The sequence below is a fragment of the Acartia tonsa genome, chromosome 11, assembly GCF_053477335.1.
Source record: "Acartia tonsa isolate MP-2025a chromosome 11, ASM5347733v1, whole genome shotgun sequence".
NCBI lineage: Eukaryota > Metazoa > Arthropoda > Copepoda > Calanoida > Acartiidae > Acartia > Acartia tonsa.
In genome coordinates, this window is record NC_137270.1 from 29,311,434 (window position 1) to 29,448,202 (window position 136,769).

The 136,769-nt window shown below is 31.2% G+C and overlaps 7 protein-coding genes across 19 annotated transcripts; 1 reads left to right on the forward strand and 6 right to left on the reverse strand.

Moving 5' to 3' along the window:
* Positions 1-28,290: 28,290 nt before the first annotated feature.
* LOC145332773 (TLD domain-containing protein 2-like) lies at positions 28,291-37,549 on the reverse strand. 12 transcript variants are annotated; one of them, XR_013884305.1, is made up of 9 exons: positions 37,414-37,549; positions 34,420-34,494; positions 33,148-33,211; positions 32,812-32,901; positions 32,393-32,496; positions 31,921-31,994; positions 29,384-31,038; positions 28,723-28,762; positions 28,291-28,623 (listed from the first exon to the last, which is right to left on the reverse strand). XR_013884305.1 is itself a non-coding variant. In XM_080177829.1 (7 exons), exons 1-7 carry the CDS (start codon positions 37,547-37,549, stop codon positions 30,940-30,942), a joined length of 642 nt encoding a protein of 213 aa, XP_080033955.1. In that variant the 3' UTR covers positions 28,562-30,939. The 12 variants fall into 12 exon arrangements, 1 of the variants encoding a protein (XP_080033955.1); XR_013884306.1 differs by having other exon boundaries at positions 28,562-28,792; positions 29,322-29,597; positions 30,539-31,038; XR_013884303.1 differs by having other exon boundaries at positions 28,562-28,623; positions 28,723-28,792; positions 29,322-31,038.
* An 82-nt stretch (positions 37,550-37,631) lies between these two features.
* On the reverse strand, positions 37,632-39,763 carry LOC145332775 (protein C10). Its single transcript, XM_080177830.1, has 4 exons — positions 39,636-39,763; positions 39,099-39,175; positions 38,279-38,416; positions 37,632-37,772 (listed from the first exon to the last, which is right to left on the reverse strand). Exons 2-4 carry the CDS (start codon positions 39,171-39,173, stop codon positions 37,635-37,637), a joined length of 351 nt encoding a protein of 116 aa, XP_080033956.1. The 5' UTR covers positions 39,174-39,175; positions 39,636-39,763; the 3' UTR covers positions 37,632-37,634.
* Positions 39,764-41,925: 2,162 nt separating this feature from the next.
* On the reverse strand, positions 41,926-63,237 carry LOC145332426 (uncharacterized). The gene is made up of 11 exons (XM_080177422.1): positions 63,112-63,237; positions 62,845-62,994; positions 61,965-62,108; positions 61,710-61,822; positions 60,828-60,929; positions 60,676-60,743; positions 60,479-60,604; positions 60,084-60,160; positions 42,421-42,476; positions 42,091-42,145; positions 41,926-41,989 (listed from the first exon to the last, which is right to left on the reverse strand). Exons 1-11 carry the CDS (start codon positions 63,206-63,208, stop codon positions 41,949-41,951), a joined length of 1,029 nt encoding a protein of 342 aa, XP_080033548.1. The 5' UTR covers positions 63,209-63,237; the 3' UTR covers positions 41,926-41,948.
* Positions 63,238-64,077: 840 nt separating this feature from the next.
* On the reverse strand, positions 64,078-66,191 carry LOC145331229 (uncharacterized). The gene is made up of 8 exons (XM_080175845.1): positions 66,108-66,191; positions 65,861-66,009; positions 65,716-65,760; positions 65,581-65,637; positions 65,423-65,522; positions 64,664-64,701; positions 64,390-64,511; positions 64,078-64,218 (listed from the first exon to the last, which is right to left on the reverse strand). Exons 2-8 carry the CDS (start codon positions 65,913-65,915, stop codon positions 64,078-64,080), a joined length of 558 nt encoding a protein of 185 aa, XP_080031971.1. The 5' UTR covers positions 65,916-66,009; positions 66,108-66,191.
* Positions 66,192-66,301: 110 nt separating this feature from the next.
* On the reverse strand, positions 66,302-90,555 carry LOC145331230 (uncharacterized). The gene is made up of 56 exons (XM_080175846.1): positions 89,984-90,555; positions 89,706-89,852; positions 89,555-89,623; positions 89,073-89,158; positions 88,895-88,921; positions 88,778-88,831; positions 88,128-88,209; positions 87,879-87,997; positions 87,699-87,794; positions 87,017-87,108; positions 86,822-86,947; positions 86,666-86,752; positions 86,374-86,513; positions 86,106-86,255; positions 85,389-85,671; positions 85,144-85,258; positions 84,929-85,031; positions 84,764-84,837; positions 84,563-84,634; positions 84,399-84,463; positions 84,049-84,139; positions 83,815-83,950; positions 83,405-83,473; positions 83,061-83,181; positions 82,761-82,800; positions 81,598-81,680; positions 81,413-81,529; positions 80,874-80,951; positions 75,744-75,845; positions 75,562-75,667; positions 74,947-75,080; positions 74,260-74,536; positions 74,047-74,162; positions 73,761-73,851; positions 73,572-73,691; positions 73,318-73,494; positions 73,161-73,243; positions 73,020-73,093; positions 72,869-72,913; positions 72,582-72,689; positions 72,023-72,150; positions 71,523-71,595; positions 71,320-71,454; positions 71,122-71,219; positions 70,938-71,043; positions 70,743-70,871; positions 70,428-70,666; positions 69,512-69,626; positions 69,300-69,406; positions 68,329-68,418; positions 67,353-67,408; positions 67,056-67,162; positions 66,881-66,986; positions 66,713-66,795; positions 66,509-66,602; positions 66,302-66,429 (listed from the first exon to the last, which is right to left on the reverse strand). The coding sequence occupies exons 2-56, from the start codon at positions 89,820-89,822 to the stop codon at positions 66,302-66,304; spliced, it is 5,919 nt and encodes a 1,972-aa protein (XP_080031972.1). The 5' UTR covers positions 89,823-89,852; positions 89,984-90,555.
* A 3,595-nt stretch (positions 90,556-94,150) lies between these two features.
* LOC145332636 (ubiquitin-like protein NEDD8) lies at positions 94,151-95,792 on the forward strand. Its single transcript, XM_080177646.1, has 4 exons — positions 94,151-94,315; positions 94,894-95,010; positions 95,279-95,344; positions 95,670-95,792. The coding sequence occupies exons 1-4, from the start codon at positions 94,229-94,231 to the stop codon at positions 95,724-95,726; spliced, it is 327 nt and encodes a 108-aa protein (XP_080033772.1). The 5' UTR covers positions 94,151-94,228; the 3' UTR covers positions 95,727-95,792.
* A 20,112-nt stretch (positions 95,793-115,904) lies between these two features.
* Positions 115,905-133,058, reverse strand: LOC145332036 (uncharacterized). Of its 2 annotated transcripts, none has more exons than XM_080176944.1 (9): positions 132,713-133,058; positions 132,535-132,576; positions 131,900-132,015; positions 130,046-130,135; positions 129,449-129,516; positions 121,527-121,621; positions 120,158-120,259; positions 119,913-119,968; positions 115,905-117,117 (listed from the first exon to the last, which is right to left on the reverse strand). In XM_080176944.1, exons 1-9 carry the CDS (start codon positions 133,006-133,008, stop codon positions 116,423-116,425), a joined length of 1,560 nt encoding a protein of 519 aa, XP_080033070.1. In that variant the 5' UTR covers positions 133,009-133,058; the 3' UTR covers positions 115,905-116,422. The 2 variants fall into 2 exon arrangements, with proteins under 2 accessions (XP_080033070.1, XP_080033069.1); XM_080176943.1 differs by having other exon boundaries at positions 129,428-129,516.
* Positions 133,059-136,769: the final 3,711 nt, after the last annotated feature.

Genomic DNA, 136,769 nt, shown 5'->3' on the forward strand with positions numbered 1-136,769 from the left:
AAATATGAGGATTTTGTGAGATACTTGCATACCCTGCTAAAAGTATTCTCCCAGATAGTTAATATAATCTCCATCACGCTCTCCCCCCCTTATGACTTTACCCCCATCCTCTCCCATGAACATTGGGAAACATATTGACCAATATCTAAGGTCTATATTTGCAACCTTAATTGACGACAAAACTCCCCTGTCACAATATCCACGTATTTTATATCAAGTGCAACAGCTTCCTTGTTATTAAAAGTTTCGAATTATTTATTGGCAGTCATAGGAAATCTTAGATACTTTTAAATGTATGGAACCGTTGATATAAAAAAAATTATATTTTAAAGCTAAGATAAAGTTTTCCATATTCTAACAGTAAGCATTGCTTTTCCTTTATTCAAATATTCTGTACAATCGAAACACAATAGTTGGATGGTTTCTAAATATTGAAAATTGACCGAAGAGGTAATAAAAACAAGAAACCGATATGGAGAGAATCATTTATCAATATTTTTTTTTGATAGAGTTATAAAGAATATAAATGTTTATATTTACTTTAAAAAGGAACTTTAATAAAAATGAAATAAAATCACTTTTAAAAGGGTACAATGTCAAATTCCATAAGTAGTGCAACAATAACTAAAATAACAATAAAAACCATGCTATTAAAACGAAGAATAAGACCATAACTCTTATTTTAAATTGCTTGTTTATGTCTAGGATTAAGTCGAAAATTAAAATATAGAGTAGATGCGCTTTTTAAAAATGGGGTCAGTAAAACCGCCATGATATTTGTATCAAACCAATATGAGAATTTTACACCATTGTTTTTATACCACACTCACAGACATGGACAAACATTAAGAAAAAACTTGCGTCGAATCTTTGCTGAAATAATACGAACTCGAACAATTTTCATAAAAAATTCTATCACACCCGCCAGTTAGCGCAGCCGAGAAACAATTTTTATTTTTCTCAAAATTCGAAAATTGGAAAATTGGAAAATGGGCGGCATAATCATTTAAGTAAAAACAAGGATGACTACATCTATCAAAGCGAAGCTCTAAAACGATATGACAGACGAACATTTTTGTTGAGTGTCAGAACTGAATATACAAAATATGAAAATATAAGGTTTGACAAAATTATACGTAAATTTGTTGCCAAACTTCTTAAATACAGAATTCTGTTTAAGGACATACTGACATTTTAATACTTGATTATAGAGATGCTTCGCTCATAATATTGTACCTTATTGTAATAGGAATCAGTGATAAAAAATCAGATCAATCGGATGATTTTATCTCATAAAAAAATTTTAGTAAAAAAATCAACACGTTTAAAATGGACGTACAGACATTCTGATAACGATTATAGAGTTGCTACGCTTTCTAAATCGTACCTAACTACTACAGGAATCACAATGCAAAGTTTAAAAACGGTAGGACAATTCTAACATGCCTAAATTAACGAATAAAAGCTAACTATCTCGGACGGTCGGACCGACCCTAATTATAGAAAAGCTTCGCTTTTAAAAATAGAAGACATAATTGTTAAACCATTATTTTGATACCAAAATGAAAAAGGGATATGGAAGGAAAGAGAGAAGATGGTTTATCTTACTTACAGCTTGACGGAATATATCCCCCTCCCTAACCTCCACCTTTTATTTCAAAGCTTGTTTCTAGTTCCTTGCAATAACCATGTGGGGTTCTCCTAACCAATATTTATTCTACCATAAGCTTAAAAGTTATTTATTGGGTGGGGGAGGGTTTGCTCCAATAAAAAATGGTGGGATATAGCGAAAAAATGAATTAGGTAAAGGGTAAAAATTATTAAATTCATTCTTTGCTTTAGGCATTATTATTAAATAATATATTTTGCAACTATTTTCACAATCTTTTTCTTACCACCTTTCATTGCAAAATTGATATTTCATTTATTGTGGTTTTACTACATTTATTGGTAAAGCGTGCATTCTATGATTAGGAAGAGAACGTCAATAAAAACAAGGACGAGTAGAAGTCTGATAGGAGCGTGGAGATTCTTTACAACAAAAGTAAGACTCGTATCTTAATTAGCGGCCGAGAAAATAAAGTATTCCCCATTACTTTACTGATAGAAAGATATTTGGAATTATAAGTAGCTTTTAATATGCCTAAAAATATTATTTTAAAATCAAAAAGAGTTTGTTGTGTTAGATTAAGCTGGTGAATTTATTTGTATCTGTTAAGAAACACTTCAACGTCAAGCTCTAATTTCCCTTTTCAAGCATTTCAAGTGAAAATTTCCCACATGTTTATATTGTCGATCTATATTTGTTTTTAACGGATTCTTAAATTAACTTTAATATGAAATTAAACAGCATAACGTTTTTACTTAAATAAAGTGAATATTTATTGATAAAGTATATAAATAAATAAGTAAATAATGCGGGTTTCTATTTTCTTTTATCATATTAAATCTGTATAAGATAATCTACTTCAATATTTGTCTTCAATACATATGAAGCTTTTAAGTATAAATAGATTTATTTTCTGAGTTAATCCTATTCTACTCCAAATAATAATGTGTGTGAAAAAAATACAGGAATGGAGAGGACATTGGCAAAGAGATTAATCTACACTCTTTACTTCTTTAAAATGTTAGTAAGCTTCAAAAGGCATAATTGCACTCATAAGAATTTAGGATAATTAATTAATCGTTGATTGTCCTATCCAGTAATCCCTGGGAAGATTGACGCAATGTCCAAAGCTACCACCGCTAACTCCCTTTTTTTCTTCCCTCCTAGCTCGAACCCTGGGGCAAAATCATGCCTGTAGCGTATTTTACGCACTTTTACATACACACACACATGGCACGTGTGTGTGTGTGATTTGCGTAATATTAGAGTAGTGCCTTATTCATTTGGATTTAATTCGTTTAGAAAAAGTACACAAAGCTACGAATTTTTTTCAATTTTCACACTATAATTTTTAGCACAGCCACTCTGTATACAGGATATTATGTTCGTCCGTCTGCCCGAAACTGAGAAAGTTACACGTAATAAATGCTTATGGATTTAAATGCTTAAAATACTTCAAACTAAATTTACTGTCTTACAATCTCAAATAGCAACCGAGTAAATTCAACACAGAATATTCATTTCTTTCATATTTTTTTGGGAGGACAGAAAAATGGACAGCAAGCCAAATTAATTTATACCTTCCCAGCGGAAAATGTGAGTTTTTTAGTGGTCTCGATACTAAACATGTTAAGCGTAAAAAGAAAAGTTTCACCAAGTTTAACTTTATGTCAAAAAGTTTTTAAAATTACATTCTGTATGAAGGATATATATGTCATACAGATGGATAGATAGATTAATAGCTGTATTGTATATTAAAGACTTTCAGCTTACGAGACACCTTAATTATAGTGGACTTAACTATAACTATTTGCTAATTTCTTCTAAAAGTGCTTCAAATACATATATCATAAACCACGTTTTTTTCAACATGTTATAGTTCATAAGAGAGAGAAAAGGTTAAAAGTGTTTTTAGAGGATGAATGTTAAAATATAAAAAAAGACCACATAACTAAAACATAAAGAATTATGTTCTGGTCAGTGCTGTGCACACGGTTTTGCTAGGGGCGCAACCCAAAAATTTTAACAACCTCCGTAAACAAAAGTTAAAAGGGTGTTGGGAGCTGTATTACACAAAACAGTTATTTTATGGTTTATGAAGTGTAAGGGGGTGTGAGACTTTAGGGTGTTTTAATTTAATTGCTGAAACATATCTAATGGAAATATACAACAACAAAAAACTAGATACTTATCCTGAAAATCATATCATATATCTTGATTTTTATAGCAATTTTTTACATTACAGAAAGCTTAATAAAAATGCTGTTATGATGTTATTGCCCTGCTACTTATAGACATAATTGTCCTTGTCTATATAAAATTTTAGTTTCAGTTTTTTTAAGTCACCACCCCTCTCAATTTCCCACAATTAGAGCATTTTACAATATTTCTTTAATTTCAAATTTCATTCGACAGAAGAGTTTATATATTTGAACTAAATAAAGAACAACAATTTTTTTAATGTTTACTTTTTGGCAAATATTAGTTTAGAAGCTTATCTATGACTGTAACCATAAAATAATAAACATTTAAGTTTTCAAGTAAAGCAAATTAGTTTTTAGTCACCATTGTCAATAAATGTTTTTATATGTCTTTCTTGATTTGAGAATGAATCGTTTGAGTACTTAAGGACAATAAACAAGTAGTTTTAAAACTATTATGGAGAAGCAACTTTACTAATAAGTTGATGTTTTGGCTGTTATTGAACCACATATCCGTATGACATAAGACCTTGTTTTTTTTATAAATTCGTGAATCAAACTTGTATTTCATGAATAAAGTAATTACGCAATTTGTTAGCATATCAGAAATTACTTCTAGACCACACCAGGCACCACTGCCCACTTCATTTTTATTCAAACATCTACATATTTTCTCTCGAAAGAAGAACACTCAGGGAATACCTGTACTTTTCTTAACCTAATCTAATCTAAAAGCAACATTTAATACAGAAATTCGTCTGTAATAAAAGATTTTAGGTTTTTTACCAGTTTAATTTTACGGTAGTAAAATGATTTAGTTCAAAGAGAACCACTTTTTGTGATAAATTATAAATAAAAGCGTAGCAGATATCCTAAATCATCGCATGCTAGTAAAGTTCTCTCGATTTCAAACCTTACATGGGGGTAGGATTCATGCAACAATGTTTTTTCAACAGACTTCTAGATTACTGTTTCTGCCACATTATTAGTATTTGATTTGTACTCTACTTTTATGGATGTTGTCATCCTCGATATATAAAATTATACAGCAGGTTTAAAATTGCTATTTCATCTAAACAAACACAAAATTATAGAGTAGCAGGAGTATGAACAAGGGTTATTTTCTTCTTCAAAGGCTTTGTGATGCATTCTACGGTGAAATTTAGTTAACATCCAAACAATATCACTAAAAAGTTGAACAATCAAGAATAAATTAATCTTTTCCCAAATCATAAGTATGAAATTTTATTTTTATGACTTATAAACAATTAAATAAACATTAAAATAAATTATCTACTTTCAAGAAACACGTTAGAAATTAAATCATAAAAGAAAGCATGCAAGGAAATGAAAAAAAGAGGTTTAATTGTAATGATAATAAAGTGAAAATATAAAAATGACAGTTTTTTCGTAACAAAAATTTATCTCTATCATACACCATAGACGCAAACCACTTTGCTAATTATAGAAATCTTTGCTATTTCAAATTTTCTCTTGTGTTTTGTGTGTTCACTAAAAATCTGACATTGATAGATATTTTTCACACTGTGAGCTGGAAAAATATAAATCAGATTATTATGTAACAAAATATATTTATTTCAAATGCCCTTTTTTACAATTTCAAATCTTATATTCGCCTGGCCTCTAAACATAGACGTCCAAGGGGGGGTAAAGTGGGATTACCCCCCCCCCCCCCATTTAATATTTACCCAGGGAAAAAAATAAAAAATAAACTTATAAAGTTTCCTGTTTATATCACACTCAAATTTAATAATGGTGTTAAATAAACAAATGATTTTCTGATATTGTAAAAAGTTTAGATATAAGAAGGATTAGTCTGTATTTCTCAGAAAAATATTGCTGTTTCTACATTACTGAGATGTATTACATTAAAACTAGCGGTTACGCCCCTAGTATCTTGGTGATCTGGCTTCAAGGGAATAGAAAATAGCTTAAAAGAAACTCAAGACTTAAATCAGAAAAAAAGTAGCCTGATCATCACAGTAGCTATATGAAGCTTACCTGAAAAAAAAAGAACCCAATCGGTTCAGAAGTTGTTGAGATCTTAAGCTTTGGACAAAAACCTTACTACTTTATATTGTAGGATAGATAATTTCTATAAATTGAAAAGTAATAAAACAAGGATGACAACATCCATAAAAGCGAAGCACTGAAACGGTAAGACAAACGAACATTAACACTTGTATAGTGTCAGAACTTAATAATCAGAATATACATAAATGTATAAGATTTGAAGCAAAATTGTAAGTAAATTTGTTGAAAAACTGCTTGATACAGGATAATGTTTATGGACATACTTACATTTTTAGGACTTGATTATAGAGTTGCATCGCTTATAACAGTATACTTTGTTGTTCCAGGAGTAAATATGCAAAAAAAATCAGATAAATCGGATAATTAGATCCCATTAAAATTTGTTGTTAAAAAATCTTAAAATCAACATGTTTAAAATGGACGTACGGACATTCTATTAATGATTATAGAGTTGCTACGCTTTCTAAATCATACCAAACTACTAAAGGAATCACCATGCAAAGTTTGAAATTGATAGGACAATTCTAACATGCCTAAATTAACGGAAAAAGCTATCCGTTACGGACGTACGGACGGACCGACCCTAATTATAGAAAAGCTTTGCTTTTAAAAGTTACGTTTGCTATCAGTTGTTAGCTACAAGAAGTATTATAATTCAATTTGAAAATCATATGTAACACATGGGCAGCCACGAATACACACATTCATAGTATTTAAAAGACAAATGTTTGATAATCAATGTTACATCTTCATATGTAATGCACCTATGAACTTTACACTAAACACAAGGACGAAGATATTTTAAAAAGAACAATTAAATTTAGAAATAGCAGAATTAGGTAGCAGCATATTTGTTGAAAAAAATCTTTTCATAATAATAATATCATGTCCGACAGAAAAAGTTGTATACTGGATGCTCTTTGATAATGGGGAAAAAACAGCAATCTGTCTTAAATAAAAGGTGATATAAACAAACCTCATAGCCTTACAGAATAACGGAATATCTGACAAACTTTTAAAGATATAAAATGTGATACTATGCATATTGTTTAGAAATAGAAATATCTTTTTAAATTATCGACAGATATGTGCTATTCCTACGTGTTGGCTATAAAAGAAACATGATAAAGGATACAAAACAAGGATGATAAGAAAGAATGATAAAGCAGCTAGTCGTGAGTCTAATATGTTGGTTGTTACTTAAACAACAAAAATGTTGTCAGATTTGATCTTATTGAAAAATGTTTCCTTTTTTAGGCCTAAACAGAAAATGCTTTTATTTAATTATATTTTCTTGTTTTTATTTCTATAACATTATAATATTCTTTCAAACAAATTATAAATTAGAATTTCATACCAAATGCTAGCTGACCGATTAAACAACAACAAACATGTCGAGTTTCTTTGCTTTTTAAATAGGTATTAATAAACGTTTTACAAAATAAAGCTAAACAGATAAAAAAGATACTAAATATTAACTTATGTAATCTTCTGGTTTGACTCCATATATGTTTTTATGTTTTTGTCAAAAAGAATGTGACTAAAATATATATAAAATATTAGCAATAAAATAATATTTATCTTGTTAAGGTATTTTGAATGAAGCTTGAGATTTCAATATAGAGCCTGGGAAAGAATGGGAGGCGATCTTATTTTTAGAGTTAAACCTTAGCATAGTTTTGGGCTGTTTTTTATTCTTTAAAATAATCCATAGCCCCTAGATTTCTGGGGCGAAGCTACTAGTACCAATATAAATAAATAGTAGCTGTTAAGAAAATTAAAAAGAAAGTTAAGACATTTGTCTTAGTAAACTACTTTCCAATAATTACCAAATTATCTAGCAATAATGTGTTAAAAGTGTCTAAATTTATATAGTTGTCCTCTATTTAACCAATAATCATTCTTTTTATTTGCTGTTTTAACGAAACAAGCACATGTATTACTTAACGAAGCATAGCCATAGTCGACTGACAAAAAAGTCGGGATAATTGACAATTATTTTTACACGCAGAGTAATTTCACAACAAAAGCGTTCACAAAAAGAACATAAAGTTTTGGTTGTAAAATTGAAAACTATTTTTAATTTTTAAATTTATTCATCTTTCTTAACCCATGAAATTCTTTGAATGAACTGAGAGTCGGCAGGAAAAAGCTGAGAGTCATTCCATGAACTACATATGTAAAACCAACCTTAGATCGAGAACTCAATCGGCTCAATAGATAGCGAGATCTTGACCGATACAGAATTAAACCTTACTAATTTATATAGTTGGATAATACAAAGTTTTCTAGATCTTTTTTTATGATCTCATCCTTTTCCGACTTACAAAGTTTTTCAGCCATTTTCATGAAGAGGATAGAGCATCCCTCCATCATTTAAATCAATAATCCCTTTCCTTAAAAAAACAAGGATGACAACATCCATAAAAGCGAAGCACTGAAACGGTAGGACAAACGGACATTAACACTTGTATAGTGTTAGAACTTAATAATTATCAAAATATAAATTTATAAGAGTCAAAGCAAAATTGTAAGTAAATTTGTTGTAAAACTGCTTGATACAGGATAATTTTTATGGACATACTTACATTTTTAGGACTTGATTATAGAGTTGCTTTGCTTATTACATTATACTTTGTTGTCCCAGGAATCAATATACCAAAAATCAGATCAATCCGATGATTTGATCATATAAAAATTTGTTTTTAAAAAAAGTAAAAAAAATCAACATGTTTAAAATGGACGTACGGACATTTTGGTAATGATTATAGAGTTGCTACGCTTTCTAAATCGTACCTAACTACTAAAGGAATCACCATGCAAAATTTGAAATCGATAGGACAATTCTAACATGCCTAAATTAACGGAAAAAGCTATCCGTTACGGACGTACGGACGGACCGAACCTAATTATAGAAAAGCTTCGCTTTTAAACAAGGATGACAACATCCATAAAAGCGAAGCTCTGAAATGGAAGGACAAACGGACATTAAGACTTGTATAATGTCAGAACTGAATAATCAGAATGCGAATGTATAAGAATCAAAGCAAAATTGTAAGTAAATTTGTTGAAAAACTGCTTGATACAGGACAATGATTATGGACATACTTACATTTTTAGGACTTGATTATAGAGTTGCTTCGCTTTTAATATTGTACTTTGTTATCCTAGGAATCAGTATACCAAAAATCAGACCAATCAGATAATTAGGTCACGTACAAATTTGTTGTTAAAAATGTAAAAAAAATCAACATGTTTAAAATGGACGTACGGACATTCTGGTAATGATTATAGAGTTGCTACGCTTTCTAACTCGTACCTAACTATTACAGGAATCACCATGCAAAATTTGAAATCGATAGGACAATTATAACATGCCTAAATTAACGAAAAAAGCTATTTAAAAAAGTAAAAAAATCAACATGTTTAAAATGGACGTACGGACATTTTGGTAATGATTATAGAGTTGCTACGCTTTCTAAATCGTACCTAACTATTACAGGAATCACCATGCAAAATTTTAAATCGATAGGACAATTATAACATGCCTAAATTAACGAAAAAAGCTATTTAAAAAAGTTAAAAAATCAACATGTTTAAAATGGACGTACGGACATTTTGGTAATGATTATAGAGTTGCTACGCTTTCTAAATCGTACCTAACTACTAAAGGAATCACCATGCAAAATTTGAAATCGATAGGACAATTCTAACATGTCTAAATTAACGAAAAAAGCTATCCGTTACGGACGTACGGACGGACGGACGGACGTACGGACGTACGGACGGACGGACCGACCCTAATTATAGAAAAGCTTCGCTTTTAAAAAGGAGAGATAGAGGGGGAAACCACTAGTCGGTAGAAAATTTGCTAAATATGTAATTCCAAAACTGTTTAAGATTATTTGAACATATTTCATCAGTTATAATTGTAATACTACATGGATAATATTCAGGTCTAGCAATTCTGCTTAGTAACTCAGTAAAATACTACGATGAGGCATTTTACAGATCTTAAAGAATCCTCAAATAACATACTCGATGCAATATTTATTTCTTATGGTGTTATTTACAAATTTGGGTTCGGTGGTCTACTTTCAAATATAAGTAAAAGCACAGAATTTGAGTAATTGTAATAATAACACATTCAAAATATTTTGACCAAAAATATAAACAAAAATCTCAAAAAAAAAAATTTTGTATGATTTATGAAAATATTTAAATGACCATATGTAGAGCTAATTCAAATAAATATTTGTATATAAAATTACTATTGACAGTAATTACTATATAATTTTCGACCTTGCCCCTAGTTGTCCTAGTACAAAAATTACCCAGAGCGGTAAAAGGACTTTACGGTCTGGTTTTTAGGAGTTAGCCACCTTTCAATTACGTAGTTTATAAGCAAAAAATACGTAAAGTAAATTTATCATCTTTAGCATATTTTGTTATATGTATTTATAAGGATTTATTGAGAGTCTGTACTCGCCTAAAAAAGTTTGCAATATTTTATACTTTAACTGTCCTCTCCTATAACAATTTAATGAAATTTTTTCCTCATTGATACAATTTATACACCCTATTATTTCAATCATATCATTCTCAAGGACTAATATGTTCATTAAAATTTATCTCAAAGAGCCTTATCGCCCCTAGCATCTGCTTATCTAAGGGGGGTTAGAAAGGTCTTAAATTAACATAAAATCTTCCAAAGGCCTAAATCTAAAAAAATAACCCATAACCATTAAAATCTTCAGATTTAAACAAATAAATCTTACTGGATTACTACTGGGTATTGCTTGATGTGCACTCTGTGGGAAATCACCCTTACGAGGTACTATCCCGTTAGGATTTTTTTTAACCTTTATCTAATCTAATCTAAGCAAAATTTTGGTACAAATACGATGTAGGGAAAACTGTGGAAGTACAGCATGCAGCATTTATGAACTAATACTGCCATCTTTTTAAATAATTTTTTTGAGGCCTTACATAATGATCTATTTACAAAACTGTAGCGGTTATTTTATTAAGATATCTAGAATAGCTAATTTTCAATGTTAATTAGGAATTTCACAATGTTCAACCTTCAATTATAAAGATATTACATAAACATACGCGCTTTTATAATATGATTTTAATTGAGTATTTCATTTAAGATTTTTGAAGATGTAGTACAAAAAATGGAAAAACTAATTTTTAATGCTTATTCAATGATTATTAAAGTTTAGTTAGGCTAAGTAACGTCCCACAGGGTAATGCTTTGTCAAGATTGGTCTCTTCAGAGTTAGAGGCCCAACTGGGGCTAATATTTTAAAATGTTGAAAATAAGTATCGGAGGTGGGGTGGTATGTTGATATACAAAATTATTAAAACTATTATTATTAAACAAGGATGACAACATCCATAAAAGCGAAGCACTAAAACGGTAGGACAAACTGACATTAACACTTGCATAGTGTCAGAACTGAATAATCAGAATATAAATGTATAAGAGACAAAGCAAAATTGTAAGTAAATTTTTTGAAAAACTGCTTGATAAAGGATAATGTTTATGGACATACTTACATTTTTAGGACTTGATTATAATCGGATGATTAGATCACATAAAAAATTTTTGTTAAAAAGTAAAATGTTTTACATGGACGTACGGACATTCTGGTAATGATTATAGAGTTGCTTTCTAAATCGTATCTAACTACTAAAGGAATCACCATGCAAAGTTTGAAATCGATAGGTAAATTCTAACATGCCTAAATTTAGGAAAAAAGCTATCCGTGTGTGACGGACGGACCGACCCTAATTATAGAAAAGCTTCGCTTTTTAAAATATACCATGTTAAATATCCCAAGATGTGTAATATCTTTATTATATCTGCTATGTACGCTAACACAAACATGGGTGATACGTCAAAATTTTTAAAAAATCTACTGAGAAATATCAAGAAATTTTTAACGCAGAGTAGATACAGATAAGGAATCTTTAAATAGATAAAAGGTATGAAAAACAAAGATGACAACATCCATAAGTAGCGAAGCACAAAAAATCGTAGATTAGAATACGTACAAGTAGATTAAAAGGGTATTTAATAAAATCAAGAATTGATTTATTGGATAAAATAAACACGAAACCTTGTTTTATTATGTAAGAGGACGATGGTCAAAGTAAATTTTATGAAAGATGCTCATAACAATGTGAAAATTTATTTTGATACTGATATCCCAAAAAAGTTTGAAAATTGGATAAAAAAACAAAGATATGGGGAAATATGTAAAACATATAAAAATAGCCAAAAACCTGATTAAAGGCAGCTTGGCCGCTATGGTTGTTTTCTTAAAACAACAGAAAATTTAATTTTGATATTTATAACTAAAAAAATTTTGAAAATCGGACTATAAACACTGAAGATATGGAGAAAAATGTGAAAAATAAAAAAAAATAGCCTAAAACCTGCTAAAAAGAAAGTCTGGCCGTCAAAGTTGTTTTCTTTAAAAGACGGGAAATTTAATTTTGATATCTATAATTGACAAAATTTTGAAAATCGGGCCATAAACACTGAAGATATGGAGAAAAATATGAAAAATAGCCTAAAACCAGCTAAAAAGGCAGTCTGGCCTTCATGGATGTTTTCTTTAAACGATGGGAAATTTAATTTTGTTATCTATAACTGAAAAAATTTTGAAAATCGGACCATAAACACTGAAGATATGGAGAAAAATGTGAAAAATATAAAAATAGCCTAAAACCTGCTTAAAAGCAGTCTGACCGCCAATGATGTTTTTTTTATAGTTAATTGTGCTCCTTAATGATGGGAATGTTGTCAAAAAATTTCTGCATTCTATCTTTAATAGGAGTTGAGTAAATCCCATTTCCCCCATAGCGATACGGACGGACTGACGGACCAAGTGAATTATAGAGTAGCTTCGCTACTAAAAAAGAGAGATCGAAAGACCGAAATAAAAATTCAGAATATTATATTTACTGATATTTACCAGTTAGGAAGGTGAAATCATTTTTTTAAAAGCAGAAAGAGGTATAATCTATGATTACGGTTTCGTCCCTATAAGAAAGATTCTATGATTCCATTTTCCCCTCTCTTGGTAATGTCACCATATCACTTTCAATAGAAGTGAAACTGAATTGTACAATTTTGTTTACATAAGAGCGTATTCATAAACATTGATATCCTTTTTTAAATCGACATAATAGTAATGGTATACATAGACGTCCAGGGGGGGAGGGTAAAGGGGTGATAACCCCCCCCCCCCAAAGTAATTTTGGAGATGCTGTGAGTATTGGTTTAAAAAATATGACATAACAAAAAAAATTAGCCAATGAGAGGCCGTTATTGACCAATGGCGGCATGCGTAGTGGACTCTCATTGGCTAATTTTTTTTGTTACGTCATATTTTTTAAACCAATACTCACAGCATCAATTTTGGATTTTCAATTTTTACCCCCCCCCCCCAAAAATAAAAAAAATTGCCTCTATAAAATAAAGATTACCCCCTCCCCCCCCCCCCCTAAATTTTTATTTTCAAAATTTTACTCCCCCCCCCCCCCAAAATAAAAAAGCTTGGATGCCCCTGATGGTATATACCAGTTATTTTCTCAATTTTACATAAAAAATTGATTATAAATAATATTTTATGCATTTCTACAATTAACCTAATTTAAAAACAGTATATATGATTTCAATTATGTCGATGTTAAAAGAGTAAACCTCCATTCCAGTTTCGTTGCTCTTGAAAGTGGAATGGTACATTACTAAAATCGTATCTGTCTTAATGATATCATCACCAAGAGAGGCAAAATTGGAATGGTAGATTACAAAAAATCATATCGGCCTTGATGATATCATTACCAAGAGAGGGAGAAATGGAATCATATATTACGTTTTTTTAAGAGGGTCAAAACCAAAATCATCGATTATATTTCTGCTTCTATAAAAATGGATTCAACCTCCTAACTGTTTACCAAAGTATAAAATCATTTACCCCACAGCCAGCACGAACGAACCGGAAATCAGAGATGCCTAGATATCTTTGAATTATAAATTATTAAGCAAAATCAATCAAATGTAAAAGCTTCTTTGTCTGTAGCTAACCGCTGAACAATTAAGCTTTTTATATGTCCATGGACGATTTTCACTATTTTGGGAAGGGTATATACACCCTCCCAATAAAAAAATATCCCCCCGCAAAAAAATTACTTTTCCTTCTCAAAATTTAAAATGGGGGGGGGGGTGGTTGACTTTTAACTTTTCCCACTCTATTCTAATTTCTTTAATTCTAAGACAATGATAATTTGGGGCTAGACTTTATACTTGTGGGGTTCTATCTAACACTTAGGGGGGTTTGTCTCACATGTGAAAATGCTTACATATCATTGGTCTGAATTAAGGGGATAAGGGGATTAAGAATCTGGCAGGGAAAATATTTAATCTTTAAAATTGGCCTGTGAAATCAGAGATCAAATAGCACTTTGATATATAATTTCTCTAATAAGAGCAGTGTAATGGATATAAAAAAATTCATCCGAAGGCTTAAAAAAGCTTTAATTGCCAATACAAATTTCTTAGTCAGTCATTCAGTGAGGAAAGTATACTCTTAAAGTATCTCAGTAATACAAACGAAAGTAGAAAAAGGCTTTTTTCACTTTTGTAACTCAATCTTGATTCATTTCATCTACCAATAATTTAATGGATTATTTAAATCATACGAGGAATGCATTACAAACCAACCAATACACAAAGCATGTAGAGTAGCATTCTGCAAAAAAGTTTATTCATTAAAATTTCTGTAAATACAAATTTGGACTTTTATGTAAATATAGTTCCGCTTTTAAATATACACTTAAAAAGACATTAATGTATTCAAAACCAGGGAGGGAGGGGACATCAAAAATTATAATATCCTTAAACCTAACATAACCTAGTTTTGCTAGTTTTCAATATGTTAAATACGATATAATGACAACCACAATTTTTAAGAGGATGGATGGTTATTCATCAGCAATTGACATGTCCCCTAATCTCTGATTCATAAAAGTTCACTTTTATAAAAAATCCTATTTTACAATTACCATGCAACGTTGGTTGGTTGCTTTCTCAGTAATATTGTTTTTAAATTTGTTTGACCTGTCAAAATCAATTGTATTTTGTCGATAAGCAATGGTTTATGTCGACTTATATTGACTAAATAAGAGGTATTGATTACTAATCTATTTTAGATTAAGTGTCCTATCATAAAATATTTGTCTCAAGTTTCTAAAAAACTTCGCTATCATTAATTGTTGTTCTTCTAGTTAAATTATCTCTAGTCAAAACGACTTATTGAAAGAAATATGTAAACAAAAGCAGCCTGAAGGTTTTCAGCTAAATCTATCTGGCGTGTAAAACCTATGAGCATTATGTTGACATACAATATCAGTGGTTTATTTTTTGTGGTAGACGGAAGTTGACATGACTAATATGTTGTGATACAGAAATCGATAAATAATTACTTGGATTTTGCACCACATTTTCATTTTCTCTAAAAAATTTACACTTGAAGCTAGCTGAATAACGATACCCCCACCAATATAAGGAAAGCTTCTCTAAAATTTATGATTCTAAAGTGACTTTATAAAGTTGTATAATCACTAATTAAATTTACGTATTGGTTATTGACAAAGCCACAAGTTGAATAAAAAGTAATTTCTTTTGGTGATTACAACTATTGTTTGTATAAATATTGATTAATTCAAGATAAAAATTCATTGCAAAACTGAATTACAGGGATGGTATACAACGGACGTTGAATTAGTCTTTTATAAAAAAACTTTATTCAAATTTTGCTATTTTTTAATCATTAAAACGCGATGAGGGGAAAGAGGTTTGATGAAAATCTAAAATTGATTGTCCTCTTCATTCCTGAAAAAATCATGAATACATAAATTTTGCAACAATGAAAGTATAAGGGATATTGTTTTCATATGTTTTCTGTCAATCAAAATATTCTATATGCATTTGTGATTTAAAATTATCTTAAATAAAGTCCTAAAATTGCATAAAATTTTGAATGCTTTTACTATATTGGAACCAATGAATATGGAGTTGTCATAATATCAATATTAGGTCAAGTAACCCTAATTTTTTCATCTTTTTATGAATTTAAAAGTTGTATATTAATTGCATAAAAGCAGTTGATAGTTTGGATATAAAATTATTTGGGGGCAAGTGTTAATAAATATTGTTATCGTATCAGAGGTTTCATTGGACATTGCCAATTTTACAAAAAAAATCATTTAGAATTTATTCATGCATATTCATAATCCCCTAAATCTGTGAATGAAACAATAGAATTAGCAGACATTGCTACATAATATTTATCAGTGCCAGGGATCTATGGTCTGAAAATAAGTATTTTAAAAAATTTCCAAAATAGCGGAGCGATAAGAAAATTAAAACACCACTTAAATTTAAAAAAAGGAAACTAGAATAGTTTTACATGTTTACATTACCTACGAGCGTTCCTCAAAGAGTACCACTTTTATTTAGGGTAAACTGCATATCATTATGAAACGCACTAAATTAATGTTCAATAATTATCTAGATACTCACAAACCAACAAACTATAATTATTTTAGTAGCTTCTCTACTTTTCTGTTCGCCGGGCTGACAAATTGTTGGTTAAAACACCCACCGAAGAAGAAAGTAATTTGACTTACTATTCAAATGACAAACCTCCAGAATGCAAGATTAGTTAGAAGCTTCGCTTTATTTCTGTCTGTCCTGTTTCATATTGCACTCTCTCAATAACAAAGATGACAACATTCATAAAAGCGAAGCTGTGAAACGGTAGGACAAACGAACATTGACACTTGTAGAGTGTTAGAACTGAATAAGCAGGATATAAATGTTTAAGTATAAACAAGTAAATTTGTTGAAAATCTGCTTAAATACAGGATACTGTTAAAAGACATACTTACATTTTTAGGACTTGATTATAGAAAAGCTTCGTTTAAAACATTGTACTATGTTGTCTTAAGAATCATTATTCCAAAAATCAGATGAATATGAAAATTATATAACATGAACAATTGTTCTCAAGAAGTAAAAAATTAGCATGTTTAAAATGGACGTACGGACTTTCTGGTAACGATTATAGAGTTGCTACGCTTTCAAAATTGTAACTACCTGTTACAGTAACCATCCTGCAAAGTTTGAAATCGATAGGACTATTTTAACATGCCTAAATTAACGATAAGAGCTAACCGTACGGACCTACCTTAATTATAGAAACGCTTCGCTGTTAAAAAGAATATTATATACTAAGGAAAACTTTTTTCGGATTTTTTTTCTAGTTATTTTGTAACATTTAACCAAATCTCCTTTAAAAAAGTTTAAGAAACATCTTGTTAAGTTTTGTCAATGAAATATTTCAACAATACTAGAACCGCTAGAATCTGACACCAAATTGTATAAAATATTCGCTGTAATGTAATATTTCAAAGCAGAGATTTATGACCACCTAAAACAAAGGGGAAACTGTTTTTTCGCCGGGTATTGTGAAAACTCTCACTTTCATTCTATTATTTCACACACAATTATAAACTTGCATTGTTCAAATGTCCAAACGCAACTGAGGCGCACATACATATATTTCCATGGCCACTCTGTTATGTGTATGCGCCTCTGCTATAGATTATTACACACAAACAAATCAGGGATTAAGAAAGTTTTGAAAAAGCAGAACTATTTTCATTATTTAATGGTTATTAATCATAGGACAAAAATCTGGACATTTATTAAGGTATGTACGTCTGTCCGTTACAGTTAGTACTGTCGAGAAACAATCAGTGAGCGCCATTAATTTCAATTCAAGTATTTTACGCAGCAAGCGCCCGCTAAGTGTCCGTACGTCAGTAACGTTTAGCTCTTTAGTCCTGAAAATATATGTAAGGATGACCGTAAACATTATTCTGTATTCAATTAATAAAAAGCGAAGCTTTTCTATGATTAGGGTCAGTCCATCCGTAATAATTGTCTCTTTTTGTTAATTTAGGCATGTTAGAATTGTCCTATCAATTTCAAACTTTGCATGATGATTCTTATAACAGTTAGGTACGAATAAGAAAGCGTAGCCACTCCATAATCGTTACCAAAACGTCCGTACGTCCATTTAAAGCATACTGATTTTTAACTTTTTACAATTTTTTTTGTATGATAGGGGGGAAGTTTGTACACTTATAGGAAATGATAATTCAGTGTCAAATTTTGCTCTGGCATTTTGGGCTTGTTTTTATTGTTATCAACCTAATTTTTTTTGTAAACTCTCATATATGATTGGATCTACCTGTAAAACTTAGAAAAATAAATTTTGAGACTTTCCTTCTAGGGGCTAGTAAAGCAAAAGACCCCCCCCCCCCAAACACTAAAATTTTAAGTTATGAGCTTATTTTTAAGATATCGAGCTGATTTTTAATTGGAACCTTTTGTTACATAAATGAGTTGATTAGCCACCTCATATTACATTTTTGCACTTTACTTCTAAGGGCTTGTAAGCTCAAAACTTATAAATTTTGTATTTGAAGGGGGGTTGTTTTACCCCAAAAGCCCCTAGAAGTAAAGTGCAAAAATGTAATATGAGGTGGCTAATTTAAAAAGCGCTGCAACTTGCAACTCTATAATCTTTACCAGAAAGTCCAAACGTCCATTTAAATATGTTATTTTTTTAACATTTAGCATCTAAGTTCGGAAGAGGTCAGAAAAATAGCCTAAAACCATCTGAAGATATTTGTAAAGATTCCCTGAAAACTACAACTTATTCGGACCAACAATTTCCGATATTCAAACAAAAGTATCTTTATACAGGATTTTTACTCAGTTCTGCAACAAAGGGGGGGGGGAGGTAGGCTGTGCTAAAATTCCCTAAAGGTGTGAGTTTCAAGGCTTAAAAACAGTAGTATAACAATATTATTCACTAAATATGTGTGTTCCTTATTGGAAAGAACTATAGACTAAAATATTAGTGAAAAATATTTAGTGAATATTATCGTTCTACTACTGTTTTTAAGCCTTACTCACACCCTTGCGGAATTTTAGCACATCCTACCTCCCCCTTTATGAACAATTTAATTTACACTTAATATTCTGACAACACTCTATTAGAGTTATTGTTCGTTTGTCTTTCCTTCCAATTTTAGAGCTTTGTTTTTATGGATGTTGTCAACCTTGTTTTAAACACATTTATATACAAGTTTCATTAGACTTCAAATTAATATTATCCTTATAAAGTTCCGACACTCTACAAGTGTTTATATTCGTTTGTTATACTTTGTTAGGTTAGAGATTCGCTTTTTTGGTTGTAGTAGGCCTTGCTCTAAAAGCGATGTTTTTCAAAATATAATTAGGTTTTGTACGTTCGTCCGCCAGAGTTAGTCCTTTTCGTTATGTTAAAAAATGTCAAAAATATTAGTAAAATACAGAATTTACAGAAATAGTTCAAAATTATCATTATGAACCATACTAACAATTTGATTGAAACTTTCAATTATGGCACAAAAGGCAAAATCTTCAAAGCGAAGCTTTTCAAGATTTATTATCGCGTCGGTTTGACCGTCTATTTATTGCGGAGAATTTTCTTGTGATTTCAAGATTTCCAAAACAGTCGTAGCCACTCATTAATCGTTACCAGAAAGTGTGTGGTAATGTTTAAAACTTGTTGATTATTAACTTTTCGTAAAACAATGATATATATGATTCAATTACCCCATTCCTCTTTTTTAGATTAATGATTTCTAGAACAACCAAGTACAATGTTAAAAGTAAAGCATCTCTGCATTATTATTATATGTAGAATTATTAAGATATTTCTAAAGTTCGGCTTAGATTCAAAAAGCAGGAGACAAAGCCTAACCCTAGGAAGAAATATAATTTAACAACCCTTCAAAACTCTGAAAAGCTACAAGAGTTCAAGCTCACTTTAAACAACAGATTTAAGGTTCTGACTCTTCAAGAGGATGAAAAAGTGTATAATGATACCAGCAAAGAAAAATTAGGTTTCAAAAAGGCTAACCAAAAGACGTGGATCACTCAAAGATCCATTGATCTCATGGATCAAAAAAAGAGAGGTAAGACAAAAGACACTCTCTAGAAACTTTCCAGAAGATAAAGACCTGTAATAGATGCTCAGCAGGGAAATCCAAAGAAGTGTCAGAAATGCTAAAAAAGAACACTTGGAGAACCTTGCTATGCAAGCAGAAAATGCTGCTAATCAAAATATAATGAAAGATGTCTATGTGATTACGAAGAGCATTGCAGTACATAAATCAGGATCACACATCAGAGACAAGGATGGATTACTCCTTAAACCTGATGAGGATTTTCTAATTAGATGGGCAGAGCACTTTACTGAACTCCTTAATTTTCCAGCTCCAGAAAAAGAAATGGAGATTCCACCCTCAGATACACTTGATATTGACTGCCAAGCACCAAATCTATTGGAAAATAAAGAGGCCATTAAAAGTTTAAACAAGGATGACAACATCCATAAGTAGCAAAGCTCAAAAATTATGATTGTATATCAGGAAAAAAATACTATAAAGCAGTGTCATAAAATAAATATTAATACTGGTAAAATAGGGAAATCATCACACCTTTAAAATCACGCAACCTTATAATCATGAAAACTTAAAAATCTAGGAATCGATCTAGCACCGCAATTAATAGACAAATCTTAATGAGACTTGATGGAAATATGAAGAACATGAGCATACTCAATCCCTGATAATTTCAACCATCAATCCTGAATAGGAATTGAGAAAACCATGAAAACCTAAAAAATCTAGGAATCAATCTAGCACCCTAATTAATAAAAAAAATATTAATAAAACCTAGTGAAAAAATGTAGAATATTAAATTAAGGGGGGGGGGAGTTTGTACACTAATAGGAAATGAAATTCAGTACCAAAGATTGGGAGGGTACTGTGGGCTTGTTTTTAAAGTTATCAACCTAATTCTTTTTGTAGGCTCTCTTATATGACTGGATATACACGTATTTCTTTGAAAATTGAATTTCGGCAGTTTCCTTCTAGGGGCTTGTGGAGCAATAGACCCCCCAAAACACTAAAAATATGAGTTCTGAACTTATTTTTAAAGATATCAACCTGATTTTTTTTTATAATACTTTTTTAACATAACCGAATCAACGAACCATTACAGATTTCATTTTGGGACTTTCCTTCTAGGGCCTAGTGGAGCATTAGACCCCCCAAAACACTAACAATATGAGTTCTGACCTTATTTTTAAAGATATCAACCTGATTTTTTTTAATAATACTTTTTAACATAACCGAATAAACGAACCATTACAGATTTCATTTTGGGACTTTCCTTCTAGGGCCCCCAAAAAACACTAAAAATATGAGTTCTGTGCTTATCTTTAAAGATATCTACCTGATTTTTTAAAAATAATACTTTTACAACATAACCGATTGAAGAAACCATTACGGATTTCATTTTGGGACTTTCCTTCTAGGGGCTTGTGGAGCAATAGACCCCCCAAAACACTAAAAATATGAGTTCTGAGCTTATTTTTAAATATATCAACCTGATTTTTTTTAATAATACTTTTTTAACATAACCGAATCAACGAACCATTACAGATTTCATTTTGGGACTTTCCTTCTAGGGGCTTGTGGAGCAAAAGACCCCCCAAAACACTAAAAATATGAGTTCTTACCTTATTTTTAAAGATATCAACCTGATTTTTTTTATAATACTTTTTTAACATAACCGAATCAACAAACCATTACAGATTTCATTTTAGGACTTTCCTTCTAGGGCTTGTGGAGCAAAAGACCCCCAAAACACTAAAAATATGAGTTCTGAACTTATTTTTAAAGATATCAACCTGATTTTTTTTTATAATACTTTTTTTAACATAACCGAATCAACGAACCATTACAGATTTCATTTTGGGACTTTCCTTCTAGGGTGTAGTGGAGCAAAAGACCCCTAAAACACTAAAAATATGAGTTCTGACCTTATTTTTAAAGATATCAACCTGATTTTTTTAACACTTTTTTAACATAACCGAACTTGGTAACTTTTACAGATTTCATTTGGGACTTTCCTTCTAGAAGCTAGTGGGGCAAAAGACATGCTGTATTTAGTTATGTTAAAAAAGAGTTTTAAAAAAATCAGGTTGATATCTTTAAAAATAAGGTCAGAACTCATATGTTTAGTGTTTTGGGGGGTCTTTTGCTCCCCTAGTCCCTAGAAGTAAAGTCCCAAAATGAAATCTGTAATGGTTAATTAAGTCAGTTGTTAAAAAAGTTTTCTTTAAAAAATCAGGTTGACATCTTTAGAAATAAGCTTAGAACTCCTATTTTTAGTGTTTATTTGGAGTCTTTTGCTCCATAGCTCTAGAAGGAAAGTCCCAAAATGAAATCTGTATTGTTTCGTAGATTTGGTTATGTTAAAAAAGTATTATAAAAAAATTGGGTTAATATCTTTAAAAATAAGCTCAGAACTCATATTTTTAGTGTTTTTGGGATCTTTGCTCCACTAGCCCCTAGAAGGAAAGTCCCAAAATGAAATCCGTAATGGTTTCTTAGTTCGGTTATGTTGAAAAAGTATTATTTTTAAAAAAATCAGTTTGATATATTTAAAAATAAGCTCAGAACTCATATTTTTAGTGTTGGGGTCTTTTGCTCCACAAGCCCCTAGAAAGAGAGTCTTAAAATGAAATCTCTAATAGTTCGTAGATTTTGGGGGTCTTGCTCCACAAGCCCTAGAAGGAAAGTACCAAAATGAAATCCGTAATGGTTTCTTCAATCAGTTATGTTGAAAAAGTATTATTTTTAAAAAATCAGGTAGATATCTTTTAAAATAAGCACAGAACTCATATTTTTAGTGTTTTTTGGGGTCTTTTGCTCCACAAGGCCCTAGAAGGAAAGTCCCAAACTGAAATCTGTAATGGTTCGTTGATTCGGTTATGTTTAAAAAGTATTATTGAAAAAAATCAGGTTGATATCTTTAAAAATAAGGTAAGAACTCATATTTTTAGTGTTTTGGGGGGTCTTTTGCTCCACAAGCCCCTAGAAGGAAAGTCCCAAAATGAAATCTGTAATGGTTCGTTGATTCGGTTATGTTAAAAAAGTATTATTAAAAAAAAATCAGGTTGATATATTTAAAAATAAGCTCAGAACTCATATTTTTAGTGTTTTGGGGGGTCTATTGCTCCACAAGCCCCTAGAAGGAAAGTCCCAAAATGAAATCCGTAATGGTTTCTTCAATCGGTTATGTTGTAAAAGTATTATTTTTAAAAAATCAGGTAGATATCTTTAAAGATAAGCACAGAACTCATATTTTTAGTGTTTTTTGGGGGCCCTAGAAGGAAAGTCCCAAAATGAAATCTGTAATGGTTCGTTTATTTGGTTATGTTAAAAAGTATTATTAAAAAAAATCAGGTTGATATCTTTAAAAATAAGGTCAGAACTCATATTGTTAGTGTTTTGGGGAGTCTAATGCTCCACTAGGCCCTAGAAGGAAAGTCCCAAAATGAAATCTGTAATGGTTCGTTGATTCGGTTATGTTAAAAAAGTATTATAAAAAAAAATCAGGTTGATATCTTTAAAAATAAGTTCAGAACTCATATCAAAGTGCCGAAATTCAATTTTCAAAGAAATACGTGTATATCCAGTCATATAAGAGAGCCTACTAAAAGAATTAGGTTGATAACTTTAAAAACAAGCCCACAGTACCCTCCCAATCTTTGGTACTGAATTTCATTTCCTGTAAGTGTACAAACTTCCCCCCCCCTTAATCCCTGAAAATTTCAGCCCTTTATCTTGAAAAAGAGTTGAGAAAATCACGAAAATGTAAAAATCTAGGAATTGCTCTAGCACCCCAAATAACAAACAGACGGACAAAACAATGTATATATTAGATGGGCATATATAGTGGGAATCTTCACTAAAAATTTCAGCTGGTTATCTTGAATAGGAGCTGAGAAAATCACGTTTCCTCCAATTCAATTATTACGGACAGACAGACAGACGGACATTGTGAATCATAGAATAGCTTCGCTACTAAAAATAACAAGGCCACTGGACCTGATAACATACCAGCTGAGATCATAAAAGCAGACCTAGATACATCTGCTGAGGCATTCCTACCTTTGATCACTAAGATATGGAATGATGAGCTATGTCCAGAGGACTGGAAGAAACATATCTCAAACTGGCCAAAGAAGGAGACTTGACCCAATGTGGAAACTACAGAGGGATAATGCATCTTTCAGTACCTTGCTGTATCCTTAGTAAGATTCTTCTTAATGGAATAAAGAAGGTTAAAAAAAAGCTAAAACCTAATCAGGCTGGATTTGACCTAACCATTCCACTATTGATTAGATAACCTCTCTAAGAATCATCATTGAGCAATCCAAAAAATGGAACTCTGAGTTTTTTGTAAACTTCATCAACTACAAAAAAGCATTTGATTCCTTAGACAGGAAATCTCTATGGAAGAACTGCCGACACTGTGGCATTCCAGATAAGATAATCAATATCTTTAAAGCTATCTATCATAACGGAGGTGGAAATGTAATGTATAAAGGTAAACTAGCAACCTTTTTTGAGTTGTAACAGGTGTCAGACAAGGATGCCTTCTCTCTCCCTTCCTTTTCCTCCTTGCCATTGACTAGATCATGAAGAACTGTGAAAATAATGATGGCATTTGCTGGGAGCTATTTGGCAATCCAAAATATTTGGGTGATCTGGACTTTGTTGATGATATTTCTTTATTAATAAGCAATAGAAGTTAAATGCAAAGAAGGACTAACATGATAGCTGGAACTTCCAAGAAAATTTGACTAGGAATAAATGTTCCTAAAACTAAAATGCTCAGATTAAATGCAAATTCCTAAAAACCAATTTAGTGGCCACAACCAAAAAAATACTGATACTAAAGAAAAAAAAGGAAATACTGAAAATACTGAATCCTAAAATAAGAAAAAATACTGAAATACTGAACAAAAAAATAAAATACTGAATAAGTAGGGTAACGCGGGGTAATTCCGGTCAATTTTTTTCTTCAACTTAAAAAAAAACATACTTCCCAAAAACTTTTTCCGGTTTTTAAGAGTGCAAATGAACGATATGGCAATAACGAAGAAGCCTGTCTTGGTCCCATTAAGATCTCGCAACTAGAAGTGGGGCTATTTGGGGACCGGTGGGGCTATTTCGGTCAGTTGACTTTGGGGGGGTGGAACACCCCCTTAAAATATTTTTTTTTTTAATTTTAAACTATGAGTAGAAAGCTGAGGTCATTAGCTTTCTAACAGTACTAGTCGCATGCAGATCAGACAATTTTTTGACAACATTTTCTCCATTTTAAAAAAGTCGGTAAAATCGCAAAAAAAAACATCAATTTTTTTCATGCAAACTTTTTTAAAAAATCATACTTTTTATTATATGATTAGGTTTTTTTAAGCTTTATACATAAATTAGAGGCAATTTCTGATTCGCAGGTCTTGGAATTTCTTGAAAAAAGTGATTTTTTCCAAAAAAAATTTTAATTTTAAAAATCCTGCCAGTTTTGACAGCAGTTTTTGATACAATTTTTCTTGTCTCAAATTGGCTAGGATTGACCTACAAGGGTGGTTAAGGTGTCTAAAGATGCAAAATTACATGCCTGACAATTAACTCGAAATGATATGGGGTCTAACTCTAATATTTCAACACATTTTATGCAACAGGAATTTTGAAAATGCAAAATTTTGAATATGTACTCTAAATCTTGGAGATAGAACCCATATCCTGGGGAGTTTTTGTTAGGACATGCAAAGAGCTTTCTATAGACACCTTAAACACCTTTCTAGCTTAATCCTAGCCGATTTGACATAAAAAATCCAAACCGCGCAAAAATCGCGAACACCCTCTTATACGAAAAAGATGCAAGAGTTTCATATGGAATTTAAAATCTTCTAGCGGTCTTTCTATTAGACATACCCCTTCTTACATGAGCCAATGCAGCTGATACATCTTCAGGCAAATATTTAAGGCGTTCCTTTGGGTGATATACTCTTCCCATTACTATAAAAATGTGTCTGAAAAATTTTAAATGTCTTTACAATTTGAAAAGCTTAGGCAACAAAACATGACATAATACAAGCAGTAAAATGACTAATAATGTACATCTAACAACAGGCAAGGGAAGGTTAAAGCCTTTGTCATGCATTGAGGTTGTTCATGCTTCCAGATCACCTGAAAAAAAAGTTAGGGTATTATAAATTTATAAATACAGTAATAAAAAAAAGTAAAAAAAGTGACCGGAATAGACCATATTTTTGAGACGAAAAAAAAATTATGAAAAAATCAAGTTAGAACAACGCCTCCAATTGCAAACGATAAATCAATGCCATATCTTTCATTTTACAAAAACCCGCGGGTCAATAGGACTTACCATTTTTTCACAATTTTAGATTGAACATGGCCTATTTTGAAATTTTTTTTTTGCAAATTTTTTGCAACTTTTTGAGGGCAAAAAAATCATAGAAGGAGTGATCTGACAAAAATTTGCTGATGTAAGAAATGAAAGTATAGGCAATAAACTACAACTTTGCTTTTCTGAAGATCTCTCGCAAACGTTTAGAACACCGTTAAAAAACGGGTTTAAAAAAGTTGGTCGAGTGACCGGAATTAGACCCCCCTACCGCATTTACCCCGCGTTACCCTATTTTTTTATATGATTCCTCATTTCAAAATTTCATATATCATAGCTTCATTATCATGGGGATATTTTAAAGATCTTTTAATTTTGCCTCTTAGATTTTCTTGCACCAATTAAGCAGAAAATGACTGATAAATATTTTAAATGATTACAAAACTTAAATACTTTGAGTTAAGTTGAGTTAAGAGCAGGCTAAAAAACTTTACCTTCAATAATCATGCAAAGTACTCACCTTGGATTATTCATTCTATTAATAGACAAAAAAAAATATCTGAAAAAAATACTGTATAAAAGCATCTCAAATAACTAAAAAAGTTTATATTTGAGATGAAATTGAAAAAAAATGTATATTACTATCATAGACGTCCAAGCTTTTTATTTTTTGGGGGGGGTAAAATTTTTTTAAGGGGGGGGTAATATGGCGTGCGAAGCGCGCTGCAAATTTTTTCTTACCCTCCCCCAAAATTTTTACCCGAGGGTAATTACCCCACCTGAAATCTGTTGGCAGGGGTAAATTTTGTTTACTACCCCCAAAATTTATCCCCCGGGGTAAAATTTTTGGGGAGGGTAATTTAAATTTTATTAAATATTTAGTATTGAAATTGTTTGAGTAAGGTAAATACCCCCTCCTTAATGGTTGGGGGTGCCTACGGCACCCCCAGGGTAGGGGTAAATTTTAAATGGGGGGGGGGGGTAATCACCACTTTACCCCCCCCCCTTGGACGTCTATGATTACCATATAAAAACAAAATTAATGTACAAAGTTATAGGGTAATTTAAAGGAAAGTAAAGTGAGGCGCGAAGCGCCGAAAAAAATCTGACATCAACTACTTGAAAAACATTTGTGCAAAAATTTTTGGAATTTAAGAAATAATGAAAATACTGAATCATGAAAATTTCCAAAAACTGAAAAATACTGAGTAAAATTTTCAAATACTGAATATTCAGTATTTACTGAAAATACTGAACCCCCAATTTCCAAATACTGAAGTATACTGAATATTTTCAGTATACTGAAAAATATGGCCATGCTGCAATTACTATTGGAGACCAAATTCTTGAGGATGTAGATAGTTTCGAGTATCTTGGAAGTAAAATTGATAAAGCTGGAGGCACTTTGACAGATGTAAAGCTAGAATTAACAAATCTAGGACAGCCTTTGCCAGCTTAAACAAAATTTGGAATTCCAACAACATCTCCATAAAGACCAAGATAAGACTGTTCAAGTCAAATTTTCTCTCTGTTTTGCTGTATGGGGCTGAAACTTGGTTCCTAAACACAGCAGTAGTCTCCAAGCTACAGACATATGTCAATAAATGTCTCAGGAGAATCCACAAGATCTTTTGGCCAAATAATATCACAAATGCTGACCTTTTAGAGCGCAGTGATGTGTCAGACATCAAACTGACAATAAAACAGAGAAAATGGAGATGGTTGGGGCAAACTCTAAGAAAAGGGCATGATGATATAACCAATCAATCCTTGACTTGGAACCCCCACATAGGAAAAAGGAAACCAGGTAGACCAAAAACAACCTGGAGGAGGAAACTCCTAAGTGAACTGAAAGATAAGAAAATTCCATCTTTCAGCAATGCCCGTGCACAATCAAAGGAAGATTGGAAAATCATTGTACATGGCCTACATTCTGCTGAGAACTAAAAGGCATTGATGATGATTAAGATATTTTGGACCCAGTTAAATGCTGTAAAAAAAATAATAAAATATTTATTGATCAATTTTAAATTTAGAATATTTAATTTTTGCAATTACAACAAAATACACGTATAAACAAAGAAAAACTTGCCAATTTCTGAATTATTTATCAGCTCTAATGCTAACAGGGATGTATACTTTTACATTAGTTTTGATAAAAGAACCATGTTTTAGGTTTATTTATTAAAAAGTGTGATATATTATATCATTACTAGAGCAGCTTTTTTTAGAACATTACTTGTAACATGTGATATAATTTCATAAAAACAATTATCTATTTTAGAATGGTTTTTATAAGAAATAAATGGCCATTTTTTCAATTATTTCAACTTATAAAGTTTGGATAGTTAAAAAAAGGATTATTTTTGTTACTCATAAACAATTCAGCTTTTTTATGTAGCTTATTCTTTTTTTTATACAAGGGTCACCTTGTTTTTAAGCTGCAATCATTTATCCATAAGTTTCCATCTTTAAGTAATTACATCTAGGCTTTCTTTACTATGGAGAGTAAAAATTGAAATTTGAATTTACCAATCTTGACTAGACTAATGCCATTTAGCAAAACAAGATATGTAGATTTCATTTCTGGCGATCAGAATATCAATTATAATAAAATTTTGAAAGAAAATTAAGATTGAAAATTTCAAGTTCAAATTTTATCCCCTAGGAGCTCACACTAATTCAAATGAAAACAAATATTCTTATTTTATATATGTTTACAAGTTTTTCATAAAACTCCTATATATGATTAATTGAATGACCTTAACAAAGCAACGGAAAAAAAATTACCATGAAATTACTCCTCTAAGTAATGGTTTTAAGAGGAACTTGTTCAGTATTTTAAATTTAGAATCATGATTGTGCCGAAACTCCTAGGGGATAAAAATTAAACTTAAAAATTTGACACCTAATTTTCTGAAGAAAAAAAAAATTTTATTTCTCTAAATATTCTGGTTGCCAGAAATTGTGTATACGCATCTTGTTTAGATAGATGTAATTGGTTTAATTAAGAATGGGAATTTCAAACTAAATTTTTGCAGTTTAGAACTGTGCATATTGTCTATGAAAGTCTATGAATAATCACTGCACTTTAAAAATTATTCGAATAATCAATTAAACATAAACAATCTTTATCATAATATAAATTATAAATAGCAAAAATATCACATTTTTATAGGTATAATTATCTCATTAACAACAAATATTTTTAATAGAATATCATAAAACTAAAAAATTCATAAGTAGAATAATATATTTTTCTGAATTACTATACGCATTATATAAAAACGCAAATAATCAGATTCTGTAATAGTTATTTCTCGCATCGTATTATAAACGGCTTTCCGCGGATATAGAATGTACAATTATAAGATTAAAACCATTTTTTTAGCCCCTAGGTGCCGTAGGCACGTGTTAAAAAAACTGGTTTTAATCTTATGATTGTACATTTTTATATTCGTAGAAAGCTGGAAATAATACGATGCTAGACATAGTTTTTTCGTATGGATGAGAATCGGTTCCTATCCACCGGATTCGAATGAATATGAGAAAATAAAAGAAAAGCTATAATCAGATCTTGTTTTTATCTTTGGGCAAAACAGTTTTAGACATTTAATTCTTTTTAAAAAATTAAATCAAGGAGTAAAATCAGTATCTAAGTAGAAAATAAAATAAGTATGATTGATTCTTTTATTGATTTATATTTTATTACTAATCTAAAAGGTGTATTCATGAAAGACACTACTTCTATGTAAACTTTTATCATTGATATTATTTGTCAAAACAAGTGCGATAAAATCAAATTATTTGGATCTGCTATAGCACACAGTAAAATATTGCTAGAATTTAACACACCTCTCAAAACTGAAAACTTTAAAAGATAATATTGGCCAAAGGGTTCACTCAGACATAGCTATTACTGGATATACTAGGAATATGTATATATTAGCCAAATCTCTATTTTTCAACATTATCTACAAGCAGCCTATTTAGAAGGAAAGGTTTAACTCCCAAAAAGGCTTTACCATGAACTACAGTAGATCAAAATATTTTCCTGATTGATTCCTTTATTTTTTTATATGTTAAATTTAGGTACCTACTAATTAAATATATTTTAACAATAGGTGCTTTGAGTTTTTATGAGGTGCCAAAATATCATCAAATATAACATATATTATAAAATATTTGGATACTCATGGATTCATCCATGTTAGTGTATAGAAACCGGACAATAAATAATGTTACCTAAAACAGGAATTTGTTAAAAGCATTATCCATTATACATGTAGCTTCCATCATTGTACTAAAGTTTACATAATAAAAACACAAATAAGAACTTTAAAAGATCCAGTTATTTAATGGCTAGTCATAAATTTATCTCTTTATTAGTAAAATTTTGTGTAATTGATTATGCTTAACAACGACTTTGAAGTTTGTATTCTTAAATTCTTTATTACTATGTTAAGTAGATGTACTTAACTGCAGGCAAAATAATTTTTAAAGACTTATAATTCAACGAATATTATTGTTTTAAGTATTTCGATAGCTAACATCATTTATTCACATAGAAACATCCTGTTTCTGTACTCTAACTTCAATCAATTCCTTGGTACTCAAATATATATAATTAATCAATGATGTTTCTATTAAGAAAAAGTCCAACATTCTATGGTTTTAATATGAAAATCTTCTTTATTTCCTGCCAATGGGAGGTTGTTGTAAGTTTCACAGGCCTGGGTACGACCCTAAAACAATAAATCCTTATAATAAAGTAACAGGATGTCTGTGTGTTTATATGTTTGTACGTTTGTACTGAAGGATCTCGCTAACCGCTGAACCGATCGGGTTCTCCTTAACAGGGTAGATTATCATAGGTCCCGGGAAGGTTTATAACTATTTTGGGAGAGGTTACCACCACCCTCCCAAGAGAAATACTTTTAAAAATCGAAGAAAAAAATTTCCGTAAAGACATGAACGCAACATAGAATGGGGGGGGGAGTTCTGACACATTTGCGTAAACCTGGTATATAGGTTTTATCTTTGGACTGAGAGGATAGGTTATAAAAGATAAAATCATTCTTATATGATGAATTTTCCCAAGTTTTAAGATTTTTTATATAGGCCTCCAGGTTCAGGAGCTCCAGGCCTCCAAGTGGTCTCTGTAGTACAGTATATGTAATATGTTATTCACATATTTGAAGAAAAAACAACAAATGTGTCAGAACTCCCCCCTTCCCCCCTTATTTCTCAAATTAGGTATTTGAAATAAAAAAAAACATTTAAAGTGCCACTAGAGGCCTCTAGGGGCATAGCCGCTAGTATTATATAAAAGTAAAGGATATGTCTCGGTGTCCCAAAAGATCTTGCTAACCGCTGATCCGATATGGTTCTCCTCTACAGTGTAACTTTTCATGGGTCTTGGAAAGCCAGGTCACTATTTTTTACTTTATAATAAAAACTTAAATTGAAAGTAGGAGGATTGATTACTATAACATTGAAAGGGCAAGCTTCCCAAAATACATTTGAACTGAAAACTATTGATCCTCATATTTTTTTTCTATTTAATGATAAGAACTGCATATCATAGCAGGTAATATATAGTTTTACAAAAAAAAATTATAAGGTACCTTATATAAATTACTATCAATGAAAAGACCAAAATGACCATCTCCAGCACCAACAATAAAGCTTTCCAGTGTTCCCTAGAACCACACAAACTTTAAATTTCTTTTCATAAATGTTTTTATAAAAACTGAATAACATGACTTGTTTGTTTTAAAATAATATATAATAAATGTAGACGAGATAAAATGAACCAATGCTTGAAGAAACATTATAAGACTAAAATATGAGCTTTATTTTTTAATTTGTCTTAAGCAGACAAGTTAGAATTTATGTGGCCGTATTATAGATAAGTCATATTCAAATCAAGATACAGATGCAGTAGGTATCAGGTTTTGATAGCCTTAACGTTACTATATTTAAAATACGAGTAGATCGCTTACTCAAAAATAGGTCTAATGATAACTGTGGCCTAAACAAATTAAATGAAATATTTCCTCTCCACATCAAAATAAAACCTATTTATAAAGCTTGATTCCTGTACAAATAGTTGATTTTCTCCGCTCCAACTGTAAATCTGACGTTTTGGCCTCAGACTGAACAGAAAGCTCTCTCCAGTTCCATAAAAATGTTCGTCCATTCTAAACATTACTTAAATTAATTGGAAAATATTTACCTAGGTACCTAGCAACCTTCTTTAGAAAGCAATATACTGTTGACTATCACTTACATATTTCTAAGTTTGCAACAATAATTTACCCAAGAAAAATTATCTATAGTTCATGAACAGAGATCGATATTTATATGTCTGTTAGTCTATGTCAATCATTGGATCCGTAGACGAAGACCAAACTACATTTTTTTTGTGTCACTTTTGATTCCAGTGACATCATAAAATGAGGAAGATGAGAGGAGAAGTTTTGCTTTTCTTCTATTTTTAGTAAAAGAAATTTTACCTTATGTTCTCTGAAATTAAAGCACCAAAGAGTTGATCATTAGTGTCCAACACCGCTATAAGAGTGGGACTTCGCTCTTGCTGAAATTTTCTACAATTTTGATATTATTCTTAAGATTAGACATTCTGTCCTGTCACAAAGAAACTATGGCTACACACAAACATTGTACTTTTTAAAAGTCGACTGCATTGTCAAATCCCTGTGCATTGGAATTACCTTCCCTGCTTGTACATAAAGAAAAAAACTGTATGGTATAAGTTAACATTACCTATAAATTCGTGTTTATCAATATGGAAAAAAAAGTAAAAATAAATATAAAAACTAATAATAACATTCCTGTAAACATTGGCTAAACTGTAGCCATGAAGTGATGTGGAGTATGTAAGTCGCCAATCAGCACCTACAAAGAAAATATCTTTAGTCCTGTAGTACATATTTGAGTAATCTTTTAAGAGTCTAGTTAACAAATAACATTTGAATAATTTTCAAAATTTGGATTTTTAGGATTTAGGAAATAGTAAAAATTGTGTTAACCATTAGAAAATCTCGTATATATTTACAACAATTTTATTCTATTATACAATATACATATTATACCTACCTAATGAGTTTTCAGTATTAAACACGTTGAGTATTAATATGTGTTGGGCAATAAACTATTTACTTTCACATATAATCAACCTATATTACACTCAAGAGATACAGGGATACAATGATCAATTAAACTCCCCTAACCAAAACAAAATTCTTTGTTTAAAATTATTAAAGGGAAAGTTCGAAGTGCAAAGTTTAATCTTCCTCTCTCAATAATTTTAAGATTCCGCAGGCGGAAATATGATTTTTAGTCCAGGGATAAAATTCAATTCATTATGGCTAAGAAACCGATTAATATCTGCTGTAATAAAACTGGTTCTTTGGCATACTTAAAAATCATGTATTGTATGTATTATAGACAATTTTCTATGAATAATAAAATAAAAACCATAAAATTAATACCAGTGGTATTTGGCCCGAGGGTCCGAAAGCCCGATCAACCAGTACCTTATCTAATAACTAGTGGCTTCGCCCCTAGCCTCTAGGGGCTTTGCCCCAAGAGGTATAATTACATCTTCTATTACTTACCCAGGATCACAAATTTTCGCACCTACCCAGCAGGAAAACATTTTGCGATTAAATTCGCGAAATTCGTAAAATTCGTAAATTTCGTAAAATTCGTAAAATTCGTAAAATTCGTAAAATTCGTAAAATTCGTAAAATTCATAAAATTCGTAAAATTTGTAAAAAAAAAAAAAAAAAAAAAAAAAAAAAAAAAAAGGGGGGGGGATTTTTTTTGTTTTTGGGGGGGTTGGGGGTGTCCCACCCCCCAAGAAAATAGCTTAAAACCACCGCAGGACCAATAGGTATATACCCTGAAGAGTAGAATCCGATCGGTTCAGTGGTTACCGAGAACTTAAGCTTCAGACGGACAGACGGACGGACGGACGGACGGACGGACAGACATCATTCTACTTTGTATTATAGATTACTCATTTTAGTATACGCACAAATGAGAATAAATTGCGATAAGAGAAATAACTATTCCTATCTCTGACATAACTAAATAGCTACCTAGAACTCTGGCGGGTAAATTATTACTTAGGAACAATATTTCATCCATCCTAAGAATTTCAGATTCTCCATCAACCTATTGGTTTTCAAAATAATGGTCATCTCATTTTTTTAAGAATGCATTTGTGAGAGAAAAATTTACTATTTCATTTTTTTATTTTTAAGAAAATATTATTCCATCATAGACAAACTGACAGACAAAATAAAATAAGTAAAAAGATTTTATTATCATTGCAAGAGAAATAACAAGAAATTTCATAAAGGGAAAAATGCATTTATTTTAAAATGAAGCCGACTAGGTAAGTTTTCCTAAAAGTAAATACTTAAAGGGCGAATATAGGTTAAATATGATATGGGCTAAAAAAAACCGTGCCATTCCATAGATTATAAATAACTTAAAGATATTGACATATCCAATTGTATAAGTCTGTTTATAGCTTGAAACCTGGAAATCTCAAGATAATTTTATGTAATTAGTGTGGTTTCCTGAGAACTCCAAACACCCTAGCATCACACAAGGCTTCGTCGGAAGGTTGAAATAAAAAGCTTTCGTAAAATGATAGTCGTAATAAAGTGGAAACCAGTTATCAATAGATTTGTTTGTATCTTGGATTGTTTCTTCCTTAACAATATTCCCCAACAAAGTATAAAGTATATAAATTTTATTTTTTTTTAAACCTTTACAGGAGAAATTTTATTTCATGTAAGTATGAAAATTATATGGTAATTGTTATAATTAATTTAAAGGGGACAAAAATAATAGGTGAACATTGTTTCTTTTGTCTTTTATTTTTTTCTGGAGAAAATTTTGCATTCGATTCGTGTGTGTTCGTGTGTGTGTTGAAAAATGCGTATTTTAGGGTATTTATACAATGTTTTTTTTTATGAGAACTTTTTTAAAAGCAATTTTACCCCACTTATAGTTATCAGAATTTTATGATTGATGGCTTATTTTCTTTATTGTTTAATGCAATTTATAGAACAACAAAAAATTATTTCAGTTGTCATTTAAAAATTACTGTAAAATCTAAAATTTAAAACTTAGGTGTCAACATCTAAAAATGGTTTTAGCGCATTTTTCTAATGCCTAAATCTTCTACCCTTTGCAAGAAAAAAAATTGGATTTTCTGTAGTCGACTTTGGTGGGCCAGTACTACCTCCCTCCTTCAAACTTTGATATGTTCTAGTACATGTCCCTAATAGTATCTGTATACATTTTTAGCTTTATATCTCAACTTTTAAGTGTTTAGCAGCCATTCTTGCAAAAGGTTAAATATTTGAACTTAAGAAAAATGCGCTAAAACCATTTTTAGACGTTGACACCTAAGTTTTGAATTTTAGATTTTACTGTACTTTTTAAATAAAAGCTGAAATATTTTTATGGTGTTCTATTAATTGCATTAAAAAACGAAGAAAATAAGCCATTAATCATTAAATTCTGATAACTATAAGTGGGGTAAAATTGCTTTCAAAAAAGTTATCATAAAAAAAACACACTGTATCATCGAGAATTAATCAATGATCTTTGTACAGAAAATAAACTTTAAAACGTATTATTTACCCTAGTCAATACTCCTGATGCACTCTTACACAAAATATTTTACGTTATTTAAAAAGGGGGGGTGGGGGTTTATTCAACCATCTCGTAATCAGTGAGCAAATGGCACTTAGAATTCGAATTTCAATCTGAAATTTTGCATGAGTTATCCTTGGTAGGTCTATTTTCCCTAAATCGAACAAAAAGTTGGAAAAGTAATGGCTAACTGCTGGCGACTCAGCCGTTTTGCCATTTTTTTTGATATCTATATTGCAAATTAGTCACGAAACCTATCTCCACATAATACTCTTTTCCATTCCAAAATACTATCAAACAGTTCTAGACGGTAGCTGTTGGTACTAGAAGTTTTAAAAATGGTTATTGCTATCAATTAATATGAATTAAACCAAAAATATGTTTTAAAACGTTGATTCCTACATAATTAATGGTGATTTTACCCTGAAAATAGGCAAAAAACGGCTAAACGGCTGAGCCGCCAGCAATTACTTTTCCAACTTTTTGTTCGATTTAGGGAAAATAGACCTACCAAGGATTACTCATGCAAAAGTTCAGATGGAAATTCGAATTTTAAGTGCCATTTGCTCACTGATTACGAGATGGTTGCATTAAACCCCCTCCCCCCCACCCTTGAATAAAATAGTATATAATCTAAAAAAAAAACATTTAAATTAGTATTTAAGATGCGTGCCAATGTAATAGTCAATTAAACTTAAGCAAAATAGTCAAAAAAAAAAGTCTTATCAAGTATAAAAAAGCCATTTTATGTCGAGTTTACCACTAAAATAGCAATATCTACTTAAGGATTTTTTTGAATTTTTAAATTTGGCATAGATATTCTAAAAGTATAGAATTGCATCTAAATTTTAAGCCCATATCATATTCAACCTATATTCGCTCTTTAAAAATAAAACCAAATTATTTAGGTACTTGGTTATTATGGGAAAGTATTTTTCTTTCTTAATATTTTTCTATAATTTGGGGCCAGTCCGTCCGTACGTACATTTGTTGATTAGCCATAGTTTTTTAGAGTTTAAACCTAAGACTCCTGGAGAAAACGATACACTTTTGTATAGGGACAGCATAAGCTTTACGTTCAAGTATACACAGCGATATTTCATTGGAGCTCCTCGTTATTTCCTCACTCTCGCCAGTTTAAATTATGGCAGTTGTCTCATATTAATGAATGACGCTCTTTACTCGTGGCTCTTTAATTTATAAATGTGTAATATTGCTGTAACCACTTCTTTTTTATTAACAAAAAGTTAGAAAGTGTCATGATTCTGTGGTTTTCTTGCTCGAGTCTCGTATTTTAGAATTGAAAATTAAAACCCTACTGAAACCTAAACTTTTAACCAATCTTAAGTGGCTAAGCTAGGGACGCATATTTATGATTTGACTTGGCGGTGTCTGAAAAAATTAATGAGATGAACAAATTTCCTCTGGGACGCAGTCCAGATCAAAACTGGGGGCAGCTTGAACCAGCGGGGGCCGGGGAGTCATGGCCAAACCTGCGTCGGACTTTGATCTTCTCATCATAGACGAGATATTTAAATTTGAAAACCAAGAACTCATATCTTTAAATCTTTTTAATACTTTCGATTCACTGGTATAAATTTGAATATCACTGTTTTAAAAACTCTCGAGATTTATATTTGTTTTATCTTGGATGAGGCATATTCATAGCAGGCATGTTCAAGGGTGGAATAAGATAATTTTTAACAAGCAGAGCCAGCCTCGCTACTTCGGAATCTTCACGTTCTAGTAGCTTGATATGCTGGTTAAATTGAATAATTCCCTGAAACAAATATCATATGAATTATAAATTAATTTTAAGTTGCAAACAGTTTGAAACATGTGTTAATTTATTTTATGTTTTCTATGCTGAGTCAAATTTTTATTCCTTGGACCAGGACAACCTACAAAATTGTAAAGTTGGACCTAGGAAGTAGGAACTGAACCATCAGTAAATAATCATCTGTAAACTACTATTTGCAAAACACTAATGTACAAAAATATACTTGCTGTAATTATTATCAATGCATGATAACGTGGTTTCATGGCATTGGTCATTGTCTGAGAGTTCAGTTCCTACTGTTAAAATGATTATGCGTTGTTTATGGGCTGATGCACTTCTTCTTACTTAAGCTATATACTTTACAAACCTAAAATAAAATACTTCTAATTAAGCCGCAAGACTTATGACGTGTATAACATAAGATACTATGACGTAAAACTAACACTCAGAACATGGTTTTATCTCATTTCTAAAATGAGAAAAAAAAGACCACAAATATTAGTTACCTCTCCGTCTGGTCTGAAGCCAAACTGTGAGATAACCGCCAGCTGAATTTCTATACAAATAGGGAAAACAGTCTGGTGATATTTGATCATATTATTTCCAGCCTCTTCTTTTGCAACCCCGAGGCGACCAGTGGCATCCTAAAAATAAATGAAATTAACACAAAGCCGAGTTAATGTAATCCCCCCCCCCTTTTCAATTTGTTTGAAATATAAGGGGAGACATTTGTTAGATTTGATTTGAGGCAAAGTGTACCTACGGCTAAAATATTATAATATAATTTCAAAATATGGGACTGACAGTCACAGACGTACAGGGGGGGGGGGGGATAAGAGGTATTCCCTACACCCATCAAACTTTGAATCCCCTCATTTTAACAACCCCCTAAAAATAAAAATTAGATTGTCCACTCAAACCTTTGAAACCCCTCATTTTAACCCTCTAAAAATTAAAGCTTGGACGTCCTTGATGACAGCCATACGGACAAACTTTTTGGAGATCATAATTTTCGTAGTTTTAGTGGTCAATGTGGCCAGCCACAAAATGACGAAAAGGCTTAAAAAAAAATTGAATTGGTGGAAAGGCAGGAATAAGGTATAACCAACAAGGGAAATAAACATAAAATAATATTTGTGGGGCAAATTGAGAGGTCGTCAATTTTACGATGTGTTGCCCCCAACGACAGCTGAAAAACACGTATAGGTTTCGTGATTTCTTGCCGAATTAATCTCGTTATTGGTATGAGCTGGTGGAAAGGTAAAGACAAATGCCCTTTCTACATAGAAAAAATAGCCCCACCAATTATAAAACAAACAAATAAACCTGATTTTCAAGCGCCGACAGAATTGCGGTTAAAGCGGCTCGTCCTCGTTCTACAGTAAAGGGTTCTTCATACATTTCTAAATAAAACGGGAAAAAAAAACATGTTAAAAAAGTTATAAATGTCATACTTGGAAAAGTAGGTAAGTAATTTGAATATAAATAAATCTTCCTCTAAATTGGAAATACAAAATCCTGATTGAAATAATTAAAGACAGGCCATTGAAAATTGTACTAGCTTAAGTTTCTGTCATTTATACTGTATGTATTGATTTTAGTCCCGAAATTAATTCACTTTACCTATTCAAAAAGAATTTAGATTTCCAGAAAAGAAAATTAACCAATTTAACTTATAATTATAGGGAAATTCATGCAATAAAAATGATTTTTTAATAAAAATTTAAGAACTCTTTATCAATCGTTAAATTGTACAAGGCATTTTAATTAGAATTTTACTATTATTATATTTCTGACGTTATGGTGTACAGACGCTAGTCATAGAATATATTCGCTGCTAATTATTTTTATTAAAAATATTACCAGATATAACACTGAGAATTCATGACACAAACATATGCAGTGAAAAATAATATTAATAAAAACTTCTGAAATATGAAATTGTTAATGAAAAGTTAAAAGATGACTAAAATAATCAAGTTAGTAACAAATCTATAATTAAATGGAAAATCACAGACTACACTTGTTTATGTTTTATTCCGTCTTTCATTTTTTAAGTTTTATTATTTTTGTTTTTCTTCCATACTTTCCCTTTTTCCCCTTTTGTGATTGTTGTTAAGCCTTTTTCTCTACTACCCCCTCCCCCCTCTCCATTTTCTCCGTCTCTCTCTATCTTTACACTTTAAAATGTTCAGCGGTATTCTGCGCATATTCATGGTATAAGGATTAAAACTCTGTTAGGTAAAGAATAAAGAAAACTAAAGTTGATTTAAAAATAAGAGATTAGCTTTTGCTTTGAAGTAATTTTTTTTTTAAAGAAAACTATCAATGGCATGCGAACTTAAGGGGTCATTAGGGGCAAATTGAATTAAATTATTTATATTGCTAAGATCAAGGACGCATGAAAGGGGAAAACTTACTACTCTCAACAAATTTTTGAGCATCCATAATATAATTTACTTTGTTCGTCAGTCAGTCGGTAACGCTTAAATGGGCAATACTTTTGATTTTTTCGACTCATATCATAGAAAGTAAGCTCATTATTTGGTGAAACTCCTGTTCTACAACTTACTTATAGTTGCTACAGTATGTCTGTAATGCAACAGAAGACATGAAATCTATGTTGCAAAAATTAATAAGACACATTTTTACAAAGATTCTTTATAAACGGAATTCTTTGTTGAGACTTCTACTATATAATATTGAAATCTATAATACAAAGTAAAACGATGTATGTCTGTCTGTTTGTTTGTCTGTCTGTTTGTCTGTTTGTTTGTAGCGAAGGATCTCACTAACCGCTGATCCGATCGGGTTCTCCTTTACAGGGTAGCTTCTCATAGGTCCCAGGAAGGTTTATAACTATTTTCTTAGGGGGTGGGACACCCCCAACCCCCCCAAAAAAATGAGGAATTTTTTTTTTTTTTAATTTTCTTTTCTTTTTTAAACTAAAATTAAAATAGTGGGATCGACTATCCCCCCCAAAAAAAAAAATTTCCCCCCAAAGAATTTTTAAAAGCGAAGCTTTTCTATAATTAGGGTCGGTCCGTCCGTCCGTCCGAGATAGTTAGCTTTAATTCGTTAATTTAGGCATGTTAGAATTGTCCTATCGATTTCAAATTTTGCATGGTGATTTCTGTAGTAGTTAGGTACGATTTAGAAAGCGTAGCAACTCTATAATCGTTACCAGAATGTCCGTACGTCCATTTTAAACATGTTGTTTTTTTTACTTTTTTAATAACAATTTTTTTGTGATAAAATCATCAGATTGATCTGATTTTTTGATTACTGATTCCTATTACAATAAGGTACAATATTATGAGCGAAGCATCTCTATAATTAAGTATTAAAATTCAGTATGTCCTTAAACAGAATTCTGCATTTAATAAGTTTTGGAACAAATTTACGTATAATTTTGTCAAACCTTATATTTTCATATTTTGTATATTCAGTTCTGACACTCAACAATAGTTAATGTTCGTCTGTCATATCGTTTCAGAGCTTCGCTTTTATGGATGTTGTCATCCTTGTTTCTTTTAAATCTAAAATACGAAACATTGGTTTGATCAAACCTCTTGGGCCAAAGCCCCTACATGCTAGGGGCGAAGCCGCTAGTTTAATACAAAATATTATAAAACAAATATAATTTGATATAAAAGTATTTAATTGAAACACTAAAAATCAGCATAGTGATGGGGGTGTTACGTTGTAGCGGGTAGGTTGGTTTCTGATTTGGCTTACTTGTTTCAAAGTTGCAGCTAATGGCATAAAGATCACAGACAGTGGCGTGCGAAGCACTTTGTCTTAGAGATTGAGGGGCATTTTAAACATTTTACTGAATTTTGTACCCCCCTCCCCCTTAATCACTTTGGTTTTTTCTATCTATGTATTGATACGTCCAAGGGCGTATATTTGCATAAAAATCTTTGAAGCAAAGAATTTATACAAATGTAAGGTTTCTGTCTCTATTTGATTTATTGAATACTTATCCTTATAAAAAGTAACAGGATTTATGTCTGTGTGTACCAAAAAATCTCGCTAACCGCTGAACCAATATGATTATCCTTTACACTGTAGCTTCATATAGGTCCAGGGAAGGTGTTTTACTACTTTAGGGTAGGGTATCATAGGATATAGGGGCTTATCTGCTGGGACTAGAAAAAAGATAAGAAAATGTAATTAAAACTTACTTGTACAGTCAAAACATTCTGTGGTTGTAGCTAAAACGAACAAATGATATTAAAATAAAAATAAAACATATAATATTTATTCTAAAATATGTATAAAAAAACGTCAACTAAGTGGAAGTTAGTATACTTACGAAGAACACACTGATAGATATCCCAATCATTTGGCTCATCAAAAATTCCAGAATCCTAATTATAACATTTTGTGTGTGTGTTTATAGTCGGTAAATGGTATATCTGAACACTTAAAGTATATGTTGTCAATAGAATTTCCAAATATGGTTTTATGTTATTCATATACTTGAATAAGCAGGAGAAAGGCATATTTATCTTATAAACAAGTTAAATATAACAGTATTCAATCTTTTGAAAGTTGCCTTTTACATACCTATGACTACTAGGCAGCACTAATTTGTAGAAATAAAAATTCTGTAAATATATCACTATCAGATAAAATTCTTTACCTGACATGTCATTAAAACAAATGGAGTTGCAAACCAGTCCATGTCAAAAACCATACCTAGGTAATTGTTATTTAAGTTGTAATTATACATGTTTGATCAAATTCTTTATTCAATGTTCTATAATGTTGTCAGTATTACACATATTTAGTTCAACTTGAACTTCATTATTATTTATCTTCACCATTTATGTTCAAAACTTATTTTGTAGACTCTACAAAATTACCTATCTCTTGCCAAGACAAACTTTATTTATTACCCTTAGGAATAGTATTCCAATGTTGTATAAGCAGGGTGTATCAACCCCCTTGGCAAAATTAGGGGCTGAATACATCCTTCTAAATGTCCAAACCCCTACACCTTACTACATCCCCCATAACATGGAACTAAACCTCCCTGATGCACTCCCATAAAATACCCACGATAGGTGTCAATGTAAAAAGGTCACACCCCTCTCAAATTTGAAAAAATATACCCCTCTTATGGTCTATCATATTTACCCCTCTTCATTTCATAAAAAACCCTTTGCAAGTCAATGGTTTTAATGATATGCTTATAAGTCATCATTTAGAGATACTACAAAAAAAAGATGTATTATAGTTAATTAGATCTATTAGATAGATTGTTTTAAGAATTATTTCATTGACTAGGGAAGAAAGTAAACAATTGCATTCTATTTATCCCTGTTGAAATTATTTAAGTTTGCCTACAACGTTTAAGTATTAAAATAGTTATTTAACTCAATGAAATTATAAAGCATTATTAAGACACTTAATTTATTATGGATTAATGGCTCCTTTTTAAAAATCTTTAAACATTTCTATATAGCTCGATTTCTTGAAGAATTTGATTTTCCCTATGACAGCTTTCACTGAGTGAACTCATAGGGAAAGTGTATCATGAACAATCCTGATGTAAAACCTAAGTGAATTTCCGAAGTAAATTCCCTAAGTGGACGTCATTTACATATGTAAATTCAATCCCTATGTGACATGGGGAACAGGCTATTCCTTATATGAATAAGCTGTTTTACCTAAGCTTAGCTGTCAAATACATTGTAAATAATCGATTTTTACGGGGCATTTGTGCATAAGAATAATAATTTTAGAAGGGTAGAATTAAGTAGATATGTTTTTCAAGGTACTTTTGTAGATTATAATTTAAACACGAATAAAAAAGCTCCAGAAAACTAAAATAAACAATGATAGAAATTGTTCTATATGGAAGAAAATATAGAAAATAAAACTCTTTAATTAGTTCTAATCCCACCACGGTTCTAATTAATTTCTTTTAGGGGGATGTATTTGCTTTTTTATGTAGACCATTAACAAACTTTAAAAATAAAAGCCTAACATTAGAATTTAGCAATGAAAAATTCTACAAAAAATGACTAAGTGCTCTCACAGTGGAAATTTTTTGTAAAAAATAACTTGGTCTTAAATGATACAATATTGTCTGATTAGGCAAGAAATGGTGGAAAATTTCGCCGGTGGCAGCGATTTTAACAGCCACAGTTTCTCTAAAAGATAAATATTACAGAAAAAAACACTGTCCCAGCAAAAATATTTTGTTCAATTATCCTTTGGTACTGTTTCGGTACATGGCTGACGTAGACGGCTGATGCCTGACCTACGGCCGTACAAAAGATCTTATAGTACGCATGAATCAAAACTAGTGCAGTTACAAATGCTTGTATTTTATATATTGATATGTTTTTATTATGTTTAGGTCTTTGTGATCACAAGAATGCTGATTGTTAATGTTTAATTTATATATGTGCTGTTTAATTTTATGTTTAATAAAATTATATTTATCTATGATTTGATTGATGTGTACCTCACTTATTATTGCGTTATTATTTGTCTATGGTTTTTATTACATTTATACATATTGCAGAAGTGAAACCAACTTTTTTGGGGTTTTAATTTATTGTCATATTACAGATTATACTTGAGATTGCTTGAAGATGAGGGAGTAAAGTATTGGCGTTGGCAGCGTATAAAGAACCTGTTCCATAAGGTACTTGGTGGTAATATCAGTAGTAGCAGAGCGTTTTATTTTTATAATTTTCTATAAAGGGAGAATTATAAGAAAAAGATCTACGGCACTATTTGAACTACTCCAAGTATTTTATGAACCTATACTTTATGTCTTTTGTCCAGTGAGCTAAACTATTGAATAAAGATAATAGTGTTATTAAGTATAATAAATCCTTATTAGAGCTCGCAAAGAGTGTGTTTTTAATATTGTTAACAAGCCTATAATAAAGAATAGGTAGCGCAGCTAGTAAACTAGTGTTTGTTTCTTTTATCAGATTGATGCTATAAATAGCGCAACAATAATAATAGCCTATCTATCCTTACTAAATAAAGGTGTATAGCTAGGTGTAAGTAGCGTAACAATAACAACTACAATAAAAAGTAGTGTGCTAATAAGGATTGTGTTAACTAGCCTGTAAAAAGGTGTGCAAAAACCCCAAGCAGGGAAGCAAAAATGGCGGAAAACTGTAAGGTAGGGGCGGAGGCGCCGAATCTGAATAATTTTCAAACCTACCAGGCGTACAAGAATAATGTGTTACTATGGAAGGGGATAACGGACTATAAGCCTGAGAAGCAAGGGGCGATGTTGGCATACGCCGTCCCCGATGAATCAATTACTTTCGGTAATTTGATTCAGACCGACCGTTTTAACGTCCACCCTGTTGAGTCTCTAATAGGAGATCTGGAGGGTGTAGACAAGGTCATTGACTTTCTCGATGGGCACATAGGTAAAGAGGCAAGGATAGACGAACTTGAAGCGTTTGAAAAGATTTTGAACTACAGAAGACGTCCAGGACAGACAATTTTGGATTATTTGAAAGAACATGAGAGATACTACAATAAATGTAAGCAATCTGGAATAACTTTTACGGATACGTGTAGCGCATTTATCGTAGAGGTAGCAGCTAAGCTTGATCATACACAGGCTACGTTAGTTAAAGCCGTGATGTATATCGAAAAAGAAGCTGGAAAAGGGACAATGTACAACGCAGTTAAGAAAAAGATAAAAGAAATGTTGTCAGATAGCCTTGGCAACATTTGTACGGGTGAGCCAGTGCAGTCAAACGCCGATGCGTTTATTGCAGACCACCAGGAAGCTTTCGCTGCTTGGCAAAAGAATAATTCATATAAAAAGAATTACACAAGCAATTATAATAATAACAATTATAATAATACGCAAAAGTCGTCATCCAATACAGCTCAAAATGGCGCGCGCAATGTTCCCAATAACAGGGATGCCAACGTTAATCAGCTAAATCCTGCTACTGGTAAACCACTTAAATGTAAATATTGTGGTTCATTCAGGCACTTTCAGAGGGATTGTCCAGATTATAAGAAATCGTTAAATGGACAAAATAGCGGAAACAACGGACAAAATAGCACGAATAGCACAAACCGTAAAAAGGGAAGGGTGTTTTTAATACAAACACAAAATTCCAACGAAGAAGACGCACTTTTATCGCAATTTGAGAAAGTTGTGCAAGAACCAGAGGATGATAATGATGACAGCCAACCAGATCAGATTGAAAAAGTGCTGTTCACAACAAACAAAGAAGAGCTAAGCAGGTTTACAGCAGAATCCATTAATTGTGCTGCATTAGACTCCTGTTGCACGGCATCCGTGGCTGGAAAGAAGTGGATGGACATATTTTTGTCGTCAGTTCCCACTGAGCTCAAAAATCAAATCCAAGGTCCTTATAAAAGTAAGAAAACTTTTCAATTTGGAAACCAAGGAATACTTCCAACAATGCAAGCTTACACAATCCCTATCATAGTGGCAGGAGAACGTCATCTCATCTCAGTTGATATAATTGACTCCGATATACCATTGCTCATGTCCAAAACTCACATGAAACAGTTAGGTATCTCACTAAACATGGCGGATGACACAGCCACAGTCAACGGCAAGCCTATAAGAGTAGATACAACATCAGCAGGGCATTTCATACTCAATTTGTTTGGAGACAATGAACATCATGATACAATGCTAATGCAGGAGATATACGCGGTTAATATGTTGAAAGAGAATACAAAAGTCAGCTGAAACTTTTGCAGAAACTGCATAAGCAGTTTGGCCACAGGCCGAAGAGAGTATTTGTGAATCTGTTGAAGTCAGCAGAGCAATGGGATCCAAAATTCAGTACAATGATTGACAAGATAATAGATGGATGTGAGGGTTGTATATTGAGAAAACGCAATCCGGACAGGCCAGCAGTTAGCCTTCCTATGGCAAAGGATTTCAATCACATTCTCACAATGGATTTGAAGAAATGGGATGACAAGCATTATGTGCTATACTTTGTGGACATGTTCACAAGGTATACAGTGGGCTCAGTAATTAGAAACAAGAAACCTGAAACAATTGTTGAAAAATTGTTTTTGGACTGGATCAGGTATTTTACTGCACCTTATATAATTCTAACGGATAATGGAGGAGAATTTGTAAATGAAGCGGTACAAGAAGCATGTGCGATGCTGAACATCTATCATGCGACCACAGCCGCTTGCAGCCCGTGGCAAAACGGTCATCAGGAAAAAGCACATTCAACTGTTGACAACGTGGGTGAATGTCTAGAAAATGATCATCCTGAAATGCCATTGGAGCAAGTTATTGCTTGGGCATGTGCAGTAAAGAACTCGTTGACAAATGTTTATGGTTATACAGCCTTTGAACTAACATTTGGAAGAGCACCAAGACTGCCTAGTATTATGACAGATCCCATCCCAGCATCTCAGGTTGAGCAAACAAGTAGAGCTTTGATAGAAAATATAAAAGCCCTACATGCTACAAGAGCTGCTTTTGCTAAGGCAGAGAAGTGTGAAAAGTTGAAACTGGCACTGAGGCTAAAAATGAGAGCAGTGAACAGAGATTACAAACCTGGAGAGCTAGTATATTACAGAAGAGACAAGGATGACAAGTGGCTGGGACCAGCTAAAGTTATCTTCCAGGATGGAAAGGTAATTGGAATCAGGACATCATCAAGTTATGTCAGAGTTAGTGCAAACAGGCTTTGGCCAGCAGGACAGACCCTGTCTGAAAGGCTTAAGGATGAGGAAGAGCAACTTGAGAAGATCAAGAGGGGTGAGATGTCAGAGCAGAAATCACCATTGAAAGATCAGAGAGAACAATTCAAAATGGAGGAATCATCTGATGAAGATAATGAGAACTTTCAAGAAGCAAGGGAGGAAGCTAGTGAGGAAGCTGAAAACGAAGCAGAAAATGTTACAGAGGATGATAGTAACGAAGTTTCTACAGAAAATACAACAACAGTTGCAAATGACCCAACTAAGTCAACAAATGGTAGTGAACCTAGCCAAACTCTAGCAAGTCCAGAAAAGTTTAAAACCAATCAAAGGATTGAGTTCAAGGACAATGGTAAATGGGAAAGAGGCATTGTTCTGGGACAAGCTGGCAAGAGAGTGGGCAAATACAAACACTGGTACAATGTAAAACTGGACTCAGGCAAGCAGTTCTCAGCAGATTTTGCAAGACAAGAAGTGCGCAAAGAAACGCAGACTCCACCAGAAGAACAAGAAGAGGCTTATGATATAAGACTTGATAATGGAAAAGAGATAACTGCAGAAGCCAATGATAATCTAGTTAGTCTAAATGAAGAACAAGTGCTTGCAACTTGGGTGCATGAAGAAGTTTTAGCAGTAATGATGCCGAAAGAGATGAAAGATTCTCTGGAATGCATAGCAGCTAAAGACTTAGAGCTGCAAAAGCTAAAAGATTTCGACACCTATCAAGAGGTCAAGGACGAAGGTCAAAATAGGATTACCACCACATGGGTATTGACCATGAAAGGCAAGGAGGTCAAAGCCAGGCTGACAGCTAGGGGATTCCAAGAGGAAGATGAGCATCTTAAGGAATCGCCAACAATGCAGAAATATTCTTTAAGGATTCTTCTAACCATTGCTTCAGCTAAAGGTTGGACTATAGAAACTGTTGATGTGAAAAGTGCTTTCCTTCAAGGTACACGTTTGGAAAGAAAAGTGTATGTTAAACCTCCGAAAGAAGCAAATGCAATTGACATTTTGTGGCTCTTAAACAAATGTCTTTATGGCTTGAGAGATGCAAGCAGACAATGGTACACAAGAGTAGAAGATGTACTTACGAAACTAGGTTTCCAGAAGTGTACTTATGATTCAGGACTATTCTTTCTAATGAAAGATGGTGAACTGGAAGCTTTGGTTGGTCTTCACGTTGATGATTTTTTGAATGCAGGAGGTGAGTATTTTCACACCACTATATTGCCACAAATTCTGAATACCTTTATGGTTGGCAAATCTGAGCGTGGAAGTTTCATGTACACAGGCTTTCAGCTTAATCAAGACAAGAATGGTGTAACCTTAGACCAGTCTGATTATGTAGAAGGAATAACAATTCCAGTGTTTGATCCACAGAGAATGAAGCAGACAAAGGCAGACATGACTTTTGATGAGCTGTCTTTGCTGAGAAAGATGACAGGTCAACTAAACTGGACTGTGCGTTCCACTCGTCCAGATCTTTCTTTCAACATGATTGCATGCTCCACTCATTTTATAGGAGGCACTGTTGCTGATCTTAAGTATGCAAAGACCTCATTAGTTAATTTGAAAAAGAATGAGGCAGTACTTCGTTTCTCAAACATGGAGGATATAAGCAAATCAGAGATCTGGTTGTTTACAGATGCATCATATGGAAACTTGAATGGAGGAACTGATCGCACACAAGGATATGTGTTATTCCTAGTTAGACCAGAAGATGGAAGGTGTGCTCCTATTGACTGGAGGGCAAACAAGATTGATAGAGTGGTCACATCCACATTTGCAGCAGAAGCCATTAGTCTGACAAAAGGTCTTGATGCTGCAATTGCCTTCAAATGGACCCTAGAGCAGTTGTTGGGCAAGGAAGGTATCATACCAGTTAGAGCTATCATAGACAACAAGGACACTTTTGAGAGTGTGCATTCTACTACAGATGTGCAAGAGAGAAAGTTGAGGAGAGAGATTGGTGTGATCAAGCAGATGTTGAAAGCAAAGGAGTTGAAGCAATTGATTTGGCTTGAAGGGAAGTATCAGATTGCAGATCCACTGACAAAGCTTGGAGCTAACAGTCAGAATCTGGTAGAATCTATGCAAAGTGGGAAGATTCCAAAGGAAATCTTCAATGCAATCAAGGGACTCTAAAAAGTCACTGAATGCATGTCAAGTTTTCTTTTTAGGCCTAAAGTACATAAAAGTATTCCTTTTGTTGTAAATAAAAATGATAAATTATGAATTTTTTGTTATTTAATACATTAACAATTTTCGTTTTACGAATATGCGTTTAGAAACGTATTTTATTTTTAAGGCTCAACAAATATTAGGCGACAACTTTCATTCTTATCAAATAAATAGATGCAAGAATGGCTGTATCTTTATGCCCAAATACGCATAAAAATGATGCGGCATGATGCGCGTAAAAATCAGTTTACGTGTATTAAAAATTACGGAAACAGTTAAAAATTCTTTTAAAAATGTGAATTAAATAAAATATTTTACTTTTTGTGTATTTTTTCAACAATAAATCATTCCAGTTTACACACTAGAATAATTAACTCGTCTTTTCTTGACTATTCTAAGGTAATAAACTATCATTTTATCAACTTTTTTAAAGACAAAGGCTAATATTATGATTTATTGTTTACGAGCAATGTTAAATACTTGCTTTTATGCATACACAATTGGTAAATTTATTTTGTTTCGTAAAAGTGAAATAGTTTATTTAAAAATGAATATATATGTGTTTTTATTTTATCTTTTAGTAATTAAAGTAATTAAAAACCATAGTTTCACGATGAATTTAATATCATTTCTTGTGTTTTAAGTTTTGTTTTTAAATCTAAATTAATTTTTTTCTACAAGCATAACTCAGTTTATAAGACTCATATCATCGGACGAGAATCATTATTTTTTTGACACATTTAATAGTGTTACTTTAATTTTTAGCTCGCCATGGATGCTATCATTCAAAGAGAGGTGCAATTGGTGGAGGGCACCACGCATACCACCATCAGCGACGTCGAAGAGGGGTTTGGCTGGCCGACAGACGTCACATGGATCACATGCTGTGAGCGGTCAGAGTCTCAGTTACTGGACCTAGTTCAGTCCATAGTTGGTAGAAGTACACCCCAGCGGGTTTCTATACCTGGCTTCCAATATCTAATTGGAGTGCTTCCCGTCGACAAGATCTGTGGTCTTGTCGACAAGGTCATAAAGCTGTTCTTGGGGACTAAACATCAGGTTGTGATACCAACCCTGAGGTTTATACCCGCCAGCTTTATGTACTGGGAACACGTCCAGGCCGTCAACAGCCACATCTGGACCCAATCGGTCTCTAATGGGTACGGTGTACTTAATTTGCACCGTACCTTTATGGTGCGCCAATCCCGTCAGTGGGTGGTCTATGGTCCCTGCTATGCGGAATTTTCCGCGGACGCAGGCCTAGGGGCGCAGATGTCGGTTGAGGGCATGAAACGCTATGAAGGTAGACTTCTGCGTTTACATGCTGACGGCTTCGACGTGGAGCACACGCCATCCGTTCCTTTTCAGGATGTGATGCCGTTGCCACTATGGGCTACGGCGGCTTATTGCCAGAGCCGTAGCAGCTGTGAGCTCTTGGACTCCCTGGGATACACCATGTCTGTTCCCAAGAAGGCAAAGAAGGTGGTGAAGGCCGTGGAGGATGTCCAGGAGGTGCAGGAGAGTGCGGTGGTCAACGGGGGTGTTGTGTCTGTTGCCCAGGCGGGTAGAGGTGCCAAGAGAGGCTGTTTCATGTCCTGTGGAAAGGACAAGGCGGAGGCGGCAGTGTCTGCGAGGCCGGCGAAGGGTAGAGGCCGGGGCAGAGGACGTGCGCCCAGAGACTCCAGCGGTAATTTTATTGCCACTGTTGAGCTGGAGGCTGGTACTGCCAGGTCAATGGTAATGCAGATTTCAAGCCTGAAATCGCAAGTGCAGCAGGTGGAGGCGGACCTTGCACGTGTCCGTAAGGAGTGTGACAGTGTCAAGAAGGAGCTTGAGTAGGCCAGAGAGGATGTGTGGCGAAAAGAGAGTATGGTGTCGGTGTTTGAGGCGAGGGCTAGGGATGATTCCCGGGCTATTAGGCGAGAGAAAGAACAGCAGTGGCTTGATACTGAGGAGTGGAAGAGGCAGAGAGAAGAATGGAGGTCTGAAAGGAAGAGTTTTATGGAGATGTTGGAGGTCATGCATGGTAAGCAGTTTGAGAGTAAGAAGGAGAGGTTGAGCAAGAAGGAAAGGCTGGAGAAGATGAAGTAGAAAGAGGAGGAGAAGAAAAGAAACAGGAGGAGTGGTAGTTAATGCTTGTATTTTATATATTGATATGTTTTTATTATGTTTAGGTCTTTGTGATCACAAGAATGCTGATTGTTAATGTTTAATTTATATATGTGCTGTTTAATTTTATGTTTAAAAAATTATATTTATCTATGATTTGATTGATGTGTACCTCACTTATTATTGCGTTATTATTTGTCTATGGTTTTTATTACATTTATACATATTGCAGAAGTGAAACCAACTTGTTTGGGGTTTTAATTTATTGTCATATTACAGATTATACTTGAGATTGCTTAAAGATGAGGGAGAAAAGTATTGGCGTTGGCAGCGTATAAAGAACCTGTTCCATAAGGTACTTGGTGGTAATATCAACAAATACAAGTTTATTGTATGAAACGGTAGGCACTGAAACAAAAAATAACAAAATTAATAAAGATATATTAAAATGTTAAAATGTTTGTAAAAGAAAAATAAATCTTTTTTCTAATGGACATAATTGTCTTTAAAAAGGTTGCATGATTTGCAATATATTATTTTATAAGCATATGAAAAAACTAGGCTTTTTCTCTTCAAAATTAAATCAAAACATAATGCGAGTTTATAAATTATAGGTAGAATCATTTTAGACTACTATAAAAATATTCTGATACAAAAATAAATCAATTACTTGGTCTATTTTAATGAAAAATAAGAAAAATAATTTGGCTTCCTTGAAAATATCTTTCCATTCTAATTTAAATGCTTAAAAGAATTAAATATTTACCAAATCGTTGATCATGACAAGCTGGGAAGCACTCAAGGTATATTCAGCACGGAGAACATCACATTTCATTGTAAAACATAGTTTTTCATACACAGAAACTCCGCACTGTTCAAAGGAATAAATCAAAATGGCCCCGTGGGCTTTGTTTTAGGCTTGGTGCGCGTTCATTGTTTGAATGCCGCACACAAATATGAAATTCAAATGTTGGCGTTCTTCTTACTACCCAATAATGATAAGGAAAAGAAAGAAAGGATAAGGGTTTGAATCCATACGGGAAACATACTATTATACTTCCAATACACAACCGCCTGTGAGAGGAGGGAATCGAACACGACATCATCAATTTTTTGCAATTTTGTGTGCAGACAGTGTCCACAAAAGTCACAACTCATGACCACATAAATTACAAGAGTTTGAAACTTGGCCCTATGGCCTCAAATCTGCTAGTAAAAATATTCACGAATACTCGTACTAACTCAGACTGACACAATTCCTCAAAATATGCAGGAATAAAGGAATAGGAGGTCAATACATTCAACATTGAATAACTTACACATTCACTACTCACACATAACACTTGTTTCTCATGGCCTCACAATTTTCAAAATAAAATAAAATGATTATTTGAATTTGCTAGACCATGTAATAACAATACATGAATAATAATTTTAAAAAATAAGTACCCAAACTTTTTATTAGGTACCTAATCATCGATAATAATAATAATAATATTCTAATGTTAGAATAATCCTTAATGCTAAACATGAATTGCATTAAAATCATCAAAATGATTCATTCAAATCTTTTTACTAAAAAAAAGAATAATTACTCAAAAAACTTCTTTTCAAACAAATCTTTTTTGCTAAAAGAAAAGTGAAAATGTATACATAAAACTTTTCTTCGATCAAATCTTTTTTGTAAAAGAAAGACAAGAAAATAATCCTTAATTCTAGACAAACAGAATAATCAAATAAAATAAAATTATCCTTAATCTAAAAACATAATCATCGAATAAAATAAACATCCTTAAATCTAAGAACATAAAAAATGACTGTATTATTTCATCAAATAAAACATCAAAATAAAATTAAAATTGCATTTTTTGCATATGCAAATCTTAAATTAAGCTCAAAGTTAAAGAAAAGTCTCAAAAATTGCTGATTTGGCGATTTCTCTTTGGCTGATTAATAATAAGCTATCTTCGTACTTATTTAAATACAGTCTTAAAATTAAAGGGACTGTGAACGTAAATTTTTCTCATCTTAATATCAAATCTTAACATTATCTCATTCATAATATCTCACAGATAGAGCAAAACGCGCTTTTGTTTGCTTAAAAAACGGCTTTTTCCGACGATTTTTATAAGGTAAAGGGAAAGGAAGAAATTTTCCGTATTATATAAAATGTTCATTAAATTGCTTTTTTCTCCCATTATAGCTAAAATTAAACTTTTTCACATAGTTCTTGATTTTTCCTAACAGTTAAGCTGACTTTTAACATAATCCTTGCTTTAAACCAATGTATAGTTACTTAGAAATTGATAAAATAAGCAATATTTTTTTATTGAAAACCAAATACAAGCTAGAAACAGGTTTTTTTATTAGTATCCAATTAACTTTAGATGGCCCATCTCTTGCCCACCTTTAATTACAAATTTGTAAATAATAAAGACGCAATATTTCTTTTTAAACAGTCTGATAAAAGTGTAAACTAATTCTCCAAAGTGGGTTATTTATTGTCCAACACAATAAAAAAGGATATTATCATTTTAAATAACCTATGAGATTCAACCCTTTGTAGACAGTGAGGTATTTTTTTTGTCAATAATACGAATTTAAAATTGGTCTTTATTACCTAATTACTACGCTATAAAAAAACTAATTAGCAATTTTATATCATAAGATAAATCCTTAACAGTAAGTTTATTGTTTTAACTATATATGACAAGTTAAATATCCCTACAAACATTATAAGAAACAAAAATGTTCAGATTTTCCCTGTTTTTTCCTTTTTCCCTCCCAAAATACCATAAAATCAAGGCATTATTCCTGGATATTTTTGTTAATAGGACGTTTTTGGTTGATCAGTGTAGTGAAATATGCTTAGAAAATGTTAAGATTTGATAATCAGATGAGAAAGTTTTACGTTCACACTCCCTTTAAGAGCAATGAGGCCCTCAGTTCAACCTGAACCTCTCAAGATTACAGATCAAACTTAAGCACATAAAATTAATTCTGCCTCGTGCCATTTACCCTGTTTTCGGTTATGAGTTTCTTTCTTTTTTGTGATTCTTGCATAACTGCGCACAGGGTCCTTGGCGCGGGGCACAAACCATGAACATCTGAAACAAATAATATGAAAAATGTTCCAAAGTTAAAACGAAAAAATATAAGAAAACTCAAGAAACTTCTAAAGAAATCTTTATCAAATCATCATAATTATAAGCTTTAATTCCTCGTCATCACGGAGCTTGTTGCGGTAACGTTGTTAGGCTTCGTGAGGGCGTTTTGTTAAGCTAAATTCTTCGGAAAATTAAAACAATCAAACTTAACTGCTATCATCATGAAAATCAACTGCTTTTCAATTTAGGTAAGTCATCAGAACGAAAAAAATAACTTAAATATACGATTAATATTAAATTATTTTGTAATATGCATGTAAATATATGAAAAGAAAATAATTTTTCAAATGAATAAATGTTGTTTCATTCTTATTCCTTATCAATATCTCATATTTCAAATATGTGTCCAACAAGGACAAATAAACACAAAAAACATTGCGTTAAGTACCTAAGAAATTTTACGCGAAAAAATCCCAGGTCCCAGATAATCGAAAAGAAAACTTTAGTTTATATCTCAAATGAAAAAAATCTTGAACTAATTTATAAGTTAAAACAAAATTGTATTAAAATTTGCGTTACTTATAAATCTTTGAAAAAACTACTGCTTCAAGTTTTAAGTACTGCATAAAAAATGAAGTTAAAGTTTTAATTTAAAATATGCATAGTTTATCTTAAAATAATTCTGTGATATTCATATAAAATAATAATCAATATTTTAATAATATCATACATCGTGTACATTATTATAAATGCTTATCTCATAGAGAATAGAGTTTACATTTTTAAACATGAACGAAAATATATGTACCTAGGAAAATAATTGCTATAAAATACTTTCTCAAGGTTTAAAATTGTCCGAAATCGCTAGGTACGTATATTACTACGAATCTCTGCTCTCGGAATGAAGAAAAAAAATCTTTACGCGTGGATTACTAGGAATCCCTACCTCCGGAGTGAAAGAAAAACTTTTATACATAAATTGTTAGAAATCCCTGCCTCCGGAATGAAAGAAAATCTTTGATTTGCTTACAAATTTAAACAAATATCTTGATTTTTTTTTTGCGATAATCTTTTAAAATAATAATAAGGAATATTTTAAACATTATCATAATAATACATGTTTTGTTCTTTACTTTAATGCATTATTTCATGTGAGAATCTGAGAAATAGCATTTTTAAGCAAATGTGAACCATGAAAAAAAAAAATACCTCGAAAAATAATTTGTAAAAAAATCTACATTTCTTAGTTTTAAAAAAAATCTGCAAAAATCATTTGGTAGTTAATACACATGAACTTTTGCTTTTCGAAATCATACTTAAAGAAACAAAATCTTTTAAAATCTGCTTTAAAAGTCTAAACAGTTTTGTAGAATTTTTGTGCTTAAATATGAACAATAAAATTAGTTGAATAATAAATACTTATTCTTTACAGAACCCATTTTGGTTCCCTTCACAAGCCTGATATATAACTTGTAACATTTCTTCTCTTTAGGAGATCATTTTCACACATAAATGGTTTATGTCGTAGATTAGATGTGCAGGGGTAGGTATTTCTGTCGGTACTTCCCTGGCCAGCTTGGCTACAAAAAATCCACGGCTGGACTGCTTCAAAATGACCACCCTGTATCGAATACAAAGTGTTGGCGGCCATTTTCACATGGCACTAATTTAATTGCACAAGAGAAATATTCTATAATTTTCTCTCCTGTGGAGACAGCCCTCAAAGCTGCTCTGCTTCCTCCATCCATCTTCAGCAGTTGGAAGCCTCTTTGGCATCAATGTTGTCTGCAACAGCAACAACTTCAGTATTAACTGCAATACTATCAGCATCAGCGTCAACTGCAACAACTTCAACACTAGAATTGGCTGCAACTCTGACGACAGCAGCAACGGCTGGAACGTGAACATCATCATCAGGAATGGCCGCGGCGCTATCACCAACATCATGAGAATTGGTTACAACACAACCAACATCAGCATTGTGAACGACTACGGCAACACCCGCCGTAGCAATGTTATCAACGGCTACAGCACTATCTTCAATATAATCAGGATTGACTGCAACACAAACAACGTTATCATCAGTAACAGCTACGGCAACACCCGCCGTAGCAATATTGTCAACAGCTGCAGCACTATCTTCAACATCAGAATTGACTGCAACACAAACAACATTATCATCAGTAATGGCTTTGGCAACACCCGCAATAGCAATGTTGTCAACGGCTGCAGCACTATCTTCAACATCAGAATTGACTGCAACACATACAACATTATCATCAGTAACGGCTACGGCAACACCCGCAGCTTTAGCCCATAGAGAGATGAACTCAACTCTACAGTTATATAGATTATCACCTGCTATCTCCATCATGAATTTCAATGATTTAAGATTTAGCTGTGAGAGTCTTTTTCAGTTCACCATAATTTTTTTGCGCTGTAACAAGTTCGCTATATTTGTCACACAAGTCCTCATCATCCTAGAGCTCAATATCATGTTCGATAAAGGCATTCACGATATGATTACAATTATCATTCATATCATGCAAAAGGTCACATTCCTTTTGGAGATTAACTTCAAGATCTGCAGTTTTCATAACTAGCTGCATCACTCTGTTTAACTCAACACTTAAATCATCCACTAATTTTGGTAAACACATCCTCAGGCGAGGTAACTTGGTTAACTTTTGAGCCATAATGTCACTTTAACTTGCACTGATTACAATTATGGTTGGTAACGTCTAGAGTTCATCCAATAAATCATTTCAGATCACCATAACTTTTTTGCGCTTTGACAAGTTCGCTATATTGAGCCATAATGTCACTTTAACTAGCACTGATTACAGTTATGGTTGGTAACGTCTAGAGTTCATCCAATAAATCTTTTCAGATCACCATAACTTTTTTGCGCTTTGACAAGTTCGCGTTATTGAGCCATAATGTCACTTTAACTAGCACTGATTACAGTTATAGTCACGTGTGGAATTTAATCACATCCAACATCTGCACGGTAACTGTCACTGGCTTTCATCTGGCTGTCTGAATACCGTTTCATTGTTTCGGTACATGGCTGACGTAGACGGCTGATGCCTGACCTACGGCCGTACACATGATCTTATAGTGCAGACGCACTTAAACCTGCTACTTCCCGAATGAATCAAAACTAGTGCAGTTACAAATACAAGTTTATTGTATGAAACGGTGGGCACTGAAACAAAAAATAACAAAATTAATAAAGATATATTAAAATGTTAAAATGTTTGTAAAAGAAAAATAAATCTTTTTTCTAATGGACATAATCGTCTTTAAAAAGGTTGCGTGATTTGCAATATATTATTTTAAAAGCGTATGAAAAAACTAGGCTTTTTCTCTTCAAAATTACATCAAAACATAATGCGAGTTTATAAATTATAGGTAGAATCATTTTAGACTACTATAAAAATATTCTGATACAAAAATAAATCAATTACTTGGTCTATTTTAATGAAAAATAAGAAAATTAATTTGGCTTCCTTGAAAATATCTTTCCATTCTAATTTAAATGCTTAAAAGAATTAAATATTTACCAAATCGTTGATCATGACAAGCCAGGAAGCACTCAAGGTATATTCAGCACGGAGAACACCACATTTCATTGTAAAACATAGTTTTTCATACACAGAAACTCCGCACTGTTCAAAGGAATAAATAAAAATGGCCCTGTGGGCTTTGTTTTAGGCTTGGTGTGCGTTCATTGTTTGAATGCCGCACACACATATGAAATTCAAATGTTGGCGTTCTTCTTACTACCCAATAATGATAAGGAAAAGAAAGAAAGGATAAGGGTTCGAATCCATACGGAAAACATACTATTATACTTCCAATACAGGTACAGATAAACATCATATTACTTTTGTAAAAAGATTTCCTCTTTGTATTTTTCTTAAATTATCTACACTCTTTGTAAACTTAATTTATTAATAAGAGAAAAAAAATTTAAGGACATATTTGTATTACCTAAATGATTACGAAAAGTTATTATATTGATTGAATTATTAAAACTTATATTAAAGGACGCCTGCAAGAAATTCCACGCTTAAACTGCTGAAAGACTGCCACAAGTAGACCCAATACCCCAAATTTAAAGCCTTCAGCTTCAATAACAAAAAAGTTCTAGGCATTTCAAAAAAGCATTTTATATACAATGGAAATTTTGAAAGATTTCCGATGCTAATAAAAGAAAAAAACAATATTAAATTACGTCGCCTAGACACAAAATTATAACCTTATCTTTGTCAGAAATTTAGATTGCCGGTAACTGATTACATTTTTACAAAAAAACACCACATTTCATAGTCAAAATCTATGAAAAAAATTCAATTTAAATTGCATTTTTAAACAAAAATCATAGCGGAAACAAAGGGGGAAACTTCTGCAAGCTCAGCTGTGATTGGTTGCTAAGCTGATTCAGCCTTCTGATTGGCTACAGTACACTCAGTACAACGCAAGTTAAACTTAATTTTTTTTAATGATTTTGACTATAAAAATGGGTATTTTTATTGGAAATATATAATTAGTTACTGGCAATCTAAATTTATGACAAAAATAAGCTCATAATTTTGTTTCTAGGCCACGTAGTTTAATTTCAAAATTTCTAACATTAGCATCCAATTCTTTCAAAATTTTCATTGTACATAAAATGTCATTTTAAAATGCCTAGAACTTTTTTGTTATAGAAGCTGAAGGCTTCAAATTTTGGGTATTGGGTCTACTTGTGGCAGTCTTTCAGCAGTTAAAAGCGTGGTATTGCTTGCAGGCTTCCTTTAAAACTTAAAAATAACAGTTATGTTTACTATTATCATTTTATGATTCTATTTCCGGAATTTAGAGAAGAAGACATTTAATTAGATCTTCAAATTGGGCTTTGTGTAAATCAAAAATTGGATAACATTATAATTAAAACAGTAGCAACATTGCTTTCAAATACTCATGACAGCTTACTCCCCGCAGCTAATTACATATGTGAAAAATACGCACAGCTAACATAAGTATTATTCATGAGACACTTTCTGAAAGTGCATCATAGGGAATCACTTTCCCTAAGTCCACATAGGGAACACATAAGGAATTTCCCCCAAGTAAACCCTATGTACCAAGCTGTTTGTTCAAGAAATCGAGCTGTAAGATTATCCCTTTCAATGAAACTAATTCAAATTCTGATTACCATCTGGGCATTCATATGTAAGATTGAAACCCAAAGGAGGAGCTGGGTCCATCTCTTCTCCAACGAATCCAGCAAAACTGATTGATTGATAATAATTAAGAATAACAAATGAATAGAAAATGGTTTGATTTGTCTATGAATACTATAAGCAGGCGTCTTTTGAAATATTATAGGTAACTTGACAGTCATTAATAAACAAAACAATTGACTGCAAAATCTATATTTGAAAGTTCTAATTGTGGATGGAATGTATGTTAACTAAAAGGTAATCCAAAAAGCATTTACCTAACTTTTACCACTTATAAAATATATCAACAGTTTGTTTTAATTCTCTATTAGTTCTTGTGTTACTTCTACTAATGCTTGTTAAATAATTGATTTTAAAATCTACCAACCTAAGTTCAATGCCACCAGTAACAAGTAGGTTTTTAATCCTTTCCAGAGGTACTTGATGTAAATCATGAGGATATGCTGGGTCAAAATTAAGCTTCAGAGAAAATCCATCTTCATCACACCTAAGTCTACAATAAATAACATTAAGATAAGAAGCTTAAATTGTACTTTACAAAATTTACAACTACATGCAAATTACATTATTATGACGGGTTCCAAGAAGTCAATAGTTGTTCCTACAGAGGTTTCCAAATTTACTACAACATCCTGAAAAAATATCATTTACTTTTAAAAAGAAGAAGATAAAGTAAACACCTAAAACTCTAATATCAGATGCAAAACTTATTAAACCTTTTCTAACTCCATCCATCTAGATATTTGTTCAGTAGCAATATCAATCATGAGATGAAAAGCTTCTTGATTTTGTGTAGCTTCAAGAATTACATTTACAGGCTGAAATATGAATTCAAATGTTGAGAATTAAACAATCCTTATAATAAAGTAACAGGATGTTTGTGTGTCTGTGTGTCTGTGTGTTTGTATGTTTGTACCAAAGGATCTCGCTAACCGCTGAACCGATCGGGTTCTCCTTAACAGGGTAGATTCTCATATGTCCCGGGAAGGTTTATAACTATTTTGGGGGAGGGTACCACCACCCACCCTAGAGAAATTAATTTTTTTTTTTAATTTCTCAATTTTAGAAAGAGAGTTCAACGAAAAACAAACATCAAACGTAATTTTTTTTTACTTTTTCTTTTAAAATCTAAAATAAGAAATTGAATTATTAAATTCGACTCTCTCCTCCTCAAGTGCACCTAGAGGCCTCTAGGGGCGTAGCCGCTAGTTATTTATATTGTACTATAGGCTACACCCCTAAAGGCCTCAGTGTGCCCTTGAGGTGGGAGGGGGAAGTCGACCCCCTTACTTTCAAGTTTGTAGTTTTCAAAAGAAAAAGTGTTGGTACCCTTGTACACAAAGCAAAGCCTTGTTAGCCATACAGTTGGTGTTCTCAAATATATTTTGATATTTCTTTTTAGGGCGATTCTCTTAGGATTGTGGTACCCTCCCCCAATATTTGTGAGAATCACGTTGTAACAGAGAATCATAACGGTTCAGCAGCAAGATCTTTTGGCACAGCCAGACACAGATCCTGTAACTTTATTTTTAAGATCATTTTGCAAATATAAAAATATTTTGTTATGTTTGAATCAAATTTTGATTTGATATCTTTACCTGATTGTTATCCAATATTTTTCCTACAAGCATTAATTTCTGTCCCTTAATACACTGATTTGGTCCAGGAAAAGGAATTTTCATAGGTATGAAGGGATTGTATCTAGTATATTCTGAACAGTACATTTGAAATGAATTATTTGTAAAATATTTTGTAATATTGAATGAAAATGATAGCATATTAAAATTAAACTTTCTGTACTTTAATATTAAACAAATAAAGTTTTAAATAAATCCAATAAAAATACATTTAACCTGACTTGAGAGTCATGTTATTTTTCTCATCAGGTTTGTATATTAGCCCTAGCTTTTCAGGTGGAAAAGGAATATCTTGACAGGCTTTAGCAGCACAATTAGGTAAAGCTGCAGGTACCCAGGACTTATTCCAAGCACATTCAACTAGAGTGAAAATACAATATTGTTGTTGTGAATATCTGAGATTGAATTATATAGATATCTGATTTTAAAGATTTAACTCAGAGAGCTAAAAAAGTATTCTTATTCAATATTTTTAATGGGCAAGATACGGCTGTGGTAACTCTAAAAAAGCAGCTAACTGTAAAATATATGATAAAAAGATAAGTAATATAATGATTTCTTGAAATTCAAAAACCATCAGACGCTATTTTAGCAACTACTGCCAGAGATTATCAACTTAGGCTCATGTAGTTTAACCTCAGATAAGCAAAGTCTTTATAACAAACAAACAAAATAAAACTTTGAAGTAACACTAAGAAAACAAGGATGACAATATCCATAAAAGCGAAGCTCTAAAACTGTAGAACAAACAGCCAAAACATTTGTATAGTGTCAGAACTGAATAACTATAATATAAATGTATGAGAATCGAAGCAAAATTGTAAGTAAATTTGTTGAAAAACTGCTTGATACAGGATAATGTTTATGGACATTCTGGTAGTGATTATAGAGTTGCTACGCTTTCTAAATCGTACCTAACTACTACAGGAATCACCATGCAAAATTTGAAATCAATAGAACAATTCTAACATGCCTAAAACAACGAAAAAAGCTATCCGTACCTACGGACGTATGGATCGACCCTAATTATAGAAAAGCACCGCTTTTAAAAACACTAAATACCATTGATGAAATTATCTAATATATGAAATTTTACTTATAATTTCATCAAGACAAACTCCATCATCATCACAAAATTTGGCATATGGACCACATGTGTAAGAAATTTTAGTTCCAAATGAACTATTTCCATTCCATTCCCAGGTTCCAGTATAAGGACGCGCAGGTGGTTCATTACAGTTTACACCTGATTTAATAAGCATAAAATACTTGTTATAATATTGTAACCATATATTGTAAATTAAAATCACATAATATTGCAAGAAAGTAATATATAAGCAAATGTGATTTGAAGGTTTCTTACTTGCTACGCATTTTGGCCATTCTACAGGTTCCAGAAAAGTTCCATCAGCTTGACAATATACATCAAAGGCTTTTAACTCCTTTTTATATACATTCATATCACAAATTGCTTTTATTTTTTCATTTCTCTCCCCCCTTAAAACTTAAGGGGTTGTGATGTTATTCCATTATCCTTTACAGAAATATTGATAAAAACATATGTAAAAAAACGTCTATATATATATTAAGATATATAAGTTTTCCGGAATTTTAAAGTTAGGGGGGAGATTTGAAATCTGCATCAAATTTTAAGGATTTTTTATAAAATTCATTTTTTCTATAATTCTTTATCTAAAAGCGGAAATGCAATTTAAGTTAATTAATTTTGGCATCTGTGATAGGTGGATTTAAAAAATCTGCGCTCTGATTGGATGGCGTACATCATTCAACCAATTAGAGCGCAGGTAGTTTAAAATCCACCTATCCTATTGGTCAAAATTAATTAACTTAAAATGCATTTCCGCTTTTAGATAAAGAATTATACAAAAAAACGAATTTTATAAAAAATCCTTAAAATTTGATGCAGATTTCAAATCTCCCCCTAACATTAAAATTCCGGAAAACTTATATATCTTAATATATATATTATATTATTCGTAAAAAGGCTTCATTTACTTATATATCATTGCATATAAGCGAGTTAAAATTGTTTTTGGTCTTGTTATAAATGATTTCTACAGATGATAAAATTATGTTTATTTAAACAAACAAATGTTGTATCTCTTGAAATCCGCTGCATATTAAATGGTTTTAAAAATATTAATCTTGATCTTGATAAAAATTTATTTTAAAAGCTGTTAAAAAGTTAAAATTTTTGTCGTATTTTTAAAGCATTAATGTATGTATAATTATATGCTTTTTGGTTTCAGAGTGCAGCATATCTACTTCAACTCTTATCTAGTGGTAACAATCATACTTATCACTTTTATCAACCAATTCTGTGATATAAAAAGAATTCCTTGTCACTTTCAAAAAATAAATGATCTGAGTTACAGGTGTAATTTGTTACACCATCAAAAGGCGTAGATTCTCCTTGCCAGGAACTTTGTAGGTTACTCTCTTTAGGAGGCTAAAATATCAAATCTTAGTAAGAGTTTTATTATTATTACTTTATATAGTCATGGTTGTAAAGAGTGTATTTTTCTTGTATTTTTATTTTAAAAATCAAGTAAAATTTTGAATTTACTGAACGGTATTTTCTTTAGATTTATTCTTGTGCTCTTATCATCAAATTACTTACTATAGGGGGATATAGACATTCTACCCAAACACATTCATCTAGTTTATCGACAGGTGACCAGGTTTGATTCCAATTACACTGCATTGTCCTGTTTTTATAGGTATCTGTGTACTTATTCCCACCTAGATTTCAAATATAATTATTAATCTTAAAGTTGCCTTATCAAAGGAATGAATATGACATGGTATTTTTATAGAATTTCAAATCAATATAAACATTACATTATTAAAATGAAAAAATTTTGTAAATAAACCCCTAAAACCTTTATGTTTACCTTTTGGTAAAAACTCTCTTCCTTGTCCACACTCATAACTAGAAAGTCATACTTTTAAGAGAACTTTATTTTTGTAAATATTTAATTTTTTTAATTTAAAGGTTTGTACTTCAGTTAAAATATTTTTGTATGATATCATATTTCCATTAAATTTTATTGCAAATATTTTTTCATTAATCATAATTAAAGCTAAATCAATAATGAAATGGTATTTAATTGGTGTTTGTTGTAAAACATTAATTATTGCACAAATTTTGACATTTTAAAATTTTAGAATTAATTTATGTGCAAAAACCAACTATGGTATTTTATTAATTGATATTTGATACTATTTTGCTGTTTTCCTTAAGTATAAACAAAGCATTCCCATTACAAATACCCGTTTATTGAAACTAAAAATGACATAAGCTGACCTTATATTAAAAATATATAAATTTAAAACTATGTGTATAATAACTAAAAAGGTAATAAATAATAACTTATGTAAAAAACAAACAAACAAAAAATGAACCCCTCTTTTTTCAACTTTGTGCAAAATAAGGGAGAGGAGAAGTTTCCTTGCTTAACAATGCACTTTGAGGGAAAACACCATTAATGCTTGGAAACTTTTAAAGTTTTCCATACTATGAGTCCCTATTTGATATTGAGCTTTAATAAGGTTTACTGATGAAATTCTTTTCAAAGAAATAAAAACAGTATTTGCTTCAGCTTGCTTTGGTCTCTTTTATGATTCAAACAATCAAATTTCTTCATACTCACGTCAGAATAGCACCAAAAGACCTCAATTCAATTTCTTCAAGTGTTTCCATATCATAAATATTATTTCTTTTCCTTCTTAAACTGTGTTTCGTTTTTAAATCTAAAAATTTTATGTCTTTGTAGATGTCATTAGATTTTTAATGGATTTATAGTTTTACCTAAATTGTCTATTTCTCTCTTCTTTCTAGAGGTTTCACTTCCATCTGTACATGCAACTAATAACAAATAAAATCAGCAGAAACTCTGGTTTAGTAATTATATTTTGATCAAATGATTTTTAGTCAAGAACTTACATGTATGAAATTGTTGAAGCAGATCTTTATCTGACATAGACTCATCTGTAAATAAAGATATAACCATGCATAATTATTGTACATATATTTAAAGAATGATAAAAAAAAGAAAAGTTTAGTGCATTATATAGATTAACAATGAAACCTGGATTTATTTTTAGCTCAGTGAAGATTGTTTGCCTCATTTCATCATAATTCATGTTCAATAGTTCAGATATAGTTTTGACAGTATCAAAGAGAGCCCAATATAATGCAGAAATCCCACACAAGCTTCCAGTGGCATCAAGCACAGCTCTGTAATTATCAAACAACTACTTATTTATTTACATTTCCATGTAAGATAGTAAATATATAAGGTAAGAATAAGTTTTTGTAACAAATAAATTACAAACCTAGCGGCAATATCTTCCAAATCATGGCTTTCTCTACTGATCTTTCTTGACAAAGTAATTGTAAACAATGCTCGTATCTCTTCAACTATTTTATACATCATGATTATTTAATGTTCTTTTGGATATTCATAGCCAAACCTATCTTTTAATTACCTTAAAGTAAATAAATTTAGAATATTAAATAGCTCAAATACTTATACACATGATGTTAATCCTGTTAAGTTAGCAAATGTTTCATTAGTAGACCACTCATTTTTAAGCAAAGAATTCTTAATGCAAGTTGATTCATCATTCAACAGGCTTGACCAGTTATTGCACAAAACTAAAAAGCAACATATCATACAGTTTCTTTTCAGGGTTTGGCTAAAAATATATCTATATTTTGTCAATGTCAAACTTACTGCATATATATGTTGCATTGATTTCTCTCCTATATCGCTCACAGGTTGTAGACAAAGCATATTGAGAAAATCCAAAGGTCTTTTTGCAAGAAGCCTAAAGTTGAAAAGTCTACAAGTATATTTTATATGGTATAAATTTCACGATTTTTTAATAAGACAAAATGCTAAAGTATTTTTAACCAACAGTGAGATAAATACTATTACCTTTCCATGACAAGTTTGCCTAAACATTTGAACAACATCTCTGTTAATACAATCAGCATCAGGCCCACCCTTAGGATCATTATCTGTACAAAACAGTCAATGGTAATATTCAGATAGCCATTGCAGCAAATATAGTAATATCATTCTGAATTGAAAATATGTATTTACCTTGTTCTCCATTACACAATTGTTTTTTGTTTAATTTTTTAAAGCGCCCAAAATAAGCAGATTTTATGTAGATGTTTAGAAAAGAAAAACACTTTATCTCCATTTCCTGCAAATCAATAATTTGGTAAAAGAAAAAATGATTAATAACAAATGTTTATATTTTAACTATACTTACTTTTTCATCTATGCCACAACTATGTCGATCAGATAGAGTTAAAACTAGTGGATTATTTTCTCTATTACCCTCAAACGGAATTTCTGGAGGTTTAGGGCAAAGAGGTGCTAAAACATGATTAAATATGCGTTGTCATTATTAAAAAGAATAAATTTGCAATATGACTTTAATATTTTGTTATTTATTGTTTAAATTTTGCAATATATACAAAAATAAGTTGATGCAGCAACAAATCATTCAGTAAATTTTTCCAATCATTATTCTTTTGAATGATTAATTTAGAAAAGTAATTAATACCTGAAAGACATCTAGGCCATTTGGTTTCATCTGTTGGAGAATTAAAGTAACCCCGCCTATTATAGTTATCTGTTAATCTTATTTCCCATATTATTTCTTTCTGCATTTGGAATTTAAAAAAGGCAAGATCTTAAGTGTTGAAGGAAAGTTATGCATTGTGTTTCTAGAATATAGAAGTAGCCTTCCCTCCTCCCCTTCCCCCTCCAAACAAATATTTTATTGTTCTGGAAGCCAAGAATAAAATATTATGATTTTATAGAGCTAAAATTTATCTGAATATCCACGTATATTTCTTTGTAAATATTAAACTACATTTTTGTGCAAACTAAGTCTTAAAAAAATCCTATATATTTTGAAGTAAACATTGACTTGTAAAATCATATATAGAATTAATTAAGATAAGTAGCGCAGTATTATTTGACTAGCGGCTTCGCCACAAGAGGTATAATTACATCTTCTATTACTTACCCAGCAGAACGGATCGCAAATTTTTGCACCTACCCAGCAGAAAAAAATTTTGCGATTGAAAAACTAATTCGCAAAATTCGTAAAAAAAATGGGGGGGGAATTTTTGTTTTTTTGGGGGGTTGGGGGTGTCCCACCCCCCAAGAAAATAGCCTAAAACCACCACAGACCAGTATGTACATTCCCTGAAGAGTAGAATCCGATCGGTTCAGTGGTTATCGAGATCTTAAGCTTCAGACGGACGGACAGACAGACATCAAGCTACTTTGTACGTATTATAGATGAAAAATCATTATTACATCACTGTAGGTGATATTTTGTTGACATCTGTCCATTTAAAATCAACACTTCTGTACTTATTGCCTTTTCAAAAAATCAACTGCGTTTTAAATGATTATACCTTATTGTTATAGAAATTTAAAGTTGTAAAATCAATAGGACAAATCTAGCACACAAAGATTTAATAACCATAAATTGTTACATAATTAAATTACATTAACTAATTATTTACCTTGTACCTCCAGCACCACTATTACATTCATAAACAACTTCTTGCATTTCAGGATCATCTTCAAACAACATTTCCTTCTTACAAGCATACCTGAAGATAAGTACCTCCTTAACTATTTCAAGTAAAACATTGCCAGACGATCAATCATATACCAAGCCTTAATTTTTAAAATCCTTTTCCAGTCCCTTGTTTAGGTGGATCCTAGCCCTGTGGGGCAGTAATTACTTTAACAATTCATATCTTTCCCTTATCTACATTATCAGCACAATTTCTTTGATATACATAAAACCAAGTGGTTTGATGGGAAATTTATTGGATGTATGTAGGGTTGGGCCGGATATCTGGCCCTTTTCAATATCCGACCGGATATCCGGCAATATAATCTTTTTATTTTACAACAAAAATCTCCGCTTTTTAAAATTTTAAATGGCTGTAATTTTCTTATTATTACAGAATATTTTTTTCTGAATATGTTTATCTTTATGTAAATTTTATATTAGAAATCTTAAAACATAAATTTTGGCGGCGGCAGCAGTACTTGGCAGCTGCCAGCCGCAAACCAGCGGTCGGCAGATAAACGGTAAAGGATTTTATGAAATTGTAATATGTCATGGAGATATATAGAAAAGCATAAGTTTTAAATTTTAAGTCTCTAAGTCAAAAATTGCAGTCACATGAACCGTTTAAAGATTTCTGGAGACCTGGAGGTTCAGGACTTGCAGGATTATTTCTGGAACCTGAATTCAACTTTAACACCTACATCCAAAATTAGTTTGATCAAACCTCTTAGGGCAAAGCCCCTAGAGGCTAGGGGCAAAGCCGCTAGTTTTATATAATAAAACACCAGTTTATGGAGAATTTTTTTTTGGTTACTTTAATATCCAAAAATTTGGCCGGTTATCCGGCGTTGACCGGATATCCGGCCCAACTTTAGATGTATGTACATTTTATATTTCATATAATTAGTATACCTTGCAAAGCCTCCAAATGGAACAACTTCTCCCTGCCAGTCAAGCAATATGAGATTTGTTCCCTCAGGTGGCACTGGTGGCTTAAGACAAGCTACCCAGTCACATTCCTAATAATTTAGAAAAGAATAATTTAATTTGGTTCTTGAAAAAAAAAATTCATTTTACGTTAAAATTTACAATATCAATTTATAAGGTAAAATTTAAAAACCTACAGGTAGCTCTGTCATTGTTGGAGTCCATTCTCTATTCCACTGGCATTTAATTTTCTGTATTGGATGAAAACTTCCATCAGTGTTCTTAAATTGTCGTGCAGAACCACAACCATATCTGTAAAATAATGTTGTTGTTTTTAAAAGCGAAGCTTTTCTATAATTAGGGTCGGTCCGTCCGTACGTCCGTAACGGATAGCTTTTTTCGTTAATTTAGGCATGTTAGAATTGTCCTATCGATTTCAAATTTTGCATGGTGATTCCTTTAATAGTTAGGTACGATTTAGAAAGCGTAGCAACTCTATAATCATCACCAAAATGTCCGTACGTCCATTTTAAACATGTTGATTTTTTTACTTTTTTAACAACAAATTTTTATGTGATCTAATCATCCGATTGATCTGATTTTTGGTATATTGATTCCTGGGACAACAAAGTATAATGTAATAAGCGAAGCAACTCTATAATCAAGTCCTAGAAATGTAAGTATGTCCATAAACATTATCCTGAATCAAGCAGTTTTTCAACACATTTTACTTACAATTTTGCTTTGACTCTTATACATTTATATTATGATTATTCAGTTCTGACACTATATAAGTGTTAATGTCCGTTTGTCCTACTGTTTAAGTGCTTCGCTTTTATGGATGTTGTCATCCTTAGTATGTCCAAAAACATTATCCTGAATCAAGCAGTTTTTCAACACATTTTACTTACAATTTTGCTTTGACTCTTATACATTTATATTATGATTATTCAGTTCTGACACTATATAAGTGTTAATGTCCGTTTGTCCTACTGTTTAAGTGCTTCGCTTTTATGGATGTTGTCATCCTTGTTTCAGTATATTTTATATCAATCATTAATATATTTCTATGAGATTTTAAATAAACAATTAACAACAAAAACCTTTACTTACGTCAGATTAGAATTGTAATTTCTACTTAATGATGTGTAATTAAATTCAGAAGTTAGATTCTTTTTAATTGCAGCAGTAGGCAAAGGATATTCATAGTATTGTATGTATACATAACCATCATCCTTTTTGAGAACATATTCCTCATTTGTTGGTATTGGAGGAGGAATAGGACACTGAACATCCACCTGGCATGTAGGCCAGTTTTCTCTTACATTAACAAAATCAAAGTTACCATCTTCCTGTAATAAAATATCATATCTATTGAAAATTTGACCATTAATTTAGAATTTAAACTAAAAACATATTTTTACTGACCTTGCAAAGCATAGAGAACTCTGACTTTGACCTATCTTTTTCAAAGAACATGGTATGTTTATTTTCTTGTTTATTCTGACATTCATATTTCTTCATCATACCAACTCTAGTCCATGCTGAGGTTTTTTCCTATTAAGTAATGAAGTAATTTATATCCATATTTGTGGAAAATCATTATGATTTTTAACAGTTAACCTTGAGAAAAGAATCATCTGGAATATCAAATGGCTTCACACAATCTGATATTTTGCATTCAGGTAAACTATCACTGTAGGGAAACCACTTTTTGTTCCATTGGCATCTTAATATTTTTAAAAATAATACATTAAATGAAAAGTCTGCTATTTCCAAAGTTTGATAATTGATAATACAATTTTACCTAATCCTGATGAATATAGTTTCCCCTACATTGTCTAAATCAACATCAAATTCAGACCCATTTTGACATCTGTACTCAATTGTTGTATTGTATGTCTCCTTTGAATAATAATAATTTATATCAACTATATATACTTAGATTAAAGGCTTTCTAACACAATAATAGATAATTGTTTGATATTACTAAAATTTAATTAACCTCAAATTGTTGATTAAGCCAAATTCTGGATCCATTGACAGTTGGTTCTGGAGGTGGGCCACAGTTAACAGTTTGAGTACAATTAGGCCAGGCCTCAGGAATATTATATACACCTTCACCAGCCAGACATTGAACCTATCAAATAAAGTGATATCAACAAATTACCAATGTCACCAAAGTTTTATAATAACAAATTTAATCACCTTTACTTGATTTTTTGTTGGGTTTATTTCTTGGTTCTCTATAAAATGGCCTTCCTCACATTTGTAAACAACACTGGAAATATTTTTAGTTATTATAAGTAAGTCTCTTTAGAGAAAAGATGTATTATTACTTTTACACAAGATTCTCACAGCTAGCCAACTTAGTGATAACCCAATCCCTTCAATTTACTCCATTCCCTCCCCTCCTACTGGATGAACGAACTGACCAATAAGAGAGTTCCATGTTAGCAACCAAAATATTTCTCTAATAATATCCATGTTTGTTCAATATCCATTCTCTAGGGGAACTTGAAATATCTTTTCAGTGAGAAAACTTATTTTCAATTTTTCTTTGAGGGTTCAGGTACCCTCTGCCCCACAACTGTAAAGGAGAACCATATTCTTTCAGTGGCAAGTGACATACAGGAAACAGACAGACTTTTTGTTATTTTTATACAAGGACAAAAATTCATTATTTCTGATTGAAAGTTAATAAATACCTGGAAGAGAAGGGAACATGAGTAGCTTCAATTTCGGGAGTGATTACTAGATCCAAGTTATACATAGGATCTGGTTTTGGATGACTACCATCCTCTTGGTTAGGATGGCCACAGTGGTGAATATCACACTATTATAAAGGATTTGAATTAGATCAAAAAAAAAACAATTTATTGTTTATAAATACATACCTAATAATTTCTAATGCTATTATTACTTTTGGCCAAAAAAATTTAAAGCACAAAAAAATGCCAAAATATGTTGCACAGAGACAGACAAACTTTTAGAAGACTGTAGCAGGTGTAGCTACAGAGGCCTTGGGGGACATCAGCTAATAATTTTACATATAACCTTTTGTCCAATTATAATTCTTTTTGGAAAGAAGTTTATATAGTGCCCATTAAAAAATAACATCATACAATTCAATTGACCAATGACAGGCCACTAGACATTACCAATGGCGGGCCAGTATACATTTCAATTGGCCATTGATAGGCCATTATGACGTATTTTATTATAGGCACCTTAAAAGGCTTTTTCTAAGATAATGTTAGTAAAAACCTTTAACTGTGGAACATTTATGCGATAGGTTTGCTTCCATCTGCAATTTGTTTGTATATTTGCTAAAAGAACCCCTGCATCTCCTTCTTTTATCCATCTTCGCTTATCCTAAATAAACTTATCTATATAATTTAAAACATAAAGTCACCTGATTTTTTATCCTAACAATTATTCCTAATGTCTTTAAGATAAAGTATATTATTGGTGTTTTTTCCATGTTGCCTTTCAAAAATCTGTGCATAACTAAACACTTTTTAATGTTGTTTTATTCTGTAATAAGTACTTACCTTGCAGTGATAAGTAATATTTGAGTCATAGTTCAACGTTTCAGGCTAAACAATTAAAAACAAAATAATAAGAATAATTTGTATAATAATGTTACTGATTTTATTTCTTTTTTAATTATAAATGTCTTTTTGTTCTAATTTCGTTTAATTCCTTAGTCTGTACAAGATGCTCTTCTGTTCCAGGATCTTCACACAATATATCAGAAACACAAAAATCCCAGGTTTCTAAATAAAATAAATAATTAAAAAGAATTGAACAGTTTCTAAGTACTAAAAATAACTTTGTTTTCACCTGGATATTGAAAATATCCAGTTTCTAGACAAGGAACAACTGTTGTCCTATCAGCATTCTCTTTTCTATCTACATCAGTGTGTCTAAAATATTTTGTTGTATTTTAACTAAAATTACATCTTGTATTTATTTATGTCTAAGATTGATAAAATCTTACTTGTAATATCCTTGCTTGCATACATATATCAATGTCTTGAAAATTGGAACTCTTTCATGTGGATAAAAATTATAAGTCTGCCAAGTATCTTGGTCAGTGATGTGCCCAGCAATGCCATAGTCAATGCCTTCCTCAAGTGGATCTGTGGTTGCATTTGTGCAAAAAGCTATTTCACAACTTTTAAAAGTATATGTAAATTATTTATTTAGAATAAAAAATATAGTTGAAAATATGCAATATTCTCTAACACTGACCTCAGATTATCAGGTGCAATTGTAAACATTTTGTTCCACTGACAGGTTCCCAATACAAAATCTTCTAGAATACCTGTTGTTGTTGTTGTGGCCTGCATTCTCTTGTCCTTGCAATACCAACTAAAACAAATCTTTGTGATTCTATCTTATTTTACAATCAGTTTAAAGATATTTAAATATTAAACAAACCCTGTGGTGCTTTCATATTCAACTGTCTGGTTCCATTCAGTGTTAGTTGCAAATATCTCAGTTTCCAAAACATGAGGATCACAGTACACAGCTACAATAAAACAGAATTATCGAAAAGATCACTTTTATTACATATCTATTGGTCATACTATAGGTAATCCAACAACTGTAAATATCCTATGTTTTAAAAAATAGCTTAAATCATGTCAAGAATCAATTAGAAAAAAATTCCATCAGCCAAATTTACAGACAATCAACCTGCCTCTTTTGTGTTAGAGTATCTTACTTGGGACACACTTAGGCCAATCAATATCTTCAAAAGTATTATTAATAGCACAGTATACTTGAATTTTATCTTTTGAATAATCAGATTCAAACTTGTTGTGTCCCTCTGTATCACAACTATAAACAAAAATTTTATCACAAAATCTTCCTTAATATGATTATAAACTTTTTTTTAAATATATTCTTGTTTAACATTTAAGGAAATAATATTTACATGAAAGTAATATTGTCTCCATGTCTTGGTAAAACTGTATTATTCCAATGGTTCCATGTATCTTCCATGAGTCCGCCATTTCTATTTCCTCTACTCCATCTCTCTTCTCCTGTAACTGTGAAATTACTAGGAGCTATGTCTCCTCCAGTACCTGTAAATTCAGCATTACCTATGTCTTCCTCTGCAGCTATTGCAGTAGCTTCAATGCCTACATCCCAACCAACAAGCTTGAGGTTGCTGGAAGCATCAGGCTGTGGAGGTATAAGACAATTAGCCCCTAACCAAATAAAATGCAATATTCATCATCAAACCTTTTATTGCCATCCATTGTTATTGTACAGGGTATTTTAAGAGAAATGTCTTTTTTAAACTGAAATGTGTATAGAAAATAAAACAATTATATAAAATGCTTTTTATATCTGTAAAACCTGTTCTGATACATTTGTGATTCAAATATTTAAAAATATTAATTTTGACAAATAATGCCTGAAAAAGGAATAATTTGTATAAATAATCTTTTTTAATATTCAAAACATAAATGTACCAGAACAGGTTTTTCAAATGTATAAAACATTTTATCTAATTGTTATATTTATCTTAAAACACCCTGTACAATACACTTTAGTTACAAAACCTTTGTACATGAATATCATATAACACCCAAAATGTCTAAATTTATAAACTTACAATTGCAGATTGGAAATTTATCAGAAGACCAAAAGGGGTTGCCAGCATCATCTTGATCACAGTATATATTGTAAATGACATTAAATTGTGTAGGCTCTATTTCAAACTCTCTTCCTTTTTCTTTGCATTGAAAACTAAAATAAATCACAAATTGTGTACACATCTAAGATAAATTCAAAGGAAGCCTGCAGGAAATACACTGCTCTAATTGCTGAGAGACTGCCACAAACCCAGTACCCCAAAGCCTCCAGCTATAATGACAAAAAAGTTATTAGCATCAGAAAATGGAATTTTAAACAAGGTACAACATTATAAGCGAGGCATCTCTTTTAATCAAGTCATAAAAATGTAGGTATGTCATTTTACTGTATCCTGTATTCTCGCATTATTGGAATAAATTTACTTACAATTTTGTTTAGACTTAAACATATACATTCTCCTTTTTCAGTTCTGAAACTCTACAAGAGTTATTGTTTGTTTATCCTTCCTCTTCTATGGATGTTGTCTCCCTTGTTTTTCTTTAAATCTAAAGAGGCCACCCCGGTCCCCTACCCCACTTTATCACTATAGGCCTATAGTGGCGTAAGTTGATATCAAAGTAAAGTACATAGAGACCTTATAGTTGTTGCATAACTAGCTGTAGTTTCATCCCAGCCCAAATGTTGAACATCTGTTCGTGCATGAAGCATGTTTGTAATTAAGGATGCTGTGCAGTTTACAACTAATCAATGGTAATATTAGTGTTTATATTACTATAAATTTTTAAACTTCGAATTACTAAATAAAAATTTTCTCACTGTAACAAGAAGATGGAACTTCATAATCATACTTCCAGTATGCGGCTGTACCATCCTGCCATGTCACACAGTCAAATCTTCTCTCTGTTCTCAATAAATCTTCTACATAATAGATTATTTTAGTGGCTCAACTTAACCCTTACAGATCGGAGGGGGGGTGTCATATTAACCCCCCCTCCCTCTAGTTTTTTTAAGTTTAGTAATTATACGTCGGCAAGAGTTGATCTTATAAGGATATCTGGTGTGTGTTGGTCGTGGCGTCCGGTCAAAGTCGGTTAGGTGGCACCAAATTTAGAAAAAATTCTAAATAAATCTTAATTTCTTCATTGTGACTTTTGTGTATAAAATAGAGACCTAAAATTTTTTTGGTGAATACTGGGATATTAATGAACATCTGAGAATAGTGGTGTTATGACCGTTTGACCGATTTTATGACCGAATTTGTGTCCTGCTTTTACTATGGACTTATATCAAGTATTTGTGGCTTCTATTTTTCTTTCCTACCTGTAATTTTGCCGTTTGTAAGCTGCCAGCAGCCGAATTTCAAAACAGCTCTAGACCAACCAAATTTTGTATGTAGTCTTTTATTGTGATCAGAAACAGATAAAAATATTCATTGGCGCCGCCAACCGCCGTTTTACCGCCGTAACCGCCGAGAATGGCGGTTTCCATTATTTGCCGTTTTTTGGCGATGGTCAGCTGAAAAAGTAATAAAAAAAAGTTCCACCTAAAATTTGGTGATCCTAGCTTTAAAATTTGCCGCTCTACAGCTGTTTTAATATTTAGCGGCTGGCCGCTAAAAAGCGGCTAAAGAGCGGTCTGGCCGCTATGACTACAAAAAGTAATTTTCTCTGAATATGCCCATAGCGAGATCCTTCGGTACAGACACACAGACACACAGATACACAGACATAATCCTTATACTAAAGTAACAGGATGTCTGTGTGTTTGTGTGTTTGTACCGAAGGATCTCGCTAACCGCTGAACCGATCGGGTTCTCCTTAACAGGGTAGCTTCTCATAGGTCCTGGGAAGGTTTTTAACTATTTTCTTGGGGGGTGGGACACCCCCAATCCCCCCAAAAAATGAAAAATCCCCCCCCCGAAAAAAAAAAAATTTCACTTTTTTAACTAAAACTAAAATTGAGAGGGAGGAACCCCCCCCCTCAAAAAAAAAAAAAAAAAAAAAATTTTTTCGCCCCCCCTCAAAAAAATTTTTTTAAAACTTTTTTTTTTAAATATAAAATAAGAAATTTAATTATTAAATTCGACTCTCTCCTCCTCAAGTGCCCCTAGAGGCCTCTAGGGGCGTAGCTGCTAGTAATCTATAATACAAAGTAGAACGATGTCTGTCCGTCTGTCTGTCCGTCTGTCCGTCTGTCCGTCTGTCTGTCCGTCTGAAGCTTAAGATCTCAGTAACCACTGAACCGATTGGGCTCTACTCTTCAGGGAATATACCTACTGGTCCTGTGATGGTTTCAAGCTATTTTCTTGGGGGGTGGAACACCCCCAACCCCCCCAAAAAATGAAAATACCCCCCCCCAAAAAAAAAATTTATTTTTAATTTTTCTTTTTAAATCTAAAATACGAAAAATTAAGTTGATTAAACCTCTTGGGGCAAAGCCCCTAGAGGCTAGGGGCGAAGCCGCTAGTAAAGATAATAAAGTAACAGGATGTTTGTGTGTTTGTATGTTTGTACCGAAGGATCTCGCTAACCGCTGAACCGATCGGGTTCTCCTTGACAGGGTAGATTCTCATATGTCCCGGGAAGGTTTATAACTATTTTGGGGGAGGGTACCACCACCCTCCCTAGAGAAATTAAATTTTTTTTTAATTTTCGATTTTAGAAAGAGAGTTCAACGAAAAATAAACGTCAAACGTAAAAAAACATATTTTAAATATATAAAAAAAAACATTTAAAGTGCCACTAGAGGCCTCTAGGGGCGTAGCCGCTAGTAGGATATAAAACTAGAAAAGATCTCACTTATCCCTGTGCCAATTTGACTATCTACTTGATATTTGTTTTTGGGAGGTTGTCTAAACCCTACCAAAGCAATTGCCTTGAAGAATTAGCTATCTAATTTTTTTGGAAGATTAGATAGATAGAGAAATTCAAGATTTAACCTAAAAAGTAAAATATTTTTTGTTGTTGTAGAGGTGGTTTTAGTTGTTTCCTTGTATGTAGAAGTAATAAAATTTGTATTTGCTATATGTGTAGAAGTTAGGGTATCATCTGCTCAAACAGAAGTAATAGATGAATTAATTGGTTCTGCGTTTTTTCTCTTTCCTACCCTATTTGCCTATTTTTCAATTCCGCTTTTAAATAACATTACCTTCTCCTATTTCCTTACTAGCGGCACTGGAGGGGAGAGTCGAATTTTATAACCTAATTTATAATTTTAGATTTGAAAATAAGGATCTACTGCAGTTCATGGTAAAATATTGCTGGTAACGAATATTGCCAAAAATCTATGAATTTTAAAGGCTGCTAGCTGCCAAACGGCTGAACGTATAGATCATACCCGCACACTTTATTTTAAGCGGTATTAGAAGGCCTACAAATAATCTGGAATATCCAAGATCCAATGATGCACAGGGAAAGCTTCACTGAAGAAAAAACGCGTAAAATAGGCCTTTTTCGTGCATTTCTCTGTACTGCGAGATAATTATGCATTATTAATTTATGGCTATTCCAGATTATTTGTAGGCCTTCTTATGCTGCTTAAAACAGTGTGCGGGCATGGTCTGTACGTTCAGCCGTTTGGCAGGTAGCAGCCTTTAAAACTCATAGATTTTTGGCAATATTCGTTACCAGCAATATTTTACCGTGAACTGCAGTAGATCCGAAAATAATAAGTAAAAAAAAATTGGGGGGGGGGGGGCGGGAAATATCTTTTTTTTTTTGGGGGGGGGGGAGTGATTTTTTTCCAGGGGCGATTTCTCTTGGGAGGGTGGTGGTACCCTCTCCCAAAATAGTTTTAAACCTTCCCAGGACCTATGAGAAGCTACCATGTAAAGGAAAACCAGATCGGTTCAGCAATTAGTGAGATCCTTCGGTACAAACACACAGACAAATAGACATCCTGCTATAAGGATTTGTGATTTATATAGTTAGATAGCCCTTCCTTAACTTATGATTGTGTGTTTATCTAGAACAGAAATTATGATTTTGTTGCATGAGGTGTGTTTTGTAAATCATACTTATTTCATACATTACATTGTTGATTTATGTGTTACCTTCACATTTTATTTCTAATGTGCAAAATAATTTATGTATGCAATTTCAAAGACTTTTGCAATTTACTTTGATTTACGCGATCATATATTTATTGCACTCAATCAAATTGATTTGTGATATGATGTGTCAAAAAGCAGTTATTTATTCCTTTACTTTTAAAGGCTTTTCTACGATTACGGTCAGTCTGTCAGTCCATTACAAAAGCTTTTTCTTTCTGAAACAGTTAGTTATAATCAGGGATAATGGATAGGAAACCTGGCCATAAATTAGGTCCCTGCCTGGCTTCGAAAGGGATAATGCAACATTTAACATTTCCTAATTAAATGACGTCATTGGCGGATGGCTCCTATTGGCTTCCACTCTAAACCAATAGTGTTTGGTAATTTGGGCTTGATTTGTACCAACCAATAGCCAATTGGCGGATGATAATATAATTAAAATGGGGCAAAGTGCGCATCACATAAAATTTCAAAACACAAACAAATTTCTGCTTCTCAAATAATAATATTAAAACATAAACAAGTGATGTTTGATCACAACATCTTATTTTTAAATCTGCTGAGAGTTACACAATCAGAAAAGGAACCTTTAGAAAAAAAAAAAAATGGAGGAATTATTTTTTTTGAATGTAAGTAGCTAAGATTTTTAATTTGTTAGTTTATAAAGAAATTTTCAAATTTTAAAAATCTTATGCAGAAATGATAACCCCCTTTAAATAAATACAAACAAAAAACTAGTTCTATATCTAGATAATAAAAGTGTACTAAATTTTTTTTATATTATTTTTATTAATTTTGCTAAAATTTAATGCACAGTTATTTGAGTATTTCTGTTTATTTTAAACGTAAGATTAAGTTTTTAAAGAAAAAAATTAATTATGTCTAATTTGACATGGAACAGTTAATTGGTAGAGTGTTACAGAGGTACTTATTCACTTATGCTTGATTTATTATTTTCGACTTTGAATTTAAGTAAGCAATAATAACATAATATTTTTAAACTCAATTTTACTCATAAATAAAATGCAAACAAAACACCCTAAAATCTGTTTCAGGCCAATCCAACATTAAGCCGTCTGAAAAATTCAAATTAGTAAAGTAAACAATTTGAATTTTTTGAGGAGAGATAAACATAATTGAAATAAAAGGCATTGGCCATATTGGTCTATGTTTACTTTAGACTAGCTACCTGAATTTTATTCTATACTTCCTCTACACACACACAGCTATTTCATTACCGTTTATAATGAACTACTGCGCCATCCTATAACTGTTTTTTATGCCTATGCTTGAAATAGGCCTGTAATAATATTTTCATATGTTTCCCATCCCTTATCCCTGGTTATAATTAGGAACTTAGTAATCTTTATCAAAATATGAATAGTCCATTTTAAGCTATTTAACGCTATATTTACAAAGATTTACTCAGATTACAATTAACTTTTAACCTTTTAAATTACTACTTTCTTTAGGTTATTAAACTACTCCCTATTTCAGAATAAAATTTTGATTACATTAATTGAATAGAATTATGTTATTTTCTCTACTGAGAAATCTTTTTTTATTTTAGGCTGATTAAGAAAATACATTAAGAAATTTAGTTAATTAATATTCAACTTTGCACAAACTTTCTATATCTTAACGGTATTTTCTTTTCTTTGTTGTCATATCTTAAGTCTATTAGTTTTTTCTTTAATTAGATAATTTATATTCTTTGAGTTGTAATATACAACATAAAACAAATCAGCTAACTAGATAATAAATCAAAGTTGTGCATGCAAAATTTCGAAAGTGCAATTCAATTTATGGTAAAAAACTTTAATTTGGTATTTAAAAATGGTGTCAGTTTAAATAATTGAAAGGTGTCCAATCACTGTTATGTATTTAGTCCTAACCTGTTAGCTCTGTTGTTGAAGAGTCTTCCTGCCCTTCCTGGTCACTTGAATTGCCTCCAATAACAGCGCCTACTATGCCTTAAAATATCTAAGAGTAATTTGGGCTTTTACCACAACCTCTGAAATATTAAGAACATATTAGGTGCTAGGTTTAAATCTTAGGCCAGCACATGTCATAACTAAAGACGTTAAATATGATTCCTACAAATGCAATATTAAGTGCACAACAACAGTTAGAATAGTGGATTGGCTTGAATTAAAACATGAGCACATTACCATTCTCAGTTAGGGTGTCAAGACAATAGTTGTGTAATCAACTAGTGGGTTGTCTGTGTGTCATTTGGCCCAGTAAGGATGCACTTCATTAGCTATATTTTGTTCAGAGATACACCAAAATAATACCTAATGAGGCAAGAACAATCAAGTCAGTTACCAATCTCTTTCACTCGTTTACTTTGTCAGTAAAGCTATGAAGAAGCTAGTATAGTATCCAAGTTTCAAAAAAAATTTCCTGAATTAAAGAAATTTAAAAGGCTTACTTTCAACTACACTTGCTGCCCTTTTCTTTATACTACCACTTCTTTCTGTTGTTGTTGTTGTGGTTGATGTACTTGTTGATGGTTCTGTTGAGGTTATCCTTACGTTGCCTTCACCAGCTAAATATTATAAATTCTCAAGATATGAACTTGAAATTAACTGATTTTTTCTATTATTAATTACTAACCTGCAAACGCATACCCCCTTTTACATTTTAGGATTGCAATTTGACCAATATCATTTTTCGATTTTTCAAATATATATTCACTCCTTTAAAACAATTTATGGTTAAAAAGATTAGTTATATAAAAGTTATGTCCAGGGATAAGGGATGGGAAACGTAGGAAAATATTATTTCAGGCCTATTTCAAGCCTAGGCCTAATAAACCAGTTTTGGGATGGCGCAGTAGTTCGTTATAAACGCTAATGAAAAAGCTGTGTGTGTGTGTGTGTAGATAAAGTATAGAATCAAATTCAGGTAGCTAGTTTAAAGTAAAAAACATAACTTTTTAAAAACCTAAATATTGATGGCTTTTGTTAAAATTAAGTTTTTTCTCTCCCAAATTTTTTTTATCTTTTACTTTAGTAATTTGAACTGTCAGAAAGCTATCGTTGGGTTTCCCTCAGACAGATTTTAGTTTGTATTATTTGCATTTTTATTAATGAGTAAAAATTTTATTTGAAAATTTCATTGCTAATTAAAATTCAAAATAAATAAATTAATATGCACTTGGGTAACATTCTATCAAGTTCTTTGGATACTATTATGTAATGATAGATTTGTACTGTGTTGTATTGTACAAATATTAGGGTTAAGGTGTTGTATCAATTACTTATTAAATTTTTAAAATTCAAAACACAACATCTAATTTATAAACTACCAAATGAAAATTCGTAGATGCCTTCTTTCCAAAAAATAATCCCGTTATTTTTGTTTTTTCCTATATGGCCCTTTTTTAATGTTTAAAGCTAAGCAGATTTAATAATTAAGCTAATGTGATCTAACACCATTTATATTTATTTTTTAGTAGCAGACAAATCATTATTTTTTCTAGAATTGTCTGCTTCTAAAATTTCCGCCAATTGGTAATTGGTTAATACAAAACAGGCCGATTCTTATTGGTTTAGAGCGATAGCTACTTGGGAGCATCCGCCAGTTTGATAGGAATTTGTAAAAGTTGCAATATCCCTTTAGAATCTAGGCCGGGACCTAATTAATGGCCAGGTTTCCTATCCCTTATCCCTGGTTATGTCAAACAACTTTTAAATCTTTGAGCAACAAAATGAAAATATTATTTTATTTCTAAATAAAAACATAAGAACTTTAATTTTTAAGATATGATTTCTTACATGCTTACAACTCTTGGTAAAAATCTGTTTTCACACCATGCTAGAAAAAAATTTGTTAAATATTGGTGATATATTTAGATAAGTATATTTATAAAACAAATTATAACATCTATTTGGCTAAGTTGTTTAAGAGACATTGAATGAAAATCAAATCTCTGCTGTAGTATAATTGACGTAAGGGTGGACAAATGGTTAGTTGAGTAGATGTTCAACAGTGACTAGATAAAGAAACAGACTTACTAATGTGCTTTGTTTCTGGAAATACAGCTTCTAAAATTAACATAAGAAAATTTTACTCACGAATACATTGAGGAACAGGGTTGTCATCAGAAAATATAAAAGATGGTTCTGTCGCCTCTCTCATGGCACAACTATCATTTAATGTGCGCTGGTGATGGGTTGTGTCAAAAACTGTTCCCAACTATGGCAAGTGAAAAAATTTATGTAACTGTTACAAAGTTTTTGAGAACATAGAAGCAACTTACAGTGTCTCTAAAAAAGTGGATAAATGTAACAAAGTTAGGCCAATCTATGCTGATTGACGTCATATTCCCTTCTGATATGACGTCATATGGGATAGTTCGATCAGTTGTTGTAACATTTGTCACTTTTTTTAGAAACACAATAAGCTACTACAGTTTTACCTTACATTGGTAGGTTACAGTTGTGCTCAAGTATTTATCTCCATGAGTTACCCAACTTCTGCTGGCATACTTTACATAGAAACAATAAGTTATTTATAACTTTTAATATTTAATTTTAACAACTATATATTTTTATAAAACATAGCAATTACAAAATAGCTATGATTGGTTAATCATATTCTAGAAAATTATTCTAAATAATTGTGGTAAAGTTATGAAAAAGTCCTTATTCAGTAATTGAAATTCCCAAATCTAAATTAATCAATCATAAGTTATTAGGTTTTTCTACTGCATGTATGTTTGGAGAATTAAAGAGCAAAATTTCATTTTTAAACAACCGTGTCGCAATGTAATTGCTGATGAAAATTGAAGAAAATATAATCTAGAGTTATTTATATTACAAAATACACCTGAGTTGTTAGTGCTGGATATGTTGGGCATTCCTGAGGAAAACACTTGGCAAAGTTCCTGAAGTCTGCTCTGCGGTTAGGTAAACACTCAACTTGTTGAATTGGATTGGTTTTATTTGCAATAACAAAATTACCTCTAAATTGTATTTTTCTATATAGGAGAACTTTTTAGTTCATATAATAATATTTTTGATATCTTCTACAAATAACATATTGTTTATGCTAACTTCTTACCCACATATAAAGTTGGCAATATATCCAGGACCCTGGTAGTAATTATTAAATGGAGCATCTGGAGTAAGTAGTTGTAATCGCCCATCTAATCCTATTTATTTTAATATTTGAAAATGAAGAATTAAATTTTACTTCTATTCCTAATTTGTAAATTAAACAACCTTATTCATAAAAAGGACCATAACTCCAAGCCAAAAATAGTCAGAATAATATCAAAAATAAAAATTGAACTTTAAGTTTTTCTTGCTGAAGATATAATGTATTTATAACTGTTGTTCATTGCAAATGCAGATTATATAAAACTAACAAAACTTATCTGAGAAGAATGTAATAATTATTTTTACTATTACCGTTTTCTCTAAAAGCATATTTTGGATTCTTGATATGACCATTTATATTGCAATTTCTGGTATGCCTTTATGAAAATATTATAAATTTCTGTATATTTGTTGATTTACTAAAATAATAAGGATATAAATAGATTTAATTTAGTACTCTATAATTAAAGGGTTACTTTTTATATAACTCATAAACAAAGAGACCCCTATCTGTGTAATAACTATCCTTCAAACAGTTTTTTTCAGGACTGAATATAGAATTGTTAATATTAGATATTGAAATATGAACATTTTGGAGAAAGATATAGGAAGTTTAAAAAAATTTTAACATTTGTAAAAACAATGGTTTTATAAACTATTTAAATCAAAATAAATACCTATTTGGTTTATCCCCCAGATTTAATCTTAGAGTTACATAACAATGCTGAATGAAATATTTCCATACTTTATCCTAATATTGAAATAAATTAAATTTTACAAAAATGAATAATAATAAGTTTTAAAAGTTTTTTTGTTACTTTGCTAAGAAAAATGTATTCTACCTTACAATAGTTTGCATTCTCTCCGCAACTAGGAGCATGAAGTTCACAATGTTTGAGAACAACATCACCACGAATGTTACACCAGCTATCGGTTTTTCCCCATCTAGATAAAAATATGTAAAAATACATAATCAACAGAAGAATCTAAAAAGTTTGTAATAAACAAAACGAACCACTTAGTTTCAATTACTGTTTGTTGAAAAATTTTTACATACCTTAATAAATTTTCAGTTTTGTGATCATACTGTGTTACTGTTCTCCAAAAGGCATCATCAAGACCAGGATAGTTATTGTTAATACTTTCAGACCATGTAAGAGTAAATTGTTGATCTTAAGAAGAAATTACATTTAGTTATTTTGTATGTATATTGTATATATGTTATTATGTATGTTTAAATACATGTTCTCATAGCAAACAATATTTAAATTAGTAATTTGAAAGTAATTATGTAATACATACTTTTAAAATATGGATATATCTTTGGATGATTCTCATAGTAAACTGATTGGTAGAGGGGTTTGTTCAGATATGCTGACAGATAAACAGCTGCTACATGACCCAATCTTTCAACATTGCAAAGATTTGCATCAGGAATTCTCTTTACTCGATTATGAATTATATTTTCCTTTGTGCTAGCTAAATTATTGTAACTAACAAACTGTTCTGAAAAATTAATTTTCCTTTTTCTTCTTTGAGAATCTGGGAGACTTGATGTGTCTACTTGTAATTCATTATTCTTATTCTAAAACAATGATTATTGAATAATAGTGCACACAATCTTCACACAAAATTAAATGTATCTTTTCTGAAAAAAAACACAATAAACCCAGAAATGAACAAATTAAGTTATTGAGCAGATGCTCAGTGGTCATTGCAGTTTCAGGAAACATTTCAGAAACATAGACAGATCCAATAAGTAGTAAAATATTTGCCTCTCTTTATTCAATAATTCCATAAAAATTCAGCTGTGTATATCTTTGAAAACCTTATCATTTGCCTTTTGCCTTATTTCAATTTGATGTTTCTTGCCAGACCAATTGATTTAAAGATTAGAAAATAGACATTTAATTGTCAGTAGCATCTTCCCATAAAAATTAGATGTCTATTTCACCCCTTAGGACAGATGTACATTAAAAATTATTTTTGGAGCAGCCTCAATACTAAAAATCAACTTACAGTCAACCATCTGTTCAGATTGCCATTATGAATGGCATTTAGGTGTTCCACAGCATTTGTGAAATATTGATCTGTGCAACCAACATGAGTATGTGGTGCTGTATCCTCTAGAAGATCTGTATTTGCCATACCAACCAATTCATTCATTTCCTTTAAAATTTAATGCAGAGTTGATTAACTTTTGACTAATAAAAGATAAAAAGGTCACCAAATGTAGATCATATACAATAATTCAGCTTATTAAAGATAAAACAAAATTTCTATTAACCTTTGTTACACATAGACAACTCAGTTGAGTAGGGCTGAAAATCTTAACTCCATAAAAAGTGTATTGACTCTCAGTACATTGAGCTGCACATTGTGATGGAACTGTGTAGGCAGCATGTCTGTTGATTTTAGGTGTTTCAGCTAAAATCATTTAAAATGTATGTGTTAGATTTCAGTAAATAATTGTAAAGCTACAACAAAAGGCTAAATTTCATATTTTAAAAAAATTCACGAATTCTTAACTTTTTTTCTCATACTCTTTTTTTGTATTGAATTCTGATAAAGTGCCATACCTTTAAAAATAAAAGTCCCTATGTGATCATCAAGCAAAGCTGGGTCAGTAATATACGGAAAAGATACAGATGGGCTGTAATATTCTCCTATATAAATCAAAATGAGCAGTTGTTTCCAACTTTAAAGTTTATTTAGGTAAAGTTTTAGTTACATACCAAAGAAATCTATTGTTAGCTTTGTTGCACCAGATTCCCAAACAACTTCCACTTTATTAGCTGAAAAGTGAGCTGGAGTTGATGTGGGGTTTAGATTCTCATCTAAAGTCTTGAAGTGATACAAACCTAAATAAGGTGCAAATACATTTTGGTTAGACATATTTTTCTGATTCCCAAATCTGATCATTAAATAACCTGCTTCATCTAAAGTAGCAGGATTTATAGTTATCTTGTAATAAGATCCATCAACAATTATGCTGGGTGGTGGAACTGGGTTCATCCAGTCTCTAAAAAAATAAAATGCATGATATGTATGTGTAATAATTTAGATTGGAGAATGAATGGTTTTAATGAATATTTCTTACTTTATCATTTGCAATAAAACAGTACTTATAGATATGAAGTTTTATAAATCATTAGGATTATTATTTATGGTGAACTCAAAGACAAAAGAAACAGGATTTTGCTGTGTTTCACAACCTCAAGGGAAGAAGAATAGAATTCAACTGCTTCAGTTTTCAACTTTCTGTCAAAGATATGATGAGTAATGCATTAGATTTGTGCACAGTAAGATCAAGTTAGGATAAGTATGCCAAACACAACAAGTAAGGCAGATCATGCCAATATTTCATCAAGAATAGCAGAGTATGCCAATAATTTATCAAACAAAACAGCGAGACTATTTCGAGTTGTACCTCCATTCTTTTTAAGACATAAATGTAATCCCAAATTTCCCTAGAGGACTCTAGGGGTGTAGCTGGTAGCATCTATATATATTATATAGTATGCCAAAACAGGGCATTGTTTTACTTGATCCCAAATGTGCACACACTACCACATTAAGCTTAAATGGCTTTAAAGAACATTTATCACTTACATATAAGATGAGTTAGAAGATTTGATTCTAAGTTTAAGTGTTATAACTTCTGTTAATTGAGACTTAAAAATCACCATTCCCCAGATATGTGCAAACCTGTAATATTTACAAAATTTCAAACATAATACAAAACTTTAACAAAAGAAAAGATATTGTAACCATTTTTGAAAATTATCTTACCTTTCTTGGAAATCTATCACAATAGATGGATTTCTATCAAAGTCAATAGTCCAAACTCCAGAATAGGGCCATGGAAATGTTCTTCCATCCACACCAAATAGGTTTTCTGCAGCTAAATCCTAATGCATTAATTATAACCTTAAGTTAAAATAAAACTATACATTAATCTTTCTTCTAGATATCTTACTTGTTATTAATTTAATTGTTCTTTACAACGTCACAGTCAAATATATTACTTATAATGTATACCTGCCCAGTGCTGTCTCTTTTGATGAGTTTTATACCAGCATTAACATCTTTCTTTGATTCTATGTCACCCAGCACAAGAGACCTTGTATATATATGTAGAAAAAGTTTAGACAATGATTCAATAAAATTGTAAAAGATGGATAAATGTTTAGACTGTGAGATTTTATTGAAATCTTTTATTTATAAAGTTTTTAAAGTATTTAACTTTTCTAAAGATTTTGAATCACAATATTACCCGAAATATTTCTATTATAATTTGTGCCTAACAAGCTTATAGAGTGATATTAAAGTGTAAAAATAAAATGATTTTTAGCATGCATATTCATATCAAGCAATTAGCAAAACATTACATTTTATATAATTACAGCCATACTCTATTATACTTTCTGCAAAAAAGTACTTCTTAAGTGAAGGAGTTATATCTTTTTCTTTTTTAGTAACTAAGATAACTAATACATATTAATATTTATCAATATATTATACATTTTTTTAAAATCACTTCATATTGGACACTACTAAAGTAAATGTAAATACATACCCATTTTTTTTTTAAATCACTAGCACGAAACTTTGCCGTAGTGAAATTTTGTTTTCATTAAAATATTTTTAAAATACTTTTCAAAAGTAAATATTTTTCATTTAATTTATACCTGTAGGCTAGCTTATTATCAAGCTCATTTCCATACCCATAAACGCAGTAAAGACTTAAATAAAATTTTTAAATAGAACTTTAATTATTTTCTGTATATTGTATTGGAGAATCTTACTTTATTTCTTGACCACCAATCAAAACTCTGAAAGAGATACACATGTATCATAATTGTATTGAAATCTTTGAGATGTAAATTAGTATAAGTCCTGGAATTAGAATTTAATAAAATGCCGAGATCATGAAATATATAATTTGTATTTTTAAGTATTATCTAAATTAAGATATTAACTTACCTGTATTTTCCTTGAAGGTATACAAATTTCTGAAAGTAAAGCTCACCACAGCTTGAAGATATAGGTATATTAGTGGAGGAATACACCTGAATAGAGAAATAAAACATGCTATGTAAAATTCAATAATATTTTTATCGCATTTCAAAGACGATTAATTATCATAGGGATTAAGTATTTTAAAATATTAAATATTTTTCTAATCATAAAATTATTATTTAAGCATAGTACTTAGATATGTATTATTTTTTTTACTTTTTAAAAATTATTAATTTAAATCTTGAATTAAAATAGATCCAAAATTTGACCTACTTACTTAGCCTCCAAATTCCAATTTTAAAATTTAAAAAATAACATGCTATTAGAGAAAAATACAAGGATTGCATATAATGCATTACAGACACAGAGACAGACAGACATTGTAAGGGATCATAAGATTTATAGAACATGCTGTGCATTTTTATATCAAATTAGATATAACTTACATTCCAAAAACAACCACTGTCTAACCATCGGTTTACGTCTTTATCAAGAATACAGCCGCAAAATTGGTCCTCAAAAAAAAATTTAATTATTTGTTATTTCAGCTCAGTGATATGTGTATTTTTTCTTTCAAGGGATTTTGTCTAAACATACCGCTTCTCTGAAACCAATGTATCCTGTTTTATAATATGATATGTAGTCATTTTCATTTGTTTCATATCCTCTGCATATTTCAAGGCATTGCAATTTGTATGCATCTTCATTGTTCATATATGTATACAAATTTGTTACACTTGTTATCTAGAATCAATGTTCAAAATATTACTTTATTTATAAATCTTTATAAGAAATTTGATTGGAAATAAACATGATATGCATAACCAAGATTAACTTTAAAAAGATTTGTAAATTAAACAAATTGTTTTACTTACTTTAACTTTTTCTAAATTGCTTCTCCTGTAGCAACCAATAAATGCTGAAAATGCCAAGTATATGAAATTTATTCAAAATACATTATTTAAAATAAGGACTAATAATTTCAATAGTAGCAAAGCTTTTTAAAATTGTATATATTAATTTAATTTAACTTTAAAATAATGAGAGAGTATCATAAATTGTGGAAAATGAAAAGTTGCATTATTTTAAACTTTAATTAACCCTTAACAAACAGTCAAGGGAGAAGGGGGGGGGGGTATTTTAATATCTTTATCCTGGCAGGTAAAGGTTGCCAGCAAACCATCCGGGTCATTCAGGTAAAGAGCAAAATATTTTGGACTTATACAAAGCCTTTTGTGTGGACAAAATAATAAACTTTCCTATTGTAGTACAAAAACCAAAATAAAATATTGTTGTTCAAACCAATGTTCCAGACATGATCCTGCGAATCCTAATAATCCAGGTCTCAAGCAATCTTTAAATGGCTTCTGTGACCGCAATTTTGACGAAGAGTCCTCAAACTTATGCTTATCTTACATGCCTACATGACATATAAAATTTTGGAAAAAGAGAGGGGTAGGTTTCTGGTAAAATCCGTAAAGGTTATGTGTTATAAGTAAAAATCAGTAGTAGAACGATAAAAAAATTATGTTAACTTTTAAAAAAAAAATTTTGTCTATAGTTCTTTTCAATAAGAAATACAAATATTTAGTGAATATTATCGTTCTACTACTATTTTTAAGCCTCAAAACACACAATTTTACGGATTCTACCAGAAACCTACCCCTCTCTTTTTTGCTTTTTTTCCACTGCACTGGCAGCTAACGGGGACTGCTGCCTTCGCCGAAATTTATGTTTCGAAAATTTAAATTTACAGAAATCAAACATTTTGTGAAGACAAAAATTCTTTTAATAAATATACAGGCCTTGCAATACCGACAAACAGACATAACACTTATAGAAAAGGTTATATCATGGATCGATATTACCACCAATGTTTTTCGTTCAAGTTTGACATAACTTTAAATGGGGTTTAAAAGCACTTGGCACTTCTTTTTTCATTCTCCCTCCGTCATCTTCCCTTTTATATCTGGTTTTCCTATAATCTGGACTTTATTATAGGGAAAGGACCAGTTATTCTTTTAAATGGCTAAAATTATAGAATATACTTACTGAATTGAGAACATACTGTGTTTTCTATAGTTAACAGAGTAAGAATTACTAACCATTTTATACTTATATGTTTCATTTTAAAAATGAAACTAACTGTAAAAATTAGACTACTTTTTGTATCAAAATAAAATGCAGTACACAAATATTTAACCTTGTAATGTAATTAAGGATGTTTGTCTGTATGAGTGAACTAGAAGATATAGCTGAGTGTTATTCCAAAATAATTAAAATATGGTAAAAAGGAGGAGTATATCTGGACCATTTTTAGGAAAAAAGTTTATAACTATTTTCAAAAATTCCTAAAATTTTGGAACTGTCATCTCTATACCATTAGGCAAATTTTAAAACAAACTATAAAATCTGAAAATACCTTTACTATACTGTCGCTTTTATGGATGTTGTTATCCTAGTTTAGAATCATTTTAATTCATCCACTGCCATTGTTCAAATAAAACTCCAATCAAAAATAATTTGTGATTGCAAAGTCTGGATTTTTTGCTTAAATTAAATTTATTAATAATTAATTTTGTTAATGCACAAATGTATAAATAATTAAATTTATTAATGTTTTATATGAATCATAAATATACTTTATAGTGGTGTCCATCAAATAAAATAAAACACAGTGAAGGAACAAACCAACAAGAAAACGCACAAAGAAACACTTGCACTCTAGAAAAGTAGTGTCAGTCATTCCGTCCATTCGTACGTCTGTAAGTAACAGATAGCTTTTATCGTTAATTTGACAATTTTTTTAAGCGAAGCATCTACATAATCAAGTTCCAAAAATGAAAGTGGGTGGGCCCTTAAACAATATTCTGTATTTAAACATTTTTACAACAAATTTATGTACAATTTTGTTTAAACTTGCTAAATAATGTTCAGCTTATTGAGTTTTGACATTATACAAGTGTTAATGTTGTTTGTCCTACTATATGTTCGCTTCGCTTTTTTGGATGTTGTCATTCTTGTTTAGAATTATTTTAATGCATTCAATGTCATTATTTAATTTTGTTTAGACTTATACATTCTTCTTATTTAGTTCTGGCCCTCTACAAGTCAATGTTGTGTGTCGTTTCGATTCAGAATTCTTTTTTATGGATGAATGGACTTAGAGTGAATAACATTTATAGAGAAAAAGATTAAGTTTTTAAATTAAATCTAGTTATCCTCTCCATCCTAGGTTTTAAATCTTTTATAACTAGATACAAATGTTGCCATTTATGAGTGAACATAGCTAGCATGCAATATGTAATAACTTCAAAGTATTTTATATTTCAATCTAGAATTATTATTAAAGAAACTATGGTTACACAAACAGTTTGAATGGTGATTATAATTTATAGATCGCAAACATCTAGCTAAATAAAATTACATTTGAAAATTTACTTTATGTTATTGTATATTCTTTTACTTTCATTTAGAAATAAATGAAACCTACAAAACATTTGAAAATGTTTAAAGAAATAAAAGGCAAAATCCTAAATTATAAGTGAAGATCTGCGCAAAAACGTGAAAACAATAATGATTTAATGAGAAATGTTAAAATGATAATTAAATATGAAAATTTAATTATTTTTATAAATAAGTATATGGTGCAAAATTTTTGCTTGATTAATATTCTGCAAAATCAAATCGTCACAATCACAAATCATTATACAACAGCATTACATTTGGTAGCTGTTCAATAGTTTTAAGCATTAGGAAGTATCTGAATTAAATTTCAGTTGTCTTATTCCCATATCCCTGCTTTTTATATTTTATTATCCATCTACATTCTACATAATAGAATCGCACAATATTAACCCTTACAGATCGGGCCCCAATTCCAACCTTAATAGATCGGGGGGGGGGGGGGGGTCATATTAACCCCCACCTCTATCTCGGCTTCTGTTACAGATAAAGACGTAAAAATTGTTTATGTGTATTTTTAAAGAAAATTACTTTTTCTAGTCATAGCGGTCAGGCCGCTCCTTAGCCGCTTTTTAGCGGCCAGCCGCTAAATTTGAAAACAGCTGTAGAGCAGCCAATTTTGCAGCTAGGATGACCAAATTTTAGGACGAATTTTTATTTTTCATAACAAAAAAATTACTTTTTCTGATCATCGCCGAAAAACGGCAAATAACGGAAACCGCCATTTTCTGCGGTTACGGCGGTAAAACGTCGGTTGGCGGCGCCAATTAATATTTTAATCTGTTTATTGTTGCTCAAGAATTCGCCAAAAATATTTATAGGTCTCTAGCTGTAATAGAAGCCACGATATTCATGATATATGTCTGTAGTAAAAGCCGGACAAAAATCGGTCATAAAGTCGGCCAGGGTGCGGTCAAACGGTCATAACACCACTCAGTATTCACCAAAAAAAATTTTGGTTTCTACCTTATACACAAAAGTCATAATGTAGAAATTAAGATTTATTTAGAATTTTTTTTTAATTTTGGTGCTACCCAACCGACTTTGACCGGACACCACGACCGACACAGACCAGATATCCTTATAAAATCAACTCTTGCCGATGCATAATTACTAAACTTAAAAAGTCATGAATTCACAGCTCTCCATCTTACCTACAAAAAAATGACATTGAAAAAACTAGAGGGGGGGGGTAAATATGACCCCCCCCCCCGATCTGTAAGGGTTAAATCTACTACATATATGTATGCTCCATAATGTCTTTTAATGGCAAAGCTACTCTATAATTCACTTTTCATCTAAAATGCAAATTATTCTGCATCTCTTTTAGGTAATCGGCTATTATGTAGAATATTCTGTTGGGTGTACAGTACACTTTTAATTTTTATTGTGACTTCCATCAATTAATGCAGCACAGATTCTTTTTATGAATATCAAATACTAATCATTGTAGTATTAGCTAGTTTTTATCATTTTCGGTCTTGTATTTTATTGTGTCCCTTTTATGAGAATAAAACGCTTTGTAAATATTTATTTATGCGGATGTAATTGCACACCAAAAATGTATTTTTAACATATTTTTAAAAAATCTTCCAAATAAAATATTATAAATCTTCAAAATAATATAGTTTGTTTTTAGTTAACCTAAATTTGAGATGTCGTCGCATGATGGAAATCCTGATTTTCCAGAAGATTTTGAACCTCCGTTTAAAAATTCCGGACAAAGAGCTCCTGTAATTCAGGTATATATTGAAATTTATTTGGGTTGTACGGAAGATTAGCTGCGAAAAAAAGGAAAAGCAAAGGTTTCGTGAAGATTTTAAAAATATAAAATAAGTGGGAGGGGCTGTTTGTTATTGACTGTGCACTCTGGGTGAAACCACCCAATAAAAAAAAAATTAATGAAAATGAAATTACGTTGTATTGTACCATTAATATTGAGTTCTCTAATAAGTAGAAAGAATGCCTAGAATAGAGAGTGGTACACCACAAATTCATAATATTATTCTAAACAAGACTCGAACGGTCATAACATGCAAAACAGTAATTAGAATTAGATTTATTAAAGTAGATACAGTAGCTGCGTATTTACAATCGATTACCCCCTTCAAACTTTCAAAGTTTACTTTTTTACCCCACTCAAAATTTTGAAGATTTATTTGATTACTCTTTCAAACCCTTGAAACTACTCATTAAACATATTAAAATCGAGTTAATTTGACAATAATAAATCAAATCTTATAATCAGAGAATAAATAAACTTTTCAGATTATACCTCATTGTTCTGTGAATCCTCATATATACTTTTATATATATTAAGATTCGAGTACGCACAATGGTTGGAGAAGAGTACAAGTTAATGGTGAACAGATCCTGGAATATTGGAAGGGTCAAGTCTCTTCTTTACCGTCTTACTGGACTTAGACCTGAACAACAGGTATGCTTCAATACAGTCTACAGGTCACATGTCGAACATTTCCATTTGTACATTATGATTTTTTACTAAATTATTCTAGTACCTTTGGATATTTTCGTCCTCTTTATGATTAATTGGTGCCCCTAAAATCTTGTTAATAACAATTCAAAAAGAATGGTAAACTGCTGGATAAATATTTAACTCTGTCACTTATAATTTTTTGATGTTTTTTTATTGCTGAAATTTTTATGTCGTTTTATATTTTTTTTTGAATAAATATATCATTTAGATTTTAATTTATGCAAGAAGAGTATTAAACAATGACGAGCTTACTGTCAGAGAATATAATATCAGGGTAAGATAAAAATTATAATATTTTATTTCTCAATGCACATGGATGTCAATTTACCTGTCCAGTCCATGGCTAGACTTCTAATCCTATGTTTACTATATGGTCGTTTGTGTCTTGTCCTCTGTCTTTCCTGAAGAATATGTTCTACAATGAGATATAGTACTGTAATTTTGTAAAATATCTTTTCAAAGCTAATATGGAATGGCCGGGCGGGGAATACCAAGGCAAATTGGGACATGGACATGCCCTTTTCTTAAAATAACTAATCTATATATTTTATTTAAATGACATTATTTCGATTGCAAATAAAATATGAAATTTTATTTAGAATGGAGCAGTTCTTCGATTACAAGCAAAACTAAGTACTGGATTTAACTATCAATAGATAAAATTATGTTTCAATTAAAAATAATTATATTTATGTAATATTTCAATAAATGCCTGATCTTTGCTTTTTAGTTTAATATATGTATATAACTATTCATATTTGTAGATAAGTATCAATTTTGGTAAACCTATATAACTTAATTATATCTTCCAAGTAGGAATGTATAATTACCATATCGGATAAAACAATTTATAAAAAAAAAGGTTTCCTTACTTAAATATCTTTTCACCATTTATATTTTAAAATAGAAAGGCTTTTTACTCACGAAACCTTACAAGTAAATAAATAATATCTTAGTTTACTTATTTGCTGGCCAGTTTTTGGGCGGCTGTGGATCATTTAAATGCCTTTGCTTTTGTTTTTCCGGCTATAGATTGTCAAAAAATAAGGGCTGTTTGACTGTTTTTGTCCGTCTTACTTGCTACTAACGTTTAAAGTTGCAGTTTTAACATCGTCTATCTAGCCCTGTAATAAAGAGTGCAATATATGTTCTTAAATTAAACTTAGACAATTTACAATAAACCTACCTCAGGCTGTATTTACAGGTGTTTTATTTCAATCTTTTTCATATAGATTCAAGATTATAATGAAATATAAGGGGTGGGAACTCATTCTGCTGATTTTAAACAGGATAAGTCCATTTAGTCTTATTTTGCCACCCAAGATGTGCTTACTCACAAAATAAGACGCTTATACTTAACAAAAAATAATTATCTTATTTTTGCTAAAACTTTTAAAAGTTTTCCCTGTGTATACAATGGTGTGCACAGGGTTTTAACGAGGGGGTGGGTGTAGTTTATCCGAAAATATTGACCCTTGTGTTAAGTTATTTTTTACTTTCTCCACAAATCTTAAGGTTGTTGGGGTATGTAATTCAGACATCAAGAGGGGTGCCATACATATAATCATCAAGGGGGATGGCATAGGTTCTTTAGCAGGACATCATCCAATATGCTAATTAATTCCAGAGTTGCTTGTTTGAGATTGGCGTACACAAGAACATGTACTAAGTTAATTGTCAAAGCTTTTTAAATTGAATGCAAAATTGACACAAAATCTTTAAAAACTCATCCTCTAACTATTTTCCCACATTAAACCATTTATTTGGCCTATTCTATGCTCTTAGGTAAGTAATTCTATATCATCTGAGATAAAATTAATAATTTTAAGATATGCAACAGTATTATTAATATATCAAATCTATTAATTTCTTTCGACTTTATCTTTGGATGTTAGGGCCGCATGCGGTATTGTTTTTATTTTAAGTATCTATGTAAACTTCTCAAATATTATTTTTTTACTGTTTTGCATGTGCACAGATTTGTAAGTGATTGATTAATTATTGCTGGTCCGACATGTGTAACAACATGCATACATCATACAAACATCTTGGTCATTTTTCAAGGGCGTATTATGTTACTTTTTGGATGGGTGTGCTGAAAACAGATAAGTCGGATATAGCCCCCTTTCACGATACTTTGGTGCTAAGGTCTATTTAATTGAAATATAAAACAAGTACTATTATGTACAAAAGTAGTAAATAGAATAACAATACATAATAAGAAAAGAGTAACCCTTTCAATAAAGTTAATCAATAAAGACCAAAGCTTTATGTAGCAAAACTCCTCTTCAGAAGTAAGTAAAGTTCAGCCATAGCTAAACGTATTATACCTTTTGTTGCAAAGAAGAAAATGTTTTCAGAAAAACTTTATGCTTTTCATTTTAATCTTATTGTTTTCGAAATTTCCTAGATCAATAAAAATATTTTTGTTACAGCTACAAAAAGTTGCCGCTGCGCAACTCTTTATTTAGCGCCTAAGTCATAAGATTTTTTGTGTGCATGTGGTGGGGTGTATGGGTGTGTTTGTGCGTGTGCACATGTGTGTGTGTGAAGGGGGGTAAATTTGTATTAGTGTGCGTTTGTCTAAAACAAACGTACACACTATTTAAAATGTCGCATAGATTAAATTAAAAAAGAATGAGCAAATCTATTTTACCCTGTTGATTTGATGTTTAATAAAAATTTCTTTTTACAGTAAATCTCTATTGTTTATTGTTTCTTCAAAATGTACATATGTTTGATAAAGGTTGTGTAAGTTCTGTTAATTATTACTCTATGTGCATTGTATATCTTTTTAAACATGCGCTTACTGTGATAAAAGAAGGGATGAAATGTCTTTATATTGAACCCTTTTATCTTAAACTGATAATATATATGAACATATATATATATACTTAGCTTAGGTTAAGATTAATTGGACATCCTTATTTATATAACATTATAATTTCTTTATTTTAGGTTAAACATCAACATGTATTATATGCAACAAAAAAAATAAGCAAAAATAATTCATTAGAGTTCTGATTTAACAAGAATGGCATTGGCTACCCCATTAAAGGCAAACTACAAATAGTTAAACTAAAAAAAACGAATCAATTAATCTAAAGGATTGCTTTATTTTGGCTCTTAGATTTAGACTGTAGCCAACCATCCTTTAGAAATTTTTAAAAAATATAAACTTCCCACCTGCATTATCAACACAAATGAAATATCCTAGACTGTCTATATATTTTAATTATGTCAATTATGACCAATTCTAAAAGGCATATTGCAAATACTAACAAAAAGTTTATTTAATTTAGAAAAGTGTGATCCTAAATTTAAATTTTCCCAGAAATATTTACTGTACGCCCTTTTCTTTCAAGTTCTAAATGTGGTATAAAAGATGACCAGGGCTGATATCCTTTTTCGGATCTAAGTCTTTACTTAAACCCAGATAAGGATCATTACAAACTTTAAAAGGAAACAATCAAGATTTCTTCATTAGAACCCCGGTTACCTTACAGGATAATTATTCATTCAGGGATGCAGTTTTGAAGCAAAAAATCAATCTTTATAAAAATCTCTAAATTTAGCTGTAATAGATTCATAGAGTGAAACATAAAAAAGTAGACAGAAGTTTTTTATACTATATTAATTGTACATTAAGTACGACCTATACCATCCTATTCACTTTTTTAAAATAAAAAATTTGAAATCCTTAATCTATTATAGTTGTATAAAAATTAATATATGATTATAGTTTATTTTCTTATGTTTACATTGAAAAAGATTATCGAAAAATAAAACAAAAAGGAAACAAATGCACTGTTTCAAAAACATGAATGTGACGAAAAATTTACATGGACAAACCTCATTTGTTTATATAGCTAATATGAAAGCTTTGCAACAAACTGTTTTATATGTTTTGCTTTTATGATTTTATAATGAATTCTACATTATAAATCTTAACTTAACTACATAACTAACAATATCTTCAACATTAACAATAAATTCATTCATTTTTAACAGTAAAAAAAGAGCAATCTAATGTTATCTTACAAGAACAGATAACTTTGGATGCTTCTATAGAAATAAAGGTGTTAGAAATAGATACATAACAATAAGAAATTATTTTGTTTGCAAAGTAGATAATTTTAATGACATGCTGTTGTTTTTTTTATAAGATGGAAGTGTTTTCATGTAATAAAATATAAATAGAACTTTGCATCCGCATCCCATCTGTGTACAGCCATGACTACTGCTAAATCCAGCTGCATGGTGACTCCCCTATATTTTATATTTGTATTATCTATTGTGTGAGTGACCATTTATAAAGCATTAGAACTAATTTTCCTCTATATTTAATATCTGTATTATCTAGTGTATGAGTGACTATTTATCTATATTACAAAGTAGAACGATGTCTGTCTGTTTGTTTGTCTGTTACCCCCCCCCCCCCCCAAAAAAAAAAAAAAATTTTCTTCTTAAAACTAAAATTAAAATAGTGGGCCCCTCCCCCCCTAATTTTTTTCTTCTCATTTTCTTTAAACTCTAAAACACGAAAAATTAGTTTGATTAAACCTCTTGGGACAAAGCCTCTAGTGATATTATAAAGCATCACAACTAATATCTAGTGTGTGTGCGTGACTATTTATGATATTATTAAGCATCACAACTATTACTCCTCTATATTTAATATACTAGCCTACAGCTCACGTTGTTCACTGGTCTGTAATGTTCTTGAGAATATTAAATATCCGTACTGGAAAGGTAGAAGGCTGATGCAAAAATTAAGGTATAAAATCTGATGTATTAAGAATTTGTAGAGGGCCCATTCTTTCAGGGTTAAGACAGAAGGCTTATTTTATGTTTGCTGACCAATGCATGTATACTCTAAGAATAATATTGTCTGTCGGTCTATCAGTAATGCTCTTAAATAATTTTCCCAGCTTTTATTGAAGATATTTTTTGTATAAAGATTCAAATACCACTAAGTATCTTTACTCAGTATGTCTGTCTTTTGTGCACCCTTTTTGCTTTCATTTGCTTTGCCTTTTATTTTTTTAAATTCAAGAGCTTCTATAGTTATGGAATTTGTCATCCTTATTTATCTGTTAAATGTTAGTAGCGAAGTCAATAAATTTAAATTTAAAAAGTTTTACTTTCTGTCTTAAATGCTCTGAAAAAATAAAATTACTGTAGGAGAAATGTTTATTTTCCCTTCTGCTATTTAATATAGAAGGTTTATTTTTTTTGAAAGCAATGCACTTCTGTCCGCCTATAGCTAAAATATTTGTTTTGGATTACATTTTTTATCAAGATTATAATGGAACATTTGCAAAATTCATTTTCCGCTGTTATTTAGTAGCAAATCTCATTTATAATTCAAAATGTCTGTCCGTTCATCTGTTGGCTAGGATTAGGGGAAAATGTAATTTTCTCATTTACTAATCAATGGCTGAAAAATTGTGTAAATATTCCCAACATAGCTTGCCAGTATGGACCTCATTTATTGGTCAGTTTGAAAAGGGATTGTATAATGTTAATGATCTATTTCTTGTTAAAAGCTAAACTTTTCTACAGTGGGGGTTGGTCTGTCCATCCGTATGTCCCTAACAGATAGTTCTGATTGTTAATTTAGGCATATTAGAATTGTCCTATTGAATTCAAACTCAACAATAAAATATTTGAAACTGTTATGTCAAAATCTTTATTTTTTTCCATTGCTTTACATAGCTGCTCTATCACGTTAGTTTGTCCAAATAAAATATCTTGTATTTAAGCTATTTAATAATATATTTACTCAAATTTTATTTTATACAAAAATTCAATATGTACTCCCCCCCCCCCCTTTCTCTCTCTCTATCCCCCCGTTCTCTCTCACTCTCTCTCTCTCTCTCTCTCTCTCTCTCTCTCTCTCTCTATCCCCTAATTCTCTCTCTTCTTTCTTTCTCTCTCTATCCCCCCGTTCTCTCTCTCTCTCTCTTTATCCCCTAATTCTCTCTCGTTCTCTCTCTTTCTTGTAACAATGCTCGATTTAACGTTTTGCTTCATTTTTTTAACATTTTTTAAAGAATATACACCTAATATTTTTCTTTTCAATTTTTCGTCCTGAAAGGGTTAAAATGTTTAGTTTAATATCAGACCACATTACGGGAGTGTCGCATGAATCAATTTATATTAAAACTAAGTTTTCTTAGATTTACTATATTATAAATTTAAATTTTCTGTGTTATGAATAAAAATTAAATACTTCAATGTTATTCAAATAGCAACATGAATTAAAAAAACTGAATTAATGATGCTAAAAGAAGAATATTTGGTCTTATCATTCTGGTCAATGAGAATTAAATAGGGAGTATTGGAGCACTATGAGTTTTTAACATTCTTTACTTGGAGAATTCGAGCTCGATTATAGACGTTTATTTCCTATATAGATCTGTCATGGATCTTGATGCAATACAGCAGGCCGTTTTGTACATGTTAAAAATTAGAAGATTTCATTAAATGAAAGTAATCGCAAATATACTTAGTAAATGAAATATCCTAGTGTGTGTGCGTGACTATTTATGATATTAATAAGCATCACAACTAATACTCCTCTATATTTAATATATGTAATATCCTAGTGTGTGTGAGTGATTATTTATCTATAATACAAAGTAGCTTGATGTCTGTCCATCTGAAGCTTAAGATCTCAGTAACCGCTGAACCAATTGGGCTCTACTCTTCAGGGATTATACCTACTGGTCCTGTGATGGTTTTAAGCTATTTTCCTGGGGGGTGGAACACCCCCAACCCCAACAAAAACTAAAAAAACCACCCCCCCAAAAAAAATTTTTTTTACATTTTTTGTAAAATCTCAGTAACTTCTGAACAATTTGGGCTCTACTCTTCTGGGAATATACCTACTGGTCCTCTGGTGGTTTTAGGCTATTTTCTAGGAGGGTGGGATACCCCAACCCCCTAAAAATAAAAAAAATCCCCTTTTCAAAATTTTTAAATTATTTATTTTTGTAAACAAAAGCCAGTAATTGGGTTAGGGGAACCCCACTGCACCATGGGGTGAAGCCCTAATGAACCCCCCACCAAAAAAAAAAAAAAAAAATTTCACCCAAACAAATTTTTGGGCTTTTTGTAACTTTTAAAAATTTACATCTTTAAAAAGTTGTTGCAATTATAGGTATTATATAAAATTTACAGAGGAGAGTTTTCATTTTTTTTGTATATGTGTTCCAATCAGTGGGACTATCGGAGCTTGCGCCGCATATGGGGTACTTGCTTATGCTCACCCTGTACGAGATATACGGTGTAAAACCTGGGTTTAATTTTTAAGAATTGAAATTTTTGCGCATACGGCGCACAACCTGGGTTTAATTTTACCAAAGAGTATTCGGCAAAGAATAACTTTTTTGAAAATATAACTATAAAATTATTCTGGAGGGTTGACATTCCATTACCTCATGGGGCAAAGCCCCTAGTGATATTATAAAGCATCACAACTAATACTCCTCTATATTTAATATATGTAATATCTAGTGTTTGTGAGTGACTATTTATGATATTATAAAGCATCACAACTTATACTCCTCTATATTTAATATATGTAATATCCTAGTGTGTGTGAGTGACTATTTATGATATTATCCGGCGGCACAACCAATACTCCCAATACTGAATTGTCACGGAACCAACTAATTATTTTCGATGTTATATTTAAACTAACGCAATTAAATTGTTTTTATTTCTAAAAACAATTAGAACAATTATCTGCATAGATCTTACTACGCTTATATTGTATAAGACTTTTATCAATCTTCATAACAAACAATTAGTTTTTATCGTCTTTGCAGATATTTTTATGTATTTTCATTATTTTTGTAGAAAATAATATGACTGTCAAATAATATTTTTAAGGTGACAATTGAAATGGAACGAATTATATGCTGGTCTCATTAGTCGCTAGTTTTGAAAGGCTATTCTGATTCCTATCTAAAGTATTTTTGCTGCACTTTAGTTCTCTTACAGATTAATAACAGAGTTTCATAGAATAACTAAAAGTTATAAAAACTACTACATTCAATTTGAAATAGTTGGTTATTGACAAGTATTAAATATACAGTTAAATGTTTTACTAATAACGTAAAAGATAATTTCTGATGTCAGACGAGAGAGTCCAATATTCTTAATAGTAGTAATTAGTTAATTACAATATAAGACTTCCAAAAGAGGCAGTTTTAGGTTTTGTTGCCTGCTGGGTGTTGCCCTATTCGTATAATCAAGAATTAGAGTCTCAACTGCTATTAAATACCAACAGCACAGAATAAGGAGAAATAGAATTGAATACGCTGATAATATTAAAAAAATTTTAAAAGTATTTTAGTTACGTGGCTGTTTTTTTTAACTAATTCATAATAGGGAAATTAGTTTATGTTTTCTCTAATTGCTTTGAAAAACAAATTACATATGCAACTAAAGTACTAGAAAAATATATATTACAGCCGTTTAAGTTGTTAAGTAAAAAAATAACTAGAAATAAAGGTTGTTGAATAAAAGGATGAAGGAAGCAAAATATGAATGGCTTAGATGCTGTGAGTATTGGTGCAAAAAAATATGACGTAACAAAAAAAAATTAGCCAATGAGAGTCCACTATAAATTTTACCATTGGTCAATAACGGCCTCTTATTGGCTATTTTTTTTTGTTACGTCATATTTTTTGCACCAATACTCACAGCATCACTGACTTATGGTCGAAAAAAAATCCTTTTTGGGTTAAACATAGTAAAACAGATTTTCTCGAGCATCAAGACAAAAGAGACAGCAATTATCTAATTATCGTTATTAATTTAATTTTCAGTCTAAAATGTTAAAAATAAACAAGCTGTCAATAAATTAATGTTCAAATGCACGACTAGCCTTTTTATATAATCACAATATAGAATTGCTACGTTTCTAGGAATCCATATACAGGGTACAAAATCGGTAGGTTGATTCTAACCTAATTTAGCATGCCTTTAAACCCTAATTGTAGAATGATTTGAGTAAAAAAAGTGTTTGGTTGTTGTATCTATCTACAATATCTTTTCTCATGAATATTAAGAAATATGTATACTTACTTATAGCCTCAATCTATAGATGTTGATCTAGCGTTCTATAAAACGGTCTTGGTAGCTAAATTAGAAAAAGTCTACAAAGAAAACCAAGAACAGAAATAGTAAAATTTAATGGAAAAAATTGTTACCCATGACTTTACAAAAAAATGACGTTATCTAACATGTGTAGATACAAAATATATTTTAAACAAGGATGACAACATCCATAAGTAGCGAAGCAGAAAAAATATGTATAAGAATTTAAAGATTAGTATATTAGGAAAAAAATCACGAAACCTTTTTAACATTTGTTTTAAATTTCTTGATATTTATATTTCAGTACTATGACTAACAGACTGTCAGTCAAAGTAAATGGATGCTCAAAACAACAGGAAATTTGATATTTTTAACTACAAAAATTTTAAAAATCGGACCATAAACACCAAAGATGTGAGGAAAAATGTGAAAAATATGAAAATAGCCAAAAACCTGCAAAAAGGCAGTGTGACTGCCAATGATGTTTTCTTGAAACGACAGGAAATTAAATTTTGATATCTATAACTGAAAAACTTTGGAAATCGGACCATAAACACCAAAGGTATGGAGAAAAATGTGAAAAATACAAAAATAGCCTAAAACCTGCTTAAAGGCAGTCTGACCGTCATAATTGTTTTATTGAACAGACAGGAAACTTAATTTTGATACTATAACTAAAAAAATTTTTGGAAATCGGACCATAAACACCAAAGATATGGACAAAAATGTGAAAAATACAAAAATAGCCTAAAACCTGCTAAAAAGCGGTCCAACCGCCATTAATGTTTCATAGTTAATTGTGCTCCTTAATAATGGGAATGTTGTCAAAAAATTTCAGCCTTTTATCTTTTATAGGAGCCGAGAAAATCACGTTTCCCCCAAACTAAGACATACAGACATACAGACATACGGACATACAGACAGACGACCATTGCAAGTTATAGAGTAGCTTCGCTACTAAAAACTTATCAACTGAATTAAATTATAAAATTAAAATACTGTTAAAATATTGTTTTGTTTTATTGTAAAAACACATTTGAAACAGAAAACATATAAATATCCTCAAACACTTTTTACCCAAATAAAAACAATCAATGGTAATAATTTTAAACACAACAAAAACAAAAAAGTAGCTTTGTATAGCTCTTTGGTGAGAATTTCGGTTTAACCTATGGATAAAGACGTTAAGATGTCTGTTTATTTCAAGTTTTTTTTGTTCAGCATTGTTTATTTTATTGTCTTTTAATCGCGATACTTCTCTTATATTTATACTAGCGGCTACGCCCCTAAAGGCCTCTAGTGGCCTTGAGGAGGAAATAGTTGAATCCCAAAACCCATTTTTTTAAATTTAGATTTTTTAAAAAGTAAAAACAACCACATTTTTAGTTAAAAAAAAAAATATTTTTTAAATATAGTTATCTATACTGAAATTCACGTTTTACGTAAAACCTAGCTGACTGAATTATAGAGTATCTTCGCAACTAAAAATGAATCAAGAATTAGTTTCAACAACCTGATTTGGAAAATTCGCAATCTATTTTTAAATGTTTACCCCAAGCATTATATTCCATTTTTTCAATTCAAAAGTCAATCCCAGTCAAATTTATTTAAAACCTCAAGCGTCTTGAAAACAAACAAATAAACTTTATAATATAAACTAAAATTACAGTAACAGTAAAAAATTGAATGAAGCCATAGAATTTGAGAGGTAGAAAGGTAAAATAGAAAAAATGTGGGTGTTAAATCATTTTGTAATGCTTTTTAAAGATTTATTGGATAATTTTATGATCCCCAGACCTTAATGTTAGGGTTTAAATGGGCTTCTCATCTCCACGGTTTACTTTATCAGTAGGGAAAGATAATTTAATATTCTATTTATAAATGTAAACAACAAATATACTTTTTTCATTTTATTTTTTGAATATTATATACTGTATACATATTTTATAACAGCGAAGCTTTTCCAAAATCAGGTCCGTCATTAACGGATAGCTTTTTAAATTAACATAGAGAAGATAGAATTTATCTGATTTTTTAAAAATAATAACTAGGTATCCTAAAAAAGAGAGTATATCCTTTTTCTTACCGCAATTTTGCAATAAATTTATGTACAAATTTGTATAGACTTATAAATTAATATTCTGCTTAATAAGTTGTCCTTCCTTCGATTTTAAAGCATATATTGGCATCCTTGTTTTTATTCAGCTGCAGTTATATCTTGAACAATCTACACATTAAGTATTAAGTAGCTACACCTACACTTTTACCTTCTGTTTTTAGCAAAATTCAGCCGTTGAAGATCTGCAGCAACATCCCTCAGCCGCAGACTAAGAGTCGTTCGTGCAGCTGAAAATTCACAATTTGTTTTTCTTTTCATCCTAAATTATCAAATTTTCATATACTTCCGTGGAGATATTGTATTAAAACAGGCGCTAGTAATATTTGTAAACTTTAGTAAAATAACATCAGATAAGTTTTCTCTGGGGCAACATTCATCATTTTACGAATCTATATTTATGTAAAGAATATTATATGTATATATATTATATTCATCTTATTATGTTTCCTTCTTCTTACATCTTTAAAAAAAATCTTTTTGTTTGGTTAAACCCTGAAAAACTTATGAAAAATATGATTATCAATAATTAAGATCTTTATACTTTGTGTATTTTTATTAAAGATTTGATATTTTTGTTTTTGATTTTAAATGGCGGTTTCACCCCTAGAGGTTGGAGGGGGGGGGGGGAGAGATATGTTGACCTCCGCTTTCAATTGAAATTTTAAAGACTACGCGAATTTTTGTCTTTTTTCAAGGATTAACTTAAACAACAATCAAGTCTTATATTATGTTATTACTTAGGACCAATTCTTGTATTTTTTTATAAAAACTAAAAATGACCCATATACATATAGAACATATTAACAATTTGTAATTTCATGTTGAAAAAATACGTGATATCTACTATATAGTATTACAGTTTCGATAAGAAAAATGCTTAACTGCTGATAAATCAAAGTATTATATTTAAAGATATCAAATCTTTACATTTGATACTAACAACATAAGTAAATCCAAAGCTGGCTTAGTCCATAAACTACCGTGTATTATCTTTGATTCCAGTGTTCCAGAGTTGAATACAACTTCCAGGGAAGCTTTAAATTAGGACAGGGCAGGTTTCAAGGGCATCAAAGCTTTTTCCAGGGATAGCTTTTCATTTGGAAGGGGGAAGGGGTAAAAATTAAAAATTTAAAATTCATTTGGGGGGGTAATCTTCATATCATACGTCAAGCTTTTTAAACTTTTGTTTTGGGAGTAGGGTAAAAATTCAAACTTAAAAATTTTGGGGGTTTACTCTTCCCCCCCCCCCCCCATTGGACGTCCTTGACAGGTTTACAACTATTTTTTAGTTGTGGAAAGACAAACCCCCTAAATTTAATAGCACAGCCACTTCTTTTATTATGAAAAAAGATTATTGAAGTAACTATTGTAAGTTATTATAATTTAATCTGAGTTAATTTAATTAGTCATGCAAAAATGTATTATTCCAAATATCAAGAGTAGTCAACCAAAGTGTTTCTACAAAAAAAAAGATAAAAGTTTAAAATTAGTTTCCAAAATCAATCTTGTTAATACCTAGTATCTATTTAGTGGGGAGAGGTCCACTTTGATCAACTTCAAGTGATCTTCAAATGACAAGATAGGGTATAGTTCATTTTAATTGAAGTCCTGTGCATGATAATGATAATGCATCGGTCTATTCTCAATATTAATGTCACACGCCAGACATAGCAACATAAGGTACCACTTTTTACATCTCTGTGTGTCGCGCAGTGTCAAAACTCGACACTTTATCGACAGCACAAAGACAAGAGAAGACATCATTTACGTTAAAGCTGTGGGTTTATCATATTAAGCCTAAAACCATCACTGGATCTGGTTCAGTAGTTATTGAGATCTTAAGCTTCAGACAAAACAAAACTTTTCTACTTTATATTTTTGGTAATCTGGTCACTGTCATTAATGGCAAAGCTATTTCTTTCTTTAGTCTTGTAAATGCAATTAAAAACTTGCGTTTTTGTATTAACATTAAACATAGATAATAATATCATTGATCAGATGGTTTTCTTCAAGTCTAGAGTTGGTTCCTAGAATGAGAAACTATGGCAATATAACCCTGTCTTGCCTCATAAAGCAACTGTGATAATAAGTTGCTAAGTAACGTTATAACCCAAGATATAAGTTACATGAGTCTGCGTCAACCAAGATGTCTATCTTAAGTATATCAGGAAGAACATCAAAGTATAGTTTATTAAGTAGAATAATATCATTGAATATATTTCTCAAAATTTGTATAGGCCATACAGCATTAACATAATTTAAAGACATATCAAGTATCGAAGTCCACTCTTTAGCTAAGGTTTGTCTCTAAATTAAATGAAAAAAGTACATTTGAGAATTGTTTATGAAAAGTACTTCAAATTTTACAACTTTCTTTACTTATTTGTTGAAACTAAATCTCTAGTAATGTCTGGACAAGATGTCCTAGTAAGATGCTGATATTATTCTTATAAACACACCCTCAATATTATCAATATTTTCCATATTTAAATAAAATAGATATAATAATATTAGAGGCATTCACTATTGTTAAATTTGAATATAATAATCCTAATATCTAAATGTAAGTAAGGATGACAATATTCATATTCATAATAAGTAAAGCAAATAGAAAATATTAAATTGATTTATCAAAATCGTCAAGAAAACCCAAAATAAAAAAGTATGAAGTCTTTTCTTCTTATTTAATAATTTATTCCTTTAAGAACAAACTATACATAACTAAATCACATAGTCTTGAAGTATTAATATATACAGTTTAAAAAATAGCTTATAAATTGTTAATAACAAGAGATATTATAATATGTTGTAAAAATTAAATAATTATATTTAGAGACAGTTTTAAAATCAAATACTAAAATATTTTGTGTTGTAAAATTGCAGTTGTTTGAAAATAAAAGATGAAAAAATCTCTTTTTTTTATGTTTATTTCTATTGTAAAATGACGCAGTTGCTGAGAATTCAATAATATTACAAGGATAGAGACAATCTTTATAAAATAAACTTTTATAGTATCGGATTAGCAAAGGTTTTAACTCCTACTTTCGGCGAATCATTTAATTGTATCTTTCGACGGATTTAATTTTTGTGTGGATAATTACATGACAAGTGATCTGAAATAAAAAAGATAAACAGACTAAAAATTTCAGTTCTCTTTCAGGAGGAGATTTACAGGTTTCTGGAAAAAAAGAACCTAAAGACAAAGATTGCTAAATAACCCCGTTTATTTAAGTTGTAAGGAAGCAAATAATGGGTCAAATTATATTAAATGTAAACCAGACAAAAGATTGTTTTTAAACTATCTTTACATGGAGCCGATTTTACTTGTATCTGTATATAAAAAAGGACCTACAGATAAAGGTTGATAAATAAAACGGGATGGGAAGGAAAGTTGGGCATCCTCCCCCTCCCCCAATGGATTGGAAGTTAGCCATTGGAAGTTCTTTTAAGTAAAGGAATGTTGTTTTTTTACTGCCACCAGAGACGTTTGTTTTTCAGGATACAAATGTTTTTCCATTTCACTTTTATCTCATATACAACATACAATATACATATATACGTAGGTAAATGTTATAACCATTGTGTTGGTACGCCCATATAGGAGCCATCATAACCAAGTATATCTGTGTATAATGTATATGTAATGTCGCGACAATATGGCGTGTTGTTTATTACATGCTAGGCAGTAGACAATCATAACCGATAAAATGAATATGTCAATTAGTATTTACTTAAGCCACTTAATGTGTTGATTTCGTCTATTGGTAAAAGTATAAAAGACATGTATGTATGTTTTTGTAAGGTCGCGTGATTTCCTATAGTTATATATCATCATTCTTAGGCTCCCTCTCCGTTTCATTATAGCATCTGATCTGTCACTTAAATATCTTTATTTGATAAATATTCCTTTCAAAAAGAAGTCGCGAAAGACAACAGCACTTTCAAACGCCAAACTGTAAAAGATAATAAAATAAGAATGACAACATCCATAAAAGCGAAGGGCTGAAAAGGCAGGACATACGAACACTTGTAGGGTGTCAGAGCTGAATAATCAGAATATTTATGCATAAGTCTAAACAAAATTGTAAGTAAATTTGTTTCAAGTCTTCTTAAATATATATTACTTTTGAGGACATACTTACATTTTTAGGACTTGATTATAGAGATTCTTCGCTTTTAACATTTAGAAATATACGAATATAGAGTTACTACGCTTCCTAAATCGTACCTAATTGTTATAGGAAACATGCAAAGTTGAAATCGAAAGGATTGTTCTAACATGTTTACAATTTAAAATTTAGCGCCAATACTAGCTACTTCTACTCACGATCCATGGATATCAACAAAGAAGACAAATAAGGATTTCTGAGCGCGTCAAATTTATTTGATTTGTTTTGCACATCGAGCCCGACATTTTTGTTGTTGATAGTTTTGGAAGACAAGAGTAACAGGGCTGTTTAGAATTATGAAGAACTAATAGATTTTTTTTTAAAGTATTAAATTCTTAATCTTAAAATTTTATTCTAATACGTTAACCTTTATTTACTAAAATTCTGCTACTGGTCGCCCTGATTATTATCATGAGACGATATTCAAAGATAGATATGCTAATCTATAATCTTTCATTTGGGAACAAATTTTGTAAAGCCAAGATACTTAATAACTAAGGTCTGCTCTTCAATTCGTTCACACGTCCATCACTTAACAATAATGAGATTCTCTAATTAGATTTTTTAAAATTTAGATTTGTTATGATTTAATCCCGATCATTCATGTTAAATTAGCTATTGACATTTTATTTATCACTATTTAGTTTCCTCCTAGACTTTAGAGGAGTTCGAATGAGGTCAGGAAAACGGCCTTAACCTATCCCAGGACATAACCAAAGCTTTCTTGAAGAGTACATTTGCACCTACAATTTCAGAGATCTTAAGCTTCAGACTAGGAAAACCCTACTACTTTATATTATGAGTTGACACAACATTACAAAGCGTTATTGTATCATTAAGAAATATCCCATTTGTCCACAAGTCCAGCTTCGGCGGTCCCTCTAAGGTGCCTTGTCGAGCATCCCCCTTTCTTATTCTTATCCCAAAAGAAAAAAAGGAAAGCGGAATATTTCGTGTGTTAGCTTATTACTTTCTGTTAAGTTAGGTTAGGTTACATTGGGTACAGGGTAGCACCGTAAGGTAGAGTAAACTGCAGGAAAAACCACGGGCCCACAGTGTAAGTGTCTTCCGAATATCTTTTTAGTAGCGAAGCTACTCTATAATTCACAATGTCCGTCCGTCCGTCCGTCTATCCGTCCGTCCGTCTATCCGTCCATCCGTCCATCCGTAATTAATGAATTGGGGGAAACGTGATTTTCTCGGCTCCTATAAAAGATAGAAAGCTGAATTTTTTTACAACATTTCCATCATTAAGGAGCACATTTAACTATACAACATCAATGGCGGTCGGACTGCTTTTTAGCAGGTTTTAGGTTTTTTTTATATTTTTCAAATTTTCCCCATAACTTTGGTGTTTGTGGTCCGATTTTCAAAAATTTTTCAGTTAAAGATATCAAAATCAAATTTCCCGTCATTTGAAGAAAACAACAGTGACGGTCAGACTGCCTTTTAGCAGGTTTTTGGCTATTTTTATATGTTTGACATATTTCCTCATATCTTTGGTATTTTTGGTCCAATTTTAAAACTTTGCATTTAAACTGTTTCAAAGTATTTTTTCCATTGTATATGTGCATCTAGTATGTTTTTTACCTGAACCGTCTTCATCATACAAATAAAACAAGGTTTCGTGTTTATTTTCTCCAATAAATCTATTCTTGATTTTAATAAATACACTTTAAATCTACTTTTACGTATTTCAATTTTCCATCCACATTTTTTTGTGCTTCGCTACTTATGGATGTTGTAATCCTTGTTTCTTTTTCTTTTCCACTCTTTCTCTCTCTCTCTCTTATCCCTTTCTTTCTGCTTATCCCTTTTCTCTTTCTTTATAATATACTAGCGGCTATGCCTCTTGGGGCACTTGAGGAGGGAAGAGTCGAATTTGATAACCCAATTTATTATTTTAGATTTTAAAAGAAAAAGTTAAAAAAAAAATTTTTGGGGGGGTAATTTTTTTCTAGGGGCGATTTCTTTTAGAAGGGTGGTGGTATTCTCCCCCAAAATAGTTATAAACCTTCCCGTGACCTATGAGAGGCTACCTTGTTAAGAAGAACCCGATCAGTTCAGCAGTTAGCGAGATCCTTCAGTAAAACACAGAGACACACAAACACACAGACATACACACTATTACTTTAGTATAAGGATTTGAAAACGTTTATTACTGTGCTATTTATGGCATAATTTGACATGTTATATGTCTACTTGGACATATTTATGGTAATTAGAAAAAAATATAGTTTACATTTAATTTAGACAGTTAATTTAAACGAAAAAAAATACATCTATCTTCTAAAAATTGTCAGTCCCATAAAGTTAATGATAATAATGTAAAACCATTACTAAGGAAATGAATAAGATGTAAATTTATATCTTATCATAAACTATTTTTTTATAATCATGTGAAAAGAGACATTCTTGGGCGCGAAAGAATTTGTTCAAAACATTTTTTCATGAAAAGTTTACTGATCTTTCATAACAAATGATACATATTTAGATATTGCAGGAAATAGTCAAATTTTTCTCACCAATAATTTAACACTTTATAAATGACCCCTTACTAAAGCTAAGGATAGGGAGTGGTGTTAAGATATCAAATTTTCAAACAGAACTGAGCGTTGTTTGCTCTCTCCTTTTAGAGAAGGATTTTAAAGGAGAGTTGTCACGCGTATCCCAAATAATGTTAAAAACATCAAATGACAAAGAGATAACTTTCCTCAAAAGCTATTGGTTCAGTCCTACGTAAATAATACAAATTACTTATATCTTCTTGATATGTTTGCTCTATTCTTATTGTTTTTCATAATATTTGCCACTGCGAATAGTTTCTTTTTCTTTCCTTTATTTATTTATATCCCTTCTATCTCAATGTATAACATATATGTATAAAGTTATTCCTTTTCATCTCTCCCTGTATCTCTCTACTCTACTCGCATAGTAACCATTTCTTTATCTCTTCTACCATTTCAGCCGCATGTAAGACTCAGGAAATCAACCTTTTAAAATTTTTTAAAATCATCTGTAAGTATAAACCTGACTCAAATATTTTTTTTAAAGTGTTTAGGGCATCCAAAAGGGTTTTAATTTGAGGCTTAGTTGCGACTTTAACGTGTCTGCCGAGTCATTCGTATTATCTAAATAACTCTTTTTGTTATTCTACCGTCTTTTTACTTCTTTCTCCCGCTTTCACATTCATGTAAAAACTTTCTTAAATCCTAATCTTTTAAATTCTCTCTATCCACCTATCTCTAAGCCAACATAGCTATATATCTGAGCGCTCTTTCTAAAGGTGCCCATTTCCTGTTTTAGTGACCGCTGCTTGACCTCTGAAAATTCTTTTAACGCTCCGAGTTTCCGTCATAATAAGTTGACAGATCATTAACCAGAGTTTTCAAATTCTTTACATGGCAAGTAACTAAAGTACCCAATTAACTTTGAAATTGTCATATTTCAACGCTCTATACTTCCCACATATCTCTCTAATTTCTTACTTATAAAAACGCAGCTGCTCTTTAAATATTTTAGTGGAAAGGTGAGAAAATATCATTCTTTTTACTCAATGTACAAAAATCAAATGTAATTAATAGGTCTATAGACAAATAAAAATAACTTTCTTATTATGATTTTGGAATCTGTTACGCACCCTATAAATGGTAACATCCTTGTCTTTGGTGAAGTAACTTTTCAAGATTTACTTTTAATGATTAAACTTATATTGTTGGTATACGATCTATTAAGGAACATAATGGTAACAATAATGTTCTACTATTTTTTCTATATTATATTTAACTAAAATCTGATAATCGTGATGTTGTTCCACTAATAGATTTAAAGTATAGATGCATAAATCAAACAACTACATCCCATGTTTTTGAGGGCCCAAATGATTGTAGAAAATTTTGGCTTAAGAAGAAATGATGGCCTTTTCGCTGAGGGTGCATGACAAGCATACACTGGTAATATATCCTCTCAGAAATTTTTTTTCAATTTTGAAAATTTGAGTAATTTTCTTCGTTTACTTATACAATCAAATACTCCTATCATTCATGACAGACAGAAGGACAGACACAAACGCTGAAATGTGGAGTAGCTTTACTTCTAAAATGTATCACAACAGATAAGAAATCTAATTTGTAAAGGCTCTTTTGGTTAATTCAAACAATTTTGAATTGTACTATCGACTTCAAACTCTGCATAATGATTTCTATATCAATTAGGTAAGCGTTTAACTCTATAATCGTTAGTAAGTCCGTACATCCATATTAATACATGCTGAATTTTTACTTTTTGGACAACTAATTTTTGTATGTTGTAATTTTTTTATTCATCTAATTCTTGGAAAACTGATTCCTATAACAACAAGGTACAATGTTATATTCGTAGCAACTCTATAATCAAGTTCTAAAAATGTAAGTATGTCATTAAACAGTGAATTTTGCAACAAATTTACTTACAATTTTGTTTAGACTTATGCTTAATATTCTGCTTATTCAGTTCTGACACTCTACAAGTGTTTATGTTCGTTTGTCATACCGTTTCAGAGCTTCGCTTTTATGGATGTTGTCATCCTTGTTTTAAATATACTTTATGGTATCTAATGATAATACACAGTTACTTTGCTTTCCAGATTGACTTTCATGCCTACTTTATTATCTTAGACTTAATCCCTACGGATAGACCTTCCTTTTATGTAGAAAAGATTCGCCCAATTATTTAAATTCTGCAGACAAGGAGCACTTTTACGCAGTATACGCAGCGCTTTGGTGTTCTTTTAATAATGATTGCTGAGAATTTTAACAATAAATACAGGGTGTCCCTCGTAAACTGTTTTTTTTTAAACACTTATTACTCCCTTAATATTTGAGCTATTTTAGTAAAATAAAAAGTATTTGGCAGCCTACTATTGACCATTTAATACAAAGCAAATATTTTCTTGTGGTTTAGTCTAAATTCAATAAAATGAACCTCTTATGTAATACCTCGTAGATTTTTTCCTGTTTATTTTGTGGATTTTTCATCATTACCCCATAAAATGGTCTGTAGTAGGCTGCCAAATAATTTTTATTTTACTAAGATAGCTCAAATATTAAAGGAGTAATAAGCGTTTTAAAAAAAACAGTTTACGAGGGACACCCTGTATAATTTAATTTTATGATTTATTTAAAGTAATTATCTATAAAAAAAATCACTTTTGTCATATTAAAAATATATTTTCTTGGATCATATCTATTTTTTGTAAAAACAAGAAAAAGAAAAATTCATAAATCACAGTTTTGATAAAATAACTAAACTAATTTTTAAAGTTTTATTGTTTGAATTCGAATTTTAAATTATAGGATAAGATAATAAAGATATCAAATACTAAATAAGAAACATAACAAGAACGAATTTAAATAATAGTTGCTTACAAATAAATGTATTTCTTCAAAAAATCATAACCATACATTTAGCTAGTTGGATACATAATTTAGTTTGAAATTATCAATGGTCTTAATGAATTTATTAACTAATAATGTATAATAATCATAACTGAAAGATAATAAAATACTGTATTTAAATGTTAGCTTAAAATACTAAATCAACAAAATGAGATTAAAAACAAAAATAAATTATAAAATGAACTAAACTAGTAAAAATGCTTTATTACATTATAAAAAATTAATGGAAATGGATACAAAACATGTAAATATATAAAAGTTATTTTCAGGAGCAGACTGTTTAATGATTCTCTTTGTAATAAATTCATTGAACTCAACAAGAAAATTAAAATTCCTGATATAAATTTAATCTAGATTTTAGATGTTTTCTGAAAATATTATTATGAATTAGTTTATTGTGATTTTCTCAAAATTTACTTTTCACACTTTCACTGTCTTATTATAGTCTTTTATATGTAAATGTATTTTTTATTTTTATCTTCCAAAATCTTTTTCAGTTCTAAGATTAACTTCTATGATTAACAAAGTCTTTGATGTGAGTCCGTTTCAGAGCGGAGAGCATCAGCCTCTGACCGGAAGAAAGCGGCTGCGGCTGCCGCTGAATGGTGGTCAAGCAGTCCTCCGGGTGCGTGGTGGTGGTGGGAATGGTGGGCAGGGTGGTGGTGGCTGGAGGGGGGCACAAGATGGTGTAGGGGGGAGTGTTCACGTTGTAATATTCCTCCCCCAGAATTATATCCATCAGATTGTTTACCTCCCCCTCCTAGCATACCCCCAGATTGGAGTGAGGACCCCCCAGTCCCAAGATCATGTAAATGGTGAGTATGAGGGCCAGATAATGATGGGGGAGAGGCTAGATGATGATGATTAGGGGCGGAGTGACCCACCATACCTCCTCCTCCCCCTAAATGGTAAGCAGAAGCTGCCCCAGAAAGATCTGGGCTATAAAGTCTGTCCGTGGGTTCCTTTTTCACTAAATCAAATCCACTCGATGCTGATGGGGGAAGGAGGGGATTGTTGTAGTGTTGAGATGCCGCCAGACTCCCATCCCTAAGCCCAGAGCTAGATAGAGCAGAGCCAATAGCAGAGTTCGGCGCACCAACTGGCGGCAATTCTTTCCCCAAATCTGGTGGTGTAGAAGACATAAGGCTAGTAGCGCCACTATTGGAGGTTGGCGGACGGACACATGACTTAGAATCGGCTTTCTTTTCTGCACCTGCAACAAATAAAAGCATTTTAAGGTTTATGCATTTATTTCAAAGTAATCTTATGAGAATTTTTTTAAATTGCATAAAAAAAAGAAACTATACAACATATAACTTAGAATAGACTTTTTAAAGTAATATAAATTTGGAACCTAGTAATAGTGTCTAACTTTTTATCTTTGTGACGTAACAAAAATCGAAGGACGAGAGGGGAGGTGGGAAAGGAATTCCCTAAAAAAGCTAAACACTATTACTAGGTTCTAAATTTGAAATAAAAAAGTCACAAACAGATAAAATCATAAATGATAATAATTTTTTTATGCAACTTTATTTTAACAACATTTAAAATAATGATAGGAAGTGCTTTATCTAAATTGATATTATTATGAAACTGTTTTTCTCTTTCCCTAAATCGGAGGCGTTCGGATGGTGGATGGATAACCCCTCCTAGGTGCCATCCCTTACATTTCCTTGACAACCCCATTAAACAAACAAGGGGGGTGCTAATTTTAAAATTTACGCAATCCTTTAAATTTATCAGTCAAATTACGCTTTTTTACTTTTATTGTTTATAATTGGACTTATTGGGAGGTGTAACCCCCTTGACCTTAAAATAACACCTTTTGGTGTATTACATCCCCTTTATTTTGGGCTTAAGGGTGTCAAAATGTCAAACCCCTTCTCTTCTGGCAAAACCCTGTATAGTTACACACCATTGTCCTCAATGTTTCTCAAAATATATAATTTAAATATTTCTTTAAATCAAAGTTGCTAAAGAAAATTTTTCTTTTGAATATTGAGCTAGGTACAGTAATAGACAGGGTGGAATGCTAGTTTATTTCTGTGTCTGAGTGTCTGTACTTCCTGTCCAAATGGCTAATGAGCTAAAACTAGAATATTTTTAAAAGTTTTATCTCAATTCTTGGCAAGTCACAAACTTTAAAATGAGAGAGAAAAGAAAGTTAGATAGATAGATAGATAGATAGAGAGAGAGAGAGAGAGAGAGAGAGAGAGAGAGAGAGAGAGAGAGAGAGAGAGAGAAAGAGAGAGAGATAGGGAGAGAGAGCGAGATAGGGGTAGAGAGAGAGAGAGAGATAGAGCGAGAGAGAGAGAGAGAGAGAGAGAGAAAGAGAGAGAGAGAGAGAGAGAATGAAAGGTTGACAAAGTAAGAAGCATAAAGAAATTATTTTTACTATAAGATGGATTTGGTAAAAAAAATAAAAATTGGTGACGTTGATTCCCCAAGGACAATTGTCCGATTTTTTAAAAAAGAACCCACATCAAATATTTGGGTTTTTTTCATTTTAACACCTGTGGAAATTAGCATAAAATATATTCTAAATTTATAACACAGAATCAAGATAAGCTGTGATTCTTTACAAAATAATAAAGAGAGAGAAGCACAAAAAAGAACCCACATCAAATATTTAGTTTTTTTTTCATTTAACACCTGTGGAAATTAGCATAAAATATATTCTCAATTTATAACACAGAATCAAGAGACTGAGAAGATGTGATTCTTTACAAAATAATAAAGAGAGCGAACACAAATCGTGGATGGGAATGTGTAAAAGTAGACTTAAAGTGTATTTTTTAAATCAAGAATAGATTTATCGGAGGAAACCTTTTTTTATTTTGTTTGATGACGACACAAAAGATGCTCATAACAATGGGAAAAATTATTTTGATACTGATATCCCAAAAAAGTTTGAAAATTGGACCAAAAACAACAAAGATATGGAGAAATATGTAAAAAATATAAAATAGCCCAAAACCTACTAAAAGACAGTCGGACCGTCATGGTTGTTTTCTTTAATCGACGGGAAATTTAACTGCCTTGTTCATAGACGTCCGAGGGGGGGGGGGTAATGGGGCGATTACCCCCCCCAAACGAATTTGGGGATGCCGTAGGCACCCCCAAAATTTTTTTCATTTTACCCCCCCCCCCCCCATTTAAAATTTACCCCTACCCTGGGGGTGCCGTATGCACCTCTAACCATTTAGGAGGGGGTATTTACCCCCCCCCCAAACAATTTTGGGGGGGTAAATACCCCCCCAAAATAGAAAATCTCTAACAAAAAAAATTTTGTGCGCTATTTATTTAATTTTGATATCTATGTTTGAAAAAATTTTTAAAATCGGACCATAAACACCAAAGATATGGAGAAAAATGTGAAAAATACAAAAATAGCCTAAAACCTGCAAAAAGGTAGTCGGACCGTCATGGTTGTTTTCTTTAATCGACGGAAAATCTAATTTTAAAATCTATAACTGAAAAAAATTTGAAAATCGGACCATAAACACCAAAGATATGAAGAAAAATTAGAAAAATATAAAAAATAGCCTACAACCTGCTAAAAAGGGGTCCGACTTGCATTCATGTTTTATACTTAATTATGCTCCATATTAATGGGAATGTTGACAAGAAATTTCAGTCTTCTATCTTAAACAGGAGCCGAGAAAATCACGTTTCCCCCATTCTGTCTCAGACGGATGGACAGACGGACGGACATTTCGAATTATAGAGTAGCTTCGCTACTAAAAAATGTGAGAGAGAGTAGGTATAGAATAACGACTTTTTGAAATATCTCATAAATGAACGACACCCTAAATTTTTAGGTTTTAAATTCTTGCTTAAGATAAAGGTTGTGTGGAGTTATATTGCAGTGAATTTACAATATATTGGTTCTATTTAACTCTCAATACTTTTCCACTCATTTAACCCACCCAATAGTTTCTCCAAATTTTACAGATACAACGGCTATTTCCAGCCCATATTTTCAACACAAAAATAAAATAATATTACCTTCTGATTTTATATCATCTTTACAGTTCTTTCCTTGGCTTTTGGGTTTTCGTTTTCTAAAAAAAGTAAAATTTAAATTGCAGACCGTAGAATCTTATCATTTGAAAAACAAGATTAATCAAATCCAAAAATGCCTTGCGCAAAGCAATCATGTGAACTTAAATTAATAGTTTTAAGACGACCTTATAATGCATTTTTTTACAGTTCAATAACATAATCAATATTGAAAATATGTTTTTGCTTACCTAGTTTGAATTCCATCCTTTCTCATAGCTAGAGGTCTGTTAACTCCATGTAATTTGTAATACAGACCACAGGCATTACACACTGGCTCTCCGTCGTTGTTTCTAAACAATATTGTACGTTATTTGAAATTCTTGGTTTTTTTTTAAGCGAAGCTTTTGTAAAATTACGTCCAATCCTTCCGTCCATAACGGTTAGCTCTTTTTGTTATTTTAGACATGTTAGAATTGTCCCATCGATTTCGAACTTTGCTTTATGATTTATTTAACAGTCAGGTACGATATAGGAAGCGTAGCAACTTTATAATCGTTACCAGAAAGTCCGTACGTCCATTGAAAACATGTTGATTTTAAATTTTTTTTAACAAAAACTTTTATGTGATATACTTATCTTATGTATCTGATTTTTTGAATACTGATTCCTATTCTAACAAGGTATAAAGCATCTCTATAATCAAGTTGAAAAAATATAAAATGTCCTTTAACAGTATCCTGTATTTAAGCAGTTTTGCAATGAACTTACTTGCAATATTATTTGGACTTATACATTTATATGCTGCTTATTCAGTTCTGACAATATATAAATGCTAATGTTCGTTTGTTCTTCCGTTTCAGAGCTTCGCTTTTATGGATTTTTTTGTTGTTGTTTTTATATAATTTATTTCGAGTTAAACATGAAACAAACTATGAATTTATGTATTTTTAAATGTTTATAATAGATAAATTACGAATTACGGAATATAAATCATGTACATTTGAAGTATGAGATATTATTTTTTTGTTTTAATAGAAACTCAAGAAAATCATTAAGAAAATCAGAATTTAGACCCATATTATTTAAAATTGATAAAGCAGATTTTACAACAAACAATGATTGAGAGAAACAGTTTAGAATGGTCCATCTTGATAAACATTCATCTTTACTAATTTTTAATGAGCGATCTTTGGCAATTAGAATTAGCAATGATAGTTGAAAAAATATTTCATTTTTAGCAAATATAGGGTACCAAACATTAAAAAGATAAAAATTTTCTTTAAGATAAATGAATTCAGGGGTGTCATTATTAAAATAATAGTCTAAATATAAAGCAAGTGCATTTATAAAGAATTTTGGGTAAAGGCAATCCTTGATTTTAAATAGGGCGATAAATTTTATTTTTATTGGCAAACAAAATGAATTGCAATAGTCATGTGGTTAAATAGTATGCAGTTACATGAATGTTTTGTGTGTGCATTGCATATTCCTGAAAGATCTGTGTGTGTGCCTAGCAACGTGACTCGGGTAAACTATCTTAAGGCTCCAAAACAGATCAACTGACCAATTGTTATACTACTTGAGTAGCTTTGCTATCAATAATCAAGAAAAAAATACCTTCTCCATAAAGTTGTTTGTGAAGTTTTACAATTTGTACAGTGCATACCCAATCTCCGAGCTTGTGGAGCAAACATCTGGTACTGGAAATCCATCTAAAATAAAATAAAAACTTAAAAACTTATTATCAAAAGGATCTAAGCATGAATAGGTTATACCTTCTATGTATTGCAGCCTTTAACTATCTTCTCTTATAAATAAAGTTTAAATTTTTTAAGTATTAGTAATACTGTCGATGTTACAAACATAAATATTTACAAACATATATCCTCTAAGGTGCTATGAATTTGTTACTTTAGGTGACATAAGGTAAATAGATAATCTGACCCGCATACCTAGCTGGCTACACAGCATACCTCTCTAGCCACACAACACATTCCACTCATTTCCCCCATCATTCATACTCTGGGACAAGGACAAGTAAAGTAATAGTTATTTCTCGCATCGTATTATAAACGGCTTTCCGCGGATATAGAATGTACAATTATGAGATTAAAACTAGTTTTTTTAGCCCCGAGGTGACGAAGTCACCGGCTAAAAAACTGGTTTTAATTTTATGATTGTACATTTCTATATTCGTAGAAAGCTGGATATAATACGATGCTAGACATAGTTTTTTCGTATGGATGAGAACCGGTTCCTATCCACCGGATTCGAATGAATACGAGAAAAACAATTCTCTACAACAGTAACATAAAAAACTTTGTTCGCAAAATGTTTTTGTCAAAAGAAATTTTTAGTCATTATATGAACTTAAGTACATAGTTATAATGTCAACATCTATCGACACATTACTATTATTTCAACTATGACCACAAGTCGACATAAACATTAAAATTGCATGTTGATTGAATGTAAACAGTATTGATCGAATATACTTTCAAAACTTTAACACTTTACTTTCTTGTTTTGTTCTACAACTGTTTTTTAAACTGTTGCCTTTCCCTTAAAAATTTGTAACATTTTACCCGTTAACTTTTTACTTTAACCTTACTTCCCCAACTTCCAGGGACATAAATACATATTGATATATTCAAATATATTTCTCCAGGGCAATATAGTTAGACTTGCGGACTTAAATGGTTAGAGTTAATGCTCATTAAATATTGTCAGGAATCACTTTTTTCCTTTTAGCATATCGGACTTGAGGCCATGCAAACAGACCCAGTGAATTAATTTGTAGCTTTTCTACAAAAAAAGAATCAGCAATAGAATTTGATTTTTACTTTGTCGAGGTATATGAAGGGGGTGGAGTAAATTCCCCAATTGTGCTATGCATCCTTTCTTGAAAGCGTAATTGAGTGTTGCTTAATTTCCTGTAAGCTAAATTAATCTGTGAACACCTTTAATCTTTAACTATAAAACAGATGGGTAAATTTTCAAAGTTAAGGAATAGTTGGGGGAAGGGGATTGTTACGTAATTTCTATCTAAAAAAATAATAAAAGAGACCAAAACCTGACCTTATTCTATAAACGACATCCCTTAAAATTTGGGACCAATTGAATCATCCGTTAAATGTATATTATGGTCATAGTAACACACCAATGAAGCTACTTAGAAATATAGTAATCTTATATTTGAAATACTTACATCCCCACCTAGAAAGAGTTAATTTCCCCTCAGAAAGATTTGATTTAAAATTCCTAAGGTTGACAAGTTTATCATAGAAAGGTATAGCTTTGTACAGCTGTATACAGCGAGCAAATATCGTGGATACAAGGATAGGACAAAAGAAAATAAATCAATTTCATCCCTATTTCTTAGTATACAACGATTTTCCAACAAAAATACTTCAGAAAAAAACTTAAAAGGTGAAAATATTGGACAAATTCAACAATTAAATTGTTGTAAAAATTTTTTTTATTATATTTGGTGGATCTAAAAATATATTGCTGGCCTTATTCTTGAATGAATTTTCTTTGTACTTTTTAGAGTGTAGAAAACTTTAATAACATTGAAACAAGAACAAATAGAAAAGGAATTGCAAAAATTATATCTTATTATCTTAAACCCGTTTAATATGTAGACAATTTTTTTTACAAAGGTAGCCAATGTATAGAGAAATTATAATCTGCTGCTCATAGACGTCCAAGGGGGGGTAAGGGGGTGATTACCCCCCCCCCCAAAAAAAAATGCCTCTATAAAATAAAGATTACCCCCCCCCCCCCACCTCCCCCCCCAAATAAGAAAGCTTGGACGCCCCTGGACAGCTGCTATCAGATATGGTTGACTGACAGAAGAAATTGATTCAGAAGCGTGTAGAAAGGATAATATCCAACCCCATAACAACACTTCAGGGTACTGCCTACAAAACTCCCTTTGGCAAAACACTGTGCACATCACTGAATAGACGTAAGATTTTATATGCAAGATGCTAGTGAATATTTTCATGAACACTGAGCAAAACTAACTTAGTCTTCATTTTTTTGCTTCACTACTCATGGATGTTATCACCTTTGTTTCTATTGAGTAATTTATTTTTTCCCTTAATACAGATTGAAGTTAGGATACAAAATAGCACAAAGGTTTAAGAAATTGACAATATTTTATAGAGTTTTAGATACAATTCTTGGTAGATATAGCTGGCATTAAGCCAACCTTTTTTACAATTAGGGTGTGGATGATGATTCCTTTAACAATAAGTACGAGTTAAAAAAGCGTAACAACAATATAATTGTTACCAGAAAGTCCGCACGTCCTTTTAAAACATGCTGTTTTTATACTTTTTTGACAAAAACTTATTGTATGATTTATATTTTTCTGATTTTTGGAATATTAATTCCAAAGGCAACAAGGTACAATATTTTAAGAGAATCATCTGTAAAATCTTGGCATAAAAAAGTTTTTTTTTGCAAGTTTGGAACTCTACTAGTGTTCATTATTTCAGAACTTAGCTTTTATGGATGTTGTAATCCTTGTAATTGTTTTCTTATTTTGACACTAAGATTTATTTAGTATTTAATATCACCACCTAATTAGTAATTTCCGTGATATCTTGATAAAAAAAACAAATTCTGAAAAGCCATTATATCTGTTGAGAAACATCAATATAAACGCACTATTGACAAAATGAAGCTATAAAAAGATAGTACCAGGCCACTAGTTAAAACCAGGGAGGAAGGGGACATTTGGCAGTTTATTGCAAATGTCCCCAAAGTTTTATAAAAATGTTTTCTTATTCGATGGCTAAATAAATTTAGGGACTTGCATCGAATTTTGATTGGTTGGTTCATTAAGGTGAGTGTCTAAACGTTTCAACCACCAATTGAATATATAAAAAGGGTAATTTTGTGCATCATAATAGGGGATGTACACCAATTTATTGGCCATTTTCTTATCCCTTTAAATCCCTGAGTTAAAACCTCTAGACTAAATTAATTACCAATATATATACATATATACTATATAGTGTGTGTGTGAGTGTGTGTACTGCGTATGTTTTAGTGTTAATGTGTATTTATGTGTCTTGATACAACTCTAAGCCATTAATTTACTTCAGATTAAACATATATTAATAAATATACAAAACAATTTTAAAAATAAGCTCAATAAAATTCTTCAAAACACAAAGAAAATCAAACCATAAAGTAATTATGGGACCTTTTACAATTGTCCATTTCAAATTTAAGCTTTTTCGGGGTTTTCAGAAATATTTTTTCCTTTGCCTTATTTTGCGGTCCATTAGTTTTGAGAGATGAAAAAATAAGATATGAATTTGGCTACACACTGCACTGTAAAAATTTAAAATCAACCTCAAATTTGATTATTTTTGAATAAATAGATAGTATAAAAATAGTTATTTCATTATATACATAAGCTAATTCATATTCCTTTATATGCAAGGATGATTAGAAAATATTTTTTAAAGTGTACAGTTTAGAATATTTGGAATGGTATAGTGTAAGTAGAAACTAAAATCCATGTTCTCATTAGAGTGGCACATTTTTTTACTCAAAATATAACCAGAATCAATATTTAAATTTATAATTAATGTTTTAGGCTTCGATTTTTTATAAGTAAATAAAATTTTTGCCAAAATAGGCAAGATTTAATGTCCTACGACTGAAGCAAAACATCTCAATTGCAAAACTGTTCAGCTATTAAGATTATCCAACTCAAATAAAATTAGGCTATTTTTAAAAGAAATGCAAAAATCCTTTACCGTTAAATATAAATTTAGCACATAATTTTAAAACTATATGGAGGCTCTAGGAGAATGTTATAAAGAATTTCTGCAATTCTTTCTAATAATTAAAACTTGTATACCATCCTACTGAGCCAAAAACGTATTTGATAAGAAATACAAGTTCTAGATATTCTGGCGCCTAAAGCATCACAACCAGCGACACGAACATGTACACAACAAAACACAAACAAAACTTTTGAGGATGAAATTAATATGGCTAGAGTAAAATCTATTTTCTAAAACAACCTGTTACCCACACCCACCCCTTTGAACATCATTGATCTTTACTCATTGTTTATATACACAAATTCACCAATACTCATCTATCGCTTTTGTATAGATTAGATTATTTATTTAAATTATTTCTTTACAGACAATACAGTTCTATAAACATTCTCATGACAAAAGAGACTTATAAACCAATATATACAATTAATAATATTTCTTTTCTTCTCTTCATACTTTCAATTCTCTACCTTTCAAATCTTTCTTTCTCCCTTACTTTGCAACCCCCTTATCTTTTATACCTCTTTTTTTCTGTCTCTGATTTTAAAAAAGTGGATGACTTGTCTTAAAAGGATTTTACAGAGCCAATTAAAGTGGAGCGACACACAAAATTTTGTGATAAGAACAGAGTTAATGAGAACTTTTTCTACCAATAGATTCATGTTAGTACTAATTTTTAAAACATTTTATAACATAATTAACAATAGGGGGAGTGACAAAGTCTTTGATCGTAGGATATAAAGAGGTTTTAATACATTTCTTTGATAGATAAGTTTCATCAGCTTATTTAACAACTATTTTTTTAAACAGGAATAATAAGGTGTAAAACAAATTTAGCTCTACTTAAGATTTAATCTTGTGTTTGTTGGGGGCGATTATAGAGCTGTTGAGGTGATTCTACATGGTTACTTTGAAAAATGTTATATATATATAGCATAAGATTTTTGATAGTCGTGGTCAAGGTATGGTAGGCCTTATGGAAATTTTTTATACCCCATCCATCTCTCCGCTTCTCAAGCTTAAAATATATTGTTTATTAATAATTTATTTTGTTCGTCTGTCTTTCGATTGCGTTGTTTTCTTAGACAGTTTAAATATTTATGAGCTTTGATACTTCTTGATATTGTCATCCTTGTACTATAAAGCTATTGCTAATATTCTAGTAACTTTATATTCCTAGCCAAATATTAAGCCATCAAGAAGATATAAAGTGCTGATTCAAACATTTATTGAAAGAAAGGAGTGTACGCATAAAAAGAGGGGCTACAGAGGTTAACTGGGGGGTGACAGTGGAAATGGAAATAGCTATCCAAGCTGCCGAATATTTGGAATTCCGAGAAGCACAACCCTGCTACACTGATAACACAACATTTTAGTGAATAAATAACTGCATGTAATTAAAACTTTGTTTTGGTTTTTACTTCATATTTATCATTCAGTTTTCTCTGGCTTTCATTTAAGTTTTTAAAGATATTTCTAGTTTCAAGGACGAGTAAGCCCTATAATAGAGAAGCTATTTGAAATTATAGAAAAAATATACGGCTATCCATTGAGAGAAAGTAAGTTAAAAAAAGAAAGAGAAAACAATCATAGAAAAAAAGAGATATCTTAGATGACAGAGTTTGGCTCGTCTTTATCCCGTTTAAAGTACATTTAATTCAGTGTATTTTATCTCTCCCTTCGTGGATAGCACATTACGCTTAATTTTCTTTTACAAAAGTTATATGTATGTTGAAGGAAATATCAAACCTATCATTACACACTGAATGAAGGACACACACTGTTATAAGTAGCTTCGCTACTAAAAACTCAGCTGCAAAGAATTGATATCCCTCATTTAACCCACAAGTATGTTTAAAAAGAAAGAATATTTATGATCTGGCCATTTAAAACAAACATACTGGAAAGATTTATTTCAACTTTATGCATTTTTTATAGAGCTACAGTTTATTTGTATTTCTAGATAAGATTATTTTTGATACTTAGATATCGTGTGTGTGTGTGTTTTTGTGTGTGTGTATGCATTTATATCTTTGCCGCCGTTTTTTACAATGTGCAATTTTATTATTTGAATATATGTGCTGTTAATATATAAAATAACTAGCGGCTTCGCCCCTAGCCTCTGGGGGCTTTTTTTTCTGAAGGTTCAGGGGAGAATTTTAAAAATTTTTTTTAGATATTTTCTGTATTTAATAACATTTTATAACTCTTTATATCATTTTATAACTCTTTATAACATTTTATAACTCTTTATAACTTTTTATATTTATTTATACTGATTTATATTATTTAAAACCTTCAATTTTTTTCTTTTTTTTATTGTTTTTTAAAATTTCTTTGCCATTCGCCTTTATGGGGCTTAACCCCTACAGGAGAAGGAAGTTTTCACAATCTTTTTGAATTTGATAAAACAAAGTTTAAAAGAAGAAAAATAATTGAACATATAAAGAAAATATAAAAAAGTATAAAAATATATAAAAATTTGGGGGGAAAAATTTTCATTTTTGGGGGGGTTGTGGGTGTCCCATCTCCCAAAAAATTAGCTTAAAACCACCATAGGACCAATAGGTATATACCCTGAAGAGTAGAATCCAATCAGTTCAGTGGTTACCGAGATCTTAAGCTTCAGACAGACGGACGGACGGACGGACAGACGGACGGACAGACATCATTCTACTTTGTATTATAGATAAATTTTATGTTAGTTTCTTATTTGAACTTTTCATTATAGATATAACTTTGCGAAATAACAACACCATTTAAACAAAGATAGCCAAATTGTACAGAAGCAAAGCATAATAGCTACCATCCAAATTATCTCCTTCCCTATTGCGTCAGAGAGGGGGTAATTTTGTGCATCATCATTTGGAATCTACATTAATTGTTATTGTCTATTATGCCATAAAATAAGACAAGTTATAACCTTTTAATGTAAGATGTACTGTGCATACCTATACAGGAATTCTACCTATATGTGAGAGTAATAAAGTTATAAAATGTGAATAATTACCATTAGTCTCTCTGTCTGTCTGTCTCCATAAACTATGCAGACAGTTTATCATTTTTTGGCCCTCTTTGATAATTTTTTTGTTTTTATTTCTTTTATTAGCATGGAGCTACTTTATGACTCCTAATTTCTTCCCGGTCGTCCGGCGCGCTTCATGCGCCATTTTACCCCCCCCCCCCCAAAAAAAAAAAAAAAAACGAATTACCCTCCCCCCAGAAAAAGCTTGGACGCCCCTGGTTACTAGTTATATTTCATGTCATTTAAATACTCCAACATGCAAAAAATTAACATAAATGAGATATTTACAAGGGCTATAGAGATACGACATGATTTAGAGTTTTAGCCCAATACTCTTCTTTAGGATTGGTTAAGTGTACAAAAGAATGCCCCCCTTACCCTCCCCCAATTCTTAAAAATTAGCAAAAAAAAAAGAAAAGTTGTGTTAGGTCAAAGAAGGCTAAAAGAGTTTTTTTATCAATATCTATGGAATTTAAATAATAATCTAAATAAGGACAAGGACAAGTATTCATGAATCAAAAAGAAATGAAATAATGTTTAAAATCACCTTCGTTTATTGATATATTTCAACATTTTTGAAACATTTCTTTGCCCTGGCAAATTCTTAATCTTAAAATTTTATTATTTTTTATAAGAATACATGTCTCTGTCCCTATGACTATGAAGGCAAGCACATGGCTTACCAATGATGATGGAGACTTTACCAGGGTTGATCTGTTCATCCCGTTGTTCATCTTGTGGTAGATTCCACACGCGTTACACAGATAGTGACCTATGATAAAATAGTATACTAGCGGTTACGTCCCTAGAGGCCTCTAGTTTACCCCTTCCACTTTCAATTCTAGTTTTTTTAAAGCAATTTCTCCTGGGATAGTGGTTGTACCCTTCCCCAAAATAGTTATAAACCTCTTTAGGACCTATGAAAAGCGTCACTGTAAAGAAGTTTTATGAAATTTTAATAGTTTGTGCCAATTAATTGTTTGCAAAGTAATACACAAACTAAATAACCAATGATAGGCCAATACACAGACAAAACTACCAATGGCACGCCAATTGACAAATGGTAGTACAGAATGAAGTCATTTTTTAGACTTTATAAAAAAGCTTTGTTATTTGCATTGCAATAAAGTAAGTTCAAATGTGTAAAATAACTGAATTATGATATGCAGGTAAGATTTATGTTGCAAAGAAACAATTCTACTAGAAACCTTTACCAGACAAACAATTCTGTTTTGGAACTTAGATATCGTCTTGATGTTGATATAACACTAAGAAAGTTTAACAGGGTATTTATTATTTACCTGTTCCATCTCTTCTCCACATGGGAGTAGAAACAACTCCACAATTTACACATTCTCGTCCCTCTCCAAAATAATCTCCAAGTTGAGGATCTAAAGAATAGATGAAAACAATACAGACAGAATATTTACTAGCAACTATCCTTACAATAAAAATTATATTTGTTAAATTAAGAAACTGTTGAATGTTAACAATATTTTATTTTAAAGTGGCTTGTTGAAGAGTTTCCTCTATCTAGCATATTAAAACCCTTTGACAGTGAACTTTAACCTCACACATCAAACTATAACTCAATTAACAAGCTTTAAAAAGGGAATTTTTGTTGAGGAAAAATCCTTAATGTTAGGGTGTTTAAAATTATACATATTTCAAAGATTTGTTTTCTACATGAAAGTATTCATATTTAAAATCGCATCACAGTTTTCTTTCTAATATTCAAGCAATGTAAAATAATTTTGAAGATAAAATTTTTTAAATTACCCTTTTATTAAAAATTGAATATATGAAGAAGCTTGTTAGTACATATATTAATAATCCTGTCCTATAGTAAGTTAACACTTTGAAAGGATACTAGTTTTCAAATCTTTATATTAAACTCAGATTTATTTACAATAGCCATTTTTTAAAGAATGAAAACATCGATAAATGTAAAGCTTTAAATCACACGGAAAGTCAAACGATCATTGATATTTGTAGAATGTCAGCACACTTAAAAACTAAAATATAAATTATATGTACATTGAATACAGGATACTATTTAAGGACATTCTTGCAATTTTAAGATTTATGTACCTTATTGTCTTGGGAATCAGATGAATCTGATATAATAAACAATTTTGTGAAAAAAGGTAAAAAATATGTTTTCCATTGACTTACGGAGTTTCTAGTAACAATTATAGAGTTGCTACATTTTCCGAATCGTAAATTACTGTTACAGAAATCATCTAGCCAAATTTGAAAACGAATTATCGATCAAAAATTAACGAAAAGTTATAGAAAGGGTTCGCTTTAAAAAAAAGTAAGGCACACAAAGGCTTAGTAAATATATTTTTTTAATTACATACATAGTTGTACTGATGGACGGATGTATATAAAAGCCAACAACAAGTGTCATTTGGATATAAATCTCTGAGGAAATGTAAGGAAGTGGGCTCATAATTTTTAACCTTTTATTTCTGCCAATTAAAATTAAAATTCGGCGTGAAAAATAGATCATCTATTGCATATTATTTTAAAAAGCGAAGCTTTTCTATAATTAGGGTAGGTCCGTCCGTCCGAGACGGACAGCTTTTTGCGTTAATTTAGGCATGTTATATTTGTCCTATCGATTCCAAACTTTGCATGATGATTCCTGTAGTAGTTAGGTATGATTTAAAAAGCGTAGCAACTCTATAATCATTACCAGAATATCCGAACGTCCATATTAAACATATTGATTTTTTACTTTTTAACAACAAATTTTTATGTGATTGTCCGATTGTTCGTGTTTTTTTTTACTGATTATTGGGACAACAAAGTACAATATTATAAGCAAAGAAATTCTATAATCAAGTTCTAATAATGTATGTATGTCCATAAACATTATCCTGTATCAAGAAGTTTCAACAAATATTAGTATACTCTGATTATTCAGTTCTGACACTATAAAAGTGTTAATGTCCGTTTGTCCTTTTATGGATGTTGTCATCCTTGTTTAATTTAAATCATATTTTCATGTTAAAGCTTAAAAACATTATTATATTAATGTGCATTAAATAACATAGGTGTAATTGCTAAGCTACTTACTGGCATAACTACCTATATTTGATAATACACTAGTACAGAATGAATAACATAGTAGGTATTAAAAATCTTACCATAGGTAACTCCAGCCCGCTGCAGACCTTGGAAAGCGGCCATGTTGTAGGTATTCCAGAAATTTTGTGGATTATACGCAGCGTAGTTAAGTGGACTACTCATACTACTAGACATACTGAAACATATCATATTAAGTACTTCATATATTTTGTTTTTGTTTGGTTGAGATATTCAAATAAGGACAATACTTTCATAGACATTTTTGTTCATAAACTAACAAGCACTAACATATCCACTTACATAGATCCATTTTAACTACGCAATCATAGTAAATACAAAATGTAGCAGAAATAAAAGCGGTTTGAAAAAGTATTTAGGAACAGGTTAAAAACTATTTTTGTCCTTATTAACCTCATTATTTCTAGAATTTGTAATAAAACAAACACCTATCTAAAATAGCCGATTAAAAACCCTTTTATGTTAACACACTAATATAAAGTCGGACATTTCTGATGAAGCCCAATCTGTCCTACTTTTGATTCCTATGACGTCTTAAAAATGAGAAAGATGAGAGGAGAAGTGGGAAAGAAAAGATGGAAAAAAAGAGATGGATTAGTATAATTTTTATGACGTCACAGGAGTCAAAAGTAGGACAGATTGGGCTTCGTCACATTTCTTTATCATTTCATTTTACCTTGGAAAATAGCTGCCAGAATTATTTGATGACTGCAGAGCCCTAGACAGAAAACAAACAAATTATTTGATAAAATTAACATGAAAATATATTATGTTAGTATGTTTTATATATTTTCCCCAGATTTATTTGAAGAAAATCATTGCTTGTCATGTAAAGTACATTTTTATTATGTTACCTGGCATAAGGAGAAGTTTGACCGTCTGTAGAGCTAGCAGGGGCTTCTCCATGGCCAGCAGCTACAGCCGCAGCTGCCGACAAGCTTTCGCCCACTCCTTGCCAAGAAGAGGCGGATGGAGGCGGAGATGGCGGTGATTGTGGTGAAAATAATGGTGCATAGGGTAACATACTCCTAGAGGTTGGCACATACGAGGGCAGAGCTTGGTACGCAGACGGAGTTGGTGAGGGGGAGGTGGCACCCCCGACTCCTCCACCACTGCCCCCTGTGTTTGTGTAAGAACTATTATAATCCATTTTAATCACTGATTAACCTATTATTTTTAGTGTTTTCTTTTTTAACATAGAATTCTGAAAAATTAAATTGTTTATTAATTCTGTATTCACATAAAAATACCCGGAATACCTATCTAAACATTTAGTGGTATTCATTTAATACAAGGTGTTTCAAGAGAAATGCGTTTTTTAAAAACTTAATTATGCATAGAAAAAAAAAATTATATAAAATGCTTTACATACTTGGAAAACCTGATCTTGGACATTTATGTTTCAAATCTTCAAAAATGTAATTCAGTCCAGCGGTATTCAACCACAAAGGAATTAAGTCCACACGGGATTTAACCCACGGTATTCAGACCAAAAGGGACTCAATCCACGGTATTCAGTCCATATGGGATTCAACCCAAAATATATCTAATTTTTCTAAATATTTATTTATTTATTTATAATTATTTAATCAAAATTATTTTTTTTTAATTTAGAAAAAAATACATAAGGAAAAAAATTAAAGAAAAAATCTCAGAAAAAAAATTTGAGAAATTTGTATATATATTGGGTTAAAACGTAAATCCCGTGTGGGCTGAATTCCATGGGTTGAATCCCGTATGGGCTGAATTCCCTGGGTTGAATCCCGCATGGGCTGAATACCATGGGTTAAATCCCGTGTGGACTTAATTCCTTTGGGTTGAATACCGCTGGACTAAATTACGTGGGTTGAGTCCCGTGTGGGCTGAATTCTAATGGAACCGAAAAAACTATGTCTAGCATCGTATTATGTCCAGCTTTCTACGAATATAAAAATGTACAATCATAAGATTAAAACCAGTTTTATTAGCCGGTGCCTTCGGCACTTCGGGGCTAAAAAAATCTAGTTTTAATCTCATAATTGTACTTTCTATATCCGCGGAAAGCCGTTTATAATACGAGGCGAGAAATAACTATTATATAATTAGTTTTTTTTCTATGCATAATTAAATTTTGAAAAAAAAACGCATTTCTCTTGAAAAACCCTGTACATTGGTCACCTTATCTATATTGATAGATATTCCTAACTTTTTGTGATTTTATTTTATTTCTTTTCAAAAATTGTCAGATTTTTGTCCCCAACTCTAAAAACTTCTTCGTTGGTCAATATGAAATTGTTAGGAGAAAAAGTTTGGTCATCAAGAAAGAACACTATTCTTCTTTAAAGCAAAAGAATTATTTTAGACTATCTTTCTGTTTTAATAAACGTTACTTAAAATAAAAATTTTGTATTTATTGTGGCTTTGCTAATGTTAAACAAACTTATGTTTATTCATTGTTGACAAGTATTGAATGTAATCTATGAAGATCAGGGCGTCAGGTCAAACTTTGATCACAATCTTAAATCCATTAACATTAACACATCTTAATAGTAGCACACTCACTCATGTACATATACGCATTTCATCATTCTCAATCTTTATACTTTTATTTTCAAACAAGAAAGCTTATAATAGAAAAAGGACAGCTTAAAACTTACAAATCTCATCGATCTACCTATGCATCTATGGTTCAATTACATGTACAAGTCATAACTCGAACAGGCTAAAGGGTCCACTAAGTTTTATTTTTAATTATCAACTTCCAATATGTAGTTATATGACAAAACAAACATAATTACAAAATTGAAAACTTATTCTTTATCAGGAATTTAATCCATTTACAAAAAAATCAAAGTACAAGAAAAGCGTCCTGCAAGGCCCAATTCTCTTCAAATTTGAAGCCTCCAGCTTCAATAACAAATAAGTTTATAAAATTATATTTTTGTGAGTTAAATATCTTCGAAATTTTTCCATGCCTCTTATAAGAAATTTCAATATTAAATTACACAATTCACTTGGTATAAAATATTAGTTTCCTCGATCATTCGACCGTCAGGATTTTACTTTTAGAAACAGAAGTTCAACCAAAATTCTTGAAAGATGTTGGCTATGAAAAAGGATGTTTTTTTTTATTGTATAAATTTAATTTAATATTAACTTTCTGATATGAAGGTTAGAAAAAAGTCGAAGATTTTAACTCCCAAAAATTTTGTTTTAAGATGTCAAATTATATTGTTTCATTATTAAGTAAATATGCTGATGATTAACTACAAATATCAAAATTATTAGAATTGAATCCAATTGTTGCAACGAATTATATCTAAGTATTATGATGTGTTTCAAAATGTATTGTTATCTATTTTATTGTTAAAATATTTCCTTTAATTTATTCATCTAATTAAATAACAAGTATCTATAAATCATAAATAAGTCTCACTATATCACATGAGAATTCAGATTTATTTTTATTAACGCCTGTCACAAAATATGGGAAATAAAAAGCCTAAAAAATGCTTGAAAAAGAAAGGGAAAGTCTGTAATATGTGTTATCATTTACTTATCACCGCCTTAACTAATTATTACACAAATATACACAAGCACAGTACTGATAATTTTTATCAAGTTAAGAAATTTCATTTATCTGGTCACATATCAGTGGCTAAAGATAGGTGCTTGACACATAGTCTACTTCAGAGCAAAGCTATCATAAAAATTCTGCTTCTTTTTCTCCCCTTTGCTAAGATAATACGGGGGAATATTAGGGGGAAAGGAGGATAAAATAAGGTGTATATATGACTAAAAAAAGTGCTTAGAGTTCAGGGTCTTGTAGCAGTGGGGCTTTAAGCCTTGATTAGCTGTAATCTCTAGTTATCAGCTTCAACTGATACAAGGAGAGTGAATTTGTTCTGTCCCCCTTCCTACACACTCCTGTGTACTTCTCCGGACCCTTCAGGCAGCTTCCATCCCTCCCCCTCTTATCCTTCATTTATAAATTAGTGAGTATAGGCATACGGGGATACCCCTTCTAAAATTCTCTTCCACCCTCCCCCAGCATCATATCAGTGTTAAACTTACTGCCCAATCCCCGTGAAGTAATCTATATGGTGTGCATACAAAATAACTTTTCTATTTAAAATTTAAGCGTGTTCTAAGAAAAGGACTTGGCTAGGTTTGACTCTTCTTATTTATCTTTTATGGTTTGTGAGCTTTTTATTTCTATATAAAACCAAGAAAAGTTTGACAGAAAGAATAGACAAATATAAAAATCACATAAATACAATTTTGAATAATTGTAAAAATAGGACAATTTTTTTCTAAAGTGGCGCAGCTAAAGGTATCAATATTTGATATTTAATAGAACGGGTTTAATATTTTTGAATATAACTATGTATGAACACTTTACATGGTAAAGCTACGACAAAATAATACTTTAGAGAAACATATAGAGGGAAGTTTTGGGTGGGAGCTTTTATTTTCAACCCCTCCCCTCAAATAATGTTCCATTAATGTTAAGGAAAAAACTGATAACTAAACATTTTTGTGAACGAAGTTTTATTATAGTTAAGCTTCGGCTTTTAAATAGAAAAAAATATAATTGAAACAAGTGAAGTAGAAAAAAAGGGAAAATATCATTTAATGTTTATAAATGTCATAAAAATTCAAGTTGTAACTAAAGCAAGGCCAATTACGAATGCTGCGCTCTCATTGGTCAGACCTGGCGGCAGAGTTATTACTACCTTACCCTTTTCTCATTGTTTCTTTTCAATCCTCGCATACTTTACACAGATAATGCAGGAGGAAGGGAGGGAGGGGTTGTGAGGTTTCTTATTTAGTTATAAAAAAAAATAATTAAGGACAGCCTATACATAATTGTAACAGACAGCTTTTGTCGTTGATTTAGCCCTGTTAGAATTGTATACTCGATTTCAAACA

Coding starts and splice junctions, on each gene's coding strand:
- LOC145332773 (XM_080177829.1), bottom strand. CDS start 37,549: ATGAGTTCTTGGTTTTCAAATTTAAATATCTCGTCTATGATGAGAAGA. Junction 32,902..33,147: donor AGTTTAGCCAATGTTTACAG/GAATGTTATTAT, acceptor TCAAAATTGTAG/AAAATTTCAGCAAGAGCGAA. Junction 31,039..31,920: donor TTGATAGTAATTTATATAAG/GTACCTTATAAT, acceptor TTATTGTTTTAG/GGTCGTACCCAGGCCTGTGA.
- LOC145332775 (XM_080177830.1), bottom strand. CDS start 39,173: ATGTATGAAGAACCCTTTACTGTAGAACGAGGACGAGCCGCTTTAACC. Junction 38,417..39,098: donor TGTCGGCGCTTGAAAATCAG/GTTTATTTGTTT, acceptor ATTTATTTTTAG/GATGCCACTGGTCGCCTCGG. Junction 37,773..38,278: donor GCTTCAGACCAGACGGAGAG/GTAACTAATATT, acceptor TATTTGTTTCAG/GGAATTATTCAATTTAACCA.
- LOC145332426 (XM_080177422.1), bottom strand. CDS start 63,208: ATGAATGTATATAAAAAGGAGTTAAAAGCCTTTGATGTATATTGTCAA. Junction 60,161..60,478: donor ACTGGTGGCATTGAACTTAG/GTTGGTAGATTT, acceptor TCAATCAATCAG/TTTTGCTGGATTCGTTGGAG. Junction 41,990..42,090: donor TATCTATCAGTGTGTTCTTC/GTAAGTATACTA, acceptor TGTTCGTTTTAG/CTACAACCACAGAATGTTTT.
- LOC145331229 (XM_080175845.1), bottom strand. CDS start 65,915: ATGAATTATGATGAAATGAGGCAAACAATCTTCACTGAGCTAAAAATA. Junction 65,638..65,715: donor GCTTCAACAATTTCATACAT/GTAAGTTCTTGA, acceptor ATTTGTTATTAG/TTGCATGTACAGATGGAAGT. Junction 65,523..65,580: donor GAGAGAAATAGACAATTTAG/GTAAAACTATAA, acceptor TAAAATTTTTAG/ATTTAAAAACGAAACACAGT.
- LOC145331230 (XM_080175846.1), bottom strand. CDS start 89,822: ATGAACAATGAAGATGCATACAAATTGCAATGCCTTGAAATATGCAGA. Junction 88,922..89,072: donor TACCTTCAAGGAAAATACAG/GTAAGTTAATAT, acceptor TATCTCTTTCAG/AGTTTTGATTGGTGGTCAAG. Junction 84,838..84,928: donor AGAATGCAAACTATTGTAAG/GTAGAATACATT, acceptor TTTCAATATTAG/GATAAAGTATGGAAATATTT.
- LOC145332636 (XM_080177646.1), top strand. CDS start 94,229: ATGTCGTCGCATGATGGAAATCCTGATTTTCCAGAAGATTTTGAACCT. Junction 94,316..94,893: donor AAAGAGCTCCTGTAATTCAG/GTATATATTGAA, acceptor ATATATATTAAG/ATTCGAGTACGCACAATGGT. Junction 95,345..95,669: donor TCAGAGAATATAATATCAGG/GTAAGATAAAAA, acceptor AATTTTATTTAG/AATGGAGCAGTTCTTCGATT.
- LOC145332036 (XM_080176943.1), bottom strand. CDS start 133,008: ATGGATTATAATAGTTCTTACACAAACACAGGGGGCAGTGGTGGAGGA. Junction 132,016..132,534: donor TCTGGCAGCTATTTTCCAAG/GTAAAATGAAAT, acceptor GATATGTTTCAG/TATGTCTAGTAGTATGAGTA. Junction 129,517..130,045: donor GTGGAGAAGAGATGGAACAG/GTAAATAATAAA, acceptor ATTTTATCATAG/GTCACTATCTGTGTAACGCG.